General features: G+C 38.9%; 1 protein-coding gene across 2 annotated transcripts; it reads left to right on the top strand.

Moving 5' to 3' along the window:
* The first annotated feature begins 24,743 nt into the window (after window positions 1-24,743).
* KITLG (KIT ligand) lies at window positions 24,744-118,462 on the top strand. Of its 2 annotated transcripts, XM_037064642.1 has the most exons (10): window positions 24,751-25,060; window positions 59,005-59,118; window positions 69,832-69,894; window positions 93,620-93,790; window positions 96,278-96,437; window positions 97,164-97,247; window positions 106,030-106,139; window positions 107,048-107,115; window positions 108,209-108,285; window positions 115,491-118,462. In XM_037064642.1, the coding sequence occupies exons 1-9, from the start codon at window positions 25,046-25,048 to the stop codon at window positions 108,246-108,248; spliced, it is 825 nt and encodes a 274-aa protein (XP_036920537.1). In that variant the 5' UTR covers window positions 24,751-25,045; the 3' UTR covers window positions 108,249-108,285; window positions 115,491-118,462. The 2 variants fall into 2 exon arrangements, with proteins under 2 accessions (XP_036920538.1, XP_036920537.1); XM_037064643.1 differs by lacking the exon at window positions 97,164-97,247 and having other exon boundaries at window positions 24,744-25,060.
* Window positions 118,463-144,179: the final 25,717 nt, after the last annotated feature.

The raw sequence follows: 144,179 nt of genomic DNA, 5'->3' as shown, positions 1-144,179 counted from the left end.
TGGATCTCGTTTGTGAAGTTTCCAGGATCGAAGTGATCGGCTATGGGAGTGGCTCCAGTGGCAGCAGGGACCTTCAGCCCAGCTCACTGGACTATATGACACTGACATCAGTGGGGTTTTCAATGGCAACAATGGCACCAGTGCCAGCAGAAGCTTCTGCCAGGTTCTCTTCAGATTTATGACGCAGACAACATCATTTTTCCCTTTATAGATGTGCTGGTCCATTTCCAAGTCAGGGTTGGTGCCACCTAAGTGGGTTCCTGCTGCAAGGAATTGGAGGACATTTTCTCCTTCATTTGCAGGACATTAAGGACTCTGGGCATTGTGAATTTTCTTTTAGTTACAAGGGGAACTTATTTGGGTAGTACAGAAAAGCAGGAATGTCATTTGTAATAAATAAAGAAAATTATTATATAAGCAATGTAGATTGCAATCAGTTCATGTACAGTGAAGATTTTGAAGAAGATGCATAAATTCTAGATCTGGAAGAACTCTCAGCTCTTTGCAGGTAAAGGTCACTCACTCTTATGGGCTGAATTGTGTCCCCTCAAAAGCCATATATTGAAGCTCTAATCTCAGTACCTAGAATGTAACTGTGTTTGGAGAGAGGGACTTTAAAGACATAATTTAGTTAAAATGAGGCTAAAAGGATAGTCCTTAATCTAATCTCACTGCTGGTCTACTAAGCAATTTGGACACACCAAAAGATACTCGTGGCACATATGCAGAGAGGGACAATTGTGTGATGACACAACCAAGAAGAGAGACCTCAGAGGAAACCAACACAGTTGACCCTGGGATCATAGATTTCCAGCCTCCAGAACTGTGAGAAAATAAATTTCTGTTTAAGTCAACTAGTCAGTGGTGGTTTTGTTTGGCAATTTAGGAAAGAAAGAGAATCATTCAATCTACTATTTAAATGCATAGATGAAATTATCTCTAATATTTTTCTAAATATTCTATCAAAAGCTTCTATCCAAAACTTCAATTAAAGTGGTGCAAAGTCTATTCCTTTTAAAGTCTTCTGTTTCCCTGAGTTGGCCTCTTACTCTATGGTCCTCTTTCAGGACTAAGCTACAGCAGTTCTGAACATATTCAAAGCATGTTATTAACACAATTTTCTAGAAAAAGCACAAATATGGTTTAAGATTAGAAGTTTTATCATGAAGTTAACCAAAATTTCAAGTATCCTTTAGGCTATAATTTATCTTTTAAAAAATGAACACAATGCAGTGTTAGGGTCAGAGCATTTGAGACAACTTAGTAACCATGAAGAATTTTGCAGTCCTCTGCAATTATGCATGTTTTTCCCTTTTTGCACAATGATGATACTATCACTAATCATTATTTAAGCACAAGCTAGCATGAGAAACAAGAACCACAAACACCTGTCTTTCAACTACAGAAGAAAAAAATACATTCCTATGTTTAAAAAAAAATGAAAGTAGCAAGTATTTGTGTTTACTTGTGAAAGTATGTTGGTTTCTGTCTGCATATGTGTTAGTAGTATATTGAGTGAATTATTAATTAAACCACTTATGAGCTGTGTGACTCTGGATACATTTCTCAGTCTAAGCTATTGTTCCCTCTTCTATAAAATTGGGCTAATAAAAGGCTGTCTCCAAAAGATTTAGGTGGGGAGATTAAATGAAACATATTGCAGCTATAGCTGGGTGGCTGTTTGTTGCAGCATCCTCCCATACACCAAAAGGTTGTGGGTTCCATCCATGGCCAGAGCTCATACCCAGGTTGCAGTTCTGATCTGAGTTAGGGGCACCTATGGGGAGCAAATGATCAATGTTCTTCTGTCTCTCTCTCGCAACCTCTCTCTCTCTCTCTCTCTCCCTTCCTTTTCCCTAAAATCAATAAATATATCCTTGGATAAGGATTTTTAAAAAAAATATTACAAAATGCTTGGCAGAGTGGCTGATGCACAGCAAAAGATTGTTAAAAGTTAGCAACTATAAACTTTACTATCATAAACTCACATGCTGAATTCCACAAAGGTGGAGACCTTACTTATCTCAGGGTGAGAACCTGCCCTAGAGAACACACTACCCATGAACATTTTAGGTGGAATTAAACTACTGTATGTTGTACTGAATTAAAATAAATAGTATATTACACTTACACAATGCTTTATACTTCTGTTACTTTCTAAAAGGATTAAATATTGCAAAGAAAAAGCACTATAAAATCTTAAAGTATTTAGCTGGAAAAAATAAATTATGTTAAGGAATCTAAGTCAGTTGAAGATTGATTCTTATAAATGTAATGCTTCCAAACAACATGTAGTCAGTAATCTGTACTATAAGTAGACATGTTTCAAAGCAAATTTAATAATCTTGTTGATATTCCAATTTTTTGTCAATCAAAATATTTTTCTAATCTATTTAGAGTTGGTAAATTCGATTTGTGATCTTAAACACTTCTATTTTTCTTTCATAAAAATGGCAAAACATTTTGCTAATTTTCAACTCTCAAGGGTCTAAAATCAGTTCAAGGCTCTGAACTGATAGTGGCCTGAGGACACTCAATTTAGCAAAAGTGTTCTCTCTGTTCCTCTCTAATGTTACAGAGAACTCATTGTCTTTTTTTTTACATATAAAGAATGAAACAATAAGCCTAAAATATCAACTCATGGTGAACTCATAGGAAGAAGGCCTATTTTGGTTGTGTATTTCTTGCTCTTATGGTTTTACCTAACAGAGGATTTCCAGAAAGTTATGCCAGGCCCACAGGACAGTGACAGTGTGGTATAATGGTGAGATCACTAGGAAAGAATTTAGGAATCCAGATTACAGGCCTGACCCCTTACCTAAAGTCATATCATCTCTAGCCAATACCATTAAGTTTCTCTGGATCTCAGCCTTATTTTCTGGAAAATAGGATGTGTGATGCATGCATGTCCTTCTCCGTGAAGATATGATCATGGTTTAAGAAATGGAGAACACAGTCTATGGCCATACCACCCTGAATGCGCCAGATCTCGTCTGGTCTCAGAAGCTAAGCAAGGTCAGGCCTGGTTAGTACTTGGCTGGAAGAAATGGAGAACACAATTCAAACACAAGAAATTTTTGTCTCATTTGTTGTCTGTTCTGGCATGTAGTTTCCTCTATAAAAGCAAGTACTAAGTAAGCCAATGCCACCAAAAGGCCTTGTGTGAATTTAATAATGTAGTTCTAATCATTTACTGTGTGCTTTTGTGTGCCATTTGTTACCTGGCTACTGTTAATAGGACTTGAAATACATCACTGCCTAACCTTTAAAATGCTACTCATTGGTACTCATCAAAGAACAAAACCCACCAAAAGCATTGGTTCTGTATGTTTTATCCACACATGCAGGAGAAAGTTCTAGACTGGAGCCAGGAAGCATTCTTGTACCCATTGTACAGATGGAGCTTCTGATGCAGAGAAAGGTTGAGTTGCCCAACGTTAAACAGAAGGTTAGTGACAGGTACAGGCTGCAACACTGCTTGGAGACATGTACTGTGAGCTCCACTTAACCTACGGGAAAACTGAGGCTCACAGAGGTTAAAGAGTCTGCTATACATTTCCCAGGCAGGAAGTGGTGGAGCCAGGATTTAAACCCAGGTCGGTTGACTTCAATGCTAATGTTCTTTTCATTACAACACAGTTATAAAAGGAAGCATGTTAGATAAGTGCAATGCTCCACCTTCTTTCATTTAATGAACAGTTGTAAAATAAATCACTTTTACAACTTCCTTATTCATTTTCTCCTCCCTCTTTGGCTGCGCAGTCTCTCTGCTCTTCCACCTGAGTTACCTGGTCTCAAACAGTCAGACTTTTTCTCTTTTCTTTCCAGATAGGATGATTTATGGAGCATTACACTTTCTTTTTTATTATCTTTACCTTTCTTTCCTTTTTTTTTTGCCAGCTCTCCTTTTTATTGCTAAGAGTTCAAAGATTATCTTCCTTAACAATGCCAGATCTTTTTGATGCATTAGATTTAGGAGAACAGTTTCAAATAAGGATGAATTGACAAAAACTCTTTATTGAAGCAGGAAACTTTGTTCCACTGCAAATAATCAAGACTTTAGACAACGCTCTTTGTTCACAGCGTCCTGTCTTATATAGCAGTTCTTTAGTGTTCCTTCTCCCCGGGAAGGCTTCTGTCTTCAAATGCCTTCTTTAGGTTCACTATAGGTGCTTTAATACGTTGACTACTTTATTTCTGCTCAATGAAAACTTTTTAGGTTTTTTTTTCTGGTTAGCACCATTGGAAACCAGATGAAAGGCAACTTGTCACTTTGCGCTGATAGTTGGTCAAGATAAGCTGACAAACACAAAGGTTACAGATGTGATATTGTACAAGCTATACTAAGGTCATGTAACCAGAAATCTAATAACGGCGATTAGGGGAAAAATCAGCACAAATAATCTTCAGCTTCTAATGTTTGCCATGAAAAGACTCAGTGCTAGCCTATTTCCTTTGCTGTTCATAAAAGAACCTTGTTCAGCTTTCTGAGCCCTTCATTGTCATGAAATCAGCCATTTGAATCAAAGTCCTTAAGGATATTTTCTACACTGAGAGTACTGCTTTGAAAGGTATCTCATTATCCTATACATCTGATAGCTTACCCAGCATACCCTATGACTTGACAAGTTATTTTCTACCTTCAACCACATAAGAAAACTCTGCAACACAAATACTGCATTATAAGAAATATTTAACTCACTTCTTAGCCCATAAATTATTCTATTTAATAAGAATCATTAAGGAGTACAGGAAAACATTGTGGTTAGAAGGATGGGTTTTCAGAGTCACCTATGGGTTAAGTCCAAGACTGACCACTTTCTACCTTGGTGACACACACTAGTCTTTTAACTACCCTGTGGGTTAGTTTCTTCATCTCTAAAATGAGGTGAATGTACCCACCTCAAAGGTGGATGTGATCATCTTTTTTCTTTTTCTAAATAATGATAATGATTAGCACCACCCTATGCACAGATGGTTTACTGAAAACAAAAACAAGCAATACCAGTTGTGTAATGAGCATTGTGAGGATTATTGCCTAGGTTACTATAAAGATTAAATAATATATGCAAAGTATTTAGAGCTTGGTAAGTGCTCCATAAACAATTAGGAACTGGCCTCAAACCAATGTACATGCACAACTCTTACATTCTTTACGGTAGATTATGTAGCCACCAGATCACATTGAAAGCAAATCGTAGACCAAATTCTGCAGCGCATAGAGACCAATATACTGACAAATAGACACAACTCAGTTTATATAAAATACTCTTTAAAGCTTGATAAATTTCCAGCTCATGGTACATTTAAGTGCTACCATTAACAATGGGCATGAAATATTTACTCAAAACAAGCTCATTAATAGAAATCTTCCCACACCAATGGCTGGAACCAGTCTGTTTAGGGTTCAAGTCTCGAGCATCATTGCTACTGCTAAAGACTACTCCTTGAATTCTTATTCTGTGGCCATGTCTATGTCTCTAAAATAATTTTAAACAATGCACAAATCAAAAGAGCTTTAATTTGACCAAGAAGAACTTTTCAAAAAAATACATTAATGGTGTTGCTCAATAAGCTTCCATTTTCTCTTTTAAAATATTCTTTAGCTATAGAATATGCTCTTACCTAGCACTCATTTCTAACATATTTCCAACATCTATGAATAAGCTAGCTTTGGATGATATAGATATGGGTAACAGGAGTGTTTACATTAGTAGCTTCTCAAGCATGGAACTTCTAGTGAGAAAGCTAACTGGCCAGCCCTGGACTAAAATTCTGGACGCTACTGACACCTGGATGTATCCTCAATCAAATATCATATACACAATACCACACTGCAGATCTTAAGGTAAATGAGGATATCATAGCAATAATCCAATTTAAGTATGTATTATTTATAAATGGCAAAGAAAAGAAATATTTGAAAAACACTGGTTATGACAGTGATCATTTTACTTTCACCTACTGCCTCACCTTGGCTGCTGTCTTCAGAATGAGAAAGCTGGTATCTGGGATTTGCCAGGGAGCCTTTGCGGCATGGAATGTCATCTTTGAATGAAAACATAATAAAGCAAAGGAAGGCGGGTAAGGGTGGCTGGTGTATGTGGCTAAGGATAACAATGTCTAGGAATTCTAAGTTTGGATCTCTAAATTCTGAAAACAAACTCTTCCCTCAAGGCATTCCCTCAAGAATAGGTTGAAAACTGGTCAAGATTCCCATAACCTTTAAAGGTGGATTAATAGCAAACACTCAGTGTGTAGCTGAGGGAAAACATTGACAATGAGGTACATTGTTAACAAATGTCTTTTATCCAAACTTGAGAAGTGGTCTGATGACGCTGAAGGGAGATTCAGAAAATCTGCTACTTGTCCAAGCAAGTTGCATATGTACTGAAAAAAATAAACAAATAAATGAAAGTATCTGCAATGTTCATTTCAGACTGTGGAAGCTATGATATAAAGGTACTTCATCCCTACCTGCCTTACTGTCGAATCCATTTTTCATCACCCACCACACCCCCCAAAAAAGAGAAAGAAAAAAGAAAGTCCTAAATATGTGATGGCTGCCCTGCCATTCCTTGTTTCTAGTTTTTATAGAACAGGGAGCCAGGGAAGTTGCATTCCATCTCGTGACAGAGATTTACAAAAGAGTATGTTTGTCTGTCTCTACACTCTTTATTAACTATGCTGTTCAAGAGGCATACAGAACAAAGTTGTCAATTAGGAAATAAGCCATGCTCTAGAAAGTTCTCATTTAAATTATTCATTAGAGAGCACACATTTCAAAGTAGAATATGATAAAGAATGTTGCCCCAGTTGAGGCCACAAACCTCGTTTAAAATAGGATAACTAAGGAGAATAACATCAGTGCCAAAACACCAACCAAAATTAATTTATCTAATACACATAAAAGTTATGAGATATATATGAAAGTCATTACCAGGAAACACACAAAAATGTGCAATTAAGTAATATATTTTTAAAACATGATGAAGAAAAGGGTTCCACTGTAAAATATATAAATGATGTATTATTTCATGCTACTTGAGCATCTAAACTATACATATTTAACAGTCTCCTATATTCTGAGAACATAGAATATAAAAAGCATATTCCCAGAATGTATATCATTTGCAAAATCAATTATGCCTTTTGTTATTCTCTAGAAATTTTTCTCTGAATACTCTTAAAGTCATTGTCTCATTAATAATAATTCACTTTTTACTATAAGCAAGGGTGGAATATTTACTCCTTAACCTTGATTCCTTGGATATAGTACTTCTAGACTAGCTGGAAAGGGTTTCACAAACCAATTCCAGAAACATGGGTTCTACCTCTCATCCAAATTAGCCCTCTGAGGCCTTAGTTTCCTTATCTGTAGATTAATTGTGTAAAGTGCACACTATCAAAATTCTCTTCTAGTTTTATGTGTTGTGAAATAACTCTTTCTGAAACTTCTAAAGATTGTGATGACATAAACAAAAATATTTACATTAATTAAGTGAAATAATTGTGCTTGTTATTAAAAATGATTTTGAGTCAAAATATACTTATTAAACTTCTAGTAGGAAAAAGAGGCATGTGAGAACACAGGTAATTTTTATCAAGCCCTATGTGCGTATTCTCTCTCTACAATGTTCCCATCCAATTCCCACAGTTCTTTTTATTCTTTCACTCAACACATTTTGAGAAATATTCTTCTTTCCTTCACTGAGTGAAGGATCCTGTTTTACAAATCAATTTTCCCATTAATTGTAAACCTAATTAAGGAAGTAAGGAATGAATAACTATTTGCTTCAAAGAGGAAGTGTTATTTGAACCAGGATTTGAATGATAAAAAGGAGATTTCAGGCAGAAAATAGAGGCAAAACTACTCCATGCTAAAGAACAGTGTGAACACGGGAACAAAGGGGTCAAAGAGAAAATGTCGAGAAGTCCAATGTGGCCAGTTGGAAGGAAGTGTCTAGTACAATAGACGAATGTAGAGAATTATAAGTATTGTGGCCACATTGTGAGGAGTTTTGGATTTATTTTCTAGGTACCAAGAGGCAAAATACATCTGTAAGTCAGTGAAGTACTATGACTAGATTTGTAGAGATGCTTCTGTAACATTAGCAGCGCTGCTGAAATGGACGGGAGTAAGAGAGGACCACAGACAGGAGGACCATTGGTGAATTGGTTAAAATAATTTACGTGAGATTCATGAAACTGTGAAGTAGGGCAGTAATAAAAGAAATAAATGTGTTTCAGAGGGAATAATTAACGACATCTGGAGGTATTCAAATACAAGAGATTTGTAAAATGAGTTAATTAATGAATACCTACTATGAGTTATCTCTGCAGAGTCAAATTAACAGTTATTTTTTATGCTCACCTGAGGACATTTTTTCATTTCCTTAAAAGAAAGAGGAAAGCAGAGACAGACACATCAATGCAAGAGAGTAACATTGACTGGTTGCCTCCCCGCCCCCCCCCACTTTCAATGGGAATTAAACCCACAGTCTTTTGGGACACTCCAACCGAGCCACACTGGCCAGGGCTCAATTTAATTGTTTTGAATGTAACAGAAACTTTCCTCTCTAAGGATTTATTTTCCACTGGAAAATTTCCACTTTCCACTTTCCACTGGAAAATTTCCACTTTCCACTGGATTTATTTTCATTCAAGTTCTTCCTAGATTGTTTAAGTTTATTTCTTTAGAATGTTTTGATAATGTCACATGCCATTGGGTCATGACAGTTAATACCTTCTTTATTATTTGATACACATGCAGTATAATAATCTATCTGTATTATAATTATCTCCATGGAACCCTATTTCTTTCTTGGCAATTAAATTCTATCTGATAAGTGATCAATTATTTATTTATAGCACTAAGTAGAATACCATGAGCTAAGATTATGAACATTTCTAAAATTTCACAAAATTGTTTAAAAATATCTCTGATAAGTATCATACCGTCTCAACTTTTTTCAGGAATATAATTATTTATTATTGACTTTTTACATTGAGATTGGGATTAATTTTTAGGCACAGTATAAATGCAAAAAAAGGCTGATTAACAATAATTTAAGCATTTACCATCTTTGGCAGTATATGCTAATCTCATTCCATATTTTAAAAAACTGAACTATTCAAATGGGTTTTCTAGTGTTCCCTGAATATTAGAAAATTTGGGTTATTCAAAGAAAACTGTGAATTGATGTCTTTCATTATTTTTAAGGATGATAACCCCATACAACTCTAGGATAAAGGAAGCTTCACATTTTTATAGCTTGGCAACACTATAGGAAAGAAGCCATCTTTCCAATTACCTCTAGCAGTTGAGTCCACAGTGGATTCTGACTGGCGCAGATCAGGTGATGTATCTGCCCCTCACCAATTAGGTGACTGGATGGACCTGGATCCTAAAGCCACGCTTACAGTCGGGGCCAACAGAACCCTGTGAATGACAAACATTCCTGGAAGACATGGAACGGAGTGTGAATTCTACAAAAGAAAGCGCGGTGCTGGTTGAAAAGGAAGGATAGGAAAGTGTACTGGGCAGATAAAAGAGTCCTTATCACAGCCCATGAGCCTGTATCAGATCGTGTTTTCTCCACTTACTAACTGAGGGATCTTGAATAACCTTACCTTGTTGGTCTTCAGTTTTCTTATTTATAAAGTAGAAAAATTATCCACCTTACATGCTTGTTATGAGAAGTTAGTGACATAGTATAAACTAAGGACCTAGCTCAATTCCTGTCTCATGTCGGGCATCAGTCACCTAATTAGAAAAATATTTGAGAGATTTACTATGTTCTGTGTTTACTGTACTTGACACTGAAGATAAAATAATGAGTGAAAACAGTCATAGTCAGTGACTTTAATCAAATTGTCACACAAAGAAAGGTTAAACTGCCACTATTTTTTAAGTACTACAAAAGAGAGGGAACTCATATTTATGTTTATAATGAGTGGACCAAATCAGAGGTTAGAGAAAGCCTGCCTGAGGGAGGGAAAGTATAGAATATTGGGTTGACATCTCAAGAATGAGCAGATCTTTACTAGGTAAAGAGGAGAGGGTTGAACACTGTGGTCTAAGCAGAGACAGAAGGAAGGGTATGTGCAAATGTTCTGAAATGGGAAAGAAATACTAGAAACAGAAAGAGGGCCTTTGTCTCTACAGCGGGTAGCACAGTACAAGTTCACTTCGCTGAAGCAGCGAGAGGCCAGAACCTTTAAGCCTCGAAGCCTTTGTTAAGGGATTTTCTTCTTTACCCCAAGAGCAGTGGCAAAATACCAGTTTTTGACAGAGGAGTTAATAATCAAAGAGTGGATGGCCTTTTCTACCTTTTCCACCTTCCCCAAAGATGGGGATGGATGGCCTCCCTCCGGTCTGGCCTAGTCAGACAATACGGGCTTTAGTTTGGGGTGCCATTTTTATAAGAAGGGAATGAAAAACAACATGTTTTTCTGACAAAGGGCAGCCACAAAGTGGTAAAGATATGTTTCATGTGCACAGAACAAGACTTAGAAGATGTATTCACTAAACTAAATCTGTTCCTTAACAACCGCAATATTAAAGCTTTTCTTATGAAAAACCACAGTTATTTAACCATTAGACTGATCAAAAACAGCATGGTGGACAAACAGGCATTGAAAGTTATTCAAGGAAAGACTAGATAATCATGGAGAGCCTTTCCACTCTATCAGATGTTGAACTCTTTGCACCCTATAATGGGGGCCTACGTTTTTTAAAGGAAAACATTCCTCATGTCTCCTATTGACTCGGAGCATAGCTATGCTTCTTGTTCATTTTTAAGTAGTTCCTGTTTTTGTTCTCCTAAGGCATAGGATTCTGGCCTGCGTCTCCTCTCAAAGCTCTACCATAAAGGGAAATCTCAGTCTTTCTGACCCACTTTTCACATTCCCATGAGCTTGCCTACTAGCTTTGATTTGCATATTAACTCTTTCTAGTCCCTTTAACATGTCTTTGTATTCTCTTGACCTGGTTTCAAGTAACATGATCATATAGCAACTGCAATGCAGCAGTATGAAAGAAACAACAGATATAGAGTTATTATATTTAATATATTTAATTGATCATGCTATTACAGATGTTCTAATTTTCTCTCCATTTTATTCTCCTCTGCCCTGCACCTTGCCTCCCATCAGCATTCTCCCACCTTAGTTCATATCCATGGGTCGTTCTTGGCTTCTTCATCTCCTATACTATTCTTAACCTCCCCCTGCCTGTTTTGCACCTAACATTTATGCGTCTTATTCCCTGTACCTTTTCTCCCATTCTCCTCTCTCCCTCTCCTTGCTGATATCCCTCCATGTGATCTCCATTTCTGTGGTTCTGTTCCTGTTCTAGTTGTTTGCTTAGTTTGTTCTTGTTTAGGTACAGTTGTTGATAGTTGTGAGTTTGTTGTCATTTTACTGTTCATAGTTTTGATCTTCTTCTTCTTAGATAAGTCCCTATAACATCTCATATAATAAAGGCTGGTGATGATGAACTCCTTTAACTTGACCTTATCTGGGAAACACATTATCTGCCCTCTCATTCTAAATGATAGCTTTGCTGAATAGAGTAATCTTGGATGTAGGTCTTTCCCTTTCATGACTTTGAATACTTCTTTCCAGCTTCTTCTTGCCTGTAAGAAGGCAAGACTGTAAGGTTTCTTTCAAGAAATCAGCTGATAGCCTTATGAGAACTCCATTGTAGGTAACTCTCTCCTTTTCTCTTGCTGGTTTTAAGATTCTCTCCTTATCTTTAATCTTGGATAATGTAATTATGATGTATTTTGGTGTGTACCTCCTTGGGTCCAACTTCTTTGGGACTCTCTGAGCTTCCTGGATTTCCTGAAAGTTTATTTCCTTTGCTAGATTGGGGAAGTTTTCCATTATTTTTTCAAATAAGTTTTCAATGTCTTGCTCTTCCTTTTCTCCTTCTGGCACCCCTATGATTCAGATGTTGGAAAATTTAAAGTTGTCCTGAAGATTCCTGAGCCTATCCTCATTTTTTAAAACTTTTGTTTCTTTATTCTGTTCTGGCTGACTGTTTATTTCTTCCTTCTGGTCCAAACTGTTGATTTGCGTCCTGGTTTCTTTCTTGTAACTGCTGGTTCCCTGTACATTTTCCTTTATTTCACTTGGCATAACCTTCACTTTTTCCTCTATTTTGTGACCATACTCAACCATTTCTGTAAGCATCCTGATTACCAGTGTTTTGAACTGTGTATCTGATAGGTTGCCTATATCTCCATTGCTTAGTTCTATTTTTGGAGCTTTGATCTGTTCTTGCATTTGGGCCATTTTTTTGTCTTGGGTTATATTAGTTAATAAAATTGTGTAGGTTTCAGGTGTGCAATTCTGTAATACATCATCTGTGTATTGTATTGTGTATTCACAAACCCAGCCATGTGTCTTTCCTTCACTGTTTATTTGCCCTTTACTCTCTCCTATCTCCTATCACCCTCTGATAATGAGCATACTGTTGTCTGTCTGTGAGGGTTTTTTTTTCTCTTTTTTTTGCTTAATCCCTTCACTGCTTTTAACCAGCCTCCAACCCTACCCTCTGGTGGCTATGAGTTTGTTTCTATTTTATTTATTAGTTTATGTTACTCATTAGATTCTATATACAAATAAAATCATATGGTATTTGTCTTTCTCTGACTGGCTTATGTCACTTAGCATGATACTGTCCAGGTCCATCCATACTACTGCAAAAGGTAAAACTTCCCTTTTTTATAGATGAGTAATATTCCATTGTGTAAATGTACCACAGCTTTTCTATCCACTTAACTACTGATGGACACTAGGGCTGCTTCCAAATATTGGCTATTATAAGTAATGCTACAATGAACATAGGGGTGTTCGCATTCTTTTAAATTAGTGTTTTGGGTTTCTTCAGATAAATTCCCAGAAGGAGAATTATTGGGTCATAAGGCAGTTTCATTTTTAATTTTTTGAAGTGACTCCATACTGCTTTCCACAGTGGCTGTACCAATCTGCATTCCCACCAAGAGTGCAAAAGGGTTCCCTTTTCTCCACATCCTCGATAGCACTCTTCTTATTGATTTATTGATGATGGCCATTCTGACAGGTGCGAAGGGATACCTCATTGTGGTATTAATATTCATTTCTTTGATAATTAATAATGTTGGGCATCTTTCCATGTCTATTAGCAATCTTTATGTCCTCTTTGGATAAGTGTCCATTCAGATCCTTTGACCATTTTTTAATTGGGTTGTTTGTCTTTCTGGCATTGAGTTTTATAAGTTCTTTATAAATTTTGGATATTAACTCCTAATCAGATATACTGGCAAATGTATTCTCTCCTTCAGTAGGTTGTTTTTTTATTTTGTTGATGGTTTTTGCCCTTTGTTGTACAAAAACTTTTTAGTTTGATGTAGTACCATTTGTTTACTTTTTCTTTTGTTTCCCTTTCCTGAGACAATATATCAGAAAAAAATATTACTCAGAAAACTGTCCAAGATTTACTGCCTATATTTTCTTCTAGGGTTTTTATGGTTTTTAGTCTAACATTTAAGTCTTTAATCCATTTTGAGTTTATTTTTGTGTATGGTGTAAGAAGGTGGTCTAATTTCATATTTTTCCATGTATCTGTACAATTTCCTAGCACTAGTTATTGAACAGGCTGTCTTTGTTGTAAGTTCTTGCCTCCTTTGTCAAATATAAATTGATGAAAAAGGCATGGCTTCATTTCTGGACTCTCTGTTCTGTTCCATAGATCAATACGTTTTTGTGCAAGAACTATGCTCTTTGGATATCTATGACCTTGTAGTCTAGTTTGATATCAGATAGCATGATTCCTCTTATTTTGTTCTTCTTTCACAAGATTATTGTGGCTATTCACAGTTTTTTGTGGTTCCCTATAATTTTTTTGTAGTACTTATTCTAGTTCTGCGAAATATATGCCATTGGTGTCTTGATAGGGATTGTATTGAATCTGTACATTGTTTTAAGTAATATGGACATTTTAATGATGTTAATTCTTCCTATTCATAAGCAGGGTATATGTTTCTCCTTATTTGTATTTTCTTCAATTTGTTTCTTCGGCGTCTTATACACTGAATACAGGTCTTTTATATCCTTTGTTAAATTTGTTCCAGGTATTTTATTATTTTTGAAATAATGAAATAATTATTTTTGAAGTCATTTATGTGGTGCAGCATGTTTATTGATTTATGGGTATTGTACCAACCTTGCATCCCCAGAATAAATCCCACCTGTTCATGGTGTGTGATCTTTGTAATGTATTGCTGGATCTGGTTTGTTAATGTTTTGTTGAGAATTTTAGCATCTATGTTTATCTCTATGTTCATATAGAGATATTGGTCTATAGTTTTCCTTCCTTGTAATGTCTTTTTCTCCTGTTGGAATTAGAATAATGATGGCCTCGTGTAAAATGAGCTTGTAATCTTCCCCTCTCTTAATTTTTTGTTGTAGTTTGAGAAGGATAAGTGTTAGTTCTTTGAATGTTTGGTGAAGTTCTCTTGTGAAGCTATCCATGACAAGACTTTTGTTTGTTGAGAGTTTTTCATTACTGCTTCAATTTCACTAGTTGTAACCTGTCTATTCAGATTTTCTGATTCTTCCTGATTGAGTTTTAGATGACTGTATATTTGTAGGAATTTATCAATTTTGTTCAGATTGTCCAATTTTTTTGCATATAGGTGTTTGCAATATTTTCTTACAATCCTTTGTACTTTTGTGGAGTCAGTTGTTTCTCCTTCCCTTTCATTTCTGATTTTATTTATTTGGGTCTTCCCTCTTTTTTTCTTGATGAATCTGGTTAAGCGTTTGTCAATCTTGTTTATTTTTTCAAAGAACTACTTCTCAGTGTCATTGATCTTTTGTGGTTTTTTAGACTCTATTTTGTTTATATCTTCTCTGATTTTTGTTATTTCCTTCCTTCTATTTGCTTTGGACTTTGTTGGTTATTCTTTTCCAAGTTCCTTTAAGTATAAAGTTAGATTGGTTATTTAAGCTTTTTGTTTGTTTGTTTGTTTCTTGAGGTAAGCTCGTAATGTTATGAATTTATCTCTCAAGAATGTTTTTAGGACACAGTTGTCCTACGGATTTTGGGTTGTTGTGTTCTCATTTTCATTTGTTTCAAGGTATCTTTTGATTTCTTCCTTGATGTCATTTTTGAGTCATTCATTGTTTAGTAACATGTTATTTAGCCTTTATGTTGTGTGCTTTTCAGTTTTTTCCATGTGATTGATTTTTAGTTTTATACTATTATGGCCAGAGAAGATGCTTGATATGATTTAACTCTTCTTAAATTTATTGAGATTGCTTTGTGTCATAACATGTGGTCTATGCTAGAAAATGTTCCAGTTACACCTGAAGATATCCATTAAATCCATCTGATCTAGTATGTCATTTAATGCTGTTTCCTTGTTGATTTTGTTTGAAAGTTCTACCCATTGATGTCAATGGTGTGTTAAAACCCCTTACTATAACTGTGTTACTGTCAGTCTCTCCCTCTATGTCCATATGTTTTATGTATTTAAATGCTCCTATGTTGGGTGCATAAATGTTTACTAGGGTTATATTCTCTTGTTAAATTATTCCCTTTTTCATTATATAGTGCCCTTCTCTGTCTTTTACTATAGCCATTGTTTTAAAGTCTGCTTTATTAGACATAAGTATTGCTACTCCAGTTTTTTTATTTCCCTTTGCATAAAATATCATTTTCCATCCCTTTACTTTTACTCTGTGTGTATCTTTCTTCTGGTGGGTCTCCTGAAGACAACATACATGTTGATCTTGTTTTCTTACCTGTTCAGCTACCCTATGCCCTTTGATTGGTACACTTAAGTATTTACATTTTAAGTAATTATTGGTAGTTACATATTTATTGTCAGTTATGTGTTTATTCTTTATATCTATGTCCCTCCTTTTCCTCCTCCTTCTTCTCCTCCTTCTTCTCCCTTTAACATTTCTTATAATACTAGTGTGCTAGTAATAACTCCTTTAGCTTTTTCTTGTCTTGGAATCTATCTTGCAAATTTATTTATTTATGTTTTCTTTCTTCTTTTCTTTATTTTATCTCTTAATTTATTCTATTACAGTTCTCTCATTTTTTACCTATTGCCCCTCCACCCAGCTCACCACTTTCACCCACAGTCAATCCCCTCTCCACTGTCCATGTTCACAAGTCATTCATACATATTCTCTGACTAGTCCCTTCCCCTTCCTTCTACCATTCCTCTGCTCCTCCCCTCCTACAGCTACCAGTCTGTTCCATGTTTCCATGTCTCTGTTTCTAAATGTCTCTTTAGTTTATTTTGTTCATTAGATTCCAGTTATAAGTGAGATCATGTGGTATTTGTCTTTCATTTAATGGGGCTTATTTCACTTAGCATAATAGTCTTTAATACCATCCATGCTGTCACAAAAAGCAGGACTTCCTTCTTTCTTTCTGGTGTATAATATTCCAATGTGCAAATGTACCAGAAACTTTTTAATTTGATGTAGTCCCATTTGTTTGTTTTTTCCTTTACTTCCCTTGTCTTAGGAAATATATCAGCAAAAATATCACTGCATAGGATGTCTGAAATTTTACTGCCTATATTTTCCACTAGGACTTTTATGATATCATGACTTATATTTACATCTTTTATCTTTTTTGAGTTTATTCAGGTATATTGTGTGAGTGGGTGATCTAGTTTCATTTTTTTTCATGTACCAGTCCAGTTCTCCTAACACCATTTATTGAAGAGACTATTTGTACTCCACTGTATGCTCATGCCCCCTTTGTAAAATATTAATTGACCATGGAGATATGGGTTTATTTCTGGGCTCTCTATTCTCCATTGATTTATGTGTCTGTTCTTATGCCTGTACCAGACTGTTTTCATTACAGTAGCCTTGTAGTATAGTTTAATATCAGGTTTTGTGATCCCTCTAAACTAATTCTTCTTTCTCAGGATTGCTGAGGCTTGTCAGTGATTTCTTTGTTCCATATAAATTTTTGAAATATTTCTTCTATGTCTGTGAAATATGCCATTGGTATTTTAATAGGAATTGCATTGAATCTATAGATTGCTTTGGGTAGTACGGACACCTTAGTGATGTTAATTCTTCCAATCAATGAACATAATATGTCCTTCCATTTATTTGTATCTTCCTTAATTTCTTTCTTCAGTATTCTCTATTTTTTTGAGTACAGGTCTTTTACCTCCTTGGTTTGGTACTTTATTTTTCTTGTTGCTATAGTAAATGAGATATGTTTCTTGGTTTCTCTTTCTGAAAATTTATTGTTGGTGTACATGAATGCCATAAATTTCTGAATATTGAATTTTTACCCCCCTACTTTGCCAAGTTCATTTATTAGAATAGTTTTTGGTGGAGACTATAAGGTTTTCTATGTACACTATCATGTTGCCTGCAAATGATGACAGTTTTACTCCCTATTTTCCAATTTAGATGCCTTTTGTTTATTTATTTTTTTGTCTAATTGTTGGTCTAGAACTTCCAGCACTCTGTTGAATAAGAATGGTGAAAGAGGTCTCCCTTATCTTGTTCTTGATCTTAGGGGAATGTTTTTAGTTTTTGCCTGTTGAGTGTGATGTTGGCTGTAGGTTTCTCATATAGACCTTTATTATGTTGAGATATGCTCCTTCTATTCCAACTTTGCTGAGTGTTTTTATCATAAATGGGTGCTAGATTTTACCAAATGCTTTTCTAGCACCTAATGATATGATCACGAGATTTTTGTCTTTCATGGTTTCTCCTTCAAATTTAAATGATAATCTTGCTTGGTAAAGTATCCTTGGTTGTAGGCCCTTGTTTTTCATCACTTTGAATATTTTACATCAGTCTCTTCTGCACTAAAATGTTTCTGTTGTGAAATCTTGTAACAGTCTAATAGGAGCTCCTTTATAAGACAATTAACTGTCTTTCTCTTGCTTCTTTTAAGATTCTCTCCTTGTCTTTTACTCTTGCCATTTTAATTATGACACGCATTGGTGTGGGCCCCTTTGGATTCACCTTGTTCGGTACTTTGTTTTTCCTGGACCTCGTTCTTTTCAGTCACTGTTTCTTCAAATAGGCTCTTGATTTCTTTTTCTTTCTCTTTCCAGTATACTTATGCTGTGAATATTTTTATGCATCATGTTATCTGTAAGGTCCCTGAAACTATCTTTATTTCTTTTCATTTATTTTTGTTTTTGCTGCTCTGGTTGGATGTTTTCTTTTGCTTGTCTTCCAACCCTCTGTTTATTTTTTTTATTTTTTTTAAATGTAATTTTTATTTAATTCTTGTTCACGTACAGGTTTCTGTCTTATATTCCCAACCCTGCCCGCCCCCCACCCCATGCTCCCCACCTCCCTCCCCTTTCCACCCCCCACCCTTAGTTATTGTCCATGTGTCCTTTATACTTGTTCATGTGAGTCCATTCCCTTTTCCCCTATAATTCTCTCCCCTCTCCCCTCTGGACCCTGCAGCCTGTTCCATATATGAGTGTCATTGGTCGTATTTTGCTTGCATGTTTGGTTTGTTTAGAATCCTGTTAACGGTGAGATCATATGATATTTGTCTTTCACCGCCTGGCTTATTTCGCTCAGCATAATGCTTTCCAGTTCCATCCATGATGTTGCAAAGGGTAGTAGTTCCTTCTTCCTTTCTGCAGCATAGAATTCCATTGTGTAAATGTACCAACCCTCTGTTTATTTCTTCTAGTCTAGTTTTTATTTCAGACACTGTATTCTTTACTTCTGACTAGTTTTTTGTATGGTTTCTATGTCATTTTTAATGCTAATTATCTCTTTGGTTAAATTCTCATTGATTTCATCCATTCTTCCCCTAAATTTCTTGAGCATCTTATAACCATTGTTTTGAGTTCTATATTTGGTAAATTGCTTGCCTCCATTTCGCTTACTCTTTTCTTTTCCCAGAGATTTCTCCTATTCTTTCATTTGGGACATGTTTCTTTATCTTCTCATTTTGGCTGTTTCTTTGTGTTTGATTCTATATGTTTTATCTATCCACTATGATGCCCAGTCTTAGAAAGGTAGCCTCATGTAGTATGTGTCCTGTGATATCCCATGACACTGTCTTCTTGGTCACCTGCACTGTGTGGTCCAGGGATGTTCCTTGTGTTGGTTATGTGGGCCATTCTTTTGTAATTGAAACTTGATGCTATTGGCCCATTTGTTTGTGGGATCGAAACTCAGGCTGGCCGACTATGAGGATAAATCCCAACCACAGTGTATGAGATGCTGTACAGGTACTGACTACTCAGAGTCTCAGCATGTTCTGGTGCCTGCTGAAATCTCTGTTTGAAGCTAATTGAATCATTCTTCAATGTTGCCTGAGGGTAGCCACTGGGTGTGCTGGTTCTGGAGCCTCTTGGGAAGGATTGTGGTATAAGTCAATGTCAGACACTACCTGTGACTGGCCCCAGGAAATCTGTTTGGAGATACAAAGTGATCCACAGTTTTGTGGCTGCCTATAATGGGAAGGATCAAACTGCACACCAAGGCATGCTTTTACCAGCACTGTCCTAAGGACAGGCCAACAAAATACATAAGAACCTTGAAGCCCACCTCTGACTACCTCCATCTTCCAGCTGTCTGTTAGGCCCAATCACTGAATAGCTTGTGGCAGTATATAAGTTGCATGCAATAGGTTCTAAGTGAGTTACCAGATAGGAGGTGAGAGGTATTTCTCAGAGCTATATGGTTCAATTTTGATGCTAGTACTGGGTCTGAGGCCAGTCAGCAAATGTCCTAGGGTATATCAAGTCTAGCTGCCACTTGCTGGATGCTCACACACTTTTGTGGTGGGGAGGAGGTCTCAGAAGTCATCAGGGTGAGGCCAGCAGAGTTTTCTAGGACCTAATAGAACAAGATTTGGCCATGTGAAGGGAAGGCTCTGCACCATTTGGGCGTGTAAAGAAAAACTTTCCCATCTTAAAGCCACGCAACTCTGGAGAGCCACACTCTCCAGATTCTGCCAGGAGCCTGATCTCAGCAGGGTGGGAATATTGGTATTTGAGAGAGTGGACACTGCCTTTTGGGTCCAGGGGAAGTTGGGGAGTGTGGCCCTCCTTCAAAACCACACAACTCAGACTCACCTGGATTCTGCCCAGACATTAGCAGGGTAGAGCCACCAAAAGTCAAGAAGGTGGGGCTGCTGGGAGCTTAGAGATTGGGGCAAGTAAATCTACCATAAGGGGGTGGCACCAGTCAGGATCACGGCAAAGGGGAAAGAATGGCTCTTGCCCATGAGCCACACCACTCGGTCACTGACACCCCTTGAGTCTTCTCAGACCTCTAGACTCCAACCTAGGCTGCTGACTCTTTAGCAGGGCAGAAGCTCCACAGGGTAGGTCAACATATAGTCCAGTGATTGGGGCAATTGCTTTGCCCCAAGCTGATGGGTGGAGGGGCTTGCTCCACCCGAGAACAATGGTGTCTACTTTGTGCAAGAGTGACTTGGCACAGGGTGTTCCAGCCTTTGTCCCTTCAGTTCTCTCCCCAGAGTCACAAACCCCAGTCTTTCCTCCCACAACTGTGTTCTGCTTTGCCCTCCCTATGCCAGAGCCTAGGCTGAGTGGCTGTGAATGAGATTTTTGGGCATTGGCCCTTTAAGAGGGTGCCTGAGTTCCTAGCAGACTCCTGTCTCTCCCTGACAGACAGAAACCCCACTGCTTTTCACAGCCAGATGTCATGTGCATGCCTCTTTCAGGCTCTGGTTCTCTAGGCTTGGAAATCCATGAGAAACTCCCCACAGCTTCCCATCTGAGATATCACTTTAGAACCTCAGACACCACCTACATTCCTACCAGTCTTCGTGTGGTTTCTCCTGTCTGTCCTTGGTTATAAGACTCTTCTCTTCAGCTAGTGGTCAGTTCGTCATTCAGGTTGATTGCTTTGTGTTATGGTTGTAATTCCAGTTTGGTCCTGGGGGGGGTGCAGCATCTACCTACTCTGCTGCTATCTTAGATTCGTGCATCTTCCTTGAGTACTGGTTATTTAGTCAACGTTATATATTAAACTGACTTTAAGTTGGCCCTTCAAACGTTTTCTGTGAAACAGTCTAGATGGAATCATCTGTTTGATGTGACATACAGTATTATGTATTATATAGTATAATAGTATAGTATAACTTTAAAATATACATATACATTTTAATTTATATTCATTTGGTAAACAAAGTGTTCATCTGTGTACCACCGAAAGTCGTCTTGAGAACCTTCATAGTTGTGCATGCCACACTGCCTAGCCTTTGATTCGAGGCAAGGTCATAGGGCCTGGAATAAAATCTGACACATAACAAATCTTCCTCAAACTCTTTTCCCTTTCTGTCAGACCAGTGGTACGTTTCAGGAGTACAGCTCCTTCGTGTGTGATATACTTCCAACTGTTGGGAAACTCCGGCAGAGCCAAACTACTCCTAAAGGCTGGTTGTTTTAACTTTCCACTAGTCATATTTGCTTCTGCTTTCAGACTTTTTTCTACTTTGCTTAGAATGTTTTGCAGTACTGTTTTGATTAAAAGTAAAAGCAATTATTTAATACTCTCTAAGCTTTTTTTCTGGTCCTTTTTTAAACACTTATTTTTATAACTATGGAGGTAGTCTTCCAGCTGTGAGCGCCAGAGCCACTTGGAGGGAAGCCCTTGATCAGTGCACAGGACACACCCAGTCGACATTTCCACTGAGTGTTCTCCCCAAACTTATTTACTACTGAGTGTGGTGGGCAGAATAATGACCGACCAAGTATGTCTACATCCTAATCCCTGGAAGCTGTGAATGTGTTATATTATGTGGCAAAGGGGAATTAAGATCACAGATGGAATTAGTATTGCTAAGTAGCTGACTAAAGTAGAGAGATTATCCTGTATTATCCAGATGGGCCCAATGTAATGCAAGGGTTTAGGAGCAGAAGAGAGGAGAAGACAGAAGCAGAGGCGGGGTCAGAATGGTTTGATGTGAGTAGGAGTGAACTCACCATAGCTGGCTTTGACAATGAAGGAGGCTATGAATGAAAGAAGTGGGCAGCTTCTAGAAGCCAGAAAAGACAATTAAAGAAATTTTCTCCTAGGGCTTCTATGAGGAATGTAGCCCTCCCAAACTGTAGCCCAGTGAGATTCATCTTGGGCTTCTAGCCTCCAAACTGTCAGATAATAAGCTTGCATTGTGTTAAGCCATTAAGATTGTGGTTATTTGTTACAGCAGCAGTAGAAAGCTAACAGTGAGCTTCAAATTCTACCTAGCTTCTTGTTCTCTCATGGTCATAGGTTTGGCTCATTCATTTTTTAAAAAATTGATTGATTTGAGAGAAAGAGAGAGAGAGAGAAGGGAAAGAAAGAGAAACTTCAATTTGTTGTTCTACTTATTCACACTGTCGTTGGTTGATTCCTGTGTGTACCCAGAGCAGAGCTAGAACCTGAAACTGTGGCATATCTGGAGGATGCTCTCACCAACTGAGCCAACTGACCAGGGCCTCGCTCATTCATTGTTAACAAAGTCATTGAGGCAAACTTGGAGTATTCTCCCTCTTAGGAGCACGCCCGCATCTTTCCCGTCCCCTCCTCCTCCCCCAAACGCGTTATCTTTACCTTTCTCTCTCCTAAGCTCTGAGGGCCCTTCTGTTGTCTCTGTAACCTGTTTTGTGAACCCACTTCTATGGCTCACTTCTGTTAGCAGGGGCAGGAACAGCAGCACCAGGTGTTAAACCCGTGGGGTCAGACTGGACCTTGGTTCAGCCACTGTAGTTTTCGAGTTCTGATTAAGAAAGAATTCAGAGCCAAGACTCAAACTATAGGAGAAAATATATTCCGAATATTATAGAGGTAGAAGAAGTCATCCACAGAAGGAATGGGCTTAGGGAATAAGTTACAGAGGCAAAAAAGGGCCCTTGGAATTTAGGAGAGAGAAGGGTAAAGGTTACGGGCTTGAGGGGAAGGAGAGGGAGATAGAAAAAGCAATGGTGTGCTGCTGGAGAGGAGAGTGCTGGGTCCTCCATCCTAAGGGCTTTTAAGAGTAGAGCATATTAGCTGAGGTCCCAGGGGTGGATTTCAATGGAATATTCATGAGCTTCCCAGGTGTGTCCTTTCAGGGTCTATGGTCTGGAATGACTGGTTGGCACTAGGGCAGGGGGTCATTAGTCAATGCAGTTGGTCTTGAAATCACTTGTTTTGCTGCTTTTGTTGCTTTTCTAGTCCTGCAGCTGAAACATGACTGAGGCCTAGATTTATTTCATACTGGCAAGAGCCTCTTTGTCCTGGGGGCTTAATACTTGAGGCGATTCGCTGGCTTCCTTATTTGTTCCCCACCAAAGGGGTCTAAGCTGCATGACTAGCAACATGCCAGAGAAGGAAAGGGTTAGCGGGGCGCCGGAACCACATGACCAGTGATTTGAAAGGTCAGAGGGTCTAAACTGTATGACCAGCAATATACCAAGTGAGGAAAGGTCACCCTGGAGTGCAGGGTGGTGGGGGCCATGAGGTCCTTAGTTTCCCAGTTTTGCCTATTGCTAAGCACCTGGGTCTTTCCCCCTGGTGACCTTCTGTACCTGGGCTATCCTCCTTGCTCTGCTCCTGTCGGTCTAACTGCCTACCACACTTCTACTTCTGTGACTTTTCTAAATAAACTTTTGGTTGTATTTGGGGGTTGGGGGGAAGGCACACTTGGAATCCTGCTTTCTTATTAAAATACCTAACTCCTAAACTTACATCTCATTCTTGTTCAAAAGATTATTGATGTTCATGTCTAGTTAACGTTTTCTTTTAAAAATAATAAAAGTGCTTTTTAAATGATCTCCATTTATGAAAAAAGTATAAAAGGGTTTTGGAGAATTAATATTGGTTTTAAGAATTTTTAAAAGGCTGTATAGCCAGGGCACTAGATTAAAAATCAGCTCAGTCATTTACTAGCTGTGGTTTGGGAAAACTGACCTCTCTAAATCTATAAAATAGAAATAAAGGTGACAGGACCTATACAATAGGTTTGGGGAAAAGATTTAATGAGATAATCTATGTAATATCCTTAGCATGGCGCTTGGTGTATGATTTAGTGCATCTCATAATGAAATCCGCTATTTTTATTGTTACATTACCTTTCTGATTTCAAAAACTTCTCTAACAAAAAGTACACCTTTCAGAACACTGGATGTGTGGGAACCTGCAGTTAATAATCTATCGCTTCTCTTTCAATCTTAACTTCTACAGAAACAGCAGTGAGTTCTTCAAAAAATAACATTTCCCTTAGCAATACTTACCACTGAGTCAACAATTCCCTTAATTGTTGAATATTCATTCACCAAAGTAATTGTTTTTAAAAAATAGAAGGGCAAGGCCATGCTAACTAAGTCCCTTAAATTTTTTTTTTTTCTAAAAGGAACGAGGTGAATTATTTGCTAGGCTTCTAGGGCACTCTTCTTCTGATTCACTTCTGCTTGAAAGAGGGAGCTTGCTGCCTTTTCCAACACGCAAGGTATTTCGTCTGGGCGGTGCCAGGTGAGCCTGAGAAGCTGAGGAGCCAATCTGGGACTCACCTCGCTCACAGTGCCCGAAGCGGCGCCAGCAGCGCCGGCAGGTTGTTAAGCCGGCAGCGCCGACAGCGGCTGCAGGTTGTTAAGCTTTGCCCTCCGTGCCCCTGAGCCCTGGTGACCTCCCTCAGGTGCCCATCCCGGGCCCCCGGGCAAGAGGATGCGCTTGGCCTGATCGGTCCAACCTGTGGGGCACTCGCAGTGCTGTGCCCCGCCTCCGGAGTCTTCCCCCAGCGCCAGGCCGGGACTCGCTTCCCCAGGGCTCCGGAAGGGAAGGAGGCGTGTCCGGAGCAGGCGGGAGGGAGCTATATAAAAGTGCTGGCGGAGGTCTGGACTGAGTTTCATTCGCTGCTTCGCGCCAGACTGGGTGTGCCTGAGGAAGCACGGGCCGCGGAAAGAGCGCTGCGCTCGGGCTATCCAATGCGTGGACTATCTGCAGCCGCTGCTCGTGCAATATGCTGGAGCTCCAGAACAGCTAAACTGAGTCGCCACACCGCTGCCTGGGCTGGATCACAGCACTGTCTTTCCTTATGAAGAAGACACAAGTGAGTAGGGAACGCCCGGGAGCTAGCTAGCTAAGCCCTCCAAGAAAATCGCGCTCGGAGGCCAGCGCGTCCCCGCATGGGATGCCTGGATGTGCGGATCTGTGCCCATCCTTCCAGCCAAGAAAGTGCGGGGGAGGCGGGTGTAGCATGCGAGGCCGAGCCATCCCGTCAGGGTGAGCTGGAGAGAGGATTGGAGGTGATGAGAGGGAGCTTGTGCCAAGTTTGCAACCGCAGCCGTTAAGTTTGGAGCTGTCAGTTGGGAACAGCAGTTCCTGTAAGGAGGAAGGATTTGCTCTTTGATCGGAGAGTTTGCTATCACGGAAAGGCAGGTCTCCGCACAGGAGACATTTTCCCTTGGATTCCGGGAGATTACAAAACAGCTCCCCGTACGTCACGCTCGATCGCTTGCTGTCTCTGGCACCTAGATTTCTGTGCAGCCCCGAGGTGGGCGCGGGGCTAACGGGGACGCCGGTGCAACCCCGTGAACGAAGCTAACCCCGAGCTCCTTAGCAGCAGCGCTCCTAGGGGCAAAGAACCTGCCCTGTCCTCGGGGGAAATTTGGCCTCCTGCAGCATTTGCCGGTTTTGCAGCTCTGGGGGAGCTCCCCAGAGAGCTCTAGATAGGGTAATAATACCTTCACACTGCACATACCTTTTTCCAATACAGAAGAGAAAGTTTCGTTCTTTTTCTTTTTCTTTTAGATGGGTACCTCTAATGATAGTTATTGAGGTAATTTTAGTGCTGCTAAATGTTTCACTATACACTTAACTCCTGGGTAAAGCACCGCCCAGGGTTACAATTAGATTTTTTCCTCTTTAAGCAGATAAGTGTCTTGTGATTTAGGAAGGGCCCCCATGGTACTCCTATCCATAGTTCTTTTCACTACTGCAGTTTTTACTTCTCATGTCCCCTCTTTAGAATTGTGTGTATCTGTCCGGGTTGGGTGAGGCTGCCCTTTCATCCCTCAAGAGGTTCTATCGGAGATTGCAATTCCTGAAATGTGTCGAAGGGGTAGAAGTGTTGGGGGAAAAGAGAAATCGGGGATCTGTACAAATCGTCAGTTCAGAATAAAGGCCTCAATGCGCAGACAATGCTGTATTAAATGACCCGCTTCGTATTTAAAATAGACATCTAGGCTTGGGAAATGTACACATTCATAATGAAGCCCAATGCATTGGTGTAGCAAAGGTCAGGGGGAAGGGACATCCCCTGGCAGAAAGGTTTGTGTAGTTTCCAGGGCAGCCGCCAAAGAGGAGAGAAAGAGAGTGCACATTCCTCTCTTGAAAGCAGTTGGATTATAGGCAGGGTATTGAAGGCCACACCTGGGAGCACCACAGTGTACTGTTGAAAGGCAAGTGCAAAAGACTGGCAACGAAAGAGAAGTTTCACTGTAATTGCTTGATTTGTACAAGGTTCCTGCTTTGCAGGAATAATAAGCAAGGGCACAGAACCAATTTCTTATTATACAGTAGCATCTGCTCACATGAGCCGTAGTGGTGAGATTTGGGTGGAGAATTCTCTATCTACTAGTTCAGGGAAAAAGCCTAAACCTTCCTATTTAAACAAGAGCACTGGAGACAGATCAGGTTAATGACCAACACTCCAAAGGGGGGCGACTACTATCATGTCACTTTGAGAGTCAGTAGGATGGATGATCCTTGCACCCTTGCTTTTCAAAACAAATGTGAGCTGTGTAATCTCCTTTCTCACTTTGATTATATGGCTGTGTAAATCTGATTACATGGAATAATTCCCCTGAACACTAGAAAGAGGTCAGTGTAGCTTCAAACGCTATGGCGTTAGTAACTTAGTGCTGCCAACCAGGGACTTTTGAGACAGCTAAGTATTTTAGAAATGTGACCTGTTCAGACCAAGTTAAAGTGCAAGCCCTTTGGGGAAACTTGCTGATGTTAAAGGACTTGCAGGCATAGGAGGGCAGTGCCCTTGTTAAATGAAGCCATTCATCGCCCGGGATCTAATGACCTTCAGGGTTTCCTTTAAGGGTACTTCTAGCAATTCTACATTCATGCCTCTGAAAAGAGGACACGAGAAATAGCATGAAATCAATAAAATAATCTGTGGAAATGGGGAGGCACATTAGATCCTCATTCATATTGCTATATATTTCTAATCCAAAAGTTACAAGAAATTTTCTGTGCAACTCTCTATGAATGGAGAGCAGCATAAGGAAATCAGGCACTAAGAAGAATTGTTCTACAGAATCTAATGATATCTTTGCCAGTGAGGAGTACCTATTAAATCAATAGTTTAAATGGTCATTTGTAAAGATGGCCTCAATAGGAGAGTACTTTAAGGCAAATAGTTTTGTGCTCTCCCATTACCCAAGATATAAAATTAGAACTTAATAATAGTAATAATAATAGTAAGCTTTAATTTAATTATGCAGTCTTCCAAGAATCATGGGTACACCAAACCTTATGGCCTTTCAGTCAAGCTAAATAATTGTGAAAATTCTATTAGTAACTAATTGGGGTTCAATAAATGATTCTTTCATTTATTTAGCATGTGTGATGGACTTTAGCATTAACAAAATAATTACATGAACAATAGCTATGAGGAGCATTTGTAACACTAAACTTAATCACAAATGTACAGAAATGAAAGCTTTTCGCATTTTTCAGATTTCCAATGGCATTTTATTCATTTTGTGTGATTTTACAGTTTGAAGAGAATTGTGGCTTAAGTTCAGAGAGAACATCTACTTCAATGTATAATCACTTATTCCAACATAATATTCTGATATACTAGTATATTAAATAACAGTTGGGCAGCATATTTTTAAAGGCCATTTTAAAAAGTTCAATCAATTTAATAGGCCGGGCTCCATATGTATTGATGTACTTACGTTTTAGTTTTAAGATGGTTTATGAGAGAGTTTTCCTTACTGCTGTCAGTTTTAAAAATATTAAGAAAAAATTTGTCTTGCAGACAGTGTAGAAGAGGCTCTTTTAGGCGTACATTAGTTCTCAGAGAAGCAAATAGAATGCTTGTTAGCTTTTGTTGTTCCCAGAAAATATGTCTCTTTTGTCTGCATGAACTTTGCCATTTGGGTGATAATGCAAGTTTGTAGGGGGAAAAAACCCACATTTATGAAAAGAGTATTTTTCACCTTATCCTTAAAATCACTCAGTTTGGAGTGTGTGCTTTGAATAATTCTATTTTGTGTAGCTTTTAATTGACACATTCTGGCAAGATTTTAAAACTCAAGTGCTAAGTCAATTACATTTAACATAAAACAAGGAAAATAACCATATGGAAATCTGAAGGTCTGAGCCAAACCAATTAAAATTGCTAAATTGTATTTATGTCTAACTGCTGGTTTGAACATAGCAAATTGAATCACATTTGTTCTTTAATAGCTGGTGATTGAAATCTTTCCATCACCAGAAATAACATAAAAAAATCCCTGCCCAAATGGCTACCCTGACTATTGGAGGTGTTATGTATGTTCTGTTGAACCCCACTTCCCCGTACCCTCCCCCATTCATGTCTAGGGAATACCTCAGATGTAGTGGAAAGATCCTAGGTTCTAGCTTTTAAAGAGTTAGATTCTCATTCTTCTTTCACTACTGGTGAGACAAATGAGCTTGGGCAAATGGTTAAATTTGTTGGGAATTCCATTTTGTACAGTGGTTATGAAATAGTAATAAAGAGTTTTGTCACATAGTGGTTGTAAGTATTAAACACGATTTTTTAATACATCTTTATCTCAGCACAGTGGCATACTGTAGCTACACTCTGAATTTGTTGTTTCTGAGAAGAAAATTGCCTGCTGGCTAACTTACAACCCAAACAAAAACTGGCTATTGTAGGTGGAGGATGTTTAACCAGCAAAGCTCAGAGACCAGGTTTTCACAAATCTCAATCTGTGTGTTCAATGCTCCCCATTAGAGGCCAATATCTGTTTATAGATAAAAGTTAGTAACTTCAAACTAGGAATGTATGAAAACAAAGGCTACGTGTGACATGAGGGATGTTAAAATCTTTAGAGTGTTTCTTTATAAATGAAAATGAATGAATTAGAATTGAAAACAGAAGTAGAAAATGGAAATATCGCCACCTCTGATTCACTTCCATATTTCCACACTCTTGCTTTCTATTTTCCCCTTGTATGAGGCTGAGGGTTTATTTTATTTTAGCCCAGAGCCTTAGCTTCTATCCCTTGTGTTCTTTCACTTGCTCTTTTGAGTGAGGCCATGCATTCATTTCTGCAGGGTGTCTTTATTGTCTTCCCCAGGCAACAAGCAGTGACATTTTTATATCCATTATGCAAGTTTGAGAGATTTTTTTTTCCTTTTCTCGATTACCTTAACGTTCCCTTTTGTAAATTAGGGGAAGGAACTTGGAGTGATCTCGTATCTTTTTTCTTTAGTCCCTGAATGAGCAGCTGCAGGGAATTGTTTTTGGGTGTGTCACCTGTGTAGTCAGAACAATTTATGAAACAAAGTGAAGCAACACCAGGATGCTTTTATAATATGTGCTGTTTTCAAGGTTACTTTGTATAGACTTTGTCTCATAGAAACCATTGACTGTATTCTTAGTTATTTATAGATGCAGCAAAATGTTTTTGCCTTTTCACTTAATTATGGGCACAGGAAAAACCATTTACAGGGGCTGGGAGTTTGAGAGAATTGTTATTATCATATGTCTACCCATTTCCCCAGTCCAGAAAAACAAATAAACAAACAAACAAACACAGGGGATGGCGGCCTGGGGAGGGGCGTGCGCACGGGGGTGGGGTGTTGTGTTTTTCTTGTAATTAGGTTTCATGGTTCTTTTATTAAGATCTCAATATGTCATCTAAAGGAAGACTATTCTTTATGTTGGTCTCTTTGTCTTTTGGCTACATTTTACTGTTTTTCTAGGCTACCACATTGACCTGGAGAGGTTTATGGCTTTGGAAAGAAGTTGGAATCTCTCCAAGCCTCAGTTTCCTAAACTGTAAAATGAGAAAGTAGGACTAGGTGATTTTTAAGTGCCTTCAAGTTCTAAAATTTTCTATTTCAAAGGTACTAGTAAAATAGAGGTTTGACTCACATGGCATTTAAGCCTCTTTGGTTTTGAATTTTATGTAGCCATTGCTTTGGTGTGAATACAAATTATAACCATTGTTTTATGATTATGAACCAGCCAATGAGGAGGAAGAAGGAGATTTAAATATAGAGTGTTCTCCTTTTAGTCACTTCACCCGTTACTTGATATTTATAACAAAAATGGCATTTACACTTTCCTATTTCAGCAATATCCATTGTTGAAAGCACCTTTACTTTCTTTCTTCTGATCTTTAAATTCTCTAAGTGAGAAAGGGTCCCAGGGTATAAAGTCAGACAGTCAGAGGAGATAGGCTAATGGGAGGTAATGAACGCCTCCCTGTGTTTGCTTGTCTTTTCTATTCTTGCAGTCTCCAGGATCGGTGCACATGCAGCAGAAATGGAGAGAATCTGATCGTGTAGTAGACAGAGCATTAGTGGGGAGAGTCAGAGGAATGAATGGGTCCTGCATTTGGCTCTTGCTCCAGGGGCCACAGTCACTGAGTCTTGGGCAAGTCTTGGGCAAGTCACTGAATTTTAGTAGCGTTCTGGATCCCGCCCTAGCAGGAGTTCTCAGAAGACAGTGAAGAGGAGGGGTCCACAGCTGAAAACGGGCCGGAAAAGGAAGGAGCAGCCCTTCTCTGTCTCAGAGAGAAATGGCTCTGCCTCCAGTGGAGGACACTTGGCCGAGGGTTTTTGCAGGTCAGTACCTTCTCAGGAACACCTCTCATCTACCTTCTTTCCTAGCTTCTCTCTAGAGCTGACATCAGCTGAAAGTTGGGGCAAGCCCAGTCATCAGCAGCAGGTTTTCCTTAGCAGTCGGAAGCCACAGAGAGTCCTTATCTCGTTTTTGACATGAGAGTATTGAAAGATTGGCTGGATTCCAGCTGAGAGACCATGGATTCCTCAGAAAATTGAGCAGTGACAATGACAATAATGCTGTTCTCCTCTAAGTGCAGGGAGAGTCTAGAGAGCTACCCACCGATTCAAAGTTCAGAAATGAGGCAGTGGCCCAGACTATCAAAAAGAGTTTGGTTATCTGTGTGCAGGAATTCAGCACTTGACTTTGCAGGTGTAGCTGTTGACTTGGGGCTTAGAGTGCTGCTGATTAAAACGTGGTCTTCAAGGGTGCAGTTAGGGTGCCTTTCTGTTTTCTGGGTGCACAGACAGCAGCTCAAAAAATCAGGCAGTTTCCTTGCAAAGAACACCGTTGCTCTCTAGGGTGACAATGCAAAAGGGCACAAACGACAAGAGCCAGAGCAAAGTCAGCATTCACTTGAAAAAGGAAGCCCCAGCCTCGTTGCTTTTTGCAGAGAGGGCACCGCCACTGCGCAACGTGCCAGGCTGCAGATCTGGGAGGACGGAGTGCAGCAGCGTAGGCGGGGTGGGGCGCCGTGTTTGCCCTGCTTACACACAGTCTGTTGCGCTTTCACTAGCAGAAGTTCACCTGGACAAAAGCACTGCGGGTGCTCGGAACTTTCGTCTCTCTTTCAACTTGACATAAAATCTCTGAAGCCAACCACCTTTCCATTGAAGTGCATCTCATAACTGGATTAGAAAGTGGCCTTAAAGGGTATTTGAATAAACCAGATTACCTCTAAAAATTCCATTCCCACTGCTTGCTGAGAGTCCCTTTCTCAACACGTTTCAAGACAAGTGTCATGTGAAAACACGTGGGTTTCTTGATTTCCAAGCAGACAAAGTGGGCTGTGTTGTAATGTCCTTGCTCCTCTCCTGGCATGTGTTGCCCATGTGGATGACTGTTACAATTTATAGTAACTGCTGAACCTTAGATGAAGAGGAGGTAGAAAGGGTAGAGTGTTTCATATAAAGTGACTTCTCATATGATCTACAAGGCCCAAGAATGGCAATACAAATCTCAGCAGTCACATGCCATTGTTGATGGTTCTTTGTAAACCAATAATGTAATGCTTCTGAAATAGTCAGCACATTAAGGATTTCCCTTTTTGATGACCAACTAAACCCTCTGTGACTGCTGTAGTGTGGGTCTCTTGCAACTTAGGAACCTGCTCTATTCAGCCATCTCTGCCCAGAGATCTCTGACGTGTTCTGTGAAGCTGAGGACTGACTAACATGTATTCTCACTTGTTAGATGGGGCGCCTGGCTTGTGCTTTCTGCCTCCAGGTGGTCCAGAATGGGCACTGAAATGCAGAGGTAATGAAGGAGTTAGAAAACATTTCTGAAAAAAATGAAAGAGGGGTTAGTAGCCTGTTTTTATTATTGGGTAAAATTAATTCTTTGTACAAAAGCACTACAAAATAGGGTTTATATCATTATTTCATTGTTTTTGCAACAAATTGTAACATTAAAAATATTTTTAACCTCTTCCCAGGAAAGCATTTTTAAAACTTTAGTACAGATATTTTTATGATGTGCCATGACATATTAACAATACCTAGAAAATAGTGGACTTCCTTTTGTTCTACTTGAAACTTGATTTTTTTTTTATTCTTAAACAATTGAAATAGGCTTTTAAATCCAACAAGGACTTAACCATTTATTGCTCCTCTTCTGTACAAGTTATCTTATGTGTCAGATTTTGACATTTAAATGTACAGCCATTTTAAAGAGTTTCCATCAGTGTTTTATAAAATCAAATCACCCTGATAGTAAGATCATACCAGAGTGGCACTCAGTAGAAAACAGTTCCAAGTTTAATTAATTGATAGAACTTTTCTTCTGGGAGGTAGGTCCGATGTTTTTAAATCCCGTTTCAGAGATGAGGAAACTCAGATAAAGTCTGGCCCCTGCCAACTCCAAGTGTTGACTGCCAAGATCAACACCCAAATAGATTAATCTGGCACAGCCACAGGGCATTAGTGTGGCTTATTCACTACCTCAACTGTACAGATTCTGTTTACAGGAACATTGAATCAAAACGGACTAGAATTCAGATATTAAAAGCAGCTGCCAGTTTCAGAGTTGGGACAAAAAAATTTCATGATTCAAGTTGCTTGGCAAAGTGGCTCGCATTAGATAATGTGCTGTGGACGGAATAAATGCTTGACTCAGGTGGTTATGTGCTGATACCTTTTTTTGAAGATTTTTTTCTTTCTTTTTTTAAATAGGACAAATTTTTAACTACTGTGCTGGCTCTATTGTGATGATTGAAAGCCTACTTTGTTCACTGTTTACAGCATTATTTTCTGCAGATATGCAATATCATTTACTAAGGGAAACTGGAGGCTATGTGAGGAAACAGAAAACACTGGATTGAGTTATGGATCAGATGTAGTATGTGTGTTGCCACGGACTAGCTGTGTGACCTTCAGTAGGTGTTTCTTTCCAAATTTTATTTCCCCAATCTTCAGAATGAGTGCAGAGATAACTACCTATTAAGTAGTATTGATCAAGTGAGACAGACAATATAAGGCCACAGAGACTAGCACTTAATAAATAATCCTTTCCTTCTCTGCTAGAATTAGTGAATCACAGAATATTATAGCAAATCATATGCTGTAAGAAATAAATTCACTGTTACCAATTTCTGCCTTTTCATGAATAAATGTATTAAAATAATCCTCAGATTGATACTTTTAACTTTCTTATTTATGTTATCTACCTCTTTAACACGTAGGAGTACTCTTAGTAAATTAAAAAAAATTTTTTTCCAATTTTATCTTCTTTACCTTTCTCCCTTTAATGTGAAAGGCAACAGTTATACAAGATAGGCCAAAGATAAGCAGCTTAAAAAGAGAAAGCAACTTATTGAATAAGGAAATAATAAAAGTAGATAATAAGTTAATAGGTATTTGTGATTACTTACTCACCATGACAAGGTGCTGGGCCACAAACTGCACAGGTATATGTAATTTGATTCTAGCACAAGAAATGTTATGAAGTAAATGCTATGATTGATACCATATTTTTAAACAAATAAGGAACCTAAAGTTCACAGAGATTAAGAAAACTTGCCCAAGATTAAAAGGAAAAAAAGAAAGCAAGGAAGTGGAAGATTTTGGCTTTGGAGATAAGACTGTTGAATTCTAAAGACTAGATTCAATGTAACCACTTCAGTAACATGCACCTATGTTTAGGTGTGCTTACATGTATCACATGTACATGTGATCCATATGGTGTGAGCTTTAAAAAAACTTGGTGTGTGGAGACAATAGCTTTTAGTCTTATCTGGGAAAACTGAAGCAGGATGCTGAGTTTCTGGGTGAGTGACAGGTAGCTTCTGAGCCAGCTCCTTAGTCCTAAATGTACCCAAGGCAGGGTCCCTGGATCTGTCACCAGCCTCTGCCACCTTACTCTTCTTAGCTGTTGAATGACTGCCCTGTCTCTACTCTTTCTTGTAAAGGAGGCCCCTAATAAACTGGAAAAATGACATTTTATATTATGGAATTAAGAATTACTGCCAAAAGTTGGTGTCTTTCAAATACAATTGTATATTTGGCAGCATAGGGCAGGTTTTAAAATATTTTACGATTGTGTTTCAAAATAAATTTTTAGAAGAAAAGATGCTTCAAGGACCACTTTAATCAACTGGTTCTAACCCTCTTTTCATGCTGTTTTCAAAGACAGCTTTAAGGGACAGTGAACACATTGGAAAATTATTTAATAATGATATCATTATACTTATGTCTGGTTTTTAAAACTCCCAGCCATTTAATGACCTTTGTTTTGTAATTTATTGTCTGCTTCGACATTACGATTTTTTAAACAAATGACTATTGGAACGCCTTTGTCGGCAGCATCGCTATGAGACTCACTCATCAGTTTAATGGAAATGAAAGTGTCAGCTAAAAGGTCCTGGCAGCGTCTGAATGCAGATGAAGAGGACGACACAGCAGAGGTGTGATGAACCAAACAGCCTGCTTGGGTTGGTGCCGCGCAAGATCTCGGAGCCTCGGTTTTTACCTTTCAAAACACAGACAGTGATAGGACCCTTCTCAAAGGGGGTTATGAAGACGAAATGAAATTGTCCACAAAAAAGCCCTTAGCTCAGTGTTTGACACACAGGAAATACTAAATAAATGTTTACTACTAATATTAGCATTAAACAAATGGCAAGCTTATCAGTCGTGATGACTCCTTTGTTACACAAAGCCACTTTAATTAGAAGTCTCCACTGTCTGGATGGAAGGGAAAGGTGAAGCCATTTATCCAAATAACTTAGGCTTTAAATTTGCTTTAGTCCTGAATAATTTGATAGCTTTCATTCCCTACTAGAACAGAAACTGGAAAAGAGCTAAATGTGTATAATTATAATCTCAAGATAGTTTACCTAGAGTGAAGTTACTTCTTCCTATCACATGCCCAAGGTCACAGAGCTAATGTGTGCGGGAGCTGGCTCCTGAGCCAGGCCTGCAGTCTGGACCGTGAGCCTGCATTGCTAAACTTTCTAATTCTAGGCCTAAAAATTGAGAGGCCCCAAATATGAGTCTTTCCCATGAATTGGTGAGTAATGTCCTGCTTTGCCTTATCTGGGAGGAGAAGTCATTTTTAGCATTGACAGAAATATAGCATCTTGTCAAGGGAGAATGGAAGGAGCATAGCTTTTATGTCAAAAGGACATCGGTTTTACCTCTGGCTTGACTCTAGCTTGCTAAGAGATCTCAGGCAGATTGTTTAACTTTGCTTCACTTTTCCTTAACTGAATTTCCTCTTCTGTAAAATGGGCTAATAAGACTTTGCAGGTTTGCTCTCTCCCTCCTTCCCCTACTATCCTCTGCTCCGGTCACCCCCCTCTCTCCTTTTTTGGTTTCTTCCCTTTTTTACCTTTTACACCTAGATGTGTTGTTTACTTGCTTTGTGGTTGTCACTCACAGATTTTTGCTATTACAAAAAAGTATTTTTCAGACCTAACATGTTTGTGCCAAATGTTTGACGCATTGACCTCACAGACACCTGAAGGAGCATGGGCTTGGAAGTGAGCCAGATGAGGCCTAAGTCCCTGCGCCATTAGTCACCACGACCAGGAGCACGTTATTTACTTTCTTTCTTCAAGCCCTGGTGTTCTTATGCATACAGAGGGGCACTAGTGTGTAGTCAGACGAATGTAAAGACCGAATGAGATATAATGTATGGAAACTGACCCAGAACTGATGTTCAGTAAGTGGTGTCACCAGTGTTGAGAGACTGGATTGTGCCAGCAGATGGATCAGCATGCGTCTGACTGTCTACTCTGTCCCTTTGCGGCTTTTGTGGGATGGCTATAATAATTTAAAATCTGCGGTCATTGAAAAGCCCTCAGAGATTAAGGGTGCTTATGGGAAGCAGGATTGTGGCACCATGAACTGAGATTAGTGCAGGGTCTGGCTCGCGGGTAGTGTGGGCCTTTGAACTAAGGATGCTGAAACATGTCTTGGCTGTCTCGCAAGTGGTGAGAGACAGAGGTAATTGATAGAGCGGTTCTTGGCAGACCAGCCTGTTTCATTCCGACGCCTAGAGTCATATCATTCTGAGCTTTGAGTGGTGAAAAACCCAAACTTTATAAGTTAATGAAAACTTTGTGTTCATTAATGCCTTTCAAAATAAGCCTAAAACTACTTCATATGTAGTATGTGTTAACAACTTTGTGGGCTCAGATCTGGAGTCACCTCTTCAAATTGGGTGACTTTGAGTGACCTAATTTTTCTCACATTCCGATTTTTTCATTTGTAAAATGAGGTTTGTAATAGTGTCTAACTCCTTAGGTGGTTGTGAGGATTGAAGGAGCCAGTACATGAGAAGGGCTAGCACTGGTCCAGATACCCAGAAACCCTAGTTAAATGTTAGCTGCTGGAAAATTCATTTCACATTTACAGCCTTTTGGGGGGAGCGGGGAGAGGTGTGTGTTGAACTAGGCTAAGTATGTATGGTCAACAGTTAGGGGTTGTTTTCATTATGAATCCAGGGTTCATTTTCTTATGGGTGGTTGTGTTTAGAGTGTAAGGGATTGATCGATGATCCAGGTCAGTCTTCGAGGGAGTTTCGTATCCATCAAGAGGGACGCAAGGTCCTCTGATCAGTCCACTACTTCAGGTAAACAAGCATTCTGTTCTCTGACAAAACATGAAACTCCTGCGTTCCTTCTGATGGAGTGTGGGCTTGTTCAAGCACCTGTGAAAGACAGAAAACAGCTTCTGTTTTCTGACATTGTGTAATTTAAAGGCTGATTCTGGAGGTTTCTTGACTGAGTCTTTGACTATTGCTACCTCCGCAGTTACCAACCCCAAAAGGTGCAAATGTGTGAGGTAAGTTGGCGTTCTGTATGGAGTAGTAGGATCTAACACCAAAACTTGAACCAAGACTGTAAAATCAAGGAGTGAAATCTCTTTTAAATGAGAACCAGAAAAGAAATGCTGAAAGTTCATTCTGTTAAGACCCAAGGGAGAATGAGACAGAATCATTGTTATGCATTATTTTTATGAATTGTTTAGAAGAGCTGGGTTACACAGAGGCTTAATTTTGCATCTTCCCCTGCAAATGTGTGTCCTGACATTTGATGCGGGGAAGTTGGAAGACCTCGCTGACAGCACGGAGATCCATGTTCTGCATTCAGCCTTGTGGTGGTGATGGTCTAGTCTCTCTGGGGCCACGCATTTCATCATCCAACAAAATGAATGGTGAATTGTATAATTTTAAAGATTCTCTCTAATGCATATGGTCTAGAGTTATAACGGAAGTCTGACAATGTACCTACCTTGGTTAAAATCTTCTAATGACTTTGCATAACCTGCAGAGTAAAGTCTGAGCCCTCAAGCAGTTATACAGGGTGCCTGTGATTTGACTGGTGCTGATCTCTACCACTCCCCAGTGGTACATTTCATTCTGGTGTCACCTGACTAGGGACACTGGGGCAGTGATGTGCCCACCACATTCCCCTCAGTCTCGAAGGCCCTGAGGTCCTCTCCAGTCTTCCGGCTGAGGTAGGTCCTCCTGTCAGAAACCCTCCCTGAAGTCCCTTTGCCCTTCTTCCCTCCCCCTCACCCACACTGGGTGTAGTGACCCCACCCTGTGCTCCTCTAGCATTAAAAAAAAATGTGTGCTTGAAACATCCTGAAAATATCTTTTTACTTACCTGTCTATCTGGCTAAATCGCCTCATGGTGGTACCCCCAGCTGGTGGCTCAGCACTCAAATCTTTAGCATAAAGATTTTCTGAACCAAACTAGGAGTTAATGGATCATGCCAGGTGTATTTTTGATGGAATTTTTTACTGTCAATCAGCATTCTGAACATCTCTTAGCATTAGGAGCATGGATTTAGGTATATCGCAAGTTTATACTCACTGACCTTGTTGACACAGGGTTGACAGCAAGGAGGGTGGTGTGGAAGACAGGAGGACATTACTGTCACGCAAGGATGACAGTAGGAAACACATGTAACTGTGTGTGCCCCGCTGTTTCAGTAGACACAATCGTTCCAATGTTATTCTGTTCAGAGAGAGAAATCATAAATGGGCCACTCGGGTTGTAGAAGAGGATAGACTTAAAAGAGATGTGGGTAGGACAAGTCGCTTGCCGTCTTTAAGGACACAACACAGTGGTTGAATGGCCAATGCCAGTTGGTGCTCACTAATATAAGATGTATGAAGGATTTATAAGCCAGAAAAGATTTTAGGGCATAGTACTATTGATGATGATGAAAACGTTGGTTCTGATGCTCATTCGATAGGCTAGGTTCCCACCTAAGTGTGTTTGTTATGTGCTGTGTATCCTAATCCTCTCCACCTGAGAGGGTGGACTGTGATGATTGCATTTTACAGAAGGAGAAGCTGAGCTTAGAGCGGCTGGGCAAGTTGCTCCGCATCTCACGGTTAGTCAGCGGTAGAGCTGAGCTGTGTGCTCCCCCAAACCCTGGCTTTGTGTCACTGCCACTGTCATCTCCCTTCATTTGCCTAGAGGTGTTTTTGATACATAATTATAAGACTGACAAATACAGTGAATGGATTCTTCCCCCCAGGTCACCCCTCTTCAAGATGCTTCCTTTCATATTTTCTTTCCACAGTTTGTGCTGGTTAATAGTTAGCCAGTACAGTAGACAAGGCAGTATGTTGTGTAGTTTTGGATACTGATGTGTGCAATCTCTGTCTAGCAAGTGATGAAAGACAGAAATATGACAATGTAAGAATTTTAAAATAAAAATAAAAAATAAAAAAATAAGAATTTTTAGATGGTCCAATCTGAATGGCATTTATGGATTTAAGACATATGTGGTTAAGCAATTTAGACTAAATAATGTTTCAGTACTTAAGATCAAAGATATATTTAAATGTAGAGGGAGGCGGTTGGAAGATTATCAAGAAATGGTGTTTCCAAATTCACTTATGATTAGAAGACACAAATCTAATCTTCTGTATGATCAGAAGCCACCAAGGCAATACTAGTGCTGCTTTATTATACAGTGCTCCGAAGTAACGTTACCAAGATTTTACATCCTTAAAAAATTCACTTGTGGGTTATTCTTGATGCCAGGTTTTCAAAGTCCTGACATTTTAAAGTTAAACAACCTTGTAGCATGGTCTTTTTGTTGTTGTTGTTGTTGTTGTTGTTGTTGGCCAGGTAAGCTTCTTGGGTTTGGGTGTAGAACTGGAAGGTTAATATTTCTATGGCACCTAGAGAGCTTTCCAAGTCTTAAGTAATATCCAAAGAGTACCATAAATGAGAAGAGGAGATATCATTCCAAAATTAAGCCATGAAGTAAATGTGCAAAATGGTGTGTGCAGATTTGGCTCTTCAACCTTACAGCAGCTGCAATGTATCTTTTAAATTTCATTGAGCTGGATCCACTGCTTACAAAGTCCTCTCTTCATTTCCTGGTAAGTTGGTCCCCATTGTTTCCGGTATGGTGAGGGAATCTCTTTGCTAGCCAAGCAGTCTCTTTGTTTACGTTTCTTCCTCCACTTCCATTTGAGTCCTCAGATGAGCAGCTGCTTTGAAAAGGAGCCTCAGGACAGTGATGATTATTACCTACTGAACCCTCTTTTCTGCCCCAAAAGGAAAGTTCCTTCCCATCCCTACGCCCCCCCTACAGCATTATTGAGAGGAAGGTTTTCAGGGTTTAAAATATAGCCTACATAGTCTTCTTTTGATTTTTAAACTAGGAAGCTTAATTAATAGTCTTCTTGGTTCTTCTTCAGGGAAGAATCAGAACACAATGTGGGTTATGTTTCTTCGAAGATTGTCACCTCAAAACCTTCTTTTTTTTAAAGATTTTATTTATTTATCTTTAGAGGGGAAGGGAAGGAGAGAAGGAGAGAAGTATCAATGTATGGTTGCCTCTTGTGAGTCCCCTGCTGGGAACTGGCTTGCAACCCAGGCATGTGCCCTGACTGGGAATCGAACCGTGATTCTGTGGTTTGCAGGCCCGTGCTCAATCCACTGAGCTACGCCAGCCGGGGCAAAACCTTCTTAAAAATTTAAATAGATAGTGATGATAATACTCACATCTGATAGATTGTAAAGAGTCCTCTCCTTTTGTTTCTGTTGAATATCTTCTTTTCCCTGCCGAATTCGAAGTCTTCTCTTACATGCTCTTTTATGGAGAATGCTAAGCACAACTTCTTGGATATCAGGGGGAAAGTCAGACAGAATTAAAGAAAATGAGTCACCCGGAGGAGAGTGGCAATCCTATGCCCATGTTACTCTGAAGAAAAGGTCATTGATTTCATTCTTTAGATAAACTAGAATGGGTCTGGATGACATAAAGGATTCAGTTCTCTGAGATTTTTATTATTATTATTATTTTGCCGGCTGTAGTAGGGATGGTAGATAACAATCAACCAGTGCTTTGGGAGCTATAAGATTAGCCTTTAAAAGCTTAACCAATGTCATCACTTCTGAACATGTCTGATCGCAAGTGAACCCCTATTCTTTGTGTGTTTCCAGCACTAAACCACCATGAGTAATTTTTTAATGAATGGCTGCTTTCGAAATTTTGGCAGACTGCAGCTCACTGGAGGAACAGGAAGAAATTAGTAGTTTTGTACTGAATTCTAAATAAATTACAGAATTTTAGACCTCTCAGTGACTTCCATTGAACTTACAGTAGGAAAGTATGTACATTTTTAAAAATGCCCCTGTTGGGTCAACAAAGGAAAGTAACTCCATATTGTATTTACCTTAGTTCCATTGAAAAGGGAGCTCTGTAAAGGCAGGTCAGTAATTGGCTCATTATTACATTTTCCTGCCGCGTCTACCAGGAGAGGCATTTTCCACTGGTTGTGTGTGTGTTAAAAACTGTTGACTGATCCTTCACTCAGCAGAGCTCTGCCAAGAGGCTGGAGATACAATTGGGTGCAAAACAGTTACATTGTTCCTGCTCTTCATGGAGTTTACAGTCTACCCCTCACTTTATGTCCTAATTTTCCATTTTCATGAAACTAGAGAAGTATTTAAAGGTACAAAGAAAATGGTTAAAAGTTCGATCTGAGAAGCATTTAGCTAATGTCACATTTTGGGTTATTAAGGGAATATTGTAACATTACACTTGTCATCATTCGGATTTTATAGTCATGGGACCCAAGAGAGAAGTAGGACTATGGTTTAAGCCCAACTGATGACAAAACCCTCATGTTTTTCCTTCATTCACTCATTTAAAAGTATTTTTGAGAGGCTTCTGTGTGCTCAGCACTGCTGTTTGAACAAAATAGTGCAGAACTGAAAGAACCTGCCTTATGGTGCTCAAACTCCAGTGTAGGAGACGGATGATAAGTAAAACTGGCGGGTGATGTGTGATGTTGCAATGCCACTGTGTGAATATGGACACCATCTGCTGAGGACTGAATCCTGCACTATCCAGACCTCATCTCCGCCCAATTTCATGTACTGAGTATATTCTCCTAAACAATTTAGAGCTTGTTACCACCCTATATAAAAGAGAAATTGATCATAGAATTTTTGTGGGTAGTTTAGTAGCAGTTTGCAATGCATGCAATCCACAGATGAGTAAGTAGCAGTTTAAGGTGCTAGTGCTAAGAATGATGAACAAGGCTACTAGAATCCTTGCCAATAAAAAAGAAAGAAAAGTAGAATCTTCACCTTCACACCATTAACATTTTCGTCAGAAGGGACAAGTGGTAAAAGAGTAAACCAACTGAAATATGAAGATAATTTTTGATGGAAGTTTTATTTCAGTTGAAATAAAACAGTGATATGACTATTGAAGCTCCGTAGGTTACCTGGAGAGGTTTTTCTGATATTTGAACTGAATCCTGAATGAAGAGGAGGACTTGCCTTTTGCAGAGCCCAAGAGGGAAGAGCTTGCAGCACCCAGTGCAAAGGGCTTAAAGCAGGAATGCTTTGCGTGTTTGAGGAACTTCAAAAAAGCTGAGTGTGGCTGGAGTATGGTGGGGAGGCAGGGCCTGCTGAGATAGGAGCATGGAGGTGGGCAAGTCTCTGCTGCTTAGCACCTGTAAGGCCTTGGTCAGGAGTTCACACATCACTGTGAGTGTGATGGAAAGGCATTCAGAGACTTTAAGCAGACAGTGATGTTTTTATTCGCAGAAGACCACACTATTGTAAATAAGAGCATAAAATCAATGAAGGCTATTTAGAGGGTGCTTTCAGTCTTTTAGGCAGGAATGATGGAGAGAAGGGAATGTTTGAAGATATATTTTGCTGATGGAACTGATAGGATTTGGCAGATCGGATGTGGAAACAGTAATGGAAAGAATCAAAGATAAAGTGCCCTGACTTTTGGCTTGAACCATTGTGCTTCCAATTTGCAAGTGGCATTACTGGGGATGCTTGTTCTAGGTGTGGTTGAAAAGACGTCAATGATAATAAATGTGGTGGGTATCTATGAAGGTGTGTTACTTTCAGGTACTATCTGCCATTAGCCCACATAACTTCAGTTAGTCCTCAGTGAGGCTCTAAGGTGGGTTCTGTATTATGCGTGTGCTACAGGTGAGGGAACTAAAGCACAGGAAGATGGAATAATTTTGCAAAAGCCACAAGGCTAGTCAGTGGCAGAAATGAGATTAAAACGTGGGCAGCTTGTTTCTAGAATCACTGCCTCCCAGTCCCGCACTCTCTGCTCTTTCTCGATACATAGGTTAAACACACTGTTTTCTAAAGCTGTTTTGGATTTATTGCCGAAGCTAAAGTTGACTTTTGAAACTCGGCAATTTGGGTTAACATTCACCCATTGCCCAAACAATCGGGCCTCACTTTTGCACCAGGTGGAGAGGAGCCTGCCTGCTTTAGGGGAGCTGATCCAATCCAAGCTCAGGGGGCAGTTTCACAACTTCTTTTTGTCACCTTCCGGTGCTGATCTTTAATCTATGGGGAAGCAGAACATGAAGTCAACATCAGAAGCATTAGTGAGAATGATAAAATAATAACTATAGCGTTAACAAGTCATGTCTTGATCTGTGATGTTCCATTCCTCTTGTGGGTGCTTTACATAACTGTCTTATTTCATCTTTCAAAAACCTCACATATGATCACTGCAAGAAAACTGAGGCTAGGAGAGTTTCCATAGTTTGTTTCAGTCGCAGCATGTAAGTAATAGAATCGTGATTTGCACCTAGGTCTCACTTTTGCTGATGTTGTACTGTTCTAAACACCATCTCCTTCATAAGCAATGACCTTGCAATTTACTGTGCTTCAGGTGGTGTATAGATATCCACAGGAACATATCCTGGGTGTGTCAAAGGGAAATGCTTCGTTGTGCCTCAAGTGGTAGAACTGCATTAACATTCTTATGGGTTGCCAGTCAGAAATGGCTCTTCTAAAAAATTTTAATGAGATTCTTATTTTATGATGTGAATTTTGAAATACCAGTGGAAAATTCCAAAAGTAAGTTTAGACTGCACTTTATGAGGAGTAAGTGCTTATTAACTTACAGTATAATCCACTCTAGTTAAACAAAAAGGAATATATTGAAATGTATTTGATACCTTATAAAAACCACTGGGAGGGCTAGAACAGGGTGAGCTTCCAGAATACTCCAGCACCTAGATCCCAGGTAAGCCCACTGCTGTCTCTAAAACTACTACCACAACAGGCTCAGGAAGCTGTTACTGCTACTGATTGCATGGTCTGTTGCCTCCGACACCAGCCAAGCTGGCAAAATGCGTGTTGGAGACAAGTTGCCTCCAACTTCTCTTGTCAAGGATTTTTGCAGGGTGGTGCCCGATTGGTGAAATCTAATCCCATCTGCAGCTGTAGCTAAATGCAAAGGAGTCCAAGAAATACATATTTTAGTTTTGCAGCCACTATAGTTCAGAGAGATATGCTAGGAGAGAGCTGGACTGGGAACTGAAAGAGCCAATCCACGGTATCCGCCACACTCGTTACATTTACAGTAACTTTTCTTTTTTCAGGTTGCTCTAAATTGGGAGCATCTGATAAGTAGCCCTTGAGTCAAATACCACCTTGTATATATACCTCTGAGACCTTTTTGTTTATTTGTTTTCCATAATGAAATAGCACCATGAACAAGTACTGCCTACGTAGCCTGTCTCAGACTTTAAAGAGTACCCAAGAATCACACGAAGGGCTTGTTAAAAGTGCACATTCCTGAGATACACCCTCAGAAAATTGTATACCTCACAGTGCCCAGGAATCTGCATTCTAAGTAAATACCCCTGATAAGTACACTTTGATCTAGACATAAAGTTGCCAACTCCTCTTGTTGCAGTCGGAGCACCTTCCATGAAATGGGGGAGCATTTCAGCCGTTTATTCAGTTCAACCAAAGGCAGTTGGTGTGTCCAGCATACCTTACAAAATTGGGAAAGCTCCTGCCGTGACCTTTGCAAAGTGAACTTCTCATCTGATGTGACAAAGAACAAGGTCGAAATTGTGGTTTTGATGCTATTTGGGGGCAGTTAAAGCAGAGTGCAATGACCGAATTTATTTTAATGTAGTCAGAACCCCAAGTGCAGAAAAAAAAACAACTTCATTGGAGATTTCCTGAGCTGTTTTCTGAGAGTAACTTTTCTTCAAATTTAAAGGTCCTACGGGACCAAACTTGTTAAACTCCCAGTAGGTAATCTGACAAGACATCTGAACACGTTTAATTACACCTGTATGGGAAAATATGTGAGAAGTTCTAGGAAGTTCGGGCATCCAGTGTGAATCAGAGAGCAACTGGAGCCGGACACTTATTTTCCAACTCTCAATTGTCTGAAGATCAAAAGATTTTATAGATTTTGAGGAATTGTAGGTTTTTTTCTTAATTTAATGAGAGTAATGTTCTTATTTCATTTAGAAAATATTTGCTTAACATTTTGTTAGAAGGAGAGTTGAAGAGCTGGTTCTACGTCCAGTTTGTCTTTTTATTACTGTCTTTTTCCCATTGCCATTTATCCCCCCATATCCTTTTCCACCTCCATCCTCCCAGTCACCAACTGTTGTACCTGCCCATGAGCTCTCTTTTTTTTTTTTTTTGCTTGATCCCTCAACTGCCCTGACCCTGAAGCATCAGCCTGCTGCTCTCCATGTAGGAGTCTGTCTCTGTTTTGCGTGTTAGTTCAGTTTGTTCATTAGATTCCACACATGAGTGAGATCATATGGTATTTGTCTTTCTCTGACTCTCACTTAGTATTATGTTCTCCCAGTCCCTCCATGCTGTCACAAAAGGTAAAATTTTCTTCTTTCTTATAGCCAAGTAGTATTCCATTCAGAAATGTGTCACATAGATGGAAGAGTGTGAGTTATGATTTATGTTTTTGTAGCTGTTTTTGGAAAGCTTATCAGGGTGGCTCAGTGTTATGAGCAACTATTTGACACCACAGGGAACAATGTCATCCCAGAAGAACAGGGGCCCGTGGAGTACTGAAACTCAGTGTTTGGATTTCAAAACTGCCTTGTAGTGGTTTTTTTTTTTTTTTTTTTTTTTTCTATGTTCCTACACCTTAGCCAATGTTGGGGGCCTGTCTCTCTCATTTCTTTGAAAATATATTAATAGAGCAAAAAGACATGGCAACAGATATATACATCTGGGTTCAACATTGAGCTAGCACCAAGTTTTCTAGACTTATTTCATTTGTTGCATATCATCGCCCTCATAAAACTGGTTACAATTAGTCATTGACTAGCATCTTTCTAAAATACAGTGGGTTATACTGTCTAAGGGGATTTTTCCCCTTCTACTTTTATTTAACTGCTAAATACCTATATTTATGAATAACTAATGACCTATATATTACCATAATTTCTAATGAAATAATCTCTATTGCTGGCACACATGCTCATTCCATCATGTATGTCCCTATCAAAAATAATAGCAAATTTGAACACCTAGGCCCTAGATTCTAGCCTGAGGTCATTTGTAGGGATTTTCACACAGTGGCAAAGCCTCTGAACTCATGTGGCTCTTCACCTCTGTGGTCCATCGGAAACTGTCTTCATCAATGTCAACTCCATTAGGTACCCCGCAACAAGCATCAGGTTGACATGTTTTAGTGCTTGTTTTATTGATCATTCTCTCCGTTTTGTACATTCTTTTCCATAGGCCACAGTATCCCACAATCAACTGCTTTGTCTTCATGTATTTGGCTTCTCCTTCTCTCATCTCCTGTACAGATAGTTCTTTCTCCTCTCTATATCTTGCTATTCTTGAGGGTTTGGGGTCACGAATTCCAGTCTCCAGCTGCTCCCTCTCCTCATACCCTGGCTCAATGAAAAGCACCACTTTTTTCCTGTTGCCTAAACTAGAACCTGGAAGTCGTTCGGGACTGCTCTGTGTTTAACCTCCCTCATGTCTGCCAGTCACCCCAACCCTTCCACTCTACTTCTATGTCCTGTTGAATTTACGTCTTTCCCTCCATTCCTGCTTCAGCTCTGGACGATTTCAGTGACCTCCTTACTGGCCTCCACCTGCATTCTTTCCTTTATTCTGACCCTGGATCAACCTTTCAAAAATAAGTTAAATGTTGATACTCCCCTCCTTAAATAAAGTCCTCCATCAGCTCCCCAGTGCCTTTAGAATAAAAACGTCAGTTAGTAAAATTGGGAGGGCCTCTGAACATTTCCCTAGCCTCATCTATTATTGCTTTTTCCTTGAAATTCATTTTCCGATGGTATCATAAACTTGCAATCCTGTGAAAATGTACCTTCTCTTCTGCGGGTACCCACTACTTCCTCTGTTAGGGGTCTTCACCCAGCTCTTTTTCATCCTGCTACTTCTTACTTACCTTTGAAGAAGATGTCACCTCCTCCCTGAAGCTGTCTCTGAGCTCCTCCCTCAGTTTCCTTCCCCAGCCCCCAAAGTCAGGTTTATCTGTCCCTCCTGGGCCCTATACTTCTCACACTCTATTGGCCTGTTGTGTCCCAAGTAGTTTGCACTTCCAGAAGCCAAAGGTTATATCTTCTATGCCTTTACCTTATGTATGTATCAGGTACATGTTTATTGAATGAATAAGTAGCTCTTCTTAAAAGTCTGAAGGCAATCACTTTGTTTTTATCAGAAGGAACAACTTATCACTTTATTTTTGGGGTCTTCCCCTTTCTTTAGCTATGTGATTTTCTACCCGATACCTTTTTTAAAAAGATTTCATTTATTGACTCTAGAGAGAAAGGAAGGGGGGGAGAAAGAGAGGGAGAGAAACATCAATGTGTGATAGCCTCTTGCACGCCCCCTACTAGTGACCTGGCCCGCAACCCTGACTGGGAATTAATTGAACCAGCAACCCTTTGGTTCACCGGCTGGCACTCAGTCCACTGAGCCACACCAGCCAGAGCTAGCTATGTGATTTTCTTTAAGCTGAAGCAAAGGGTAACTTGATTTACCTACACTATTTGTTTACCTAGCCTAGTAGTAACGTGGCATTGTGGTTTCAGTTAGAAACTGATTTAGATAAAGGGACCTATATGCCTTCCACTGTATAAGCATTTTAAGAAAAATTAAGTAGCTCATTAAATATAAATAAAATCAGTTTTGCGTCTGACTGGCCCAGTAGTTTTATTTCAAAAATTGTGTAGTTCTTTGTTTAAACTCAGTCAAAAATTGTGTAGTTCTTTGTAAACTCTGATTTACTAGCCAAGTGGCAATGAGCAAGTTACTTAATCTCATTGAATGCTGTTTTACTCAGCAGCAAAATGGGGTAATAATATCCACATGGGTGACGGGAAGGCTATATGAAATAGTATCTGCAAACTGTTCATCCAGTGTGTGGCCTTTAATCAGAGTCAGTATATGTGAGTGATTTCCTCTTTAGTATTTACATTTAGAGTAAGGACTGACTATCATAAGGTGATTTTCCCATAGATGGACTAACAAAATCCTCAATTTCTTCTTTTGCATGAAAGCATCATCTACCTTTTTATGTTAAGCAGTTCCTTCCTGGGATGTTCAGTTTTTGTTCAGAGATTATATTCATTGCATATTCTAGTGATTATTCATATTTGAAAATATTTTATTTAACTTCTTCACAAAGGATCTGCATGGAAGGGAGTTGAACAGTGTCTTCACAAGATTTTAAGTTACCAATTTGGATTTCAAGCTGGTTTGAGTTTTGCGGAGGCACACTGTTAGCATCTGCTTTCCTGATAGCAGTAAAGTTTAAAAAACAAAAAAAAATCTGCTAAGTGTTTCTTTGCGCCTTTGAGATTTTGGAATAATCGCTCGAGAAGGGTCTATGCAGGACGATTGGGTATTTTCTCTTAGTGCCTAAGGGTAAACTTTTAAAAACCAAAATACCTGAAGGATGAGGTTATATAGAATTAAACAGATTCTGAACAAGAATCTGTTGTGGGTCTTCGTCAAGATTATTTTTGAAGTCTGTGGTTCGTATGAACTCCAAAGAGCTGACCTCAGGACCGAGTACTGCACCTGTGCCTTGGTAACTTGCTTTCCTGGCTCTTGACTCTCTTCCAAAGCACATTTGGCCTACAAGGCAGCTGCCTGCTTCTCTTAACTGGCATTCAACATTAAAGAGAAGGTGGGTGTTGTTTTTGGCAGCATCTGCTTTTTTCTGTTTGGGCAGTCTTAATAGCATTTTGTAGATCTGTGCGTGAAGAAAATGAGTTACACAGACAATTCGTTATCTTTTCAACTTTGAAGAATCTGTAATATGGACCATAGCACTGCACAATTTAGAACACACTTACAGGAAAATTTGATTTTCTTCCAAGCTTAGAAGATTGGAATCTGTTGGTTTCTTGGACAGCATATATTCCCTTGATGTTCTTGGGCTGCACACATGTTCATTTCTACCAGTGGAAAGAAGTCTGCAAAGTCACTTCTGTGTCATAACACATGTTGAGGTTGAGTAAACAGTTTACTGTAGGGGCACAGAAGCTCCTTTTCCTGGCACATGGCTTTTACTGTGAGGAAGGCTCTTGTGTTCAGGAAGAACTGAGGAAAGGATGAATATTCCACTGGGGTATGCTGAGATTGATTCTGACAAAAATGAGATATAGGTAAGACCTTTGCCTTCTGAATCTCCAGCTTCATCTTCCTGTAACTTTCCCCCCATCTCCTCCTTTAGAGAACCTTTCCAGTACTATCTGCCACTGTTAAAACCTGCTTCCCCCCAAAGAAAGACCTGCTATACCTGTCATTCACAAGTGAGTATGAATTTCAGTCACTACTACTCCCTTCTACGAGGACTGTTTCTGTTGCACAGCTATAGCAGTACATACAGATTTCTCACTGGTTTTCATCGTGTAAATAAATTATCTGAAGGCAAATTTTAGCAATGCAAAGGTTGTTGAAATTGTGTGTGTTGTGGGGATTACATGGGGGACACCATAAATGTCTGTAAGTAAAAGTAAAATCTAGAACTATCTACAATAAGATGAGTTTAATATGTCTGTGCAAGGAAAGGTTATCATGAAAGGAGAGGTTATCGGGCAGTGAGTGTGACCTAAAGAGAAAAGTTGCACCGTGCTAAAAACAAAGTAGCCAAAGGAAAATTCATGTGCAGAAGCAGAGAATGTTGCAGAAAAACAGTGAGATGATTACGCAAACTGAGAAGATACATTTTAGAGAAGTCATAAACAGGGACATTTTGTTTCATCCTTCTATCTTCAGTGGGTATGTGTGTGCGCACGCGCCCACACTTTCAGACACCCGGAAACCCTGTTGGAGTTTCCAGAACTAGAGGAAGAGAAGGAAAACACAGGTAAACATTTGTTGATACATTGGAACTCCTCACTTGATTGGAAATCAGTGGTCTCTTGACTGAAGCTACGCTACACACAGAACTAAGACATACATTGAAAAATGCTTCTGAACCCAAAATGAGTAAAAATACCCATGTAGTAAAAGTCATACTCTTTGCTCATGGAGGGTTGACTTATAAAGTTCCTTCTCTGACAGTTTTTTCAAAACAGTTTTGAAACGCTTGTTTCCCTGGTTTCCTAGCAATTCAAAAACCCATAAACCACAGCATCTATAGTAAGAAGAGTTTTAATTTGATTGTCATCAGCACTCCATGAAGTGGGTGAGGGAAACGTTACAGTTATTCTCATTTGACGGTAAACAGCTACTCAGAGGGATTAACTGGCTTGTTTGACGTACCACGTTAAGGGGCTCAGAGGTTTTCTGGATACATGTTCTGAACCTGCCATTGCACCGCTGGTTTTCAAAAGCATTTTTTCCCTCCATTCTTGCCCTTGGAAACCTTTGCTCAAACAAAAATCTTACCCAGAGGCATGAACAAATAAAAGAGAGGAAAAAAAAGAGCTGAGCTGCTTAGCTTGAAGCAGGGGTTGGAGGTCCAGAATACTGACAGGGAAGTTTATTTTTCTTACCAGCAACAGCTAGAGTATCGTGAAAAACTACCTCATTCATTCATTCAGAAAGTGAGTTTATTTTCCTATTGCTGCTGTAACAAATGATCACAACTTTAGTGACTTGCAACAATACAAGTTAATTTTATTATAGCTTTAGAGATTCAGAAGTCCAAAACGGGGTTTACTGAGCTGAAATTAAGGTGTCAGTGGGACTGTGTTCCTTCCTGAAGGCTCTAAGGGGGACTGACAGAAGCCGCCTGTATTCCTTGGCTCCTGGACCTTGTCCATTCTCGTCAGTGCCAGCAGCAGCACTGAAGACTCTGGTCAAGTCTTCCTGTCGCATCTTTCCGACCCTTCTTTCATCATCCAATCTTCTGACCAGAGCTGGGAAAGGTTCCCTGTTTATAAGGACTTGGCTGACTAGATTGGGCTTATGGAACTCAGGATAATTACTCTGTCTCAAGGTGCTTAACTTAATCACATCTGCAGAGCCCATTTTGCTGTATAAGTTGCCAGAATTAGGACGGGGCCACCATTTTGCTGTGATTCCACCCACCAGAAGCACCCAGGGTGGGCCAAGTGCGGTGGAAGCTAGCAGTAAGCATGTGAACAGGTAAACTTGTTACAGAATAAGAGGTCCGGGGTGGGGGGTGCAATAGTTGGTTCACCCAGGGACACCAAAAACTGTTAGAGAACAAACAGGTCCCCCCACTCGCCCTCAAGGACAGTATGCTAATACCATCCAGACTACCTACTGGGCTTGTCTGTCTGCCATCAAAGGAAAGACATCTCTCAATGCCAGAGATTTGGAAAAGGAAAGGAAAGGTTTATTTAATGCTATACAGACTTAAAATAGTGACCCAGTGTCCCCATTAAAATATCAAAGTCCTTTGGGATAACCACAGGCACCCACCGCACTTCCTTCTCCCCCTGTCCTAATTCAGGGTACCATAACTCAGGAAAAGAAGCAGGCATCTGTGTTTCAGGTTGCTGGCACTGTCAGCTGTGTCGCCGTCCAGGCAGTATCTGTAATTACTCCAAAGCCATGTGGCACCTTCTCATGGCCTACTGGTAAGAGTTCTTTCACCCTTCTTCCAGGCAAAGTCTCTCCTGCCTCCCAGGCCATGTGGCCATAGGGAGCACCCCAAAGCCATGTGGTCCTCTTCTACCAGAGCTGCAGGGGTCCCCACTCCTGCCCAAACCACATGGTTCTTCTCTCCACCAGAGCTGTGGAGAGGGAAGTGTCGCCACTCTGGCAAAGCCGAGGGGCGGTTCTCTGCTAAAGCCGCACAGTGATTCTCTCCACCCCCAGCTGCAGGGGTCCCCACTCTGTCCAAAAGCCACATGGGATTAAAAGCGGAGACGCGGCAGCCTTTGGAGTTAGTACTATGTGGCTTTTGGGGCTGCCGTGTCTCCACTTTTAATCCCTGCGCCAGTCCTCCTTTGCACCCCCCTTTCCGACTCCTCCCACAATCAGCTACACCTGCCATCATTCCTGTATTATTCCAAGTTTACTGGGCTGCCATTGTGAGTCTGGGCAGGTGTGGCCTCCTGGCGTGGAGCCAATCATCTCCAAGTTCTCACGCAGTGCCTGTAACTTGGGGGACCTGCCGCCCCCAGTTGCATCATGGGTTGAAGTCACTTCTATCCCCCTGGCTCAGAGCATGGCCACAGCTATTGAACACATCTATGCAACCAGTTAAAGGTTACAGATACGTTAAATGACCATTCCAGGAGTTAGCTGCTCCAAATGGCCCTGCTCCATTTGTCCCTTCCCCAATGCACACCAGTGGGGGGGGGCAACGGTGAGGACATCTTAACATTTCCTGGTCACCTCGAGTTCTGGACCCCATTCCAAATTCCTTTTTGCAGCCCCCTTCTTAGCTTCACCCTGTTATAAACCGAGAAGCAAACTGACAAAAACTAAAATAAAAATTTAAAAACAGTTCCTTAAACAAGCACAGTAATTTGGAGCTACTTGGGGGATGACAGGCTCACCTATGTCACTGAGATAGTTTTCCTCCAGCTTTATGGAGGTATGATTGACAGGTAGAAATTATAAACATTTAAGATATACACTTGCAGAGCGCCCAACCTGTGGGCTGTGGGCCTCATTGCAGCACAGGATGGCTATGAATGGGGCCTGACACAAAATTGTAAAGCTACTTAAAACATGGGATTTTTTTTTGTAATTACATGTCGTAATGTATTTACTGTGTGGCCCAAGACAACTCTTCTTCCAGTGTGGTGCCAAAAAGTTGGACATCTCTGGACAGTCTGATGTTTTAATACATGCATATACTGTGAAATGATGACCACAATTAAACATATTATATCTATCACTTCATAATTAGTTTTTCGTGTGTGTCTGTGTGTGTGGTCAGAAGGCTTGAAGTCTACTCTCTTAGCAAATGTCAACTGTATAATACAGTGTCATTAGTTACAGTCACCATGCTATACATTAGTTCTCCAGAACTTACTCATCTTAAAACTGAAAGTTTGTATCCTTTGATCATTATCTTCCCTCTTCCCGGGCCTCCTGGTAACCACCCTTCTGTTCTCCCATCTGTTACCATGAACTCGGCTTTTGTAGATTCCATGTATCAGTGAGATCACACAATATTTGTCTTTCTTGTCTGCCTTATTTCACTTAATCTTCCCTTTATAGGATGAACTTGCTTCATCAACCAAAAGCAAAGTTTACTACTTGCACCCATGGTTTTAGAAATCAGGGAGTCCTGTGTACTATGTATCAGAAAGACTTCTGTATAGAGTAATCACTACTGGAAAATGACCTTTCCGTATGAAGAAGCAGCTCCGCGTTCCTGCCGTCCCTCCAGAGGCCCACGGAAGCGCTGCCGCTGCTGCTCTGTGCGCTGTCAGTCCGTCTCCGCCTCGGCTGGTTTTCCTCCCTAACGTTTGCGTATGCCGAGTGGGGTGTTGACTTTTACGAAAGGCAAATATTCCTTACCAGTAGCAAAGTATACACAAAATAAAATTACTCTGTGGGTTTACTGAATAGCTTTAAAATAAAGTGCTTCAAGAAATATTAGGTTTCTCTGGGATATTTGAGTGTGTTAACAGATTTAACTTCAGCCCTGACTAAATAGATTCATATACAATTCTCAAAACCCTATTTTTACAGATGTCTGTATATCACTGATACAAAAATAAAATTGATGCTGCCCTCTGCTTGAGGCCCAGATCTCGCCCCTTCTTGCCTTTTTAAGGACAGGGCACAAGCAGTCCCCCCATGTCTGGCCAACACTGCCCATTGCAGCCACCTCCTGGGTCAGCCCCACCGCGCCTGGGCGACCTGGTGCTTCTGCCTCTCACAGATGATGCCCCAATTCCTCGTCAACTGCCTCTCGCCTTGTTTTTTGTTTGTTTGCTCCCCTTTGAAGGACAGTCCTTTAAATGACCTGTCTATATTCACTTTTGTAATTAGTCTCCTCTCATGTTCTCTTAAATCCACTCCAGACTGGCTTTTTCCCATAACTGCTTCAATAAAAATGTTCTCATCATGTCACCAGGGATGTCTGTTCCTTAAGTCCAGTGGTCAGTTCTCAGTCCTTGTCTTACTTGACCTACTGTCAGTATTTGACATTGTTTGACTTGAGGTACTTAAAAAAAAAATCTTGGCTTGCTGCTCCTTTTCGGCTTCTCTGTTAAGCTCCTTTGTGAGTTCTCCATCTTTGGCCAGCCTTCTTAAGGTTAGAGCACCTTGGATCAGCCCAGTGCTCTTTTTTTCTATTTGTTCTCAATCCCTTGATGACCTCATCCTCTCTTTTGCTTAAAATTCTATTTATATATCCAAGGCTATCATATGGTTATATTCAACCCAATCGTCCCTCCTTAATCCAGATTGAAATGTCCTGATATGGCATCATCAACAGGGTATCTCAAAGACATTTCAAAACTCAGCTTCTGCTGGGCACTCCGACGATTCTGCACTTCTCCGAATCAGTCGATGGCAGCACCACTCTTGCTGTTACTCAGGCCAGAACCGTTGGGGTCACCTGTGACTCTTTCAAATCACATTTCGATTGTTGGGAAATCCTACTGGCTCAGCCTTGAGGAGACATCTAGAATCCAACCACTTCTAGTGAGTGCACTGCTACAGTCCTTTCTTGCTTGGATTAGGGCAATAGCCCGTAACCATCCTATTTGTTTCCACTTATTGTTAACCTAAAGGCTGTTCTCAGTGCAATAGGCAAAGTAATCTTTCCTAAGGCTTCATTTTTTTAGAGTGAAGACTCCCCTGTTCTCAATGGTCCCCACCAAAGTGATGCATTTGCTACAATTGAGGAACCTAGAATTTCACATCTTAGTCACCCCAAGTGTATAGTTTACATTAGAGTTCCCTCTTGGTGTACATTATGTGGTTTTGGACAAATGCATAATGACATGTATCTACTATCACAGTATCGTACATTTTTACTGCCCTAAAAGTCCTTCGTGTTCTGCTCTTCATCCCCCATCCAGCCCGTGGCAACCTCTGATGTTTTCATTGTCTTCATACTTTTGCCTTTTCATTGTGGTTGGAATCACAGGTATGTGGCTTTTTCAGATGGGCATTTCTTACTTAGTCATACGTGTTTATATTTCCTCCATGTTTTAATGCCTTGATATCTCATCTCCTTAGCACTGAGTAATGTTCCTAGTCTGGATGTACTATGCTTTATTTATCCACTCACCTACTGAAGGACATCATGGTTGCTTCCAAGTTTTGGCAGCTATGAATAAGCTGGTAAAAATATCAGTGTGCGGGTTTTTGTTGGACACAAGTTTTCAGCATCTTGGAGTACTGGATCATCTAGTATCAATATGTTTAGTTTTGTAAGAAACTGCCAAACCAGTCTTTTTTTAACATGACAGAGAGGGTTAGCTTTTATTTTGCACAGAGGTTTATGCAAGATGGGAGGGTTGCAGGAAAAGACAGAAGCGGACCCAGACAAGGGTTGTGCACCTTATTTTACATGGCAGAGTCACAAGGGGCACCTCTTTCTCAGTGGTGCACCTTATATTTGGTACTGGTAGTGGGTTTTAATTATCTTCCAGATGAAATTGAAGATGAAAAGCAAGTACATATTCTTTCAAGACATTTTCTGAGCTTCAAAAAATTTAAAAATATATTTGTATCTCTCCTCTGCTCAGAATCTGGCAATGAACCTGTTTGGTTTATAGCAAAAGTCAAAAGTCTGAACAACAGGAAACAAGAAGCTACATGATCTGCTTCTCCATTCTCTCTGACATTGTCATCAGCCCCCATTTCCTCTTGCTGCTCCTTAAGCAAAGCGGATTCCTTTCATGGACCTTAGGATCTTTGACCAGCATCTCTCTCTGCATTACTCTTCCCACAGACACCCGTGTAGATCACTCAACTCCGTTCAAGCTTTGATAAAATATTGCCTTCTCAATGAGGCACCACCAGATACTACCCTGCTTACAATTTCAAGCTGTCTCCCCATGTACTGCATGCAGCCCTGGAAAGAAACGGGTAACAGTTCTGGGGCCTTTTCTGTAGACTCAGGGGTGCCTGGGGATGTGTCCCTCTCTATAATCCTCCTTGCAACGAGAACTGAAGCTATGTACAGGAGTACACCTATACTCCAACAGAACCCTGCTGTGTTTCTAGGTAGCAGCACAGGTACCTGTATTACTTTTTTGTTGAGACTGTTACTAGTGGAGGGTAGCTGTGATGGAGAATGAATGGAAGCTCATCACATGCTCTTGAAGGGGCTATTCAGCTGGCAAGGTCTAAGCCCAAAAAGTGGTTCTGCCCACCCAATATTGTCTGGCATTGCCACAGGCATCACAAATGTTCACTGATAGGCGGCCATGCCAGGAGTCATGAGACCACTGCTCTGCGGCTCCTGGACTGCTTTTTCGTTGCCTGCCCTGTGTCCTGTTTTAAAGCTCAGCATTACCTGATGCTGAAGGATGCCTGTGACACCTTGCGGGTATGATTGTCAACTTGAACCTAAGACCACACTACTGCTAGTACAGCAGAACAGGCATTTCAATCCCACTTCCCTTTACCTATATCTAATTTCTTGTTTTCCATGGTGCTAAACACCTTTTGACCTTCTGTATAATCTAGTTAGTCGTTGTTTATTAGTATGGACTACCTTCCCTCACTAGAAGATAACACCCTCCACCTTCTTTTTCTACTAACATGTCCCAAGTATCCAAAACAGTGCCTGGCACACAGTAGATGCCCAATAAAAATTTTCAGAATGAATGAGTGAGTGGACAGATATTTGTTTCATGTTTCTTCAATGCTAGGAATAGGGCATGGTGAAGAGAAGTAACACCATTTCTGTCTTTATATTTCTCAGAGCCTAGAATATTAATATGGTCATTAGTGAGATCGGCTATTTACTGAGATCCTTTGGAAGGATTCCCAAGTCATATCACAAAAGAGAGTCCTGGAGAAATATTATTTCAAAGAGAGATAGGCCTTAAAAACTCTAGTGTAAAAGAAAACTTCAGTTTAATCAATTATATTTACATATATGAAGGAAGACTAAGTGATTAGAAGTGATTTTATATGTTGGCCTTGCCCAATAAGAAGAACCCCCCCCCAAACAGAAATTTCTCACACAATTTAGTCTTTATTTTGGACCAAAGGAGATGGTAGTATGAAGGGCATGACTCCATAGTGCTCAAAATAGCCTTAAACAAAACTAAGCAGGATTACTGCTAAAAGATCACAATAGTAAAACAATAAAAGGGCTTTAATTTTGCTTACAAGCCACTATTATCTATGTCAATAACATTGTAGTCTTAGAAATTTTACTAAGTGATTATTATCATTTGGTACAGTGTAACAGTGTAATATCTAGTTATCTTGCATAAATTAATTAAAACAATAATCTTGTTTCTTTTAATACATGGCTAGCTACATAAAGTAGGAAAGATTTCTATTGATGCATGGGTAGGCTTTTGTAATTTTAAGTCACCATGTGACTCATAAAGGGTCCCTTACATTTTGAAATATCTTTGCATCTCCGTGCTTTGCTCATGCCGTTCATTTGTCCTGGAATTGTCCTCCTTTTCTTGTCCACTCTTACAAACTCCTCCTTGTCCTCCAAAATCCAGTCAGAGTCACATTTTCTCTCTGGCTTTTCTTGGCACTGTCTTCCTGCCACAGGTTCGCCCCCCTAAGATTAATTGATTAATTGTTTCCTCCCTTGTGTTCCCAAAGCATTGATCACACAGGGTGGGTGTTACTTATTTACCTGCCTCTGAGTTTCAAGGGCAGCTCCATCACCCTTATTTCTCTATGACTGGTACAGTCCCTGTCTCATAATATGTGTTCAATACAGTACATAAGTATTCTGGTTGAAGCATCAGACTATTTTTATCTTGACCACTGTTTCATCCAGCAAAATATTTATTTTATTAAGAGCATTTTAGATAGATGCAAGGTGTTGTGTCATGTTGTAAAGATGCTGAAAAAAAATAAGATGTCCAATTTCTTAAAAACTTAAAGTGTAGTACAATAGGAAAAGATAAGTCATGCATAAAAGCAACTGTAATACATGGTTTGAAGTGTTCTTTTCAGAGAGGTGTGTGAGTGTGTGTGTGTGTGTGTGTGTGTGTGAGAGAGAGAGAGAGAGAGAGAGAGAGAGACTACTTCACGCCAGGGCTCAAGAGTATCTTCTTATGGACTAGGGAAATATTTTTCTATATTAAATAGCTAAAAAGCTTTGATTCAAAACTATGATTCTTTTGATTTCTCACAAATTAGTTTCTGTTCTATCATAGATCTAAAAGTATATCTCTCTACCTCACTGGAGTTTGTGTACTATTGGATTAAAAGATGACTCAGGGTTACACTGCTGTTTGCCAAACAGTCCACCCTTAGAATAGAGAAAGTTTCATTTGCTACCTTCAGGTATGAATTTAATCCATTCCCTAATTGTTAGAAAACACTTTAAGTGATAAATCCTTCACATGTGGCTACAAGTTATTTCTAGTTGCTCTTAGAAATTGGCTGTAGAAAACTTTTGACAAAAGTTAACAATAATGTCATTGAAGTGGAAAAATCCAAACAATATTTAGCTGAGAATTTTTTTAAAACTTTGATCCATACAGTTAAATGATCAGCATTTAATTGTATGAAAGCCAATAACATTTTAAAACTTTGGTAAATTGCATTTTTCCTCTTTAACGCCTAAGATGTTAATAGTTTAAGCGGTCACAGATGTGAACTGATGGTCACCAGCAGTTTTTCTTTCTCCGTTTAGACTTGGATTATCACTTGCATTTATCTTCAACTGCTCCTCTTTAATCCTCCCGTCAGAACTACAGGGATCTGCATGAACCGGGTCACTGATGATGTGAAGGACGTTACGAAACTGGTAAGTAAGGAATGCTTTCCATAGTGGTGACTCTTTTTCTTAAGCTTTTTCAAGATTTCATTTTTTCTCGCTCCAAATTGGTGTTTTTCTAAGACAAGGAAAGAAATCGTTGAGTTAGGTAAAGGGCTTCCAGAGAGAGCAGGTAGGAAGATACTCAAGGTCATAGAGAACCTGCTGGAAAAAGTGGCCCATGGCATGGGGCTGCATTGGCTTTGTTTCTTGGCTGGTCCTTTATCTCCTTCATAGTCAGTGAAGGACGCTGGAGAGTTCCCCGTGTGCCGATGTGCCCGAGCTAGCTTGTTCCCCATCAGCTTTTTCGTGGGTTCCACAGCGTATCTTATTTCCCCTCCGTGTGTCTTCCTGCCTTTCTCCAACAAGCCTAAACAAAGGGGGTCTGAGGCGGCCGTTCTCCCCTTTCCAGCAGCTGGAAGACCCTGTTGCATGTGGGTGCCCACTTGCTCCCTCACTGAACGTAGTAGAAAGAGTGATTTGTTGCTGAAATGTTGACCAGCCTCATCTCCCCTGTTCATCACATTGGAACTCTCCCCTCAGCAAAAGCCTTATCTCATTGGTGCCTCTAGGCATTGTGGCTTCATGCCATGCTTCTCTTAAAGTGCAGACCACAGACGCAGAGGGCATAGTGCCACATATAGAATGGAATGCACTGTCCCCAACTGTGACGTTCTCAGGGAGATTTTATGTGCTCATTTGAGATATAGAGTGTGGTTTCTGGATGAACAACATTTGACAAGAATGTGTAAGTTCCTGGTTCAAAATGGCCAAGGGCACTTAGTTATTTGAATGTTGTTTAGAGAACAGAGGTGATGTGAGGCTAGGAAAGGAATTAGGGTTCCTATAACATGTAGAAAGGGAAGAAAAGTAACAGTTGACATATTTATCTTTTGTACTCTTGATATATATTTCCTGGTTTATATATTTTACGTTGGGTTCACAGCTAAACTTCAAAACAGAAGTTCAATACTATGGTCAGAGTCCTGATAGCTTAGCCTCAGTGCAGAACTTGGAACACATACCCACATACACAGACACACACACACAATTCATGCAGACTTCTTAGAAGGACATCCAGAGGGGGTAGGTGTAAAAGTGTTCATCGATGCAGCACCTGACTATGTAGTAACGTGTTTTATTTATTAAGTAACGTGTTTTATTTGCAACACTTGCCTACCCTATGCCCAGTTAGTATTGAGTATAGCGATGGAGGGGGAGGGGGATGAATTAAAGAAAACAGATCCTTGTCCTTTTCTTCAAGTTGCTTATTAGTTCGTGGCCCAGGAGATTCTATTAAAAAGAAAATGTATGGTCATATTCTAAATTTCCTATTGGTGGGAGGAACTCATTAAATGTTTGTCTGAGGAAGGAAATAAGGATATGCTTCACTGTGGGAAGAATTGTAATCACCTGTGGTGTTTATTAAAATCACAGGCGTCGGGGCCCTGCTGATGGCCATAGGGCTGAGGAAGCACCCCAGACATCTATGTTTTTGAGACATTTCTGAAAGGAAGTTTAAGAACTGCTGTAGAGGGTTTCTTTTGTCAAACCTTAGAGATCAAAGTGTCTAACCTTTGATTTCATCTCAGTTTTTGTAATGACTAGTATTATCTATGTTGTATAGATTTAAATGGATGTCAGATTAATATGAGTCTCCAACGTAGCTTAAATTGGTCATGACTTGGTAAATGAGCTCTCACGGGGCCCCTAGAACAGTTGTGGGGGTGAGAACAGGCTGGATAGATCTGCCGTTGTCCTGGGGAGCAATTCCAAACTTGTGGGCGATGAAGCAGAGTTGGAAGATGATGGTGTATCTGACCACAGTCCGAGCATATCCAAAAGTAACATGGTATTTAAGAAAAACTACTTTTTCCCAAGTGTTTGAGGAGGACTACTTAATGAGCACCACTTCCTGTGAAAATTCCTATCAGTATTTTCAAGTGGCATGGGTAGGTATGATAAGCACCTTCCTAGATTTTCTATCCTGGTCTTTAGCCATCTGCTTGTTTTCACTCTGTGGATACAATGGAAATGGCAAGAAGCACCAATGAGAAAAGTGCTCAGAAAGGGATGCTTATTACTATTTTGACACTAAAATAGAATTCCTTGCCCCAAGGACAACAGTGAAATCATTACACTGAAAAGGGGTTTTATCTCCCTTCTGGCATGTGACTCAGGGGAAAATTTTTTGATTTCAAGAATTGATCTAGTGAAATTAGCATATTTACTTCAGATTATTTTAAAAAGTCAAATTAATAAAAAATGGAACTCAGAAGATCACTTTTAACTGAATAAAGACCTACAGAATGCACAGCCTGTATTCACAGAACAGGAAACAGGAACATATAAAATAATTTCTGATCTCGAAGTGGGAGGTAAGCTGTCCCTATGAACATATGAATGCATGTCACCAACACCGCAGAAGCAACACATAAATACATGCCATTCAAAGGATCTCATGGTATAACATCGAACCTAACCTATGCGAAAATATTGGTTAAGAGAATGGATTTCAGAATCAAGCTGACCTGAGTTTTAAATCCGAGTTCTTTGAGCTTCAATAGGTAACTACCTTTCTAAATTGCAGTTCCTAGTTGCCAGTTTTGGGGTTAGATTAAGTAAGAGAATGCATATATAATTTTACCCCAGTTATTATCACATAACTTCTTTGTGCCTTGGTTTCCTCATCAGTATAATCAATTAATAGTGCTTACCTCACAGAGGGACTGGGAATGTAGTGAGTGCCTGCTAAGGCACTAGCTATTAGCTATTAGTGATGACGTTACTGGTGTTTGTGCGATCATAGGATACCAGAGCTGAAAGGGAATGTAGAGACATTGTATACAAACTATTTTATAAATGAGGAAACTGAGTCCCACGAGTGTTGAAGGGGAGCTCCTGGTGCTATTTGCAAAGCTGTGTCTTCTAGCACTGTGGTTCTCAAAGAGGCCCCTGGGGCCCACCAGTCACTCTGCTTCTACCTACATGTCTGGGTTGCAGAATGAGAAAACAGAGTCAAACAGGAAAAATGATTGAAAGTGACTGCTTTAAACCAGTGCTTGTCAGATATGATTTGAGGCCTATCTCTTAGGGTACTTACTAAAAGTACAGCTCCCTACAATCTCTTAGGGTATCTATTCAAAGCATAGCTCTCAGAGCCCTACCTCAAAATACTGAATCTCAGCTTGTGCATATGGGGTGGAGCAACCTTCACATTTCCAACTAGCATCCCAGGTGATAGTAATTTGCACAGACGTCCCAGGACTGCTTAGGCCATATTACTTCTTTTGTTGGATTGTTTCATGTTTGAAAGGAATCTGTGTTCCCATCCTTAAACTAAAATTCATTAATTTTACTAATTCCAACAGTAACATGAGGGACATTGAAGTTTTAAGAGTATAGAGAATCACCGCCTTTCTCCAATGAACAGTGGGGCAAAGCATCTTGACCTCAAGCCCATGGGGCTGTTTGAATAGCAGTACAGCTAAGACCTATCTATGTGACCTTGGACAAATAAATCCCTTAATTTTTCCAGGATTCGATTTCTGGCTTTTAAAATAAGGAACAAGAAGAGCATGATCAATAGTTCTTAATCTAGGATTTTAAACTTCAAACCTTTGCAAGATGGAACTCCAAATTATACCTCTGTGTGCCTTATGTGAATTTCTGAGAAGAGATTGTCTAGCTTTCATCTGCTTCCCAGAGAAGCTTCTGACCCCTTGAAAAGACAAGAACTACTAAATGAGATAACTCTGGAGGCCCTCTTTAGCTCAGAAATTCTTTTCTTCCATGTGGTACTTCCTCAGGTTGCATCTTTTGGAGTAATTCAGGGATGTCTTCACTAAAAAAGGTTCTGTAGAATGAGAGAAGTTTACTTTGCAGGCCAAATCTTGGTAACTGTTATTTGCAGGAAAGAAAGTGGGTTGAATGCACATTTTTGCCTTGTGCCCACAGCAATTTCTTCAACTCGAATCATTCTTTTGCAGTCCCTGCCAGTTTCTCCTTTGCATTAGGTGGCAACGTGTGCTCTGCCCACAAACCTTAAGTTTGTTTGCTTGTGGTGGCTCTCATGTCACAGAAGCATATGACTTAGGACTTTACTGTCATATCTTTAAAAATTTCCTCTTGGACATTTTGTTCTACCCTCACGGTCCTCATAGTTTTCATCTGAAATCCTTCTGGCATGTTTTATCAGCGCAACAGTTCATCTATTTATAGAACGTTTTGCTTTGTTCCTAAAATAATGCAGCAAGGCTCTTAGATGGCAAATGCAGAACTACCTAAGGAAAGGGTCAAGGATCTGGGAAGAAGAGGAATCAAACTTTAGAAACTTGTATCTAGACAGCAGTGAGGCTGCAGCTTTTCATGGTTGTGTCAATGTAAGGAGGGATCCGGATATTGAGATTATTCAAATTAGTTTCCGCTTTACTTCTTCCTTCTGTTGCCCTCATTTGTGATGATGTTTTTCCTTTATCTGGGGGAATTTAATTAAATGTGACTTTACTAATTTTTAAAAACCTTTTTATCTTTAAGTATCTATTGAGTCGTTATTTGTCTTTCTCAAAATACTTTGAGGCAGGCGGCTACCCCAGCCATGCTGAAGCACTCAGTATTTAAATGTGGCATTTAAATGTGGCATTTAGTCTTTGCAAATCCACTAGTTAGATTCTATTATGATTTCCTTTAACACACATGGAAATCAAACCTGAAGTAGATTAAGTTCCTTGCCTGAGATGTCTGAGTTAGCACGTGGCAGAACCTGGACCCAGCCTGAGCCGTGTTCCCCAGAATCAGGGCTGTGACTCCTACAGCAAACTAACCACTTCAAAGGGAGGCCTTCCAGGTTGCAGGCCAAAGGCTCCCTCTGCCCTAACAAACTTTGCGAATGATCAGCATCCATCAGAGCTGGGTTATCATAGGGTTATCTGTGCTTTCTGAATGCTACTCAACATACCATAATGCTTAGAAAGTAATAATAACATTCCTGAGCTGAACATAAAAATCTACAACTTGACTTCCTAAATTCTGTCCCAAATATCACTAGAAAAAAGCCAATGCAAGCCAAGGAAGTAATGAAGGGGAGAGGTAACTGTGCTGGTACCAGCACACAGAGCCAGGATTTACATTCTGCCTCCCTCAGTAACTCCTGGTGAGATGCCACTTAAGCTCTCGGAGCCTACAGGTCTACCTCTGTCTCGTAGGCTTGATGGTATATGTCTCATGGGGATGTGATCAAGAATACATATGAAAACTTTATATTAATTGTAAAGCATTTTTCAAAAGTACTGTTACCTTTCTGTATACCATACCATATGTTCAAATACCATATGTACAAATACCATATGAGCTTACCTTTAACTGGAACATAATCAACAAAAGAAAAAAGAAAAGAAAATGATCAGAGACAATGAAATTAAGAACAATATAACAATAGCCAAGAGGAGAGTGGGGAGGGCACTGTGCAAGGAAGGGTTTTCAGGAACTACTATAAAGGACACATGGACAAAACCAAGGGGGAGGGTGGAAGCAAGGAGGGAGGTGGGTTTGGCTGGGCTGGAGGAGAGTGGTAGGGAGAAAATGCAGACAAATGTAACTGAACAACAATAAAAAATAAATAAAATAAATAAATTTTTAAAAAGTACTGTTACTTTTTGGTCCTATCAGCAATTAAACATGATTAAATCAGTTTAATGCAGAAATTACTTTATTATTATACACCCTCCAAGTGGCAAGGAGTGGAGATTCCAATGTGGGTTGGACAGATAACACTTTGTAAGGCTCCCCTGACTCCTTTGAACCATTTTTTAATATGTTACTAATAAAATGGAATTGACCTCAAAATCCCTTACATTTTCTCTGCTCTTTAGGTATATAAATTCAGGTCCTGAGTTTTCTGAATACTAATTTGATCAATTCTGTATTTTTTGATTATGTTAGTTCTATATCAAAGAAGGGCTAGATTGTTCAGAATAGTTGTCACTTATTGCCATGTGTCCCCATCTGGAATGGCTTTAATTTACATTGTTGATTCATAATAAAAAAATATTGCTGCTCAGTCTGATTTAGCTTTTATATCTGCAAAGGTGTCCGCTGTATCTTTGCCACTGGGGCATGCATTTCATAACCAAGTCATTTTACTTTCTAAAGATGGTGGTAAAAATCCAAAAGACCAAAGAAAGTGTGACTGCATGGTAGGAGAAGAAGAAAATTAAGTATAAAAAACAAGAGTGTAACTCCTACATTAAAGGTATTACTTTCTATGGCAGCCCAGACATGTTTTCTATAAGCAGCAAGGCATCTACTGCATTGGGGGGCCTTGTGAGTGAAAAATGCCTGGGACAAATTTGCAGAAAATAGATGAAAATATGTAGTGGAGCTAAGAGGAAAGGGAGGCTTTGCTTTCAGAGGCCTGCATTCTAGTGCAATCTTTTTTTAAAAGATTTTATTTATTTCTCTTTAGAGGGGAAGGGAAGGAGAGAGGGAGAGAAATATCAATGTATGGTTGCCTCTCATGCATCCCCTGCTGGGAACTGGCCTGCAACCCAGGCATGTGCCCTGACTGGGAATTGAACTGTGATCATTTGGTTTGCCTGTGCTCAATCCACTGAGCTACACCAGCCAGCCAGGACTTGCAGTCTTAACACACAATAGCTGTGTGACCTTAGTCAAGTTCCTTCATCTCTCTGAGCCTTCAGTTGTTCATTTATGAAATACAGATAATATGTCAAAAAGATCTGAGGATTGGATGCGATCATGCAGCATAAGCCCTTAATGAGCACAGTGCTGACACTTTGTAAATATTTGGTTTTAGGCTCAAGCTGAGATGGGTGTGTGAGCTGGTACCACTGGAAGCAGAATGGTAGTGAGCACAGTGGACTCACTCACTACCTTGGCTCGCCTTCCTCTGCATATGTTCATTCCACAGTCGGAAATCTGTGTATTTGGAGGGCTGACTAGTAGTTAAACATGAATTTTCAAACTAATGGAGGCTGATACCCTTAATCCCTGAGTTGTTCAAGTGTCTACTATATCTCTGCTTTTGCCTGGACTCTTTTCTCACCAAAATTGTTCTCAAATTTCAGAAGCTATTGGCAAGGCCAAAAAGAAACCTGGATTGTGTTATGGGAGACTTGTCAGAGATGACCTAGTGCAGCAAACATGTACAAGATCCCAGCTTACTGTGGGAAACAGTAAAGTTTTTAGAGACAAGGTGAGGGAAAGTAAGTCTGCAAAAGCAAGCTAGATCCATTAAAGATGTAACAGTGCAAAGCCAATTTTTTACACTGCATATTATTTTAAGACCCAGTGAGCTATATCAATTGTTGACTATGTTATTCAGGTAAAAATTTTAACAGTGCTGGAAGAATGGGATGGAAGAGCTGGTGCTATGTGTATAGGAAAGGATATGAGAACCTAGAACTCTGTATGCTTGGAAGTCAGTTGTCAATATACCTGTCCATACAGATTGAGTGTTTATTTTGTGCTTGACACATTCCCTTAGCTCAGTTCAAGACTATTGATGACATGGGTTATCTCTGATTTACAGATGGGAGACATCAAAGTAAAGAGTTTAGATCTGTTTCAAATCCCCTGGTTCTCAACCAGGTGGTCGTTCAATTTATGCTACAATGGCTGACGAAAATATATTAGAGATATTTTTAAAGCCTTTAAAAGGAACTAGGTAAATATTTGAGGCATTTCCAATGTTCAGCCCTAGGTAAGTGGCTTAAGTTATATCATGGAATGGAATTTTTCTAAGATATTTAAGTTATAAAGCATCTTCATCACATAAGTAGCATTCTTTTGAAGTTTGCTGACATTTTTTTTCTAAGAACACTGTAGAACAGTACTTCTATTTTTTTAATTATATTTCATTGAAGCCCTGGCTGGTGTAGCTCAGTGGATTAGCACGGGCCTGCGAACCAGATGATCTCGGTTCGATTCCCAGTCAGGGCACATGCCTGGGTTGCAGGCCAGTTCCCAGCAGGGGATGCATGAGAGGCAACCATACATTGATATTTCTCTCCCTCTCTCCTTCCCTTCCCCTCTAAAGATAAATAAATAAAATTAAAAATTATATTTCATTGAGTATGATATTACAGTTATCCCAATTTTTTCTTTTGCCCCCCTCCTCCCAGCAATCCCCACTCTTTCAGGCAATCCCAGTACCATTGTTCATGCTAATTGGTCATGCATATAAGTTATTTGGCTACTCCGTTTCCTGTCATTGTACTTTACATCCCCATGGTAGAGCAATCTTGGCTGTAGGTCCCTGATTATCATTACTTTGAATATTTCTTGCCAGTCACTTCTAGCAAAGTTTCTTTAGAGAAATCAGCTGACAGTCTTATGGGAATTCCCCTGTAGGTAACTACCTGTTTTTCTCTTGCTGCCTTTAAGATTCTCTCTCTGTCTTTAACTTTTGGTATTTTAATGATAATGTGTCTTGGAGTGGGCCTCTTTGCATCCATATTGTTTAGGACTCTCTGTGCTTCCTGGGCTTGCATGTATATTCCCTTCATCAAATTTGGGAGGTTTTCTTTCAATTATTTTTTCAAATAGATTTCCAATTTCATTTTCTTCTCCTCTGGGTACCCCATGATGTGAATGTTGGAATGCTTGAAGTTGTCCCAAAGGCTCCTTACACTATCCTTATTTTTTTTAATTCTTTTTTCTTCTTGTTGTTCTGATTTTTTTGTTTTTTTGCTTTCTTATGTAACAAATCATCAATTTGTTTCTTGACTTCTTCATTCACTTTACTGTTGTTTCCCTATAAATTGTTCTTTATTTTAATTAGTGTATCCTTCATTTCTGACTGGATCTTTTTTTATGCTGTTGACATCCTCACTGAGTTCTATGAGCATCCTTATAACCAGTGTTTTGACTGTACATCTGATAGATTGCTTATCTCCATTTTGTTTAGTTCTTTTCCTGGAGTTTTGATCTGTTCTTTTATTTGGGCCATGTTTCTTTTTCTCCCCATTTCGACAGCCTCCCTATGTTTGTTTCTGTGTATTAGGTAGAGTTGCTTTGACTCCATGTCTTAGTAGTGTAATGTAATGTGGTAGGTGTCCTGTAGGGTCCAGTGACACAGTCTCCCCTATCACTCAAGCTGAGTACTTGAGGTGTGCCCTTTGTGTGGGCTTAGTACACCCTCCCATTGCAGTTGAGCCTTGGTAGCTGTTGTCAGGTAAATGAGACAGATTTACCCGGGCCAGTCAGCTGCAAGAATTGGCTATGACCACTGACCACCAACCTGGACCTTCATGGAGGATCAGTGGTGTAAGGGCAGGGTGGTTATGCTCCAACTTGGTCTATAGTTGTCCACTGGGTGTGCAAGCTCTGGGGTTTCCCAGATGGTGTAAGGCCAAGGTCAACCCCGGCCTGTGTTTTGCCTGAGGTCACCATGTATGAGCTATAGAGGAGACTGAGATGTCTGCTACTTGTGCTGTGCTTGGGGATTCCTAGGCCAAGCCAAGCTGTGAATCGAGGCTGGCTGCTGCTAGTGCTGGGCCTAGGGGTCACTGGGGCCACCTCTTGCTTCTTTGAGAGGATTTAGGAAGTTGTAAAGCATGAGCCAACACCAGTGATTCATATGGAAAAGTAGCTTGGTCCACAAGCAGAGTTGGCAGAGTTTCTGGGGATCTCTAAGGCAAGTCAAGCAGTGTTACCAGGTTGATGGAATCTTTGATATGGCACCAGCTTGCAAGCTCTTTTTCTTTTAGAAAAAGACAGTGTCCTGTGCTCACCTTCGTGCTCACGTCAATTTCTCCTTGTATGCCACTGGTGCATTTCAAGCTGCTACCCCAGTGCTGGAGCTCAGAAAGAGTGAGTCTGATTCTGTAAGTCTGTGTGTGAATTCTTTAAGAGGGACTGCTTGGGGCTCCAGAAGTTTCTTCCACTGACTCAATCCCTGCTGGGTTTTGCAGCCAGAAGTTATGGGGACTTATCCTCCGGGCACTGGAACTCTGGGCTGGGTAGCCTGGTGCAGTGCTGGGAATTCTTACCCTTGAGATATCCCTCCTGAATTTTTATCTATCACATGTGGCTGAGGGACCAGCCCATTCTGCACCTGTGCCCCTCCTACCAGTCAGGAAAGAGATGGTTTCTTTAATTCCATAGTTGTCAGAGTTCCATCCAACTCGATTTCTGACACTTCTGAGTGGTGGGTGTTTTATATTTTAGTTGTAGTTTGGGTGCAGTTGTGTGAAGAGGCGAGCCATGTCTGCCTACGCCGCCACCCTGACCAGAAGTAGAGAGGCACTTCCTAAACTAGAGCAGTTGCCAGAGTGACCTGGGGAGTTGTTGAGTAAGAATCTGTGTGTCTGCTGTGCCTGAGAACTGACATTTCAAATAGGTTCCCTGGTAATGTTGACGTATTACTTTGAGAACCATGACAAAAAAAATGTATTGCTAATTATATGTTGGAACAAGTGGGAAAATAATACAGGAGGGGAATTCCAAGACCACAGATGGAAATTGCAATTCAGATCATGTTTCCAAAACTTCCATAACTAAATTTGGAGTCCAAAAGATTTGTATTATCCTTTTATTTTTGGAAATTGCTTTGATTACAAAGGGAAATCAAGAATGAAAAATCATTATATATGTAAATATAGAAAAATGCTGTGTAAAACAACATATTAATTGATACATATGGCTTGTCTTACAGATTTTCTTCCTTTTATTTGGTCTCTGTAGGTGGCAAATCTTCCAAAAGACTACAAAATAACCCTCAAGTATGTCCCCGGGATGGACATTTTGGTATGTAAACTGTACATTTCTGAGTTTCATTTTAGTAGCTGATAAAAGAGATGGGATCATCTTATTGGTATAGGAAATTATCTGACATTTAGAAGTTTGCTGATTGTCTCCCAAACCTGTGCTCCCAAAGTGGATAAGATCATCTTCCTTGGAGCTAGCCACAAATTTCTTTTTTCTTTAGCCTCTCTCCAAAAAGACTTGAGTGTAAAATTATGTAAAGCCTTTTTATACTTGAAAGGGTCTGAGAAGGGAGGGGGAACTGGATGCAAGAAGGTGAAGGGATTAGCCAAAACACATATATTCATAACACATAGATAACAATTTGGTGATGGCCAGAGGGAAAGGGAGACGTGGGGTGGGTGGAGGTGGGCAAAGGGGACTGAAGATGGAGATGGAGAGACTTTGCCTGGGGCAATGGGCACATGATATAGCGTGCAGATGATGGCTTGTTGAGTTCTACACCTGATACCTGTATGGTTTGCACATCAATATCACCCCAATAAATATGATAAAAAATAAGAAATCAAAAAAGGTCCTATGTAAGGCTTTTCTCTCTTTAATTTGAGAACACAAAATAGTTTATCTCTGAATTTATTAACAATGTGATAGATTCTTAGAACCTTACCATAAAAATATGAGGTTATGATTATAAATACCCCTTTCTTGCTGTAACCAAGAAATTATAATTATTTTTCATTATATAGTATCATAACTCATATAAGAAAAGATATTTTAAGGATAGGAAATGAAATGCTGGTGTATCCATCACATAGTTTGTCAAACCTGACCAAGTGTAATATTTGCTTCAAATATATTTCTAAATAAGGAAACATTATAAAGGTAACTAAATTCCCTGTATTCCCCTTTTCTATGTCCATTAGATTCCACTTTGTTTCTTATGGATAATTTGTCTCTTAGGCACAAGGATTCTGAGCTGGAATATTTTATTCTAAGGCATGTTTTTAGGACTTGGCATGAGTGCAGCTTCCCCTGGAGTTGTGTGAGGCAGGGCAGGGCACAGTCACTCTCATGCTTTTATGATTTTACTGCAAACTATGCATCCATGTATCAGATATTATCTTTGCATATTTTCATATTTTAATACCATTGTATACTGTGTATACCACTTTGTGCCTTGCTTATGTTGTAGCATGCCTTTGAGATACAAATAGTATTGTTCCATGTGGATTCACTTTAACTGCTATATTGTATTGAGTTAACTTAAAACTATTTAATTTACTAAGTATTTATTACACATTCACCTTGTGCAAGTTGTCTTAGGCTCTGAGTAAGTTCTGTGGATGAGTCAATTAAAATTATTACCAATTTAAGTGTGTTAAGCATATTACTAACTGCTTGTGCTTAAAACATTTTTCAAAGACTACAAGCTTAGTAGTTAAAGAGAGTGCCAAAGGCATATTATTTTTCACTAGGAAAGTAATACTCTAGCATGAACTGTCTAAAGTTCCTTAGAACTCCTTTGAACAAGTATCTTCGTGTTGAACAGTATCCTCAAGTCTAGGCCATGTCTGTCCTGTTGAATTAGGGGCAGTTCTCTGGAGATGGGAATGTAAAACCAGAGCATCCTGAAAGTTAATCAGTCTGGTCATTCAGTTCCTCAGGCAGTATTTGTTTAGGAAAAACTATGGACACACACTTCACTAGATACTTTAGGAAGCAGATATGTGTCAATTTAGCCTATGTTCAAAATCCTTGATAATAATTGCAGAGAAATAATCTGGCCACTTTCAAAATGATTTCACATATTTGTCTCTTTGGATGATTAGGAAAACCCTGGGAAGGACACAGGATAGGAGAGGTGACTCCTGTTTTACAAATGACACACCACGGTTCACAACCCAGAAGTATTTTACCAAAGGTTATACATTTAGAGAGTGACCAACTTAAAAAGAAACCTCAGGTCATGTGACTTAACCCTGGGTTACAGAATTTGGTTGTCTAAATAATTTCACTAATGGGAGAGTGTACTAAGTGAAGCATCTAATGTTAAGTGTTACTGAACCAAACAGGAAACACTTGGGGTTCTTGTCTCCCAGAATAAAAGAACATAGATCAGGGGTACCCATAATAAAAGTAAGGTTCATTTCCGCTCTTCAGAGGGTGGAAGCTCTGGGAATCAGAACCAGAGAATCACGCCTGCATGTGAGTGTTCAAGCTTTTTACTGGGGGTGAGAGGGTGGGGGCAAGCTCTTTCATTTTGGTGCAGGTTTCCCTGACTATGGAGTGCAGAGGAGTGGTCGTTGTTGTCTTCTCCCTGCAGGTACACCGTGGTCTTGTTTGTCAGAGTTCAAGTTAGCATCAAGGCCAGAATGGTCCTTGTGTTTTGGCATATACTCTTCAAGTTACATACATGGCGTGCCTGTCGTCTTGCTTTTTCTCCTTTAAGCCCTGTAACTAAGTTCAATAAAAAATAGTTGTTTATCTTGTGTTTCTTAACAAAATTCCTCTACCTTTTTGAGTTGGCAGCAATTTATTTTCCCTCTTCTGTCTCATTTCCTGCAAGGAGATTTCATACTCATAAATCTTTATGGGGTTAAGGGGTGGTGGTCTCTTCTTCTGTAGTTACTTCCCTCTAGGAAGTATCTTAGGTGTGCCTTAGTGAGTAGAAACTTCTTCCCTGTCTAGTCTAGTGGGTTAGCTCGAAGTAGGAAGTTGTTACAAATCATGTGTCATCATGCTATTTTTCCTGGATGGCCAGAATCCTGGAGTTACTGAAACTTTTTAGATATTGTGGGATGCTTGGCCCCAAAATTAGGATACAGAGCCCTGTAAGAAGGAGAGTTAAAATGGGCAAGAAGAGAGACCATAACCATTGTCCCCATGTTTGGTCTAAGGAGTTATTTACCAGTCCCGTCAGTAATTGGGTTTCTCAGAGGGTTTTTAACAAGAGGCATGGTTAGGAATTCAGTTACATGAGTTCCAACCTTAGCTGAGTTGTTTATGTAAGTGCAATAGATGATGTTAATGATTGTACAAATACTGCCTTCTGAGGCTAAGAGATAATCAAGGGCGATTCTATTATATAATAACATTTTCTATCAAGTCTAAAGATATTTGCATTTCCTTTAAAGCTCCTCCTATCTTGTTAAATAATTTTCTAATTTGGCAGTAAGGTTGCACAAAATGAATTCATGTTCATTGTAACTTGCCCAAAGGATGAAAGAGGTAAATTCTTTTCTGCCCCAGGAGAGGATTCTGTCTAATAAACCTCTTTGAGTTTGAACATGTGTTTGGTATGATTGTACAGAGTTAATCTGGGAATGATACGGCCTAGGGTGCATTGTCCATAAATAAGATAGGGGCTTAGACATCGAGTGGCCAAGTATCTGGTGGCTATAGGGCAGACAGAACTCTTACATGTCTTGGAGGAATATTGACATGAGAAAGCTCAGCCTTCAGGGGCACAGGTGGTGGTGGATGTGTCCTACATAAGGTTCAGTGTCAGTGCAAAAGGAAGAGTTAGGAAGGAACCATTATCTAAAGTTAATTGCCAGAGCGTGAGTAAAGTGACATAGGCCTTTGGCGTGGCCTATGTGGCCTAAGCCAAAATAGAGAGGCATTGGGATTAAAGGGTTCATGCTTGAAAGAGGCTGTATAAAAGCAAGTGGTTGAATTTAGAAGGGGTGGTTGTACCAGTATGAAAGGTGTGGCTACATAGGGTTCTTCAAGAGTAAAAGATGGGAGGCTACCAAATGGTGAGTTATTTGCCATTTTAGTGTCAGCATAGGCTAAGGGGAGAGGTTTCTTTCCTTGTGGATGTCTGTGGGGTACCCAGCCATTGTTTAGTTGTCTGTTTGCCCCCTAAGCTATTGCCCCCCATAGTCTTATTAGAGGGCTGTCTTTCCATGGCTCCCCTTTTGGTCATATTGTTATAGTATTTTCTCCCTAGGTTTGTCTAAAAAGTGAAGATAGGATAAATAAGAAGAGCATGTTACTTATCTGTTTTCTGAAGAGAAGCTTTAAATTTGAGAGGTTCATAGGAGTATTGGGTGTTGTCTTCTTTTTCAGAAGGAGGGGTTCTCTGTAATTAAAAAAAGCTTTACCCTGGAAATACGAATTCAAGAGTTATAGTCTCATACTTTAACAGCAAGTGGAGAGGCTAAAGTGGCTTGGAAAGGTCCATTCCATTTTTCAGTTAATTGATTATTTATTCCTTCTTCTTGCCAGTGTTTAATGAGAACTAGAGCACCAGGTTGAATAGTGAGACTGTTTCTTCTATGGGGCAGGGTACGTTTAGTCCCCCACTCCTGCAAGGCTTGTTGGAATTTGTTAAGATTAATAATATGTTTGAGATGTTGTGTGTCAAAGTTGAAGAGTAGGTCAGCAGTGAAGAAAGGATGACCATAAGTCTTTTTTTTATATATTTTATTGATTAGACCATTACAGTTATCCCATTCCCCCTCTTCATTCCCCTCCACCCTGTATGCCCCTCCCTCCACATTCTCCCCCTTTAGTTCATGTGCATGTGTCATAAGTTCTTTAGCTTCTACATTTCCCACACTACTCTTGCCCTTCCCCTGTCAATTTTCTCCCCACTGTCTATGCTACTTATTCTCTGTACCTTCTTCCCCCTTTTCTTCCTCCCACTCCCCTGATGCTAACCCTCCACGTGATCTCCATTTCTGTAGCTTCACTCCTGATCTAGCTGTCCACTTAGTTTGCTTTTGTTTTAGGTGTTATTGTTCATAACTGTGAGTTTGCTGTCCTTTCACTGTTCATATTTTTTATCTCCTTTTTTGTAGGTAAGTCCCTTTAACATTTCATATAATAAGGGCTTGGTGATAAGCTCCTATAACTTGACCTTATCTGAGAAGCACTTTATCTGCCCTTCCATTCTAAATAAAGCGTTGCTGAATAGAGCAATCTTGGATGTAGGTCTTTGGGTTTCATGACTTGGAATACTTCTTTCCAGCCCTTTCTTGCCTGTAAGGTCTCTTTTGAGCAATCCACTGACAGTCTGATGGGAACTCCTTTGTAGGTGACTGTCCCCTTATCTCTTGCTGCTTCTAGAATTCTCTCCTTTGTTTTAATCTTGGGTAGTGTAATTATGATGTGCCTTGGTGTGTGCTTCCTTGGGTCCACCTTCTTTGGGACTCTCTGAGCTTCCTGGACTTCCTGGAAGTCTATTTTCTTTAAAGAGGCTGTTATTTATCATAGTTCTCAGAGTCGCCTGTAGTATAATAAGGGCAATGAGTAGTAAGGTTAACCATTTAGAACATGTTTCCTGGCAAAATTTAGGAAGTGTTCTTTTGAGAAGTTGGTTTGCTTGTTCGACTTTTCCAGAGACTTGGGGTCTCCAAAAGGAACGGAGTCTGCATTTAATATCTAAGTCTGAAGTGAGGGCTTGAGTGACTTGAGCAGTAAAGGAGGGCCTACTGTCATTTTGAAGGAATTGGGGTAGGCCAAATCTAGGAATTATTTCCTTTAGGAGTAGTTTGTAAACCTTGGAGGCTCTTTCTTTAGGTTTCAATTTAGCCTGTAAATGTATCTATAAAGACTAATAAAATTTTGAATGCTTGGCAAGGGCGCATGGTGGTGAAGTCCACCTGCCAGCCGTCCCCAGGGCCCAGGGTAGGTCCCTTGATGTTGGACAGTAGGTAGTCATGGGGGTGGGGGATGGGTTTTAGGATTGTTCCTGACGTATAAGTGGCAGGCCCAGGTTACCTGCGTAATGGTGCTAAGGAGGTTAGTATTTAGAAACGGTGGTTGTAATAAAGTATGGAGGGCCTCTTGCCCATGGTGGGTGCTTTGATAGAAGACATTAATAATTCTCTATAGTTGGGATTAGAATGTTACCCTGGTTTGAGGCGTACCGTCCTGAGGGATTTAATTCTAAATGTAGCTCTTGTACTACTTTTGATCAGACTCTGAGCAGTAAGGGGAGGTGGATATTTCTGGAAAGAGAGACAGTTGTAGGGTGGGCAGGGATGTTAAGGGTCATTGGGCTGCTGTTTTAGCTTCTTTATCAGCCCTAGAATTTCCTATGGCTATATTGCTGTCATTTCTTGGATGTCTCTTGCAATGAGGAGTGATTATTTCTTTAGGCCTGTTAGCTGCCTCTAAGAGACGAATGATGAGGTCTTTATATTCAATGGTAGAATTTTTAGCTGTTAGTAAACCTCATTCCTCCCAGATTGCTGCATGAGCATGTAAGATGAGGAAAGCATACTTGGAATCAGTGTAAGTATTTACCTCTTCTTTTTTCTCTAGCTCCAGGGCTCAAATTAAAGCAATTAGTTCGGCCTTCGGGGCAGAAGTACTAGGTAGTAGTGGTTGGGCCTAAATAGTCTCCCGTAGGGAGGCAATGGCATACCCTGGTTCTCTGGTCCCTGGATGTACGAAACTACTGCCATCAGTAAACTAGGTGTGGTCAGGGTTGGGTAGGGGATTATCTTGTAGATCAGAGCTACAGAAAAATACCCCGTTGATGACATCAGTACAGTTATGTGTAAGGGATATAGTTGTCTCTAGTAGAGGAATTGGGGTAACTGGGTTCAGGGTATTATAAATCTTAATGGTAATTTCACTGAGCGTCTAGCAGGAGGCTGTGCTGTTGTAGGATTCTTCCTCCCATGATGCATGTATCTCCTTTAGTTTCTAATACCGCCTGAGTGTGATAATGAATAAGGACCTCAGTAGGTTTGCCGCCTGGAGTTAGTTTAGGCTTCTTTTACTAATAGGGAGGTCCCTGCCACTGCCCTAAGGCAGGCTTGCCAGCCTCTAGCAATTGTATCAAGTTGCTTTGAAAAGTAGGTCCTAACCTTTGTCCCCAAACTCCTGGGGCTATTATGCCATAATTAGGACTCCAAATGTGGCAAAATCCAGTCAGGACTGGATTCTCCTAAGTGTCTCTTTGTAGCTGGCCTAATAATATTGGTGATGGCTTCCTTTCTCTTGGGTTCAATCATTCTCTTTCCTGTGGTTATTTGGAAACCTAAATATTTAATAATGGTTTGCGACATTTGTGCTTTCTGTGGAGAGACACGATATCCATGCTGTTCTAGGAATATTAAGGTCTTAAAAGTGTTCATTTTGAGGTTTCATAAGAAGGGCTAGCAGTTAGAAAATGATATTCTAACTGTAGAAGTGAGCTGGAGTTCCCTACATTCTCTTTCTAGGGCCCTCCCAAATACATGTGGGCTATTTATAAACCCCTGGGGTAGTCTGGTCCAGCAAAGTTGAGAGTTCTATTTATTTCTCTCATTTTTCCACTTGAAAGCAAAAAGAAATTGGCATGAGGGATAGAGAGGAATACAAAAGAGTCATCTTTTAAATCCAAAAACAGAAAAGAAAGAGGCCTCTCCTGGTACTCGTGTGAGGAGAGTGTAAGAATTAGGCACAATTGGGTGGATTGGGACAACATCATTGTTTCCAGCTCTGAGGTCCCAGACAAAGCTGTAGGCACCACCAAGCTCTCATACAGGTGAAATGAGAGTAGTGCATGGAGACTGGCAGGGGATGATAACTTTGGCATCTAGGAGATTTTTGTACAGTCGGTCTTAATCCTTCTAGGCCTCTCTTTGCGGTGAGGATTATTTTATATAGGAATAACTTGGTCCTGGTTTTAGAGGAAGTTCGATGGGGAAAACATGAAAAGCGAGACTTAGCTGGGTAGTGTTCCATACCTTTGGATCTAATTGCCCAAAGAAGGGAAAGAGGGAGGAGGTATTGCTCTCAAACACCAATTAGGAAGGAGAGCTGTATGAGTTATTCTCCAGTCTTGGTTGTGTTCTAGGGGTTAGAAGAATCCTAGTCCCTAGCTGCTGGAGGATGTCTCTGCCTAGTAACAAACAGGACATTTCAAAATATATAAAAAGAGTGTATTCCTTTCTATGATTTAAAATTACAAATTCGAAGCTGGGTGAAATAGCTTACCTCAGGAAAATCATGAACACCAATAATAGAGCAAGTTTTAGAGGGTAAATTACCAACCTTGAAAGGAAGGACTAGTAAGGTACCCCCTGTACTGAGAAGAAGTGAATAACTCTTACCCTCAACTTTCATTTGTACCCAAGAATCAAGGCAAGTGATGATTATTTCATCTTGGGCAGGGGCTCACAGACCTGTTGGGTATCATTGGTCCAAGGGGGTCACTAGGAAGTTGGTTCCCCTTTCTTGAGTTTCTCTTATCTATTCTTTTTTTTTTTTTCAAGAAAAGAGGCATACTCCCCTTTTCAGTGGCCTTCTTCCTTGTAATAAGCACATTGGTTAGCCCCTATCTTGAATCCAGCTCTTCCAGTTGCCAGATGGGTCTGAGGGGAAAAGTTCTTTCCCTTGTTTGACTTAGGAGGTGGAGAAGTAAGTCCCTTGAAGAGCTTAGCCTGTTCAGCTAAAAGAATATGAGTCTGCCTCTCTATTCCCTTATTCTTCCTGGTTTCTTTTTCTCCCTGTTTGTCTCTTCTTCTAAGTCTCTATTATTAAAAATTTTGCTGTTTTTTTTCCCACCAGTCTCAGCTCCTACCTCTAATTCTTGTAGTTTTCTTCTTATATCTGCAGGAGCCCGAATAATAAATATGAGCTAAAATGATTTGCCCTTCCAGAGAGTCAATGTGTTTGTAAATCTATGAAGGGCCTCAGTAAGTCTGCCAAAGAAGATAGTGTGATTCCCATGTGGTTCTTGTGTGATTTCTCTAATTTTGTTAAAGTTGACAGGTTTCCTGATGTTACTGGTCTTCCCATGGGAGTCTGATTGCATTTGTTGCATTTTCCTCATCTGCTACTTCCCTAGCAGCTCTAAGAATCTACACTTCTCATCCTTATTACAGCATCTGGTTAAGATAATCATAATATCTCTCTAAGTAAGGGAGATGGTTAGTTTGAGAATTTCATCCTTAAATTTTTGGGAGTCCTCAGGGAATGAACCAAGATTCTCCTGGCATTGAGCTAAGTCTTGAAATGAGAAAGGAACATGGAACTGAATAGTTCCTTCTTTCCCATTTGGGACTTCCTATACAGGACATTGAAAATTTGGTTGGATTTTCTGGGCCAAACAGTGTCTCATGAGGAGGGAAAAGGTTGGGTTCTGGAATGGGATGAGGAGTCATAGGGAGGGAGAAGTGGCTGAGGGCATAGCAGGAGGAGGAGAAAGAGGGTTCAGATAGTGGGGTGGCTGGTTAGGGGAAATCAGTGGAACGTCCAAGGGGTCATGGTTGTCTGAGGAGCAGGCAAGGGCAACTTTGAAGAGGCAGGAGTCAGGGTTTGGGGGTCAGCATTTCTTTTCCGGTTCCTTACGATGGCAGAGAGGCACAAGACTTGTACTTAATTCCATCCCGTTTCCTCTCCCAGCAGCAAAAGTGGCTGAACTGAAGAACAGTATTACAGGAAAGCGATCCAGAGGGAGGCCATTTTCCCCGATCCCCTAAGAGATAGGTGGGCCAACCTTCTGGACAGTGCCTAATAAGTTTATTTTTTTAAGGTCATTGAGCTGGAAAGGGGCCCAGTTATTTAGGAGGCACCCTAGAGGGGTGTTAAGGGAGACAGAGCTCTGACTGGACCCCACGGTTAGGCCTGGAGGTGGCTCCTAAAGGAGGAAAGAATCTGGAGTCACCGAGGAGAGTTCATATCCAGTTGGAAAAGAAGTCTAAATGGTCCTGGAGTTCAGACTGATTCTCATAACAATGAAAGAGAGAGAATGACAGAGCAGTTCTGAGAGATGATGGTGAAAACAGGACAGAGTCTCAAAGAAGGAGTGTGGATTGAAGGGGGGAGGGGGGGTCAAGGAAGTATGTCCAGTCACAGAAACAACAGAAAGGACAGGTTTTATGGCTCGCAGAGAGGACCCAAGAATAAAAGAATAAATAGAGGGGAGAAAAAGTCAGAAAGAAATGACAAAAAGAGGGAGGGAGACAAAAAAGACAAATTGGAACCCACCAGGGCTCCCCAATGACTAAGTAAAAGACCTAGGTCTTCAGGGTGGCAAAAGCTGCCATGGTGGCCACCGAAATAAGAACAAAAGTTAACAGTGATTGATGTAATTCCAACCTGAAAGCAGGACACAATTGCATATTTCCTAATGGTCTGACGTTATAAATCCTGTGCTCACTTCGGCAGCACATATACTAAAGTTATAAATCCAATCTAAAGAATAATCAGAAGCCAAAAGAGAGGATGAGAGAGAACTTCCTGATCAACAATAAGAAATAAATCTTAAATGGGCAAAAGGGTACTGAGGAGTCAGGAGAAAGTATCAACCAGAATCTTAGAAGGACCCAAAGAGAAATCTCTTTGTGACTCCTAGGTCCATCCCTACCCCAGGACCATGGTCTCCATCCTCAGTTCCTCAGACCCACTTACCTGTAGCAAACTATAGTCCCATCTAGGTTGCCAAATCTTACTGAACTGAACTGGAACACCTCTGGGTGCTTTTCCCCTGAAATAAAACTGTTTAGATCAGGGATGCTGATAACAAAAGTGAGATTTATTTCAGTTCTGTGGAAGGTGGAAACTCTGGGGATCAGAACCAGAGAGTCATGCCTACATAGGCATGCTCAGGCTTTTTATTGGGGTGAGACATTGGGGGCAGGCTCTTCCGTTCTGGCACGAGTTTCTGTGGCTACGGGGTGCTGATGAATGGTCATTGTTAATCTTCTCCCCATAGGTGCAACCTAGTCTTGTTTGTCAGAGTTCAGGTTAGCATGAAGGATAAAATGGTCCTTGTGTTTTGGTATGTTCTATTCAAGTCCTGTACCCAGGATGCATGTAGTCTTATTGGTTTTTTTTCCCCTTCTTGAAGCCCCATGAATAAACTCAGTAAAAGATAGTGTTTGCCATGACCAGCGTGACTCAGTTGGTTGGGCATTGCTCTTCAAAGCAAGGGGTCACCACTTTGATTCCCAGACAGGGCACACGCCTGGGTTGCAGCTTCAGTCCCCAGTCAGGGTGCATATGAGAAGCAACCAATTGATATTTTTCTCACACTGATGTTTCTCTCCCTGTCTTTTCCCCTCCCATCCCTTCTCTTTAATCTCCTTAAAAGATAAATACACTTGGCAAAGGTTTTAAAACTTTAAAAAGTTTATCTTGTGTTTCTTTAAAAAATTTCTATTTCTTTTTGAGTTGGGGACAACTCATATATTCCCTATTCTGTTTTGATAAGGATGCACCCTGCTCTGGACTGGAGAAGGACGTTTAGACTTCTGATTGTCAAACTCACTCAAAGAAATCATGCAACTCTTTGAAAAACAAGTGAAATTGAAAATATCAATAGAATACTCTGTACCAGTATAATCATAGATTGTGCTAAATCACAGATTTTGGTATTGGCTAGTAGTAGCAAGAGCCAAACTTTTAAAAATACATCTAACTCAATGCTACATGTTTTCTTCTTGTTTCTGTAATTGAGAAAAGTCCTCTATTATTTGATCTTGACACACCATCCTGGCATAACAGGAATAACTCTGTTCTTAGCCACAACAATTGACAAGGAAAATAAGCCTGCACATAGGTCTTTGGGTAGAAACAGGTCTTAAGCTTTCTATTACCTTCATTTTAAAATGGTAATTTCTGCCAAGATGGGAGGAGTTTCCCAGTGGACAGGCCCCAATAATCTGGCAGTGGTCAGAGTGCCTGCTGCCTCATCATCTGTCTTTAAACACTAAAGGGTGGAGTGGAAGTCAAAACTTGTACTAGAAAAATTCTCTGGGCCAAAGCAATAAAATTCTGCATGAGGCACTGGGCAGGAGAAAGCTCTAAAATAGAATACACTATATATTTTTTGGTTTCGTTTTAAAAATCAGATAAATACACCTGGAAAAGAGACCTTAATTTTCTAAGGGCATCCCTGGAAAATTACCTAGCAGATTCACTCTCACAAATAGCAGGGTATGATCGACCAGTTGATATTTAAATCTAAGGATAATTACCAATTCTATTTTAAACTTCCTAAAGTTGTAATATTGCCAGACTTAAGATTTCCTTTCAGTTCTTAACCATAACTCAGTCTTAAACACTTCTGAGCCTTTCCATTTACATGCACTAGTAATGTTACTGTAGAAAGAGCACAAATTAATTTGCTGAACATGTGCCATATGTCCTCAGTCATTTTGTCTATAAAATGATATGCACTGTGAGTTGCTTGTGGTACTTGAGTAAAAATTATTGATCAGTTTTTAATTAAAGTAAATTCCATACGTATCAGTTTTCTTTTAACTTTTTATTTGAAAATAATTTCAAATTTACAGAGAAGTTTGTAAGATGATTCAAAAAATACCCATATACTCTGTAATCCAGATTCATCTATTTTAACACTTCGCCTTGTTTACTTTCCTAAATGCTTGCTTACACATGTATGTTTTATTATTTTTCTAAAGCTGTTGTATGTTTTATAATTTTTCTAAAGCTGTTGAGTAAGTTGTATACATTATATCTGTTTACCCCTAAGTACTTCATTGTGTATTTCCCAAGTAAATGATTTTCTCTTACATAACCACAGTGCAGTTGTCGGCTTCAAAAAGTATAGGAATAGCTGCAATACTTCAATCTACTGGCTGTATTTCAATTTTTTCAACTTTTTTGACATTTATTTTCTTCTAGTATGAGAACCAATCTAGGATCATGATTTGCATTTTTATTTCAAGTTTGATAGGCTGAATAATGGCTCCCCAAACATGTCTCCTGCTGTGAATATATCACCTGACAAGGCAAAGGGACTTTGCAGATGCAATTAAGTTAAAGATTTTGAGATGGGGACAGTATCCTGGATTATCTGGGGGGACCCAGTCTAATCATTTGAATCATAAAAGGGAGACAGGTGTGTCAAAGCCAGAGAGTTATTTGGAAATATCACACTGTTGGCTTTGAAAATGGAAGAAGGAGCCATGAGCCGAGGAATGCAGGCGACCTCTCAGAGCTGGAAAAAGACAAGGGAAGGGATTCTCCTGTAGAGGTTCTGCAAAAAATATAGCCCTGTTGAAACACCTTGATTTCTACCTACTAAGACCTATTTTGGACTCCTGACCTTGATGACTATGTGTGTAAAATAATAAGTTTGTGCTGTTTTAAGCCTGCTAAGTTCACAAGAACTAGTACATCATTTCTCCTCAGTCTTCTTTACAAGATCCTGAGCCTTTCTTTGTATTTAACAGTGAATTTTTTTTAGTAATACAGCCTTCCCCATTAAATACAATGTTTCTCTTTGAAACATTCAGTGTTTCTGATGGTAATAGTAGGGTTATGCATTCCAAGCCTCTGTGAGTCCTAAGTGATGATATATAATCAGGTTATCACATCTCAAGGCATACAAAGGACCCTCTCCACCTTCTGGGGCTGTTTGTTTTGATCACCTGGTTAAAGTGTTCTGCTGTTTCTGTGTGTTTACTCATTAGTGACTAATAAGCAATCTTGGGGAGACACAGACAGACCGTGTACAGTTCCTCTTCAAAGTTCCTCCCCTAGATTTAGCATCTGTTGATGATTCTTACCTGAACCAGTCTTCACTGTCACACCGACTTTAATTAAATAAGTTTTACTTAAGTTAGCTTAAGCAGGGTTAAATAAGTCACTGGCCATAGGTAATGTTACTCTAAACATATGCCTCCCAGCCACTGTCCCCGTGCAACACCCTTTCTTGGGTATGCCTGATTTCACTTCTCAACTACCCTCTCCTTCTTCTACCTGACCCTGCTGCTCCTGGGCCCTTCCCATCCCTCTAGCCACTCCAGAATTCATCATTGGAGGTTTCAATTTTTTTAATAAACAAGAGATTTTTAAAAACATTCCAACTGATCATTTTACCCCCTTTTCATCATATACTTTGAATGGCTGCTCATTGTTCTTGGACACAGGAAAAGGAGCTCCTTCAACAAGGATTCCAACAGCTGTTTGACCTGGCGCCTTTCCATAACCTGCTCAGTCCCTCATCAATACATGTTGCTCTGTACCTGGTCCTCTGTACCTGGAACGCGGGTCGCTCCTCCCGTTTGGGGAACTCATGACTCTTTCCATGTCAATTTTGCTTCTGTAAGGAAGCCTTTCCTTTCCTCCTTGAATGAAACCAAAGCCTCCCAGTTGCCTAGCATTCCTCACAGTAGCAGTTTTTCACGTATTAGTGGAATTATTTAACTGATACTCGTCTGCTTGTAAATTTCCCGAGGGTCCGAATTGTATGTTCTTGCTCTCTTATATCCTCTCTTATATCATTCATTAAGGGCCTGTAAGGGATGATAGGCCCTTAATAAACATCTGCCAAAAAAAAGTGAAGACAGAGGAAAGGAGGAAAGTTCTCTAACATGTGATCACTTGTAATTTCCCTGAGGTACAAATTTGTCCTGAATAGCATCTGCAAGATTAATAGGGTGAGATGAGGTGAATGCCTCAGAATAGCTGCACCATTACATAATATCTGCACCTCAGTTTATTATCTTCTGCTTTAAGATAGGTATTCATTTTGTAGAAGATCTTAGGTGTGAGAGAGTTGTCCTCTGGCAATTTGGAGGAACTGTGGCTTCCTTGAGCCTTCTGCCACACTACTTATTATTGCGTCATTTCCATATTCGAGAACTTTTTCATTGTTCCCTGTGACTGAAGGCTGAAAGTCAGATTCCTGAATCTGGCGTTCAACAATCTGGTGTTCATGACTCTCCGCAACCTTACCCCACCCTAACCACCTCATCTTAATACCCATTGTTCCCCAGCACAAACACGCCGCCACAGCCAGATGAGTCCCAGCCTTCTAAAGTCACCGTGCTTATTCTCAACTCTGAAACTGTTCAGCGTGATTTCCCGACACCAGAGATGCCCTCTTCCTTCCGTCTCCTCCTCTATATTCTACCCATAGAATCATGAAATATCCTGGGGCCAGAAGCCTCTTAATGGTCATTTCCTCCAGTGTCAGTTAAATCACTCTTTCTCACACAGTCATTTCCTACTGTTCAGACCATGCTCTCCTCCCTGTATCATTTGGCCGGTAAAAATTGACATTACACCTACTCTGTGCTCTGCTTGGCACTGCTCAATACTATTGACATGGTTTCTGCTCTGTGGGCCTTACTTTTTAGTTTATTATTTTTAAATTTCTATAGAATTTGTCTAGAAAGTATTCATTTTGGATATCTGATCATCTATTACTCATACAATTATTTAAAAATTACACGTGTTATGTATTTCTCTTAAAGTGTTACTGTGAAAAAGCATTAAGTTACGAAAATTCCGAGGTATAGTGTACATACAGTAAGTGTCAGGTGTTGTCATTATTATTTTTTTTATATTTTCTCTTTTTACTATATTTTATTTATCTAAAGATTAGGGATTGAATTTTTCAGTTTTTTGCACTTTCTCACCATTCGTATAGGTCGTAGACACTCAAAAAGTACTTATCAGTTAGATGATATTTTCCAAACCTTGAAAGAGCCCATCTTTTCTGTTGAAAATCCTTCACTTCTCACTAACAGTTATGAACCCAGGTTTGATGACAAAAAGCCCCATTATGTAAGAACACTGATGTATTCCAGTCAAGGGCACAGATGCAGCCAGGTTTCAGGAAGGGACTCCATCTAAGACTGAAAGCCACTGGGTTTTCCTTTCCCCACTTCTGTGTCTCTGCCTCCTTCTGTTGTCTGTGCAGAACTTGTCTCCTCTGTTCCAGTCACTGGTAGACTGTCACTTCATCCAGTGCTCCCCAATTTTTATGTTATAGTTTTCACCCCACAGGAAAACGGATTGGTAGTTCTTACCACCACTATTAGTTTTAGGGGGGGGACTTTCTGATCAGCCCGTCTAGCTCAGAGGTCCACTATTGTCCAATCAGCTGTGACCACAGAACAAGTTCACTAATTGTAAGTTCAGATCCTGAGGATCTACCCCTCTGATTCGGTGTACTTACTATAGAAATAGAAGTCAGCTAGGTAGACACTGTAATTATCTACTTCTACTTCTCATATAATAAGTATTTATTTTTTAAAAAGAAGTAAGTATAAAATGTTAGTTAAATGAATAAAATGTGATGTTAAATAGTATTTTTAAGTGGCTCTTATGTGTATTTAAACTACAGGGTCCATCTTAATAAATACATGATTATACTAAGGCACTGTACAGAATATCTATACCATTACTGTATACAGAAATATATACATACTGATAAGAAGTATAATGGAAGCCACATATGTAATCTTAAATTGTCTAGTAGCTACATTAAAAAATATTACAAGGAACAGGTAAAATTAAGTATAATAAATTTTATGTAGTCCAAAGTATACAAAATACTATTATTTTACCTTTCAATATATGAAATTATTAATGGAATATTTTACATTGTTTTATATTATTCAAAATTTGCTGTGTATTTCACTTCTACAGCACATTCTAGTGTGGACACTAAATTTTCATCAGAAATATTTACTCCATGTTTAGAGTTTCATGAAAATGTAGATTTATACACCTAGCTTTTCCAGACATACTTAAAAGTTTTCCAGTCACCAAATCAAGTACTGATTTTTAAATTGAAACAAATTAAAGCTAAGCAAAATTAAAATTTAGTTAGTTATACTAGTCACATTTCAAGTAACGGCCCCCATTTTGGCGGCACGGATTGGACAGACACCTTCATTTCACAGATGTACAGAGCTAAGCGCTGAGCAGATTCCGTGACTTGTCTGAAATCACGAAGTGCATTAGCAGAGCTGGGAGTGGAAACCAAGCCTCTAGGTTGTCTTCGCTGCCCTCCCCTCCCCATGCTGTTCCTTCCTCACTGTGCTATTTTGTGTCTGGCTCAGGGGCCATTTATAGACCTCTCCTGGGAAAAACACATATTTATAGTGTTTGGGCTGATTACCATCTTAATCAGATTGAGGTTTCTACATTGCTTTAATTAAAACAAGAAAATGCAAACTTAGAGTGCCTAAAGTGAACACTGAAGACCCAAATTCCTTGTTTAGGGAAAGGACTGAAATAAATCAGGACAAAACCCAGCCCATCCAAAAGGGGGTTAAGATTTTAGAGACCCTACACTAGAACTGGGAGCACACAATATTTTGCAAAGTGCTTTTTTGGACTGTTTGAAATTTCAGCCCCTAGAATGTCTGAGAGTGGCAGGGGAGTGTCGGCTTTCTAGCCCTAAGTGTAAACACCAGAAGGGAAGGAAAGAGTGTACTCATGGCAATTGACACTTGCTATTTGGTTGTGACAACTGCTCAGAGAAATTGGTCTTCATCAGCTTGACTCCGGATTCATAGGAATGAGACAGAAGGGGCCATTCTGTTACCCAGAGATCTCTCAATCGGGCCTAAGGACCAGTGCCCTTGTTCCCGATAGGTGACCACAAGAGCAAGGACAGGCCCGGCAGAAAAAGTAGCTTTTGTGCATTGACTGTACCCACTAGTGAAAGAACGAGGCAAGTCCTCTGGAGTCTTGATTTCTCATATTTCTGCTTAAATTTGTTGTGTAACCTTGGACAAACCACATCACTGCTAGGCCTTGGTTTTCTCATTTATGGTGTTGGAGTGACTGGACCGCGTTGTCTTCAGGTTTTTTCCAGATTTAAACTGCTGTGGTTCTGGTGATATGGCTCTAGATTCTTTTGACTGCTCAGCCAGGAGGTAAATATTGAAAGCACAAGAGGAAAGAACGGGGAGGCTTCGTGCCCTGGGCATTGATACCTCTAAATCTGGCAAGACGGAGATTTGACAGATATTAAAGAAAACAAAAACACTCCAGCTGGTCAGTAATGCTGGTATTAGATTAGTTGGATTGGAAGACTGGGTAAATACTCTTTGTGATATTCCACAAAGGCCTCACAGTTTATGAGCCAGGACTTTTGTCCCTCAGTATCTCTAATGGATATTTCGCCTCCATCCTTTGTAGAGAATTCTCACAGTGTAAACTTCCTTAGGTCCACTGAGGAAGCTATACCAGTGAGGAAGCACACTGATATCTCTAGGAATAGCTACCACATGGAAAGTAGTGCCAGGTGCATCCCTGAAGAAATGTCATAGAGCAGGTACTTGAATAAGATGATTTCACTCAATTTTGTTTTGTTATTATAATGTTGATGAGATGCCATAGGATCTTCGTTTTTGTTAAATATAAAGGTAGCCCTGTCTAGGTAGCTCAGTTGGGTAGAGCATCATCCTGATGCCCCAAGGTCATGGAATTGATCCTGGTCAGGGCACATACAGGGGTCAACCACTGAATGCATGAAAAAGTGAAACAATAAATTGATGTTTCTCTTCCTCTTTCTCTCTCAAATTAATCCATGTATTTGTGTGTGTATACATACATATATATGTATATATACACATATGTGTGTATAATGTAAATCAATTAGCCTAGAGTAAAATTGGTTTCATTATATGTCATTTTGCTCCAAGTTTCAGAACCTATTGACAGTGTTGAGGACTTACTGCTAATACGTCTTGTCCACTTGCAGCTTCTATTGCCATAAAGCTTATGGTGGCTGCCCTTCGAGACTCTCCTCTGTGTCTAAGCCTGGTAGAAAATGTGTCAAATTCTTTCAACTGAAACACCCGAACAGTTTCGTGAATGAAGCCGAAAGATGGAAAGGAGAAAGCATGCCAGAATTAGCAAGTCCCCACAATGTTTTCAAAACACAGTATTTAGTTCAACCTGGGTCTTAAATATACTAGTTCTGAGACTGCAGAAGTGATAATACCATGTATCTTGTGAAATTCATACATCATCTCTTCTAACCTTATGTGTAGTTGTAGAACGCGCATCCGTATTTTCATTGTTGAACTTTAGAAACAGTCATGTGTCTAGTTATGCTTAGAATGCTTTTAATTATAGTAGTTTTATATATTTTTTAAAATTATTTAGTTAAATCATAAATTTGGTGTTCATGGTACTTTAAAATCCCTTAGGAAGTTCACAGTTTTTAATTAAATCTTCAGTGGTAGGGGCATGTTAGCAGGTCAGATGTATCTATTCAGTATCATTTATTTAGTTAGCATTCTGGAATGACACATGCTACGAATACACAGGAATGTCAGGGGTGTGTTGTCTTGGCTGGAACTGTTGTAATTAATCCGGAAAATATAAGTCAGAAGCTACCAAGAAAGAAGGTAAGTAATTGAGACTATGCAGTTAAAGAAAATCCAGACAACATTTCCTTTTCAAAGCAAGGACTACATTTCTCTTTTTATGTATGTGGGTTAATAAAATAAATTATATGTATTTCCGGAATTTGAACCGTACTCTTTCCATTACTGCTTTGACATCCTGTGTGGCTTTATCAACTTTCCTAATCCTTCACATTTTTCTACTGGTGAAATAAAGAACACTATTTATATCTCACATTCTTTTAATGTTGTGAGTTCCTACTTATATAGAACTATTTAAGTATAAAATAGTCTCTGAAATATAAGTAATAGTGACCATAATGCCTGTTATTAAGGCAAAGAAAATTTACATTTGTGAACTTAATAACCTTTGATCTCCATTTCTGAATCACAATCTTGGAAGAGTTGAAAAACAGAAAGGCTTCCTGTCATCTCACAAATGAAATATTTAGTTCACTGTGTTTTATTCTCTTTGCAAATGATTTACTATATTTAATTAAAAGGAAAATACAGGACTGCTTGACATTCTAGTAAAAACTGGTTACCTCTCTTGCAGGCAGTCAGGTCAAAACTGGCTGATATTCAATATTATTTGTTTACCTCAGTTTTGTCATGAATAAATCCAAGAGTCTTAAAAAGCAAAAGTATAACTATTTAAATAAATTAATGAAAAGATACAGCTTTTCATTTATTATACACTCTTTTCCAAGGAAATTATGGCAAGAAGGAATAATAATTGAAATATAAGACTTCTAGAAATATATTTTTCAGGACTGTAGTCCAGTTCATATCTTATCAGCTATCAAGGTACTGTTCATTACTTTAAAAGGACAGATATCAGGGCAGGCTTAGATCATAGGAATTCCATTATTTAACTGTAAGAAACTGCAGGTTTATGGTTGACACTTTACTAGAAAAAGTTGACTGCTTGCACTGTTGCTTGGGTGTCTGAAAGTGGCAGGGTGGGTGGCAGTGAGGGCACAGGGACAGCTAAATAAGAACTTGAATGTAGCATGTAAACATGCAGTTCCACTGAAAATAAACAGAAGTGTCAGTGGGCATCATCATTCCCCAGTTTAAAAATAAGATAACATATAAACAAAGTATTTTTTTATTTTAACCACAAGAAAAAAAAAAGGAATCTGTTCACTTAAGGCAAAGACCATAGTAACAAAAGGAGTGCCTTGGTTCAATTTAAAGCAAGGGAATATAATTTTGGTCCCTACATGTCAGTAGGTCCAAGAGGACAGCAAACACATTCAGAGAATGGAGCAGGGAAAAAGTCTGAAGACATTCATATGTGGATTCTGCTCCAGAAAAAATGGCAGTTACAGTGGACTGAACTAATTGATAAAGACTTTTCTACCATGTAAATACTATCCAAACTGTATTTGTGTTGTGTGTGTGCTGTATTCCATATTCTAGGAAATGTGCCCTGGCTGATAGGGCGCCTATATAAAAGCAATTGTTACAGCCTAAATGGAGAGAAACCTGGAGAGCAATTCAGTCCCAAAGGAAAGGCAAGCTTGGAAAGAGACTTGTAAATGATTTAAATATGAGCTTGCAGGTGCTTGAGATAAGTGATGATTTAATGAAACAAACGATCCATTCTGAACTTATTTTGGAAACATATAGTCTTTAAGAACTTGGTTGATGAGTTGAATGAACTGGCCTAATTGAATTAATTCACATTGAGTGTTTGTTTATTCTACTTAAATGAAGCCAGAGCCAACAATCCTGAAAGTTTGGGGGTTTGTTTGTTTTCACTTATTTTTTGTTTTGCAATGGGAGTGAGAAAGGAAAGGGGGTTGTGATCTAGCCCTAAAACAGGCAGAATGAGGCCCGGATCAGAGAGACTTTGAAGGGGTAGAATTACCGGTCTTTGCAGACCGACTGCAATCAGACTGAGCTGGGACAGTCCAAAGGGACGCACTACAGAGGAGGCAGAGGGGGGTCAGGACATGCTAATGTGATCTCACATTAGCTTTGTGCTTTTGTTTTTGTTTTGTTTTTTGCTTTTTCTTGAGTTCATTGGGGTGACACTGATTAACCAACTCATACAGGTTTCAGGTGCCCAATTCTAGGACACATCATCTGTACGCTGTGGTATATGTTCACCACCCCAGGTCAAGTCTGCCTCCATCACCCCTTAGCGTCTGCTGTAGACCCTTCTCCGCAGCCCACCCCACCCCAGCAATCACCACACTGTTGACCTTATCCATGAGTTTTTAATCTTTTTTTCTATTTTTCACTCAATCCCTTTACCTTCCAACCCAGCCACCCAATCATAAAAGTTTAGAATGACATTTAATGCTTCCAGGCATTGGAGCTTACCTATCTGTAGATAAGAACCTATCTGTTCTTTTTTGGCTCTATTATATTAATTAAAATTGTTCTGTTAAATGACTCTAAAATGGCCCCCTTGTGTAATTTAAAGTAAACAAATTAATTGACTTTCCCTCCAAAGAGATATTTTGCTGGTAAGTAGAAAACTAAAGTGTAGTGGTCTGATTCATTTTGCATGGCATTAGTTACTCTTTATGATTCTAGTACAGTAGACGGTGTATTAAATTATTTAGGATTTTAATTAGCCAACTCAATTTTAGTTATCTCTAATAAGCGTCTTATTTTTCTCACTGTAATATTTTAGCAGAGTTAAAAAAAGAAATCAGAGACTCTACTTATAGAAAAGATAATCTTAAAATGCATGAAGTACATGAATTCATGACCAATATTAATTTTAAATAACATCATATTATTTTTTAATATTAAAAGCTGTTTTAATATACTAAGAAGTTTTTCCTAATAATCCAAACCTTTATTTATCTATAGCCATTTATAGGTCAGCAGCAACGCCCCGTAGGCTAGATCCAGTCTGCTGCTTGATCGTGCATGGCTGGTTGGCTGAGATTGGTGTTTATAGTGGTTTTTATAGAAGAACATTTGTAGTCTGAATGATGACAGCAAGTGCTGACTTTGAACCCCAACTAAGCAAAATATTGACCAAAAATAAAGAATTTCTTTCTTATTTTTGGTACATCCAAATTATAAAAGAAATTAAATTCTGTTATTATGCAAAAGAAATCATAGTCAGTTATTAAATTTTTACTTTTGTGATAAACATTTTGCAGTGGACCTTTGCTTTCTATTGTGTAAACCTACCAGCATAACAGCCTTGATTTTTGCCTCTTGGCATGCAAAGCCTAAAATATGTACCATCTGGTCCTTCACCAAATTTGTAGCCCCTGTTGTATTTTTTCTCATTTATTTTTTCATTCACTCATACAACAGTTCAGCAAATACTTTCTGAGCAACTTCCATATACCAGGCACTATTCCAGGCCCTAGGGACACCATGGGGAACAAGATTTTATAAAAATTCTGCCCCCATGAAAGTTACATTCAAATTATATACATCATCACCTCACAACTGCCTTCTTCCATTAGTCCCATTCTATAAATGGGCAAATTGAGGTTGAGAGAGTTTACATAACTTACCTGGAGTCTCTCAGCTGGATTGAACCCAGTTATACCTGACTGCAAGGCTTGAGTGAGCTTCTAACCAGTGGTCAGGGCTCTGTGCTTGGTTTAATGCTATTCTGTCACCATCTTGAAATTTTTAATCATTATTTGAACAAATTTTTGAACAATGAATACATTAAATTTTGCCCTGGCCCCCCAAATTATGTAATTAGTCCTTCCACTAAGGCAAAGTACTTCTCCTTAGACCACATTTCTGCCTAGCTGTTTCTCTTTTTCTTTTCATTTTAACACCCACATAAATGTATCTATTGAGAGGGACTGAAATTTATCAAACACTTTAGAAAATCAGCTATTATTTTTTTAAGATTTTATTTATTTATTTTTAGAGATAGGGGAAAGGGGAGAAAGAGAAGGAAACATCAATGTGTGGTTGCCTCCCATGTGGCCCCCACTGGGGACCTGGACAGCAACCCAAACATGTGCCCTGACTGGGAATCGAACTGGTCACTCTCTGGTTCAAATCCTGCACTCAATCCACTGAGCCACACCAGCCAGGGTGGCAGCTACTATTATTTGATATTCCAATTCACCAAAAGACTGAAAGTTCCTTGAGGGCTAGGACTGTCTCTCACGATAATTTTTTTTAAGTTCTTCTGTGCCTAAAGCTCTTTTAAGAACATATTGAATGCAGAATGAATATTTTTCCATGGCATTAAGTTCCATTAATATCTGAACTTTGTCAAGAGTAAGAGTTGGCTCTATCTCATCTTAATTTACTTCCAGGAAAGAGCAAAATCTTAACCAGCAATGCTTTTCTCTAATCTATGTGCATTTGTAAATTTTGAAACAGATGTTAGGTCTGAATTAAACAGAAGAACTGACCTGGTCAGACAAGGTCTGCTGTTGATGACTGCAGCATTGACATCTTTGAAATTTGCTGCATTTAAAACACATGTTTGCCCCTGGCCAGTGTGGCTCAGGTGGTTGGAGCTTCATTCAAAAATAGAGAGGTTGAGGGTTGATTCCTGGTCCGGGCACTTACCTAGGTTGCAGGTTTGATCCCCAGTCTCTGGTCCTGATGCATATGGGGGGCAACCAATTGATGTTTCTCTCTCTCTCTCTTCCTCTCTCTCTAAAAAGCAATGGAAAAAAGACCTCATCGAGAAAAAATAATAAAAAGGATGCTTTATCTTCCTTTCTTTCAATTTCTTGCAGCCTAGTCATTGTTGGATAAGTGAAATGGTGGAACAACTGTCAGTCAGCTTGACTGATCTTCTGGACAAATTTTCAAATATTTCTGAAGGCTTGAGTAACTATTCTATCATAGACAAACTTGTGAAAATAGTGGATGACCTTGTGGAGTGCATGGAAGGACACCCATTTGAGGTAATCTGGTATTCACTGGGATTGGTTTTTACTACTCTTCTCTAAAATCTATATCGATTGTGGTAGTGGATGGGCATCTCTATCTGTGTGATTTTTAATGTATAGATTTGTAATTTAAGTATATTTTGAAAAATGAGCACAGTAATAGATGTTTGTAGTTATGCCTCAATGTTGAAATGTACATTGACTTAAAAGTTGTCATTTAATGTAAAAATTGACTTACATGATAATAGAAAAACAGCCCTAACTTTATTTCCTATGTGAATGAAATTCTCATACCTTTCCCACTAGGTTACAAATGTTTATTTGCCTTTAAATGAAAAATTGTGTATAATGAACCCTTAAACTGGACCTCTTATCCACAGTAATCATTTCATAGCAGAGAAGCACATTTTAGCATCTCCAAGTCGTTTTATGACTAGTTGTTACAAACTTCAGAATGTGGGCATGACAGTGATTTGGCTTCTAAGCATATAGAGGAGGCACTATACCACTGGGAGCAGGTACGGAACAAGGGGTTGGAATTCAAACCCTGATGCCGTCACTGGTTAGCATAGCGAACTTCACCCCTCTGGGCTCACGTTCTTTATGCTTAAAATGGGACAATAATCCAACTCATAGAGTTTACATTAGATGATTTGTGACGAGTACTTTAGCTTTGTGTCTGGCAAAAGGAATGTCAATAGATATTTTTATTATGATGATTTTATAACATTGTTTCTATAACAGAATAGGTCTTGGGAGACTTGCTTCCGCATGCAGTTCACAAGCCAAGGTTTAGCCTACAGGCCCTTTAGAAGTCTAAACCTAAGATTTTAAATAATGATTCTGTGCCATAACACTCAAATACTTCCTCCTCATCAAAAGTCCAGTTGCCATGTAAGACCCAACATTGGTCCCATTTGTGTTCTCCGATCTCAGAATTCTTATCAGGCCAATAAGCTGATCCCCATGTTTATTCACTTCCAGTTTCTGAGTCAGAATGTATCTTACACTCAATGACATCTTAGCATTAACATCTCTTTTTATATCATCTCAGCATAAATGGGCTGCTGATGGCACTGATAAGAAGTAAAGGTCACAAAAAGTAGGGTCTATCAGGTGAGGTGTCATGAAGGAAATAGTATGCTTTGGAGATGGAAAGATGAGGTAGGTGTTCTGTGAATGGGGATACCAGGAAGAGCATTCTGAACAGCAAAGAACGTGCATTTAGTGGTCATGACACTGTGGCTGGAACCCAGCAGATTCATTCAGGTGTTATTTCTCAGTTGTTGTAGAGATTGAGTAAATTACATGAGAAGCACTTAGAGAGATACATAGTAAGTGCTATTTAAGTGTTAACTCTTTTTTATTGTTGTTCAATAAAAAAGTTGTCTTCATTTGTCTCAGCTGTCTAAGTTGTCTCCATTTCCCTCCACACCACTCCCCTCCACCCCAGCCATGCCCACCCTTCACCCTCGATCCTACCCCCCTTTGGCTTTGTCCATATGTCCTTTTGACATGTTCCTGACAACCCTTCCTCCCTTTTCTGCCACTATCTCCCTCCCCCATCCTTTGGTGACTGTCAGTTTATTCTTTATTTCAATGTATCTGGTTATATTTTGCTTGCTTGTTTGTTAGTCAGTCAAGTATTAACTCTTATTATTGCCAGATTTTCTTTATAGATAATCATGCATTTCTCAATTCCTAAAATATAGCTTAGATTTGCTTTGGGGGACTTTAAAAATTAATCACACTATTTATTATTTTGTGACTTCTTTCACTCAGCATTATGTTGATATGATTTATGCACTTTGATGCATATAGCTATGGTTAATTTTTCACTGCTTATATAGTATTCCACTGATTCAGCATACCACTATTGTTTAAACGACTCTCCTGTTGGTTGATACAGGCATTTATAAACACTATTGGTAGGAACTTTCTTATTCATCTCATGATGCATAAATGCAAAAGCTTCACTTGAGTGTTTACCTAGGAGTGGAATTTCTGGGTCACAAGAGGGGCACATGTTCAACTTTACTAGATCATATAAAATGTGCCAATTTGCATCATTCCATCAGTGCATAAGAGTCCCCTTAGCCCCATTCATATTCTTGCCAGTATTTAGCATCAACAGACTTTTACTTTTTGGCTATTTGGAGGATGTGTAATGGAGGTTTATTTTTTTAAGTGAGGAATCATGATTATAATGAGCACCTTTAAAGAGCAGTGCCTTTAATATGTCGTTAGGATTATTTCATTGTTATGATGTTGAATTCACCTTACTCATCCCTACTGCCCACAGTGTTCCTTTTATCTGGCATGAGCCTCAGACTGAGCTGAGTGGGATCACTATCCCTCTGTACCAGTTTGGGTAAATGTATGTCAAAACAGTCTTCTAACCGTGGTGGTTTTCCTTGAATCTTTGAAGGACATAGCCTTTTACTTTGACAGTTGAATCTGGAGACTCTTTGAAAAATATAATTCTGTTTTTTCTTCTTCTAGAATGTAAAAAAATCATCTAAGAGCCTAGAACCCAGGCTGTTTACTCCTGAAGAATTCTTTAGAATTTTTAATAGATCCATCGATGCCTTCAAGCACTTGGAGATGGTGCCACCTAAAACTAGTGAATGTGCGGTTTCCTCTACATTAAGTCCTGGAGAAGGTAAGACATCTAAGCACTTCTAATTTAAATGTAAAAATCAAACTTGAGTCTCCTATGTGTACATAAGAACCTACCTCTGAGTCAAATATATGTAATTAGATAAAGATGTGTGTGCTATGTCCAAGGAAAAAGCAAATTATCAAGACCATAAAAGAAATTAATGGTTTGTAGATGTGTTTTCCAAATCAAAGAGATACTCATTATTTTCAAATTAAAGAATTGTGTGTGAGTCAACAGTAAACAAATAGTTACTCAAATTTTTCTTATCTGATATTTGTCAATAGAGTACAGTCACGTTATTCTTTACCTCCCATCTTCTTAATGTCCCTTTCTAAAATCCTTTCCCAAAGGGTCTGAGTTATGAATTCTGATCTTCACTTGTTACACTGTGTTAAGACTTTTTCTCCCCAACCCCCTTTTCTAGGGTCCCTATAATACAAAATCTTAATGACATTGCCTTTTTAAAAAATGACCAAGTATGAACAATTCATGTTTTTTACATTTACTAGCCTGTATGGGCAATGGATCTTTGTTCTGTAAGGTGACTGGTGAATTTCTTAGTAAAAATAGAACAGTAAGACCTAGTACAAAATAAGGAGGATCGGAGTAATCTAGATTTGGGAAGTGGACCTGATAAGTGCTCTGGTGCTGCACGCAGCCTTCTGGGGACTCTGTGGTTTCTGTAAGTCACCATGCAACACTGACACATTATTGCTTTCTATTTAGATTCCAGAGTCAGTGTCACAAAACCATTTATGTTACCCCCTGTTGCAGCCAACTCCCTTAGGAATGACAGCAGTAGCAGTAATAGTAAGTACATACATCTGATTTAATGCATGCATGGCTCCAGGTAGCATCGATAGGAGTATTGCATGGGCTTTAAAGGAAATCTCTACACTTATTACTGTTGATGCTGTTCCATTACTGTTCTTCCTGTTGTGGTCTTCCTGAGAATCAAATGTTAGGTTTGTAAAAGTGGGTTTCCCTACAGTTTGAGATACTTATTAGAGAATTGGGCTGATAAATTTCCAGCTAAGATTATTTGAAATAAGACAGGAAAGTACTTTTAGAAATATGATTTAAGCTTTTTTCATTCTTGACTTAAAATATATTCCATGGAATTGGAATACCAAAATGGAATTTTGTTATTTGCCTAACAAAAATGGAATTTTAAAACGGAAAGTACAAATGCTAGGTGTATGGAATTCCAAGGATATTTTCAGTTTTATATATATTTCGCTATGTACTATTGTGTGTTTGAAAATTGGATGATTTTGTTATTTGATTATAAAATTGTATGTTGGAAGAGAGTATACTTCCTTCCCTGAAGTTGCCGTCATCTTTGGCCAAGAGCCCAATCTCTTGCAAGTCTAATGTCCTCTTTTGAAATCTAGGCAAAGGTCGTTAGATTTACTAAATAATCTGACCCTCTAGGTTCATGGGAGCTGTAAGAGGAAAAAATTTATTTTGTGATCTTAAGCTAAGGAAGTCATCCCTGAAGATTAAGGAATAGGACATTGTCATACAGTTAGGGACATAGAAGATCTATCTATAAAAAGAAGTGATCAATTTATTATAAATCCATAGTAGTAGTTGTGCATTGCAGAAATTTAAAAAACACATCTCTAATATTCCTTTCATTTTAATTTTTGCCAACAAAACCTGACCTGAATTGAGAAAAGGCTTTTTATAGCTCTCTCCTAAAAGTGAATATTTATACATTTATCTATAAAAATATCAATGTATTTGATTGTAGGTTGCTACCCTAACCTCACTGAGGGTATTATATAATATACAATAGATACACAACAGAACCTTCTAAAATCTAAAATTGTGAATTATACAATAGTTCAAATCTGGAAAGTTTTGTAAAGGAACTATATGTGTGCTAGTCAATTAAGGTCTTTCTTACTAATTATGGATTTCATTCATTTTTTTTTTCAAAGAAGCAACTTTGACTTCTTAAATTCTACTTGTTCATATTTCATTGATTTCTAATCTTTATCACTTCTTTCATTCTGCTGTGGGTTTAATTTGCTCAATTTGTTCTAGTCTTGTAAGGTTTTAAGGTGGAGAAATCAGATCACTGATTTTTAAATCCTTCTTATTTTCTAATATGAGTGCCTTAAATGTAAAAATTTCCTTGTAAGCAGCTTTAGCTGCATCCTGCACATTTACATTTTTTCATTTTATTTTATTTTTTCCATTACTATTTATTGCATCCCACATTTTGATATGTTGTGTTTTCACTATTATTTTTTTTTAATAATTCAAAATTCTCCTTGTGATTTCTGCTTTGATATGTTGTGTTTTCACTATTATTTTTTTTAATATTTCAAAATTCTCCTTGTGATTTCTGCTTTGATTCATGGGTAGTTTGAAGTCTAAAAATGTGTTTTCCCTAGATGTTTTATTGTTATTGGTTTATAAATTAACTCTATTATTTGGAGAACATACATTATAATCTTTTGAAATTCGACATTTATTTTATGTGTATTGTTCAGATACCAGATGGGAGCAGTTTCACATTTAATTAAAGTGGTTGCTAGTGTCCTTCAGATCTTCTATATTCTTATTAAGTTTTTTGTCAATTTTTTAATCAGTTTACTGAGAGAGGGAAATTAAAAATCTTTACATTGTGGATTTGGCCACTTCTCTTTTTTAAAGCATATCTCTGGTAGAAAGGATATAGGTGTGTCTTATTTTATCTAGTTTTTATGACTTTTAACTAGAGCATTTCATTTATTTATATTTAATATGATTATTGGTACAGTTGGGCCTGAGTTTACCATTTTGTCATCTGTTCCCTGTTTGCCCCATTTGTTTATCAATCCTCTCTTCCTCCTTTCCAGCCGCCTTTTGGGTTAAAGTGCGTGGGTGCACATGTATGTGCATGCACATGTGTGTGTGCATGTATGCACATGCGTGCATGTGTGTGTGCTATTTTGATTCCGCAGTTGGATTTTCAACAGCACATCTTGGCATTATCTTGTGGTTGCTTTTGGAATTGCAACAGACATCTTAACTTGTAACACCCTCCTTAGAGTTAATACCATGGCACTTAAAAAAATATGTCGGAACCTCGAAACGGGATCGTGCCACTTACTCACAACCATATTTTGTGCTGTGTTGATTGATATGCATACATATACATATTGTCATAAACTCCACAGTGCAGTATTAAACTCAATGCCTGGAACCATCATCATCTTTTATATTTACCCACATAGTTTTTATGTCTTGTACTCTTCATTCCTACTTAGAAATCCAGTGTCCATCCAGTGTTAACTACTCTCAGGCTGAAGGACTTCCTTTGCCATTTCTCGTTAGTGTAAATCTGCTCACCACAATTTGTTTCTTTTCATTGAAATATGTATTTTTGTCTTTAGTATTGCAGGTAGTATTTACTAGACATGAACTTCTAGGTTAACAGATCTTTAGTTCCATCCTTTAAAGATGTTACTCTGTTTTTCTGTATCTGTTGTTCCTCACAAGGCCACCAACATCTGTTATTTTTTTCCTCTTACATGCCGGGTCATTTTTTCTCTCTGCCTTCTTTCAAAAATTTCTTCTGTTTAGCAGTTGAAGCCAAGGTGTGTGTTCTCTGTATTTATCTTTCTCATTGTTTGTCAAGCTTCTTGGTTGTGTAAGTTAATTTGTCTCAAATTTGGAGAAAATTTTGGCATAACTTTTATTTTATTTTTTATTCTTTCACCTCTCCTTCTGAGACACAGATCACATATAGGGGCAGTTTGATATTGTCTCACAGATCATGGAGATTTTGTTCAGGGTTTTTTTAAACCTCTCTTCATTCTCAAAATGAATAGTTTCTACTGATCTTTTTTCAAGTTCCCTGACTCTTCTGCCATCAACAATCTGCTGGGTTTTTTTTCACCCAGTACATTTTGTTGCCATTTTTCATTTAAACTTTATTGTATTTTTCCACTACCATTTAGTCCCCTTATACTGCCTCCCCAAGAAATCACCACCCTGTTGTTCATGTCCAGGAGCCCCTTTTTCCTTTTGCTCAATAAATTTAGACTTTATTTGTTTAGAGCAGTTTAAGGCTCACAGCAAAGTTGAGGGAAAGGTACAGAGATTTATCATACACCCCTGGCCTCCATACATAGACAGCCTCCCCCATTATCCGCATCCTGGCCGGAGCAGTTCATTTGTTACAAATGATGAACCTTTATGGACACATTATTAGCACCCAAAATCTGTAGTTTACGTGGGGTTCACTCTTGGTGTTTTACATTCTATGGGTTTGGATCCAGTATAATTTTTTATTTCTAAGTTTGTTCTTTGTGATAGGATTTCCAGTTTATTATGTTTTGTATTTTCCTGATGAGATTTCCTTCCCTATAGTCATTCCAATGATATTTCCTTTTATGGCCCTTGGATATAGTTATAATAGCTGCTTTAAAGTTCTTTTCCTTAATTTCCACATGGAGCTCATCTCAGTGTTGTTTTCTGTTGGCTAATTTTTTTCCTCCCTGAGCAGGAGTCACATTCCCCTTCAGATGGCTTATAATTTCAAACACATGCTGCACTGGTGGATACTATGTAACTGTGCCTCCAGATTATGTAGGTTCCTTTAGAGACCTGAATTTTGTTCCAGTGGGTAGTTCCACTACAGCAGTGCCCCAGTATCTGTGGTGTATGCTTTCTGTGCTTTCAGTCACCCATGGTCAAATGTGGTCTGAATATATTAAATGGAAGATTCCAAAAGTAAACAATTCATAAGCTTTAAATTCTGCTGTGTTCTGAATAGCATTCTAAAATCTCTCACCATTCTGCTCCATCCCACCAGGAAGTCAATCATCCCTTTGTATCGCATACCCATTCTGTATGCAATACCTGCCTGCTAAGTCACTAAGTAGCCAGAAAATCTCTCCATTCTTGCTGTCAGAACTCCTTCGTCTCTGAATGACTGTTACAGTGCTGATAAAGTCTTAGCTGCCCAGGCATCGTTTAGCGCCAGGTTTTGTGAAGTTTCACCCGGCCCACTGCACGTAGAGCCTATTATTTGAGGAGTGGCTCAGTGAGACTCTTATGGACATTTTTGAGGCTCCTTCTCTGCTGGGCTCCTTTCCACAAACTCCAGCCATGTCAGCCACCCTGAACTTCAGTCTGACTTCCTGTGTCAGAATACTGAGCCTTACTTGGGTTCTACCTTTCATGCCTCTGAAGGTGCCTCCCAGCCAGAAAACCAGGGCAGTCAGAGGCCTTATTCATCATGTGTGTTTTCTCTCTCAGGAATTTTACTCTTGTGCTGCCAGTTGGCTAATGTGTCTGAAAACAGCTGCCTCAGATAATTTGTCTAGTATCATGATTATCTAGGTTGGAAAGGCTCATCTACTACCATCATGGTTGGAAGCAAACTTCTTTTCCACTTACTTTAAAAGACAAACTGAATGCAAAATACCTATTCAGCCTGTGCCTCTGAATCTGAAGGTACTTTTTAAATTGAAAAATGAATGGTCAATCTTCTGTTTCTGTTTGTTTTGCTTTCTTTCATTTCTTCCTTTTGTAAAAAGTATGGGTCTTGCACAATAAGTAGCTTTTGACCAGGTGGTATCGCTCATGAATGTGGCACTTAGACACCAAAGGACGAGCTCCTGAGGAGCTTGCGTTCTCATAAGGGGAACAGACATAAATACAGCACTCACTATTTTGTCATATTTATACTGTGTATAATGTCTGTGTAACACACAGTTGGCCCTTGGACAATATAGGTTTAAACTGTGCAGATCCACATATACATGGGTTTCTTTTCAATAAATACTTGTATGGACCATTTTTGATCTGCAATTGGGAGTTCATGGATGTGGAAGCTAAACTGTGTGAAATGATCTATGACACTTACATAGGGGACTTTTATATCCACAAGGGGTACTGGAACCAACTCCCCCTGCCCAGCCCCACACCAATACCCCTCAGATACCAAGGACAGTTACGGTTTGAGGGAGTTAGAAGTTATATGTGGATTTTCAACTGCGCGTAGGAGGGGGCAGATTGGTGCCCCTAACCCCTGCATTCAACTTTTTATTATAATATGTTATTATAATAGTGGTATATAAATGACTATTTGAGGAATAGGGTCAGGGATACATGAAGAAAGCTAGTTATCAGTGATAACACCAAAAAGTGGCCGTGCTCACCAGAAGGCTGGGCCCCTGTGAAGGAGTCTAAAAATGTGTGTCTTCTTTATAGCTTGTAAAGGGGAATCCAAGTTACCCAAAGGGAGTTGTATTTTCAAAGTAACAGTAACATACTTTATACCAAACTAAAAAGATGTTTTAAAAATGCTTGTTTTCAGATCCTTACAAAGAGCATTTAAATGATATACAAAGAAATCCTTACTTTGGTATTACCTTATCCATCTTCTAGAAACATAGTCTTGAGTCAGATTACCTTGATGCTGTCTCCCAGCCCATGCCCCGCTGTTTGACCTTGGGCCAGTTACTTGATCTCTCTGGACTCCCCAGTCAAGTGGAGGATGATATCGCCTTCATGGGGTTTCTGTGAGTTTCAAACAGCACACATGAACCCCGAGCCATGCCTGATGTGTAGTATGTGTTCATCATTAATTATTAGAACAATTGGATGCCCTGAGGCTGTGAGTCAGTGAATGACAAGCCCATGGTGACCTTGGATTTGAGTCAAGAAGCGGCACCAAGTAGCTTGTTTCCTAAGCACTGAGAAATCCCCGTTCACAGTGCAATACTGGAAAACAGACTCACCCTAAAAAAGAGTGCAGCAAATTTGTAGCAGTTTTTGTGTCCTGTATTTGCACAGATGTTGGACGTTAGTAGTCAAACAGAACAAGTCAGTTCCCGTGAATTTTGGACAGTGGAAAGTTTTTGTCATTCTGATATGCTAACAACCCAGGAATTTAGGATTACTCAAATCCTGTCCAGATGAGCTCCCTCACTCTATAAGGTTTCTTTGGGCAGTCTTTACATAAAAGCAAAGCTTTATTACTGCTTGGGCTTTGGCCCTGAGCACCCTTCCAATGGGCCTGGAGGCTCCTGATTCAGGTCTCATTGACCCTTGGTAGACAGCATTAGCAGCAAGTGTTGGGAGTCAGGCCCTAGAGGTGCAAGCAAACCTTTTCTGATAACATTTTTTTTGTCTCCTGCAAGAAGGATGGCAGTATCATTATTAAGCCACTTGAATTAATAGAAGAAATAATTGAGGAAACCTTGACCTTGATAGGAGGCAAGGCTCAGTTCCCTTGGTCCCACCGTTCCCCTCCCAGTATTTACCAGGCCTCTCCTGCAGAAGACTAGTCAGTTTCCAGGACTTTGCCTGGAGCCACAGTCCTAGGGGTGGAACTTTCAAAGCTGTTAAAAAGTCACAGTACTCAGAGAGAGATAAGCTTTCCTTAGTTAGGTTTCTCCAGCAGCCTTTGATTGCAGTACCTCCCTTAGTGGCTTATCTTACCTAGGAAAATTTTTGAGTGGGAAACTCCAGAATACCTCACTCTCTAGTAAGCTCCCTCTGCCAGAGACTGCCCCCCACCCCCCATGGTCTCTGGCTTGAATGGTGCCGTTCAAGATTTGACCTTTGGGTAAAACAGGGAGAACAGGGTGTTTGGCTGCCTTGATTCCCGCCCAGGCCTCTAGTCATGGAGTTCTCCATAGCACGGCCCTAGCTCATTCGTTTTCCATGGTACTGGGGGACAAAATATCAATAGCTTCTTTTGTTCCCTCTGTTAACATTGGTTAGGGCTCCTTAAGGAGGGTCCATGGTCAAATCTGTCAAAATTGCACACCAGCAATCCTGGTATCGAATGTGAGCCAGAGCAGCTGGCTGTGAAGAAAAATTCAAACATGTGACTGGAGTACAAACACAAGCAGTTTATTTGTAGATAGTAAAGTTAAAATTCCTAAAATGATAGGAATTGCTTGTAGTTCTGAATCTACTTTCTTATAGAAAACACTTTTATAGATGGTTAAATCCCAGACTAGTGCACATAACTCTTAAAGTTACTGTATTGTTGTAATAATAGTAATGCTTCGGTTACATCAAACGCTATTTTATAATGCCGGTGTATTTTGTGAGAGAATTCTCATTGAGCTCCAATTTGAGCTGCCTAAACTGTATTTCCCACGGGCTTGCAGGATGTGGGGTGGGCCAGAGAAACTGTGAGTCAAGTCTTAAGGAAGTGAGTCACTGTGAATGGAAGACCCCACTTCCCTACCCAGCCCCCATCCCTTACACACACGCCCTCCACGCACGACCCTTCAGCACTGACACGCGTCCTATTATTAGAGCCTCTTTGGAAACATAGAAATCATCAAATGAGTGAATTTTCTCCTTCTACCTTACAAATGGCGGGAAAATAGGCAATTTCTGTTCTCACTAGAGTAGATAAGATTTGTTTCTGGCCTCCCATTTTAAATCTATGGGTTTATTTTTTCCCAGTAAAGGTTGATACACATACAGTGATTTAGTTTTTTTGTATTATGTTACTATATTTAGGAACTTTATATGTTAAGTGGGTGACTGTAGGCTGACAGAAATTTGAGCATCATGGTAAAATATCATAGCCCAAAGCAGTCACTTTACCTTGGATTAGTTTACATTTTGATTATATAATTATTGGAAATGTATAATTTCTAAATTTATCGCATCTTCCAAAGACAACTGAGATTTTTAACTCCCAGAATGGCACGTGCCAGTGTTTCCAAACCACAAAGTTGTTCCCTGTCAGGAAACAGCAAAAAATCTGTCAAATTGTTAAGTTTTGTGTTGGGAGGCAGAGACTCTGGTGGGAGATGGGATTTTTTTAAATCATGAGTCACCCTGCTTCTTGGGGAAAAGCCAAATAGGAACAAGGAAGGTGTTCTGAGCTAATAAATGTCTTCTCTCTCACTGAGTTACTTATTTAGAGTAACCAGTGGGGAGATACTGATGCTTTCTGCCATTTTTTAATAGTCTCAGTAGTTTCAGGCTTTCCAAAATGAAAAGTCTGAGAAGTCAACCCTTTAGCTTATAGCGTGGTGCCCATCACTGCCTGGTGTCCAGTAACTGCATGTTGAAGGTGTGAGGAGGAAACAGCATGACTCTGACTGGAGGCACCTATGAGTGGTCTACCCAGAAGGGACATAGGATGACAATGTATAGCTGGCCAGACACGGCTTGATGCATGCAGACCTTGATCTGAGTCATAACACATCAGCTTTAAAACTGCTGGGCTAGATGTCAAGAATGAGAAAGTGAAAGATAGAAGATAAAGTCATAGAAGATGGATTTGCCTGACAGTATAAATCATTCCTGCCCCCCACAGCCGCTACCCAGGAATACATTGTCTGTATGCCCTACGCATCAATATTAACCCCGTCTAATCTCCTTTTGTCTGTGGGCTTGTTTCTTTTTTCAACTTATTTACCTTTTGGAGACTACATGGATTTGTATTGTCATTACAAAATAATACTCCGCAGAAAATTCAGTGGTTTAAATATTCTGAACAGAGATAGGTCAAGAGCACATTACAGAAACAGTTGGGAACGACCAGAGCAATAAGGAGCCAACCCCCTAGTGTGGACATGCCGTGCTCACCACTGTGCTGTTGAAATTACAGGGAAGGCCTCACATTCCCTCGGAGCCCCCCACCTGCAGTGGGCAGCCATAGTATTGCCAGCACTCGTTTCTCTTATGATTGGCTTTGGAATTGGAGCCTTATACTGGAAGGTAAGTGTTGATTTTTGATCGATAACTTTCTGACTTTGCATATTTATTTGTTCTGACTGTATGTACATAAATGATGAACAAACAAATGCCCTTTTCTAAGAAAGGATCTCACCAAGAAAATAATAAAATAGGCCCTGGCTGGCGTGGCTCAGTGGATTGAGCACGGGCTGGGAACCAAAGGGTTGCTGGTTCGATTCCCAGTCAGGACACATATGCCTGGGTTGCAGGCCAGGTCCCCAGTGGGGACCATGTGAGAAGCAACCACACATTGATGTTTCTCTCCCTCTCTTTCTCCTTCCCTTCCGCTCTCTCTAAAAAATAAATAAATAAAATCTTCAAAAAATAAAATAGGATAAGTTCAACCTTAACAAAATTTCAATCTTAGAAAAGTTTTTCTCCTCATTCCTTGTTGTGCTTTGGAGATAACTCCTCTGGCTGAGAATGCACAGATAAGAAATGGTAACTAGTTTTAGTAGCTTCAACTAAATATAAAATGGGATAGAATATGCTAAAATCTTATGACATACTTAAGCCAAAAAGAAATGCCATTTGTATTATCTGCTGTATTGGATTTCTGCTTTCGGTTCTCTTCTTTTAGAAGGCTCTCTAAAATTTTAAAATGTGCTAAATCATTGTGACTCAGCTCTTTGAAATGCCTTTTGAATTTGATTACTATTTAAATATTTTAGTTTCTTTATCACATTTTTGCCTACAACATTCTAAAACTCTTGAGTCGATAATACCATGCGTTTTTTATAGTTTCTTATTGGAAGACTATTTTACATGCTATCTGCTGAAGAAAACTTGTTGGAGTCATTGCCATAAAAGAAACAAGTAGAGACCACTTACCTCTTCAATATTACTTCTTACTGATATTTTTACAATATATATTATTGTTCTTTTTCCAGAAGAAACAACCAAATCTGACAAGGGCAGTTGAAAATATACAGATTACTGAAGAGGATAATGAGATAAGGTATTTTGGTTTATTAAATGTGTGCACAAGTAAGCTTGACCTTGTCATTTCACGTACCATGCACAGGGTCATCACGTCTGTTATGAAGTTGCTCACTCTTACAATAGCACTCCCAACCCGTGTCTTCTAAGTCTTTGCTCACATTCCTAACCTCTCACTCTTTCTGCAAGCCTACATGTCCGTTACCTGTAGAGTACCTTTACAAACTTTCTTAGGGTATCGGAAGTGGTCCTCTCTCATTTATTTTTGTAAGCAGAACCTTGCGCAGACTCCTGGTCATCGGGCTCAGTAGCCATGTTTGCATATCCTTCTTTTCCACACTGTTACCCAGACGTACTGATTTCTGTCTCGAGTCTCTTACTAGCTTAGCTCCTTCATTGGCAATGGTGATTATCTTCATCCATATCTTTATTATGAGTTGCTGCCACATAATCTTTTTTTTCTTAGCCCCTCTAAACACTACCTTGTCTCATTCTTCTTTAACCTTTAGTTCGTAACATCACTTCCTAGTCAAGATACTTTGTGATTTTTTTCTTACATACGTAATACATTTGACTTCAGTCTAGTTTTAGAGCCCGTACCGTTACGCAGTATTCAGTATTTGAATACTGAATACAAAAATGTATTCAGTAGTTTCTCCAAAGCCAAATATAAAATGTAAAAATTGTTTTAAGTTACCTTTCCATTTACTGTAGCTGACCATGATCACTTTTTTACCTCATGCCATGTCACCCCAGTGCTGATACTTTGATTTTATCTTCAGTTATAGTTTTCACTTGTCATGTTACTTTCTGTCAGATTACTCCTGTGCATATGCGTATTCACACGTTAAGTGCATGTAAGTGTTTTTAGTATGGGCATATGCATACGCATACAGAATTTAAAACTACTCAGGAAGAGCATGATGAGGGATGTAAAGTCTTCCCTCAGCCTTATAGTTTTACTTATGAAGTAAGCTTCCTAATCACCTTTGCAACCTTCTGTTACTATATTTACAGGAAAAAAAAATACTGCCTTTTACAATGCTCAGATCATGGTGTACTTCAGAATCTCTGTCCAAAAGCCAACAAGCATTTTTCTTATTGTTTTTCAGAATGTTGCAAGAAAAAGAGAGAGAGTTTCAAGAAGTGTAATTGTGGCTTGTATCAACACTGTTACTTTCGTACATTGGTAAGTTTTTAGAATTCAAGCTGAAAGATTTAATAAGAACTGTGCAGCACCTTACGGGTCAAAGTTTAGAAACAAAATGTATTATCTTCTATTTAGCTTATGTCTGGTATGTTGACTGAAAGCTGTCATATAACTGAACTGTGCATTTCAAACCCATTGCTATAGTCTGAAGTTTCGAAAGGCAAAGCAGTGTTAATCCTCATGAGTGGATTAATCTTGTATATAAAAAATTAACAGTTAAGTTTTATTTGTTTGAGGCCAGAAAATAAATTTTGCAGGGAAATAAAGTAAATGAGGACTAAAATAAAGTATTATTAGTACAAGAGTAAATAAAATTACTTTCAATTAGGTATAACTACTATAATATGATTTAAAAGAAAACATTTTATTTGTTAGATACTGAAATGAGCAAACACAAAAACCATGTCCCTGCCATTTTAAGGAAAAAGGAGAAAAGGTCGAAATATCTTAACAATCAGGAGAGGGAAATTGTCAAGGTAAAGTGCCACCTGCCTCGTGACTGGTAAACACTGTGCTCCGTCGTAGTACAGAGCCGAGGACACACTGAGTATAAACCAGTGAGAGGTATCTGTCATACTGTGTGGGTCTGCCGAGAGCTTGTCGGGGAAAGGAGAGTGAGAAAACATCTCCAGAAGGCACTGAGGTTCACGTCTCCCCTCCCAACTCCCCAACTCCAGATACTCTTGGGGGAGCTCCCTGAATGCCACTAACGTAGTCCAGCCTGGATTCATGCTCTTCTCACTTTCACTTCTGCCAACTGGCTCTTAATTTTGTTATGCCCATGGAATCCTGAGTGCATTTATTACAGTGGGGTGGGAGGGTTCTCTCCAGCTCTTTAGTTCTTCCCCATATTCTCCCGTGGTCACAGGAGCATCACTTACTCTCCCGAACTGTGTAGATGCAGTCAGTGGTGAGTTTGGTTTTCCCCTTAGAGGTCACTGTCCTTCCAACTTGCACTTCTGTCTCAGATTCCATCATTTATCTCTGGATTGAAACTTCACCAGTAAAAACTGGGCTGCAGAGCCTTTCGCCTCTTCCAGGAGCACTTACTTTTGGAATTAAGAATATAATTTTCAACAACCCAAAGTAACACGATACAATAACCAGGATGTCACATATTTCTCTAACACTTTAACCCTGCCCCTGCACAGACTTCACTTTTGTCCTTAATCATGGCCTTGATCACTGTGCCCAAAGTATGAATCCTAGCTTCTCTCCAGGCTCATTTTTTTAAAATCAAATAAAGTAAGTGAATATACCCTTAGCTCCGCTCTTCATTTTCTAGAGTCATATTCCCCAAGGTGAAATCAGTGCTTTTCTTAGAAACCTATTTCTCTGCCCCTCAACCCCAACACAAGCCTCACTGTGTCTTTGCTATCTGCCATTTCAGTTCCCTGAGCCAGACATCCACAAATCATACATTAAATGGTTGAGTCTTAAGGCTCAAGTAATGTCCTCTGTTGTTTGGTTTTGGACTGCTTAGCTGGGATCCTGTTTGGGCACAGGGCCTTCAATCATGTGGTTTTTAATTGTAGCTTTTGTCCTGTGACATTTGGAGAGCGGATTAGGATGGGAAAACCCAGGGCACTTGTTTAAGAGGGAAAAAAATGATGGCATTTGAAAGCAACTCACACATATGTCTATAGTCAGGGAATATTCAAGGACAGGACCTGAGTCTGTCTGTTCTTGCTGTATGTCTTCACTTGTTGCCTGTGCACCACAGGCTCTCAGTAAGTGTCTGTTGAATGAATGACTGCGTAAATGAATAAACCCTAAATGGAAGTTTTCCAAGAAGATGGTTAGCTCTGCTGCACAATATTATTATGCCTGTAGTTCACAGTCTTATATTGTGTCCTGTCTGAGATCTACTTACATCTTCTGTTTTAGATCTACAGGACACTTCCACGTTGTGTTTCTTTTAGGAAATCTCTCTACCAGCCTCGTTGTAAGAGAACTATCTCCCACTCTTACCGTGCTGGGATAAGTCAGCGTACACTGCTAACTGAACATCAACAGACTCATGCTATTCACTATGAACCAAGCCAGGCTTTCTGGGTGACTACGCAGTCCTTCTACCAAAGTTTCAATTAACATTCTTTGTAGATGACTCCCAAATCCCAAATCTATTATTTGCAGCCCTGACTGTTCTCTGAATTCGAGTCTAACGTATTTGGCCACTGGTCAGTATTTACTAACAGCTCTTTCTGTTTTCTTTTAGCAGGACCACCATCTGGTTAGTCCCAGAGGCTCCAAATAACCCTTAAGTACTCCCTGTAATGTTGAGCCTCACATTCCATCAGTAACTATGATTTGTTGATTCTTTCACTGAAATATCTCCAAAAATGTTCCATGCTTTCCTGTTTCCTTGGCCCTGACCCTAGTTCAGGTCATCATGCTCGCACATCTATTCAGCAGATTGCCCTCCTAAATGGACTCGTGATTCCAGCTCACCATTCCAATTAATCCAGCCTCACTAACATTTGATTCCCTACCTAAAAGTCTGTTTTGACTGTATCACTCACATCTTTTCTCAGCCCTCCAACAGTTCCTTATATTGCTAAGTACAGTGTAGGTCCCATACTGGGGATTTTTCAAACTGATCCCCACATTTTCTTCTCAGCACTTGCACTATTTGTGTGTGACCTCCACTGGCATCCAGCTGAACAAACTTTCTCTGGAGCACAGGTTGTACTTTTGGCTTCTCGGACTTAGTTAATACCATTTGCAGTACCCAGATCACTCCTTCCCTATGCTAAGAAATCAGTCATTTAGCATCTAGCTCATTTGCCAGTCATTTGGCATCTAGCTAACACCAACTCCATTACCTACACAATGAAGCCTTTCTCCTGTTGCTAGTGATTTCTCTCTTCCTTCGATAAAGCAACTGCATGTGGGTGTACATGGTACGATTCTAAGGGATGCCCCCCAGACCAGCATCTAGAGCTGTGTTGTAGGCACTTCCTATACAACCATATGCAGTGGCCTTGTCTCAAATTTATTATTGCCTTTTCCTTGTAAGCTCCTTTAGTTACTTCTTAAACTTTGTCCAGTTCTAGTTTCCTTTTCAAAATAGCTTATTATGCATATGTCCTATTTCCTTTTGTAGTCTGTAGGCTACAGGAGGATACAACTAGGTTATAGTAAGCTTTGCATCCAACAATACACCTTCTACAGTTTGTGGGAAGAATGAAGAGCAAAATTTTCCTATAATATATTCTATTTTATTTCTTTCTCTTAAATTGTGCCATACACAACCAAATCAATGAAAATTTTCTAATTGACTAATTGACATCGGCTAATTGACCAAGGGAATTTGTAACTTTTTGTATGGATTTTTCATGTTTGATGTCAAATAGATACAGCTTTAGTGTACTTTCTCTTAGAGGTGACTTCTTTTGTTTCTAGTTCATTATCTTACATGTTTTTCATGTTCTTTTCTTCTATTTAAAATATCAAAATACCCTCTTTGTTTTTCATTTATAGGCTATTTCCTTTCGAGAACTAACTATTCCATTATGTTGTGTTCTAGTGTTCTAGTATTTGTCCTGATTTAATTTGTTCTAATTAGCGAGGCTTCCATCTCAGGGAATCCTTACCATAAATGAGTTATCCCCCTTGGATTTCCCCATTTCTTGTTAACCAAGAAAATGAACATAATCCAAATTATGTCATATTTTGAAAATATACAATTATAACTCACCATTTCCTTTCTATCTTGGTACTTTTTGTTTCTGTTACTCTGTTTTCAGTGGATTTCTTCTACCTTTCCTTCCATCACATCCTTTTTCCCAAATTACACTCAAAGTTCCTTGGAAGTTTTAAACTTGCATTGATACAGGGTCAGGCAGACGGCTTTACTCTACACAATGGGCACTCAATAAATGATTACAAATAATACCCATTTTGACTTTGGAGTCTGCAGATTCATGATAATTAGCTGCCTCTATTTTCTTCCTTTATCCTGTCTTCAGCATTGGATGTACTTACTTTTGCATACACAAGTCTATTTTTATTTTTATTTCCATACATTTTATTTTCACATTTTGTAATATGTAATACTCTGAGATACTCATTCATCTCTCCATGCATTACTGAACAAATGTTTATTCATTACTTACCTACACAAAGTATGAGCTCTATGGTTTGGTGGGATGCCAAAATGAAATCCAGAAACAAAGCTGCTCTCTAAGAGCTTATCATTTAGAAGAGGACACGAAATGTCCTCCGAGTATACTAGTATTGTATATCATAGGGAATGTAATACGAAGCACATAAAGAGAGATTACTTACATTAGGGTGATTAGCTCTTTGGGGATTTTGGTATCTGAGCTGAGTGTTGAGAGAGATTTGCAGAGATGATGGGCTGGGTACTTTATGAAGGAGAATGCTCATTTTATGTTGACTAATCAATATATGATAAATTTACTTCTGAAAAAAATCAGGGCTTCTCTGGCTGGTGTAGCTCAATGGATTGAGTGTGGGCCTGAGAACCACACGATCGCGGTTTGATCCCCAGTCAGGGCACATGCCTGGGTTGCAGGCCAGTTCCCAGCAGGGGACTCACAAGAGGCAACCATACATTGATATTTCTCTCCTTCTCTCCTTCCCTTCCCCTCTAAAGATAAATAAATAAAACCTTTAAAAAAATCAGGGCTTCTTTTTGAACCTGTCTACTTTGATTTGTTTTATACATGGACAATATTTTATATGTTAGGAAGAAGAAATTAGTGATTTCCCATATGAGTATGTTGTCTTCTTGCTGTGCATGCTTTACTGTTATATCGACCGAATTAAACACACTCATGTACACAAGATAAAAATAAATTTCATTTCACTTTTAAAAATACTATTTTTTTATTTTATTGAGATCCTAGATCTCAATAAAAGATTACTAGATCCTAGAATTAGAATACAGATGAACCTGAGTCAAGTGTGGTCATTCAGTATGCAGGATATGGAAATGACTGGTTACCAGGCAGCAAGAATGTGACTCTTTACCAGGTATTTCCTAAGAATTTTTGAAGCTTTGGGGCCTTTGTTTTTGAGATCTCCTTCTATAGACACAGTCTGACACAGAAGATTAGAAGGGATTAGATTTAGATTCAAGCCTTGGCTCTGCAAATTTAACTAGCTATAGGTTCCTGAATGAGCCAATTAAGCCCTGATTTTTCAGATATAATGGGGCAATAATAATACTTACCCTGCTTATTTCATGTGGGTGTTGAAAAATTGTAGTTCAGCTTTCAAATTTATTTATTTTTTGCTGTTCAATCCAGGGGACACAGATGGTGGGGGATAGGGCAGAAAGAGACCGACAATCTTGCTTTTCTACATGTAAATTTAGAATCTTAAATTATTTGTTGCTTTTCTGTGATTTCCTTTTGCTTTTCTAACTAAGCTTATTTTGAAATATTTGGTTGTATATTTTGGATTTCTGAAGTTTTCTCTTAATGCCTCTTATTTTTCCTTCAGAATTTAATTATGCTTCCCTAAATGTAGGTTCCATAGTTCCTAGAGTTCTCTGATAAATTGTCATGTAATACAGTTTTTAGTATACTGCATTTAGAAAGACTGGGAGAAAAATACTGTACTTCTTGTCACTCATACTATGGAATTTTATACATAACCTGTGCAATGATTTCAAATATTTTAATACTAGTGATTTGTGATTCTGGGGTTGATAAATAAGGACAAAGACAGTGGGAAAGTAGTGAGTAAGAAGAAAAGAAATGCAAAAAGTGGACATTTGTTTACAGGTTGTGTGAAGATGAAACTAAAAAAGACAACATTCATGCTGCCTGTCACTACCAGGACCAATAAGTAGAGACAAGGATGGATCATTTGGGGTGCCAGCAATCTGAGAAGATTGTGGGTTATGTACCCTAAAAACTGTCTTAATATCTCATCTCAAGCTGACCTTTTGATAAGAAGAGAAGGGTAGGAAATGGGTTTGGAATTCAGGGAAAGAGTAGGTAAAGGGGTTTAGAAATCAGAGAAAAAGTTTAATCAGATAAAAGCTGCAGTCCAATGATTATCCTAACATCCCTTCATCTGCTGACCAGCTGTTCTTAATCTGTACCCTGGTTGGCAGACATTCCCTCCCTGGAGCACAATGGCTCAGATACCATCTTGATCACTTGCAGTCCTCCTGGGCCACAAAGGTTGAATTGCTCGCAGGCCCCCTTAGAGTCAGGGTAGGGCTGATCACACATTCCAGTTTCTGGAACAACAGCTTTTTACATGCATTAATCACTAAGCCTATTAATTGTAACTAAAGCTAAAAAATCTCAGCCCTTGAGTTCTCCCATCAAGGATACTGTCCATAATTTTTTTTTAAAAATTGATAAGGAAGTACAAATATTTTACTTGAAAGTTGCAAAATCTGAAAGCGGAGTCCAAAGCCCAGTGGTTTAACACCAGCACAGAGGAACTAAAACAAAGTCTGTTTTTCATGCTTCAACAAGTACAATAAACTGTGCCAAAGCCAAATGAACATCCCAGAGGCTTTGTCGGGATGTGGTGCCAGGATCCCTGTCTTTCTGTTTTCTGTTTGACGGAGATCTTGCTCTGCTCTTTCCTCTGCTGAGAGACGCCATTGCTAGGACCTAGCCAGGCAGTCCTGACACTGGCGCTGCTCAGTGACCAGGAGGCCATGAGTTGCTGGTGGCCTCTGATCAGCTGGCTAGCTTCTCCACCTGTCCCAGGTACCTCTTTCATGCTACCCCCCTCTTTCCACTTCACCTCTCTCTAAACACAGCCTTTGTCGTTCAAACCCTTCCCCTTCACCACCTATCTGCTACCTTTTCGTGGCCTCCTAGGAGAAATTCGAGGATGCACGGGTTGATAACCTTCTTACCACAAACAGAGATAACCTGTGGTATGCTGGGGGGTATGAAAGCCACAGCATAGTCATTCATCTGTTCTAAGTACAAGAAATAGTTACTGAGTATTGTGTTGTGCCAGGCACTGTTTCATGCATTGGAGTTCTTCAATAAGTAAACATGATAGACAAAGCTTTGTGTCCTCATGGAGCTTACATTCAATAGAAGCAGACAGACCACAAACAATAAGATCATTTCAGATAATGCCTATATTGTAAATCTGTTCCTAATTCTGCAATCATATGAAAAGAAGGCAGAAAACAGATATGCCCCCTAATCTCTCTTTTTGTCTTTTCTCACTAGGCGGGTAACAGTTCATGTTTGCTTCATAAATGAAGCAGCTTTAAACCAATTCATATTCTGTCTGGAGTGACAGACCGCAACTTTACCTATTCTTGCTACCCATGACTCTCTATGGATGATTCAGAAATTGGAACGAAGGGTTTTACTGTGAAACTGGCACTGAATTAATCATCTGTAAAGAAGACCTTGCATGGTGCAGGACTCTATCTTAATGACGTGGGGAACTTGTAGTCTCATTTAGAACCTGCAGCTGACGATGGGAGAGAAAAGCACGTGTCCCCGACTTCGCACCCATTCTGCATGCCTCCAGAAATGTCTAATCGTGGAGAAGCCACATAGCTTTATTTTCCGTTACAACCTGCCGTTTGTAGTTATCTTAGTCCTCTCAAGTGGAGTGCAGCCTGGAGAGTCAGGGTAGTGATTTTTCTCAAAGGGATCTAGAGGGATTTTAAAGACAAAAGTCTTGATAGCATCATCCAGTGTACCTATGAGACGCGATGGAGGAAAAGTCATTGAAATAGGTGTCATGTCAGCCTCGTAGCTGCTGATTAATGATATGGGTCTGATCTCGGTCTCTTCCTGATATAAACCGTGCTCACCCACATCCCACTAGACAGAAGGACATGGTGGGCTCGATCTGTCCATGCAGGGGAGCCAGGACTGGGTTAGAGCAGTGATGCCTTTGCCAGGGAGAGACTCCCCAAAAGAGTCATCGCACAGGGAAGCTATGAACACTGAACGGTCTCTGAGGAGGACATTTGTCACCCCTGCTGAAGTCAGCCTTTCCCCTTGACCACTGTAACGTGTATAAATCATGCTTGCAAAATATATTACAAAGTGTTTATATTCTAAAACTATTACAGAGTTATGCTAAGGGACGTAGGGGAAATTGCTGAATGTGTGAAGGTCCCGTTTTCAATTGCCACCCTGAGAGAGAGTAAAAATAAGTGATGACATTTAGTATCTAAGGTTAGAAAACCATACCCACATGCTGGTGTTGAAACTAGGTTACTTGGATTTTACAAGAATGCAAGAAATCAGGAAACTCTACTTATTTATAGTATAATCACCATGATCTCTTTACAGGATCCATTTATTTAAAATCAGGCACTCTATATCCATTAAGGTTTATGAATTAAAAATAAAAAGAGAGCTTTATGTAGTTATGCATGTCAGTTTGCTATTTAAAATGTATGACAGCATTTGTCATATTGAGAGTGAATTTGGCAGGAATTCCCAAGATGGACGTTGTGCTTTTAAACTAGAAATTGTAAGATGTGAATTTCCCTTGCCATTTTTTAAAGGTCAGAGGAACATCTGACTAAATTCGAAGAATGAATTCCTGTGGCTTATTCTGATGAAGGTTCTTTTACAATATCATGAACGTACACATAGAGGAAGCCAAAGCTTTCCATTATGACTTAGTCCTTATAATAATATTATTGCCATATACTACCACCATAGATGACCATTTTCAATGTAGTGATACAAAAGGGCATGAAAAAACTAACTGCTGGCTTTTCTTTGATTTCTAAAATGTAAGAATCTCTAGTGTAGTTGGATTTTAGCTTACATTCAAATCTAATCCAAATGCAACTTCAATACGTGGCCTTTGCTCTATTTTGTACCAAAGAGCCCGAATGATTTCTACAATCCTTCCCTTCTCTAAAGTGCTGTGGTTCTTTGAGCACTAGTCATTTTTCTAAGATACACCCTAGTGTTTGGGGAAGCTGCATTAACTTATGTAGGCCCTCAGATATCCCAGGGTATAATCAATGAGTAATAGAACCAGAGGTCAGTTTAATTGCTGAAAGGACCTGTCTCAGGCATGTGGCGTTGATTGTTTTGAGGAAAATAAACATAGATTAATATGAGGTATGTGAGTAGGTCACGACTAGATTGAGAAGATTGATGCTTATTAGTTTGACTTGTTTCACCAATGGTTGTGATTTTCTTAGGCATGTGACAATTTTGTTTAATGAGCTTTTGAGAGTACAATAAATGTACTTTTGACTCAACTAAGTGTCTGGGTTTTAACACACAAAGACAGGATCCTAACTGATAGAGTGAAATCAACAAATTCAGCAAATATGAAACCTGGCGTGGTAGGTGAAGGGAGATATATTCTGCCTAATTAAATGTATTGGTTCATTGAGAGTTACATTTATCACCAATTTTTAAAACACTGAAGTTCCATAAAATGCATGAACAGTAGAAAAATGCTGAACATTGTTTTGGATGCTAGTTGCCTGGGTATTAACTGTGTCATACCTGCTTTAAGATAGATATATACACATACACACATATGTATATACATATATACAGATATATATGTGTGTATATATATCTTATCTGATATGTGTTTTATCTGACATGTGTTCTGATAGTCTTTTTAATAAATCAATGTTTCAAAATTGCCTTTTAAACTGATCTCAGAAGTCTGCAGATTCTAAATTATACCGGAAGTTTTGTAACTCTTTGGTAGAACCCAAGTTTATAAAGAAACGAGCTCTGTAATAAACTGTTCCTGCCCACTGCCCAAGTGTTCCTGGAATTTGTATTATAATCTACTGTGCTTACCACACTGCCACTTTTTAATGACTCAGAGACAAATTGGTTGTTTTAAAATACAGTAATAGAATAAGTTAACTATCCTCTTCAAAAAGGATTAAGTATGTGAAAATGAAAATGTATGAAAAAGCATGTGTTCAGAATGAAGTATTTGTTTTTTAGTAAGAAATACATTTTGTTGAGCATTAAAGTACTTTGGAGAAACTTTGGCATATTTTGGAACTCCAAATAATGAACAAAAACACTGTTTATAATTCATGAATATTATTTATTGGTCTTCTGCAGCTAAGTTTGGTTTCAAAATGTAATTTCAATATAGAGATATATCCCTTCCAAATCTATGCTTCTTCAACTAACAGTTGTTTTTCCAAAACCCATGTTTAGCATAAACATGGAGTAAATGGAGTAAATGGAGTAAATCCTGGGAGAAATCGTAAGAATTCTTCACTTTGCTATTAACTGGTTTTGGTAAATCACCATCCCTCTCTCAGTTTTGTATTTATCTGTATGATGAACTCAGAGGTCATGTGTTAGATGGGAAACATTGATATATGACTGGCAATGAAAATAAAATAGAGCTGAAACCACCCCATGCAAAATACCCAACTCTGATCTCAGTGAATAAGCAATTTGAACATAAAAAGATATTGCTGCCCTGGTCGCATTGCTCCATCCGTCAGAGCGTCATCCTGATGCCCCAAGGTTGCAGGTTCTATTCCTGGTCAGGGGCACGTACAGGAATCAACCAATGAATATATCAATAAGTGGAACAACAAATCAATGTCTCTCTTTCTCTCTCTCTCCCTCTCTCCCCTTTGCTCCCCGCTCCTTCCTTCCCTCCCTTCCTCTGTCTCTTAAGTAAAAGAAAAGTCATTTCTGTTCTTGTTTGTAATGTAAATAGGGTCCATTAGTAAAAGTGAAGTTCAGTCTTTTGTGGGTGAATTGGATAACCATTTACATAAGAGATGGCTTTTTCCTTTGCTTAAATAAACGTTTTGGATCACCTGTGAAGAATGAAAAGCACTACTATATTATAGTCATTTTAATCAGGAAGAGATATGAGATGTGTGTAACATTTGGAAATGTACCAAATGTAAGCATTTAAATCTTCTCATTTTCTTAAAAGCTGAGTCGAAAATGTTAAGATGATCTTCAAATTTTTTAGAATGCCAAAAGATAATTTAGGGTCTATTTGGAAAGAAGTCATTCATAAATTTTGTTTTAAATTGGAAAGTGGGATGAGGATTTCAAAATAAGCTAGCTTGTCATTGAAACATTATTTTGAAATTGTCATTAAAATATAAACATTCAGACTGAACTTCTGACTAGTTTGTTTGTGGTATCGGGTCACGCAGTGTGTGGTGTTACCGCTTTCCATGAATGAGTCTGGAAATGCTTTTGTTTGTAAAGAAAAAAAAATAGTGCTTTCATTTTTTAACAAGCTATTGTTTTAGAAATAATCCATATTAAAATGGATATTCATGATCCTAAAATGTTTGCTAAGCATTTTAAACTGATAACTGCCATTTCCAACTATATCTTTATGATGTTTTTGAAGATAACTGTTTAAACTAATAACCATAGTCTTTTCAGTTACTTGATCTCTGAGCTGTCAGACTCACTAAATAACATTTCTAACAAAATATCCTATTCTCCTATGTTCTAAAGATTAATGTGTGATTTTAGCGTCCCACTTGCCAAAGTTTTTTAAGTCAATGGATGTGGAAAGTATTCAGACGTTTAGATGAATGCACAGATACATTGCTAGTTCGGTCAGATTGGAGTTTGCATATTGTAATGTAAATGTATGTCGACACTATTCTAAATAGTTTTATTATGACTGAAGTTTAATTAAATAAAAAATGTTGTAAAATGTGATGTGTATGTGTATATACTGTATGTGTACTTTTTAAAATAGGTATATGTTCTGACCTTTTTTATACAGGTTTGAATTTGAAATTACATTATATATACATATACTTTATTGTTCTAAATAAAGAATTTTATGCACTCATAAATTTGCCCTGTTTTTTTTTAATGTTATTGATTTATCTTTAGAGGGGAGGGGAAGGAGAGAGGGAGAGAAATATTAATGTATGGTTGCCCCTCGTGCACCCCCTGCTGGGAACTGGCCTGCAACCCAGGCATGTGCCCTGACTGGGAATGGAACCTCGATCCTCTGGTTCGCAGGCCAGCGTTCAATCCACTGAGCTACACCAGCCAGGGTGATCAATTTGCCCTGTTTTTTTGATATTTTAAGGTTACCACACATGTTTACAGCATGGTTTGGCATTTAAGCTAAGATCAAATTTTTCTATGGAAACTTTGACATTAATCTAGATTTTGTTGTAATATGGACAAAAGAGGATGAGAAATCATTTTAATTAGATAAATATTTATTGGTCACTAAAGTAGCTAAAAGATAAAGTTGAATTAACACATTGTTTGATCTTGAGAGATTTCTAACTTAGTTGGGGAGAAGATAGAAAAACCATTGTAGGTATACAAGGGGGGGACCCAAAAAACCCAGAATTTACTTACAAAAATGTGGGTATTTATACTTACATGTTTGATTTTATTTTCAAGATTTTTTTTCTATTTTTAGAAAGAGGGCAAGGGAGGGAGAAAGAGAGGGGGAGAAACATCAGTGTGTGTTTGCTTCCCATGTGTCCCCTACTGGGGACCTGGCCTGCAACCCAGGCATCTGCCCTGATTGGAATGGAACCATCAACCCTTTGGTTCACAGAGCAGGACTCAGTCCATTGAGCCATACCAGCCAGGGCTATTCTTACATGTTTAAACTTCAGTCACCCTCGAAAGTACTCTCCGTTTGATGCAATACGCCTATCGAGACTTTTTTCACACTGCTCAACTTGTTGATTTTGGTGCCACTACAATAGTGTTGATAAACTCCCACCATTGTAAACCTAGACAACTACAAGAGCCTCCTAACTGATCATGTATGTGCCTGCACTGTTTAGCCCTTTCTCAAGTTCCTCACATTAGAATGACTGCATAGAGAGTGAATGGAGACAACCGATGATATTTTTCTCTGGTTAAAATGCCTAATCGGTGTCTCATAATTTTCAGAATAAAACCCAAACTCATCAGCATGGCTTCCAAGGTCCTTTCTCCTCAACCCATTTCTTAATATGTTGGGGGATTGCTAAATTGTTTTTCCGTGTAAGCTATAGATAACATGAGGACTAGAATCATGAATACTTACACAACTGCACTTCCAAATTTAATACAAATAATAAGGTATAGACTTGAGATAAAATTTGATCTGAAGATATATTATCTATTGCAACTTTTTATTGTGGATACTTTGAAATACAGTTGACCAGTGAAGAACACAGGTTCACATATACATGAGGTTTTTTTTTCAATAAATGCACAGTAGGCACATATCCTCAGGTTTTCTATCCATGGATCCAAGCACACATGGACTGAAAACTGTATTTTCAGTCCACAATTGGGGATCAGTGGATGCCAAGGACTGACTGTGTGCATTGTTCTATGCCATTCTGTATAAAGGCCTGGAGCATCTGCAGATTCTGCTGTCTGCCAGGAGTCCTAGAACCAATCCCCTGTGGAAACTGAGGGACAACCGTAGTTAAGTTTCTTGTGGAACCAAGGTTACACGTACATTTTTGACTGAGTGTGAGGGGTATCAGCCCCCCTAACCCCAGCAGTATTCAAGGGTCAACTGTATAAACCAAAGTGGACAGAGTAGTATAATGAATCCCTAGCTTTGACCTTACTCAATTCCTGAATGATCTTGTTTTACCTGTCTCCTCTCAATACTCTTTATCTGCTCCCTCTACCATATTATTTTAAGGCAAATACCTAAAATATTTGATCTATAAGTACAGTATTTATATATTTCTCTCTAAATGCTGGAAACAATAATATTTCCTGAGTCTATTCACTTTTCCATTCTCATAGCTAACTATGTATGCATTATTTTTTTCTCAAAAACTATCCACCCTCTCCTCTATAGCTGACAATCTTGACTGCCATTTCATCTTGAAAACTTAAAAAATAAAAGAGAACTTCTAAGGCTCCTAACCCCCAAAGGCTGATTTTCTGTGGAGCTAAAGAAGCCAAAACTCAGGACGCCTCACTTAGAGATGTTCTTAATATGTCCTAGTAGGAATATATAGCAATATATAGCAATATCTTCATGTGGTCATATGTTTTTGTGTTTATCTTTAAGGCATTAGCAGGTGCTCTGGTGTGGAAATAACTGCCAACAATACTCCCACTGACAGTGGTATTAATTCGCTATGACACCGTGACCAAAGGTGCTTGGCTAGAGGCTATACCATGACTCACACATGTCCAATTGACCTGGCACCTGAAGAAAGTGGGTGATGGAGGAGAATCAAGGTTTGAAATAAGTGGAGCCAGAGCTAGTTTGTGGAAAATTCTTAAAGTCAGCACAGTCACCTGGTGGGAGAAATTTTAAGTGGAGGACTCAGGTTTCATTAATGACTGACCAAAACAAAACACTCAATGATGCAGAGTACACATTCATCAACAAACATATTTCCCCCTTATTGTTGAGGAAACAATAGAATGTAATAATATTGCTGTTTATGGAACAAAAAAAAATCTGTGTAAGATTTTTTTAGACATTGTAGGGTTCTCAATGTCCTGGCCTAACCAAATGCATAGTGGACATTCACCACTGGAGCATCGTCCAGAATTGCTTCATTGTCCTCCAATAATCCCTTGTGCTTTATATATTCAACATTCCTCTCCTCCCCCTGAACCTCCAGAAAACACTGATTTTTAAATTGTCTCTATAGTTTTTTAATCTTTTCCAGAATTTCATATAATTTAAATCCTACAGTACATAGCCTTTTCAGGCTGGCTTCCTTCACTCAGCAATATGGATTTAAGATTCATCTATGTCTCTCATGTCTTGATAGCTCATTTCTTTTAAAAAAAAAAGATTTTTTAAAAAGCCTTAAAAAAAAGATTTTATGTATTTATCCTTAGAGGGGAAGGAGAGAGGGAGAGAAACATAAATGTATGGTTGCCTCTAGTGCATCCCCTGCTGGGAACTGGCCTGCAACCCAGGCATGTGCCCTGGCTGGGAATTGAACCATGATCCTCTGGTTTGCAGGCCTGTGCTCAATCCACTGAGCTACACCAGCCAGGGCTCATTTTTTTTATTACTGAATAATATTCTATTATATAGATATGTGACAGTTCATTTATCCATTCCCCTATTAAGGACATCTTGATTGCTTCCAGTTTGGGTTATTATGAATAAAGCTGCTATAAACATTTATTTTTTTGTGGACATAAGTTTTCATATCATTTGGGTAAACACCAAGGGTCACTAGACTGTATAAGACTACGCCAATATTTATAAGATATTGCCAATCTGTCTTCTAAAGTGGATGTACCATTTTGCATCTCCAGCAGCTCTGAATAGACGCCTTGATGCCCCATATCCTTGCCAGCAATTCTTATCAGTATTTTGGATTTTGGCCATTTTAATAGGTGGGTAATAGTATATATCATTACTGTTTCAATCTGCAGCTTCCTAATGACAAAGGATGTTGGGCATCTTTTCATATGCTTATTTGCCATCTGTATATCTTCTTTCGTGGGGGTCTGTTCAAATCTTTTGTCCTTTTATAAATTAGGTTTTCTTATTGTTGGATTTTAAGAGATCTTTGTATATTTTACATACAAGGCCTCTGTGTTTTGCACATATTTTCCACCAGCCTTTTCATTCTCTTAGAGTTTTTCCCTGAGGAGCTACAAGCATTTTTTAATTTTAACATCTTTATTGTATATAATGCATGTACCATAAAGTTGATCTATTTAAAGTATAAAATTAAATGGATTTTAGTATATTCACACAATTTTGAAACTCTCCATCACAATCTTAAGTTTATTACATTTTCATTAACCCCAAAATAACACATACTCCTCAGCAGTTTTCCTCACATTTCCCCCCAACCTCCCTCCAGCTCTAGACACCCCACTGAGCTACATTTTGTTTTTGTAGATTTTCTTATTCCATGTATTTCATATAAATGGAATCATACAACTTAAGGCTTTTTGTGACTGGCTTCTTAAGATAATGTGTTCAAGGTCCGTTCATGTTGTGTGGGATGTAGCAATATTTCATTCCTTTTTTTTTCTTTTTTAAAGGCAAGTTCAAAAACTTGAATGTAAATAACTAGAAATCTATGGCCTAAAATTTTAGGAGGATCTTTAGTAGGGCACTTTGAGGTCACAACCAATATCGTCTTCTGGAACAGTTTTTTTGTTTTTTGTTTTTAATTCTTGTTCAAGTACAGTTTTCTGTCTTGTATTCCCAGCCCCCCTCCAGGGCTCCCCACCTCCCTCCCATTCCTGCCCCCCCCACCTTAGTTATTGTCCATGAGTCCTTTATACTTGTTCCTGTGAATCCTTCCCCTTTTCCCCTGTGATTCTCTCCTCTCTCCCCACTAGTCCAAGCATTTTTTAAAAACACATGTAAAAACAGAGTATCTTGCTCAATTTATTCTCTCATCAGAGTCAAAGCAGCTTCCATACTACCTGGAATTGTTGATTACTTTCATATTTTGCAACTGCTATAGTTTTTATTTTCAGATTCTTCTTGTTGATGGAGTATTATAACCATATGCAAACTTGAACTTTTCTGCAGCATAACAAGGTGATCTATCCACTATAAAGCCATTGAACACAATTTACACTTTAAAGACTTTGAGCATACATACTTAAAAGACTCAAAGGTCAAAACACATGAGAAGAAAAATGTAGATAAAATCCAGATATTATTTATTCTCAGTTTGGGAAAATGTTTTAGAATTTTTATAAAAACAATTGAGAATTTACAAAGTACTGATTTGTATCTATAAAATAGGTATGAAAAATCCCTTTCTTTCATCTTTGTATTTACTTATTAAAGAACTCAGAAACTATTTAAATAAAAAATAAATAGATATAAAACAAAGTCAAAGATGACTGAAGAAATAAATTTAAAGTACTCTGACATGAAACAAATGGTAACAAGAAACATGTCATAGTAAAAGAAAATGTCAATATGCTATTATCTTAGAAATTGGAAAGTATTATGAAGATAATTGTGTTTATCTTTGCTTACATTTATAATACAGAATGCTAAATCATAAAACAAATAATTACCTATGGGGGAGGATATAATTGACTCCTATGGAAGGAAAAAGTGAGAAGCTAAACTTTGAGTAAGTTAATTTGTAGATTTGTCTTGGGAACAATGTTTGGGTTCTGATTTTCACAATAGAACTAGGAAAAGTTTGTGGAGCAATTCAGGAAATTAAAACTCTAATTGGATGATGAATTACATATAAAGTTTATTTCCTTAAGGAGTGATAATGGTATTATTATACATTAGACTATTCAGCTCAGGTTGTCGTAACAAAAAAGCATAAACCAGATGAATTGAATGACAGAAATTTATTTGCTCTCACTTTGGGAAGCTTAAGTCTGAGGTCAGGACGCCAGCGTGGTCAGATTTACAGAAGGCTCTGTTCCTGCCTCTAGACAGCTGCCATCTCTCCATTTGCTCACAGACTTCTTTGTGTGTGTGTGTGTGTGTGTGTGTGCAGGGCCAGACCCACTCTCTGGGGTCTCTTCTTATAGGGACACTAATCCCATCACAGTGGCCCCACCCTATGACCTCATCTAACCCTGAGTACATCCAAAAGGCCTCACTCATATTCAACTCCCATCACATTGGCAGCAAGAGCTTCTGCATAAGAATTTGGGTGGGGGTAAAGGGGGGACACAAACTTTCAGTCCGCAACATAGATTTTTTAATAAATAATTCTTTAATCTTTTAGAGATATGCTGAAATACAAGTAAAATGTTATGATCTCATATCATTAAAAGTAAAATGATCTCATTATCTTACCACGTCATGTACCTGATTATTTTTGACCTCTCATGAAACATTGAGGTCAGAAACTATACCACGGTCAGTGGGAGCATACAACCAATGTAGACATAGCTTGAGTCCCAGAATGGCATTATTTTTATTTTAAGAACATTTGATTACCTTTTGGAGACATTCGGGGCTCCTAGCAATTCTAGAACACCCTAAACCAGGGTGTCTGGACTTTGACACTAGTGACATTGCTAACTGAACAATTTTCTGTTGTAGAGTCTGCCCTCGGCATTTTGGGCTATTTAACAGCATCCTTGGTGTCTCCACCCACTGGACACCAGCAGCAGCCCCTTCCCCAGTATAACATAAAGTGTCTCAGATATGGCTAACTTTCCTCTGAGGGGCAATATTAGCCCCTTCCCATTGATGGCCTTAATCTAATCGGTAATTGGAATTTCTTGAAATAAAATTTGGGTCCCTGGAAGGGTCTATTCTTTTTATTCACTCAACTGTTGCAGGGTTCCAACTTAATGCTTGGGATTTTTTTTTAACCAAGGCTGAACTCCTTGATAAGTACTGAGGACAATGTTTACTCACCAGCCCTGAGAGTTTATTGAAAGTTCAACTCAGCTTCTTAATTTTTAGCTGTCAGTTTTATTATTAGCAGGTATTTCCTAAGAAAAAGGGATATGCCTTTCATATTTCTCTGAGGTTTTTTTTGTTGTTAGTTTTGGAGTACCTTGGAATTTTCTAACTTTATTTTTAGTGTTTACACTATTACACATGTCCTCAGAATTTGTTTTTCTTTTTTACCCTTTTGTCTAGTTTGTTTTTCTTGTCTGGAGAGCTGATCTAGTTCACCTGTGGCATTACTAGGGTGGAAATGCTCTCCCTCTTACATTCGCTGTTAAACCCAATCAACTTTCAACTTCTATCATTCCACCAAAACTGCTCTTTTAAAGATTTTTATGTAGTGAATTCCAATGGCCAATTCAGAATCCTCATTGGCTATACATTCACTGGTATACTGCCATCAGTTTTGTTTTGTTTTGCATTTTTAAAATTCTTGTTCAAGTACAGTTGTCTCCATTTTCCCACCACCACTTTCCCCGGCTCCACCCACCCTCACCTCCTACTCTCAACCCTTCCACACTCTGGCTTTGTCCATGGATCCTCCATACATGTTCCTTGAAGACCCTTCTCCTTCTTTCCTCCATCATCACCCTCCCTCCTCCCCTCTGGTTACTGTCAGTTCGTTCTTTCTTTCAAAGTCTCTGGTTCTACTTTGCTCATTAGTTTACTTTTTTTCACTATATTCCTCTTATACATGAGAGCATATGGTATCTGTCTTTCACCACCTGGCTTACTTCACTTACCATAGTGCTCTCCACTTCCATCTTTTTTCGTCTCCTTTACTAGTTGCTTTTTCTCCTTCTCCTCCTTCCTCACCTTTTTCCTGTCTGACTGATACTGGAGTGTTCCACAACTCAGTGGTTGGGCCTCTTCTTACACAACACACTCATTGGGGGGGATCTCGTTTAGTCTACTTCCTTTAAATGACACAAATATAGCAAACACACCCAAATAATTTATCTGGCTCCAATCCCTCTCCTCTTGTGTATTGGAGTATAATCTCAATGTTGACATCCAAAACTAAATTTCTGATCTTAGTGAAAAGAAAAAAAAAGCAAAACAAAACATAAGCACAAACCCCTGCTTCATTTAATATTTTTAAAAGGAGTTCTTTGTTGTTATCAAAATGAAGTCTTAAACACATTAAAAATTGTGCCCTAGGTTTATATTAATTGAAGATGGTTCTATGACCAGTATTTGCTAGAGTTAAAAAGCATTTCTTCAACAGCATAAATTTTACATAAATACTACTTGGGCTGTGATTTCAGTATGTGGAAAAGCATGTTGCTTTTTCCTGTATATAAACAGTGATTTTAATAACTATTTGTCTGTAAATACCCTAATTCTCATTCTAAGCTAAATTCATTCAAGTACAGTATTTATGTAGGATCATAAAGACTCTAAGATTTTAATCTTAGGCAAAGTTAAATTATGTAGTTGAACATATTTATATAATATTGATATAATGTAAAATATTTTTCATTTAAATATTTTAGTGTATCTGCATACACTCTCTCTAAAAACTTCCAGAAAATAATGTAACCTTAAAAAGAACTCATTATTTGTCATTTTTTGGATGGTTGATGGTAGAAATTACTATGAAATAAATTCTCTTTCTTTACTCTTCCTGTGCAATTGTGTTTTTTGTTTTGTTTTGTTTTGTTTTTAAGTTCGAGCATTGCCCTGCTTAACCATTGAAGGGTTCCTTTAATGGGATAACATGGGCGGGGCATGAAGCGTTTGTACGTCATAGCCTGTAATACTCTGAAGGACAACATTATATTCTAAGCATATGTCATCGCATGATTCACTTCAAAGATAGAAAGTTGTTTTCTTAGACAAGTAGGTACAGATATATTTAAAAACATATGAATTTTGAGATATATATATATATATAATAGTTCAAACTTCATATACCCCAATTCTACATGATATGTTGTTTACTGAAATATCAGAAGAGTTGACTTTTTTAACGGAACCATTCATTTTGGAATGTTAATATGTTAAAAAGCTTATTTCAAAATGCAAGGACTCTGTATTTCTCTCAAAGCAAAAGCCAAATTTCTTTAATGGCTTCTGTGACTCGTCTCCTTGACCCGCACTTGACCTTACCTCCCTACGACTTTCCTTTCAGCTCCCTCTGCCCTAGTCGCACTCACTCCCTGGATGACCAAATACATGCCCATCTTGGGGCTTTTGCGCTCTCTGCGCCTTCTGCTTGGAACGTTCGCGCTGTGGGTACCCATCCACGTGGCTCACTCCCTCACCTTGTTAAGGCTTTGCTCAAACACCACTTCCTCAGTGAAGCCGAACCTATCCCATCCGTGATATTGAAAATAACAAGCCACCTGCTTCTCCCTCTAGCACTCGGACCAATTTAGCGAGTTTTGCATTCTTTTCATAGTACTTATCACCCTCTAACTCAGAAGTTCTTAAACTTAGTTCATGGTGCGCTCAGTCCCTCAGTAACATTTTCACAGCACCTCTGGCCAAAAGAAAAGTCTAGCATTTCCCTTTATTAAGTAATTAGGATCAAACAGTCTAATAAGTACAGGGTGGGGTAAAAGCAGGTTTACCTTTCTTCCTATGAAAATAATACAATAATTAATAAATAATAATACAAGAATAAACTGTTTTGTATACTTACAACTGTAAACCTACTTTTGCCCCATGCTGTACTGATGTCCTAGCAACTTAAAAAACCATTTGAAAAACTAATACATGTAAGTTGAAGGAAAGTAACGTTTATACTTCATTCTTAATCATAATTACTTACTAATGGAATGTGTTACCTGTTGGACGTTGAATGGGTTGTCAACACTTGGAATCATAATGGACAACACTTTATTTCCTGATGCACATTGATTTTTATAGTATTTTCTTATTAACATAGCAACCACTGAAAAGCTGGCCTTGAAAACATATGGCATTAAAGTTTAGCATGATCTAATGTTGAAATTTGGAGCTACTACATCTATACATTGTCTAACACATGTGGCTGTGTTTGCTTTGAAAGTTTAGATAACCAGTATCATATCATCCCTATAATCTTGCTATATAATCTCAGGATGCCTTGGCACATAGTTTGGGAAACACAGTTCTAATATGTTCATAATTATTAATTGGGTGGACTATTTATTACCTTCTTCACCATCATCCCTCATGATAGAATGTACTCAGGCACAGAAATTTGTGTCAGTTTTTTTTTAAGATTTTATTTATTTTTAGAAAGGGGAAGGGAAGGAGAAAAAGAGGGAGAGGAGCATCAGCGTACAGTTGCCTCCCATGAGCTTTCCATCGGGGGCCTGGCCCACAACCCAGGCATGTACCCTGCCTGGGAAGCAAACTGGCAGCCCTTTGGTTTGCAGGCCCACGCTCAATCCACTGAGTTATACCAGCCAGGCCAAGAATCAGTTTTGTTCTCTGATTTATTCCAAGTACCTAAATAATCCTGGCATATGTAGATGTTTTAGCACACATTTATGGTATAAGTGATTATTGATCATTTGTCTTTCCTTTTCTGTGAACTGTTTATATATTTGCCAATTTTCCTTTCAGATGTTGTTTTTATTTGGTTTGTGAGTATTTTTGTATGTCTAGGAAATTAGCATTTTCACTTTATGTTCAACAAATCCTTTTCCCAGTTTATCTTTCTTCATTTGACATTTTTTAATGCTTTTTGCTACAAAAATAGCTTAAACTTTTATGAGGTCAATTCTGCCATTTCCTTTTCTGTATAGATTATAGGTGATATTTTATGTTTAAATAGACTTTGCCCACTTTATGACCCTAAATAATGAACAAATGTATTCAAAATTTGTTCTAATGTATTAGGATAACTTTTATATTATTATATTTTAAAGATTGTATTTATTTATTTTTAGACAGAGGGGCAGACAGAGAGAAAGAGAGAGGGTGAGAAACATCAATGTGTGGTTGCCTCTAGTGTGCTCCCAACTGGGGACCTGGCCTGCAACCCAGGCATGTGCCCTGGGTGGGAATGGAACCAGCAACCCTGTGGTTCACCGTCTAGCACTCAGTCCACTGAGCCATGCCAGCCAGGTCTGCTGCTGCTGCTGCTATTATTATTATTGTTGTTGTTATTATTATTTTAAATCACTGTTTTTACAAAAAATTCTTGAAATACAGCTTGATCATCATTCAATTGGCTAGCTGCTGTCTCAACACTGCCTATTAAATAACTGATCTTTCCATACTGCTTTGAAATAACAGCGTTGCCACACACCAATCCCCGTATATGTTTTGGCTGTATTTCTACAACTGTCATTCTTTTCTGTCTGTCATTTTCTTTCTTTTCAAGCACCAAACCCTTCACTTCCTGTGATCTTGAAAATTGTTCTTAGTTTTGTTTCACAAACTAATGGATCTTTAATTTAAGGAGGCATGAAATACTCTTCTAAAACTATCATTTAATACTTAATTCGAACAAAGCAACTTGGCAAGAATTAGAAATCACAATTCAAAGAGGACCTAAACAAAAGTTCTCCAGGAGACTTTTTCTTTCTCCATTCAATGATGTGTCACAGTTCCAGATGGATGGTGGCCACATAGAATTACAGTGACTCAAGTATCTTCTAACACTGGAAACAGGGCAGCATGAATGAACTTACACATGAAGTAGAGTAAAGACTAGTAATGACCGGATGATCTGTATACAACCAGCAACCTGGTCAGTCATCTGTCCTGATCTTTTAAACACAAGGGCAGTGATATGAATTGCTATCTCATTCTCAGTGAATAGCATCAAACCTCACAATATGCAATTAGAAACACAAATCAAAATATTAATGATCTCTTATTTTTTCATAATAATATTTTTGAGTGGACTCTGCTCATATCAATATATTTGATATGAATTGTCCCAGGTAAAGCTTGAAACAGCATAGCTAATGAGTTTCATTATCCTCTAAAGACTCACAAAGCATTTATGCATCTACTCTGTTCAAAGAAGACACATATGCACACACACGTGCAAAGATTTTAAGGTAGCTTTTGGCAATTTGACATGAATTTTCAAAATGTTAAGACTGGCTTTAAAAGGTCTCAGTAATTTCAACACCCAGCCCAGCACTCCTTGCCTGTCACTCTCCACATGTCCGTTAGAAGCAGGCAAGACCTAAAATTAAAAATTAGAAAGGTTTTTCTGTCATACATATGGAAAAGTTGGGCTCTTTGCCAATGACAAATATAAAGACAATTTTCTCCATTCTTGGCAAACGTCATATGCTTTCTTGTGGTGATGGAAAAATATTCCTTGGAAACCGACCACAACATTCTCTCTTATTTATAACTAGTAGCAAACAGTTTAAATGTATAATAGTGCAAATGGACCAATTAAATTAAAGAGCATAAAAACAGAAAGGCACTATGTACAGCTTTTATCACATTTAAATCACTATAGTTCAAGCACCCATTTTTTTAGCTCCCAATTTGAGAGGATTCAGGCTTGTAACCATTTATCCTGTGTCATGAGGCTGTTTTAAGACTCACCAGCTGCATTATGTGTATTATTTTATTCCCAAAGTTATTATTGAAAGGTCTAGGGCATTCATACTATTGAAAATATAATTCTGTCAGCACAGTCAGATAAGAAGCATTTTCAACTTCTATAGAAAATGGACAAAGCTGGGATATTTCCTGTGCCAATTAGTAGTTTAACTGAGCAAGAAGGAAGTGTGTCTAAAGATGCCTGAATGAGAACCCAGAAAGCTCAGTATTTGAATGAGAACAACCCAGCAAGCATTCTTGGGCTTTTGGCACCCACAGAGGCCACAGTAAAGAGTTCCCAGGAAGGTCATCCAATTTCAATCAGCCAGAGGGATTATGTGGGAGTGGAGCTGTTGTGTGGCTTGTTCCCTTCAGCACATGTCAGGGGAGGACACTTGCCAATGCCTGGCACCATAGAGCTTGTAAATATTTTCTAGCTAAACTTGTGAATACAGCTTTTCAAACACCAGACAAATGATGGTGCAAAGAATAAGCTCAGTGAAACCTATAAGTTGTCTGAAAATTCAATGAAGCTGCGAATTTGTGTTTCGAAGTAACACATGCCTCAAACACACAGTTTGATTTAGACTCAGGGGACAAGTTTATCTAACTCAAGATACTTGTTGGATGATTTGTCTACACTGCAGTTACACAGCCATTTGGGAAATGACTTACTTTCCAATATTTCAGTCACACCTTAATTCTATTGGAGATATACAGCATTATAGTATAGTTGGTATCATTTTAGATGTTTAATTAATATACTTGATTAAGTTAGAATTTTGTACTCTCTTGGATCTTAATTTGTGTAAAATTCTAGGAACAAATTATATTTTTTATTTTAAAACTATACCCTACATTTATTAGCTATGTGTAATTTTGTTTACCTTTTTCTCTTTTTCCCTTTCTACCTTGTACTGCTGTTATCAATTTAGTGTTTTTCTTCTAGAAAATTAGGCTTAATATAATTTTCTCAGGGTCATTTGATATGTGCATTTCTCTTATATCTGATGAAGGAAATAAAATGGTCTCAGAAAATGTAGGGTTGTCCATTCGGTCTCTCAAACACTTGTAAGTCACAAACATATTAAGAAAAACAAGTTGTGGCTTTTGCAATCAAAGGAGGAACAGATGCCAGAGATAAATGAAAAAAACCCCTAATAATTATATAGTATGATAGAAGTTTTCCCAAAGTCTATTCTCAATCCAGTAATCAGAATGAAACTTTAAGAAGAGTAGTCACATCCTATCAGTTCTCTGCCCAAATTCTCTATACACATAGCTTTATCCAGTAGCTTTCAAGGTCTTGTGTGACCTGGCCTCGGTTTTTAATTTGTCTTCCTAGTCTACTGCTCTCACCCTCTCTCACTCCTGTCCTATGACACTGGAGTACTTGTTCTTCACATATATAAGTTGGTCCAGAAAAAGTCCAGCCATTGTTAATGTAATGAGAGTGGTTTGCGTGACACTGATGCATCCTGATAGCCAAGAAGTGTGGACTGGAATGTGCAAGCGTGAACAATGACGACTTCACTGTACCAGTCAGAGGGTGCAGTAGATGCCATTGAGTAAGCATGTGTACTGTGTTGTTGCCACATTCAAAATGACTAAGCAAACAGAACAATGAATCTACATCAAATTTTGCTTTAAGCTTGAATATTCCTCCACAGAAACTATTCAGAAGACCACAGCTATGGGCAACTGGTGATTGGCAGCTTCGTCATGACAAGATGCACATTCATGTATCACATCTCATGCTGAGATTTGGCAAAACATCAAATCACCCAGGTGACTCAGTCTCATTACAGTCCAGATTTGGTACCCTGTGACTTCTGGCTTTTCCCAAAATTAAAATCACCTATAAAAGGAAAGAGATTAAGACTGTTGGTGAGATTCAGGAAAATATGATGGGGCAGTTGATAGCAATTCCAACAAAGTATTTTACAGAGTGTTTTGAACAATGGAAGAAAAGCTAGGAGAACTGTGTGAGGTCCCAGGGTGCCTACTTTGAAGGAGACTGAGGTGTCATTGTCCTATGTACAATGTTTCCTATATCTTGTATCTTGTTCAATAAATGTCTCTATTTTTCACAGTACCTGGCTGGATAATTTCTGGACAGGCCTCATCTGCTAACATTGAACATCATATGTACACTCCTGCCTTACTGCCCCACCTCAAATGTCCCTCTACTTTTTTTTTAAACTCGTTTAAGTCTTTGTTGAAATTCTCCTTTTTTAGTGAGACTTTCCCTGACCATTTTATTTTGTATTTCAGTCTCTCCCTAGCACTCCCTACCTCCTTTTCCAAGATTTATTTATCTCTATAATACTTCATATTCTTCACCATGTTACCATGTTGTTGGTGATGAATTTCTGTCTTTCCCCATAGAATTTAAGCTCTGTGAGGGCTGAGACTTTTGTTAACTTGCTTATTTCTCTGTTTAATTCATATATATTTCTCTTGCTTAATTTCTTGCTCTTATTTCTCTTGCTTAATTCATATATATATATATATATATATATATATATAGTGAATTAATAATTCACAGAAGTAAAAACAAAATGCAATGGAAGAATAAAAGCCTGCTGAATTGTTGTACATTGGGTAAAGAAAGTTTCATAAAGGTTGTGCAATTTAGCTTCTTTAAAAGAAAGGTAGAGTCCTGGCTGGTGTAGCTCAGTGGATTGAGCACGGGCCTGCAAACCACACAATCAAAGCTCAATTCCCAGTCAGGGCACATGCCTCGGTTGCAGGCCAGTTCCCAGCGGTGGACCCACAAGAGGCAATCATACATTGATATTTCTCTCCCTCTCTCCTTCCCTTCCCCTCTAAAGATAAATAAATAAATAAATAAATGAATGAATGAATGAATGAATGAAAAGTAGATATCCTAGTCAGGGAGAACAGTGTATCAGGATGCTTTGAACATCTAGTAATAGAAAACCTGACCCAGAATGATTTAGTCAATGAGAAGACACATTGACTCACATCACTAGAGGTCCTGAGTCAGGCAGGTTTCTCAATGGGTTTCATCCCGTTGCTCTGGTGCTCTCTCAATGGTCCCTCCTCTCTGTCATGGTCTTGTTCTCAGGCTGGCTTCCATCATCATAGCAAAGCAGCTGTAAGGGGTTTCATGATTTCAACCCTCACACTACAATATCTAGAGGAAAGGGGACAGTTCTCAAAAGAATGGGCATGCTTTTTTTATATGTATGTTGAAAGCCTTTCCTTAAATCAGTTATTTTGGCCATGGATATGCCATAGACCTATTGGTTTAAGCCTGTTTTATATGAATCAATCACAGTGGCAAGTAGAAATGCTTTATTACGTTTGGATAAAAATATCCAGAACCTCCCTTGGATCTGGGGGGTGGGGCTATTTCCCCTCTGAATCCATGATTACTATATAATGGGTGAAAGAATTATTGTGGAAACCATCATAATATCCATAATAAATAGAAGGTACAAACTAAAATATTGGCATGATCCCTGTGTCACTTTAGAAGATGCTAAAGAAAAATGAAGGGAGTTGCTGCTAGAAAGGGCATATTGAGGCCAGAGGAGTTGGGAGCCTGTAGATTACGAGAATTAGACTTCATCAGGACGCTGCTAGAAATCCACTGAAGTTTCTGAAAACAAGAAAGTGTCATGATAAGATTATTGTTTTTTCCTTTGCTATTTTGACTACTTTAGAAAAATAATTCTAGAAGCAATATCAAGAATAGATTAGAAATATTTATAGAAAAAATTTAATCGAATATGTTATTGTAATAGTCCATGGCAGCATTACAGTTTGAAGGGAGGTAAAAGAAATAAACCTAATTGGAATGGTGCTTTTCACATAATATCCATAAAATTTCAAAATTAATTAATGATGAAGTGGTGGTGATAAATAAGAGGACAGAGACAAAGAGGACTCTGAGGCCTATAATTTAAAGACACATGTAGTAACTTTCCGTGGGGTGTGGCAAACAGAAGACCCATGATTAGAAGAAGTATATTGGAGAGGAACTTTAAGAAATTCCACAAGGGATTGAATAAAGAACCCCATGGAAGAATTAGAAAAAAGTAGAACCAGTTCTTCCTCAGAGACAGAAAATACGGTGGAGTCTTGTTATGTCTTGATTGCATGACGTTAATTTTCCCTTCTTCACACCACCCTAGTTCCCTTTGGGGAGGTTCTGCTTCTCCATTGGTTAGAGTCTGATGGGTGTGTATTTGGAAGTGCTGCTTCCACTTAGCCAAGAGGCGGTTTCCGCAACCCAATCTGAGTAACTTGGATGCTCTCTTCCTGAAGGTCTGATAGTGGGCAGAATGACAAGGAAACAACTGGATTCATCCCAGAGGTCAGGCTTGGAGCATCGAGCTGTTCTGTCATCAAAGAAATTTTTATAACTTCCTCTGTGTCTTCCTTGGTTCCTACAAATTTCCAAATCCACATCTCCAGGCTTTTTGATGCTATGATCTCATATTATCCTCCTAATAAATTTTATTTTCTCCCCAGGAGAATCCATTTGTGTCACACTATCCAAAAACACTTTAGTTGATACAAAAGAGAGAAAAGTGTTGAAAGAAAGAATAAATAGTGAAAATGAGGGTGTTTTTGTAAAATACACAAATGTAGGTTTCATAAAAACTAGGTTATCATTTTTTGTGAATCAGGAGCTTGAGAAGAACCATAAAGTTTTTGGTGTTTTTTTTTGGGGGGGGGAGCGGGTTAGTTACTTGTTTTAACTGTTACTAAAAGGAATGTATAAGTAACTAAGAATAAGTAAAAGAATTTCCTATCTCACTGAGGATAATTAATGGAGCCCTTGCTGTTTCTAGAATACTGAAAGTACCTTCCCCTCTCAGACTACGATACTGTTCTTCCCTTCTCCTGGAATGCTTTTTCGAAGTTCCTTGGATGTCCAGCTTCCTCACATCAGTTGTGATTCTCCTGAAAGGTCATGTTTTTCCATAAAGCCTTATCTTATCAACCTGTCTAAAGGAGCATACCTGACTCCTCACTCACTCCCTCTCCTTCTTTTTATCCTTCATAACGCTTTTCACTACCAGATATCACAGACTTACTTATATGTTACCTCTTGTCTCCAGGAGAAGGTAAACACCATGAGGGTAGAGAATTTGTCTATTTTTATTGATCTATTCCCTAGTGCCTAGAACAACACCATACATTTAGCAGACACTCAGTAGTAACCATTAGTTCTAATTTATGATTCTTTTTTAATTGGCCTAGGTAGATCAGATCAGTTTACAAAACAAAACTAATATTCTGGAACTAATAATTACAGCAAAGTTATAGAATACCAGGTGCTTTAGTCTGCTAGGGCTTATATCATAGACTAAGCAGCTTATATATTATGCAACAGAAATGTATTTCTCATAGTTCTGGAGACTGGGCAGTTGATGAACAAAGCACCAGCAGATTGGCTGTCTGGTGAGGCCCCACTTTCTGGTTTATAGATGGCTGTCTTCTCCTTTTATCCTTAAAAAAAGCAAGGGAGCTGTCTGGGCTTTCTTTTGTAAGGGCACTAATCTTACAGACGAGAGCTCTGCCCTTGCCCACATGGAAAGATGTTCCAATTGTTGTCATCTGGAAAATGAAAATTAGAAACAACAATGAGACAGCACTAAATACCTATTAGAACAAGCAACATTCAGAACACTGATAATACCAAATGCTGGAACGAATGTGAAGCAAAAAGAACCCTCATTCGTTGCTGGTGGGAATGCAAAACGGTACATCTACCTTGGAAGACATTTTGGCAGTTTCTTACAACTTTTACCATAGGATAACAGCAATCACACCCCTTTGTAACTACTCAAAGGAGTGAAAAATGTATGTCCACATGAAAACCTACACATAGACGTTTATAGAAGCTTATTCACAACTGTCAAATTTTGGAAGCAACCAAGATATACCTCAGTAGGTAAATGGATAAACTGTGGTACATCCAGATGGTAGAATATTATTCAGCACTAAAAAACATAAGCTATCAAGCCAGGCAAAGTTGTGGAGAAGAGTTAAACATGTATTACTAAGTGAAAGAAGCCAATCTGAAGAGGATATATATTGCATGATTGTAACTAAGAGGCTATATATTGCATGACTGATATTATAGAAAAGGAAAAAAAAACTACAGAGATGGTAAGAAGACCAGTGGTTGCCGTGGGTTAGTAGGAAGAAAGTGATGATTAGGCAGAGCACAGACTCTTAAGGCAATGCAACCACTCTGTATGATGCTATAATTACCTACATATGTCATTACAATTCTGTCTAAAGACACAGAATGTAAAACACCAAGAGTGAACCCTAATGCAAACTATGGCATTTGGATGATAATAGTGCGTAGATGTAGGTTCCTCAGTTGTAACAAATGTGCTACTCTGGTGGGGGATGTTTATAAAGAGGGATATTGCATGTATGGGGGTGGTGAATATATGTGAAATCTCTTCACTTTCTGCTCAATATTGCTGTAAACCTAATCTGCTCTAAAAATAAAGTCTATTAAAAAACTAAAAAGCAGACTAAAATATTAAGGAAATATTTTTTATTTAATAAGAAATTTGATGTTGGAGATTAGAAGGACATTCTATCTAACCTTACCACACGGACTGAAAAAGTTATTGCTTAAGGAAAGCTCACTAGAAAAGCTGAAAAGAGTTGTACACTTTCTAAAGATCAAATTTAAGTGACCTATTTCCCAATGCACACATTTTTGATACATGACTCCGAGATATCTGATCCATATGACTGTGCAATACTTGGCACACTGTTACTCCTCAGAGACTTCTTGCTAATACACAAACAGTTTTCCATGGAAAAGCTTTAGGAACAGTCTAAGCTAGATGAGTATCATAGACTGGAAAGCAAAATTGGTAACTTCTCAAAGTCTAGTTGACAAAGTACTGTCACTACAAGGTAGAACTGAACTCAAGAGCTCTCAGAAGTACCACTAGCTGGCATTTGTTCAGCAATTATTTTGTGCCAGATAGTATGATGTCTTATTTGAATATCCTAACAATTTAGGTTATAACTACTATTATTATCTCCATTTTACAGATGAGGAATAAAGAAGTTAACTTTTTGTTTAAACTCATATAACTAATAGGTGAATATACTGGCTTGAATAGTGTTCTCCCATATTTCATGTCCACTCAGAATCTCAGAATATGACCTTAGTTGTAAATAGGATTTTTGCAGAAATAATTTTAGTGTGGGTCCTATATCCAAGGAAGAAGGTCATGTGAAGACACAAAACTACACAGGGAAGAAAGTCATATGACAACAGAGGAAGAAACTGGAGTAAAGTATTGTTTACAAGCCAAGGAACATCGAAGAGAGTCAGAGCCATCGGGGACTGTCTCCCTGAGACATACCTCTCTCCTGAGAGGTATAGGGCAGATTCTCCCTCAGAAGCTCCAAAGGGAACTAACTCAGCTGACAGTTTGATTTTAGATTTCTGGACTCCAGAACCGTGAACAGTACACATGAATTTTAAGCCACTCAATTGTGATAATTTGCCCTAGGCAAATAACATAGCAAAGAGCTATCTTAAATCTAGGTCTCTCCGACTTTAAAGCCAAAGCATTCGGTCATTTTCTTGCATTAATTTCAGAAGGTCTCGAGCAAGTGCATGGTACAGCACTAATTAATCTTCATGGTAGTTATTTGTAACTAAAGGTAGAGAATATGTCATTCATCTTTTTGCATAAAAAGGTGCATAATGCCTAGCACATAGCACCTATGACAGGTTGTGGAAAAAGGAGTGAATATGCATTCCTAAAACAGACTAAGACTTCCTTTGTAGTTCTCTCATTCCTTAAAAATAACAGGCAAGTGCTTTGGTTACTATCAACAGTAATGAAGAATATAGTAAGTATAACTATGTTTTATGTATAGTTCTATAATTTACGAGTTTATTTTTTAAGTTAATTCTTCATTCTCAAAGTCATGTTTTGACTGAATGATCTTATGTTTGTTTTTTTTTCATTATTTAGATCATGCCTCGTAATAGGCAGAATGTAAAGCCATGATTTCATAACAATTGAAGGAAATAACCTAACAAGAAATACTTTCATGCAAAACTTGGAGAAAGCACAGAAAAAAAAGTTAATATGAAAGTAAGAGTAAGATTTGAACCAAAAATCAATAGAGCTGATTCTCGACCTTATTAGAGATGAGCTACAAATCTGACTCTAAGTATCGCAAGAGGAATGCCAGAATAAGAAGATATGCTCATATGTACAATGGAATATTACTCAACCATAAGAAGAAAGAAATCTTACCATTTGCAACAGTATGGATGGACCTCAGGGGTATTATACTCAGTAAAATGAGAAAGTCAGAGAAATACAATACCATATAATTTTACTTATAAATGGAAACTAAAGAACAAAATAAATAAGCAAGCAAAACTGAAACAGACTCGCAGACAGAGCAAACTGGTGGTCACCATAGGGGAGCAGCGTTCAGTGAATGGTTGAAAGAGGTTAAGAAATACAAGTTAGTAGTTGCAAAAATAATCACAGCTATGCAAACTATAGCATAGGTAATATACTTAATAATATTGCTATGCCTGGTGCTGTGTGGGTGCCGAAAACATTGGGAAGAAGATTTTGTAAAATATTTGATTGTGTAACCACTATGTTGTATACCTGACACTAACATAAAATATTGAAAGTAAAAAATAAAAAGGAAGACCACTGATGTGCATTACTATGTTAAAAAATAAAAATAAAAAAAAAGATATGCTCAGAGTGCCCTCAAATGAAAAGATACTAGTTGTGCAGGAGGCCCTTACTAAGTGACTCCCGGATGGAGACCAGGAAGGGAATTGATCTCCCCCTTGCCTCTACATAAAGAAGCGAATTTCATGCACTGGATCTTCAACTGTACTCTCTTGTTGGGGAATAGGATGCGATGATCTCAAGCACACAAATTTCAGAGTCATAAAAAACTGGGTTAAAATCTTGGCTCTGCTTTTTACCGACTGTATGATCTGGGAGAAGTCCTTGAATTGGTTTTGTTTTTATTAACTAAGGATAATAAAATTTACCTCATGTCACTCTTATGGGGCTTAATAAAAGATACAAAATTATTTGTCAGGGAGCAGATTTCTCTTGCCAGTTAGTTCTCTTTTCCTATTAAGTGATCGTCTTTCACCACTGAACTTCAAGCAATTCTTTATTTGCAAATTGATTATTATCCTTTTCTGCTCCAGATCTAAATTGGTATTTATTTTTAGTCGGGTACAAGCTACTGAGTTGTAATTCTGCATTTACATAGTCATATACACACTAGTTTATCTTTAGCACTGTGGCATGTATACATATTTAAGTAATGTACATTTTATTTAAAATAATTTAAAAAGAAAAAAGACTAAAGTATAGCAAATTTCAAGGATGTGAGCAATTAATTGTTCTCTCCATTCTACTCAATAAACAGGCCTCAGACTAGATTTGAGATGGGAGATTGAACGCTGCTGTTTAACTCTGAAAATCTGCCTCAATTTTTATCTGTCCCACTATACAAGTGTCTCACAATAATAACTGTGATTTTGAGTGTGCAAAAATAGCATTTGTTAAAAATCATGGCTCTTAAACCAAAGCCAACTGCTTCATCTAGTCCTCATCTGAAAGGCCAGACATCCATTTGAATTTTGGAGGAAAAACGAGTTGCTTTGGACTATGGTGAGAGAGCTGATTATCAATAAACTGTCAACTATAATTTTGATTCTTTGTGATCATATATACAATCGAGAAGCATATTTTAAAACCTAGTTTGTACAGAAGGTAAGATTTCACTTTACATCTATTGCGTCAGATAGAAAAGAGGTGCTCAATAAATATATGTTAGAGAGAGAGAGAGAAAGAGAGAGGGAAGTGGGAGGGAGAAAGGGGAAAGAAAACAAGTTTAGGATTTTAATAGGCTTGCTTGCTATGTAAAACCAAGCATTCATATCTGTATTATTTTTCTCCCTGTTCATTATATAAGAATCCTTCAGCTATGGTTCTCCTTACTTAGCCAGAGGTTGGACTTCAAAATTTCTCTAGCCTTTTGCCTCTTCTCAACAGGAATCAAGACAACTCACTGCAAGTTCCTTTCTCCCACTTGTTGGACCACTTCAGCCTTCGAGGGCTACAGATAAAGGAATACTAGATCAGGGCCAGGAGGCCTGAAACCTGGTTCTACCTTCCCTAACAATCTTATAGCTATTGGCAACCTGCCCAGCCTTCTCTCTCTCTGGGCCTTGTTTCTTTCATATCTGCAAAGACAAAGCAGAACTAGGTGATCTCTTTGAGGTCGTGCTGAAGAATAGTTTTTGGATTTATATTCTACTTATTTCATTTTTGTCCGGATTGTGAAGACAGAAACATTGTCTCCTCCACTCCTTAAGGACTTTAGATTGGATTTCATCTCTTTCACACAATGAAAAATTTTCCTTCTTTCTAACATTGAGAGTTTTTAAGCCCAAACTGGGACTAATTTAATAGGTTTTATCCTGTCTTCAATTAAAAAGGATTCAATGCTTTCCTATGTTATATTCATATCTGAAAAATATACTAACAATAAGAAAAATGTCTGTCTCTCAATTGCTTAAATGGTAAAAAAGTTAGAAACATAATTTACTAGTATATCTTAGATTGATTTTTTCCAAAAGAGTCTGGTGATAAATGGATATATTACATTTTAAAAAGGCAGGATTGCACCTCTGAAGATTGGCAAACGGTCATGGCTAATTATGACAGAAACCATCCATTGCCTACACACTTACATCCCCCTCCTCTTCTTCCCTACTAGCAGAATGTTCAGGAAATATGCCAGGAATTATCCTACTGGGAAAGTTGATCCCTGTCCCAGTTCTGGACAATAAATCATAAACCATCTAAATTAATTGCAATAATCTTACCCCTCTTTCCCTCTTTCTGACCCCTCAATGATTCATCTATGGAAAATCATATGACCCAGTTCTGACCAAGGTGGTTTAAAAAAGGTCTGGTGGAGAGAAGCTTCTGGGAAATTTTGTTCTCTTGGTTCAAAAAAAATTAAAAGACAAACTCACTTAAATGGGCTCTGTTGTCTGTGTGCCTCTCATCATGCCTGTAGAATAGACACACAATCTCAGTGTAACATAACTACCTTGTGAGTACAGGCAACAGAATGGAAGAGAATGGAAGTTAACATGCCAAGGATGGTCCTTGCTGACCTTAGAGAACTGCCTCACCAAGCTTGGGCTACCTACTTTTTTGACTTGACTTCCTCGTGTGTGAGACAAATGAATCTCTACTTGTTTTAGCCACTCTACTTTTGCTTTATGTTTTGTGTCACGGAATATATTCCTAAATGATACCATAACCAAAATAGACACTTGCCTAACCATAATAATAAGCTGTCCTCCAAGAATCTACAGATCTCTGAATTGCTAGATTAAGACATTCAAAAGTCAAAACTGCATAAATTCAATGCTTAAAAGTATGACAAAATGATTGCAACTAAAGAGGAAGGCAAGAACATGTGGTGTGGTAAACTAGGGCAGGAAGGACAAGTTGCACTGGCCTGTTAAGTTCTGGAATTTTTCATCAGACTGCAAGCATATCTCTGACCTTCAGTTGTTGTGCAAGAGTAAATATTAGATCATTTAATGACATTGATAATGTTAGTAATGATAATTCAATAATATTAACTTTGATTAACTGTTGACTAAGTAGTAAGCATTTTGCTAAACTCTTTACAACCATTGTTCCATTTAATCCTCACAAATCTATGAAATGGGTACTACTATGCCCATTTCGTAGATAAAGAAACTGAGGTTGAAATGGGACCTGGCCAAATTCACACAATAAGGTGAGTAGATGTCAAACTGAGACAGTCTCTCTAGTCTGTCCTATTCACACTAAACTAATCCAGCGGAACTATTCTTCTACTTTGTTTCTAACTATTCTAACTTTGAAACAACTGCAGTTTATTTTAAAAAATTGTAAGTACAGCACAAATATTTTTCTAAACCATTTGAGAATAAGTTGCCAGCATGATACCCTGATAACTCCCAAACACTTTAGTGTTTGTAATGGTTT

This window comes from Sturnira hondurensis, unplaced genomic scaffold (assembly GCF_014824575.4).
Source record: "Sturnira hondurensis isolate 20B ecotype Veracruz unplaced genomic scaffold, ASM1482457v3 Scaffold0015509, whole genome shotgun sequence".
NCBI lineage: Eukaryota > Metazoa > Chordata > Mammalia > Chiroptera > Phyllostomidae > Sturnira > Sturnira hondurensis.
Note: the sequence above shows the minus strand (reverse complement) of the source record. Positions and strands in the feature narration are given on the sequence as shown.

Bases quoted from the DNA above. Each gene is read 5' to 3' on its own strand.
- KITLG (XM_037064642.1), top strand. The intron at 93,791-96,277 runs GTAATCTGGTAT...TTCTTCTTCTAG, and splicing joins TGGAAGGACACCCATTTGAG to AATGTAAAAAAATCATCTAA. The intron at 107,116-108,208 runs GTATTTTGGTTT...ATTGTTTTTCAG, and splicing joins GAAGAGGATAATGAGATAAG to AATGTTGCAAGAAAAAGAGA.